At 41.8% G+C, this 144,179-nt stretch overlaps 1 protein-coding gene across 1 annotated transcript; it reads left to right on the top strand.

The window, feature by feature from the left end:
* Positions 1-59,440: 59,440 nt before the first annotated feature.
* Positions 59,441-134,092, top strand: LOC141465375 (receptor-type tyrosine-protein phosphatase eta-like). The gene is given in 26 exon segments (XM_074148744.1): positions 59,441-59,446; positions 60,486-60,661; positions 60,663-60,726; positions 110,871-110,889; positions 111,725-111,889; positions 112,658-112,933; positions 113,478-113,744; positions 116,546-116,812; positions 117,454-117,720; positions 118,922-119,188; positions 120,086-120,352; positions 122,110-122,397; positions 122,640-122,774; positions 125,329-125,539; positions 125,682-125,800; positions 126,372-126,459; positions 127,464-127,505; positions 128,354-128,362; positions 128,453-128,540; positions 129,643-129,733; positions 130,548-130,621; positions 130,783-130,917; positions 131,328-131,447; positions 132,224-132,384; positions 132,888-133,023; positions 133,751-134,092. Coding segments are annotated over 26 exon segments (3,897 nt in total). The 3' UTR covers positions 133,910-134,092.
* Positions 134,093-144,179: the final 10,087 nt, after the last annotated feature.

Raw genomic sequence — 144,179 nt, 5'->3', positions numbered from 1 at the left:
CCTGTAATAAACTTGAGATCAAGGATGCTGGATGTCATAAAAGCAGAGTTAACCACAAACACTCCTCAGAAAGCTTTTTGTCTGAATCTAAGTAAGATCTACAAGTTACCACTGCTGCTACTGGTATTTAGGGGTCTAGAAGACCCTTCACATGTTGTATTTTTCACCATGTGAAAAATTGTCATTAACTCTCAAAACTGACCCGAAATCCTTAACACTTCCAAATGCACTGTACACCTTGCTAAAGGACAAACACACAACAGATTGTAACAAAAGGACTAAAGAAATCAGGCAACTGCAGTAGCATATCCTAGCCTACCTCACAGTATTTCCCCAATTCAAAATCATAAAAATATAATAATTTTTCCCCCAAAATTCATGTTAGATGAATTAGATCAGCTACTGTATTCAAGCAACACTAGTAAATATTAGGGAAAAAAAAAGTACAAAATATTCGAAGCCGTTTCATGAAGTAATTTCTATATAATCTCCATAGTTCTAGCTACTTATACTTCATCTATAGTTCTCTGGGGTGTTCATCTACATATAGTGTTCATCTAGATGTCATCACACATTGAACCCCTTTGATTTACTTTAGCTGACACAGGTAATTAGCTCTCCAGAGATTTGGAACTTCCTTCTCATCATTGCTCATATTTTTTTGCCTTGGCTGCTTGTTTCTGCTAAAGCACTCAGTTGCCACTAATTTTATACTAAACAGAGACTTTTCCCAGCTAAGCTGTTCACTGGATTTACGGGCAACCTGCTGCATGCTGTGTCTTCGGACATTATCAATGTAGGCTTCCAGGGAAAAGCTGCTTCTTTCATACCTGGACTACATCAAACAGAAGCTGCTAATCTGAGAGGATGTAGTGGACAAAGAGGACAGTTTGCACTTCCTAGGTTTGAAGCCTTTGTGGCAGGTTACTCAGATCTTTGTGAGAGAAGAGAGCAAAATACATGGCTAGAGGAGATGACACTGGGGTTGGAGAAGCGACAGACACAGATGGAAAGGATGAGAGCCATACACAGAGCAGCAGATTGATATCAGCTGAAAAAATGAAGGAAGAAAAAGCTTGTAGATGCAGCTAGGAAACTATATTCCAAACCAGAATAAACAACAGGTTTCAAGGACAGTAAATCAGCTTAGAGATCAGCTCTCAATTTCTACTTCTGTTCAGTATCAACAACGAAGGGAGTAAGTGGGATGCCTTAATAAAGCAAATTCCCAAATGACAGCAAACACTATTCCAGCTAGCTTTGGACTGCCTTCTCTTTCCAGTGTAATCAGCAATCTCACAGGCACAGTTTTACAAATCCCAGGCCACCAGATAAATGCCAGTAGGCTGTGACAGAACATAGTAAAGCCAGAGACAGTGTTAGCAGGACCTGACTTTTAAGCAAGCTTGCCAACCAGAAGAGAATCTTTTTCAAAATCTGAGGTACCAAGCTAATGGTCTCCTCTGTCCAAACACAGGAAACAGTACCATGCCTGAATCAGTATCTTACCACTGGCACAATTTTTTGTGTTAAAAAACCTTTATGTAGCATTAAAGTCATGCCCAGGACCAACACAAAGCAACAGTTCTCAATTTAATGCAAGCTAATATAATGTAATCTAATCCACTCAAGGATAACAGATTGAAAACTGATGTTCTGAGCTGTACAGAATACACCGCAGATAAAACATATTGTTGCTTAATTGCTGGTTCTCTCATTATCTAGTATCACTACAAAACTTTAGAGCACCAAGTCTCCATTTGTGATTTCCTGCCCACTGGCAACACATAAACTGTAGCAAATGGCCAAAACTATATTCAGGAGCAAGATCTACAGTGTTTCCAATCAGGAGTTTGAAGGGATAGGGTGCCAGAGACTGCATATGAAATTCGAAGGGACAAAGACAATGTTTTTTCCTAAAAAATTCAGGATGTACACTGTTGTACATGATGCTGAAAGCTCAAAAGAGATACAAGTTAAGAAGAAATGGCAGTGCTTACTTCAGGGAAAAAATACATAATTTAGAAACTAGAGATGTTATAAAATGTACATAGCATGGAGAACATTACACAGCCTTGCAGTAATTTACCACAAAGAGCAGAGTACTTAAGGGTCTGAAAACACAGTTTAAGACACTAAGTAATGGGCTAAAACACACAGCATTTGGGCACTCAACTCCTTATGTATTTCAGTGCAAGCTAGGCATCATGTAAGCATGTGAGAAGTCCCCCTCTAATTTAAAAGAAAATGTTAACTATTTTAATTATGTGGCCATTCTAAACGGGCTCTGAAGTGCAGAAGCAATCACCAGCAGAATAAAATAGCCATAACACGCCTTTTAGTCATAGGATTTGTTACAATAATTCAACAAAGCTCCCAGCAGTTTCATAACAAAGTAGTCACATCTGCAGTTTCACAGAAATGATCATGTCTGTGCCAACGTTTCATCTTATGAATGTTTGCAGGCTCTGATTTCCATGTTTAGAAGAGGACTGAAACCAGCCAATTAGTTAAATTATTCCACCTCTCTGGCTTGCTATTCTCAAATTTAAGGAGCAAGTGCTTCAGTCAGTGTAATGGAATGGTGGCAGTGATCTGTACTGGCAAGGGAGGCTCTGCTCCTAAAGGAAACAGCTACAGACAAGCCCCGGGCTGGTAATATGCACTGTTACTGAGACTGAAAATGAGGGAACAGATGCTGTTGGAGTACCAAAAGGAAGATGTTCTGGAAAAGAAAATAAACAAATCTAGCCATACTCAACAAGTCAAGGTAAAGGAAGGAAGCAGCAAGTCTCTGTTGCTAAAAGTAAAACAGGCTCTGCAGAACCATAAGAAAAACATGTACTGCCCGATGAATAAGATGGATCCCCTTTCCCAGAATCTCTGGATTATGCTAGGAAAAATATTAAGCATATTTACCTGTATTAAAAAAAAACCAACCAAACAGGCAAGTTTGTTCAGTGAACTGACAGTAAATTCAGAAGTGGTATCATATACCCAAGGGAATGCTTCAAACGATATCTCTGGCAAAATAAGTACTTTCATAGAGAGGCTGAATCAAGATGCCTTGCTTGCTTTTAAGTGTCCTGACCTAAACAGTATGACCTAAATCTTGCAAGAGTGGAGAAAAATGAAACCTCAAGCCTCTAAGGACTCTCACTGCCATTAGCAGTCTTGCAATATTCTGCCTTCCTTATTATTTTATGCTAGTATATGCTTGTATTTTAAATAGCTCAAATTTTGGTCAAGTCCAAGACACCAGTATGAGATGCAAAATTCCATTACTGGTTGAGAAACACAGGGAACGCACCCAGGGAGATACAGCTGCCTGCCTTCTGAGTAGGTAGCAATGCAACAGCAGAATTGCAAGAATAGGTCTCCAAAGTGGCTGTGTGGAAAAGCTTCTGGTGCTTTTGTGTGTTGCCACCACAGCTGCACATGAGAATTGTCAACCTACAACCCATGGACTGCTTCTGACAACCCAATTTTCAAAGACCAGCTGGGATCATTGAGCAGGTTCAATGGACTGTTATGCTCTCCCACACTTTCCTCAAACTAAGAAGAACTTCTCATTTCCTCCTCTCCCCATCCCCTTACCATTCACTTACAATCTCATTCTACACATGAAGTAAATGTGTGTGTGAAGTAAAGCTGTGGTCCTGGCAAGCTGGTGGGAAGCAGGAATGGGGCGACAAAAAACAACCCTTCTTTAAGACTGAAATTAGATTAGTATCTGTCTGCACCCCCCCCATCTCCTCCCCCCCCGGCCAAAAAAAGGCTAGTTACTGTGGGTTTATCCCACCTCAGCTTTTTGAATACTGCCTTCCAAAAGGATCCAAAGCTTATTATACTCCAATGGAGCCCTCCCTTTATCTCACATCCATAAAGTATTCACCTCCCCTAAAAAAGTCTGCAATGCCTTTGGCTGCTAAAAATCTCCTGCCATTGAAGCAGTGGGAAGAGAAGGATGTTAGTAATTGGAATGACCTGTTTTTACAGACTGCAAGTCATCTATTATGAAAATAGTTATTACTTATAGCACCTGAGAGATACAGTTCAGAACAAATACCCTCACCATGCAAAATTCTGAGCATTTTTCAGTAGTTTTGGTTGTTCAATGATATCTGAAAAAGCTCTCTGCGTCTTTACAAAATGCCAGCACTTTTATTTCCTAATAAACTCTAAGATACCATTAGAGGCTCATGATACTGCTGGTGTTAAAAACAGAGCATCTTCTCCCACTGAAGGGGAGTAGCAACTATCCACAGGGAAAAAGGAAATATTTGTCTCTCAGGGTAAAAACCACTAGGATTGCTATTTTCTGGGGTGCGGAATTAGGGAAAAATGAGACACAACCTCATTTTGAAAGTGAGGTATACATTCATCCAAATTAATTAATCATCTAAATTCACCTAAGCCACCCCTGCTAATCAGCAGAGAATTAAACTATATAGCAAACTACTTACGTTATTGTTTAATGTGATTTCAATAATGGAACAAGGTATGCACAAACTTAATATTAAATTCAAATGGTCCTGTAAGCTTTGACTGAATCTTTAAGGATGTGAAATTCCAAGTATCTGCGTCTAAAAGTCAGAAACAATATAGGTAGGTTATGAAAAAAAAAATTAGCTGAAAGGAAGTATAGATGAAATAAAGATTCCAAATTTTATGTCCTCAGTAAAAACATTCTTCTCTAAAAGATTTTAAATTTAAGTTCAATCACAATTTCAGAATATGTTTTAACTCGCAGGCCAACACTGAATTTGATGTAATACTTCTTTTGATTCTCATTTGCAATGATTTCATAGGCTGATATGATCCCAAGATGCAAATACTCCACTGACAAATACTTAGGAGCTTGACATGAAAAACATAACTTACAACTCACATATTACAAGGAAAACGTGAAATACTTACTGTTTTTTACCAAAATTTCTACAAATAATTTACTTTTTTTTTAAAGGACAATTTCCTTCAAGCACCTTGTTTGTTGCTTTACATGGATCAACAGCCCCCACCATCCTATGTCTGCTACTTTGACATTTATTTCAAACAATTTTATACTTTACTGACTTATGTTTAGAGATTAGTGCTACTCTCACACCAATTTTCAACATTTAATTCATAATGACACATAACGCAAGTTACCTTTACCTGTACCCCTTGCATCTGAGCATAGGGTATGTATCTCCAGACACACAGAGAACTCACAGGATCTAGGGAGATTGCACTTTCTAGGTATAATTCTGATTTCAGTAAATATGCATTTCAAGAAGTAATAAACGTCAGAGTCACTTCTCTGCTGCACTAGTAATACAAGATGCATCATTACCTGAATAAACAGCTACAACTGTAAATAGAAAGTATTCTAAATAGAAGGTATTCTGTTTACTATACAGATACAGAACAAACATGAGAGTTGCTATCTAGGAGAATTTTCAACCTTAACTTCTCATATTGGGTTTACAGATGAAAATATATATCTTTACCAAAGCACATGTACTTTGAAGATCTTTGTGCTTTTGTTACACTTCAATTTGCATTGTTACTGGGCTCCTTTTGTTGTTTTATTCTCCTTTAGGTTTAGATGTGATTTCACCAGCTTCTGCAATAGTAAGTTCTGTCTAAGAGTCTGTCTACGCAGGGGTACCTACCAAAATAGCCATTTTGAATACTTAGGCATATACATTTCCATGTTCATAGTCTGCTTCTGTAAGAGGTGTGCATGTGTGGAAAATAAACTTGGTACACTAATGTTATCAAATTTCCATATGTAAATTAGCCTTCCATTTCCCAATGAAATACATCCATCTCCTGCATCTCTCAGGGTCACATAGAAATAAATGACAGGATTTGATCACTGCTTACTTATAAATAGAAACATACTGTGCAAGATTGCTTTCTGCGTTACTGTTCCTTACAAGAGCTGTGTAATGAAGGTGAAAGGAAATGGAAGGCAGAGATAAGATTCTTTCACTTTTTGAAATGGAAAAATCTAAGTCCACTGGACTTGCCCACTAAAATATCCACTAATTTTATTTTTTTTTTCCCCCAGGAATCATAGAATGGTTCAGGTTGGAAGGGACCTTAAAGATCACCTAGTTCCAACCCCCCTGCCATGAGCAGGGACACCTCCCATTAGACCAGGTTGCTCAAAGCCACATTGAGCCTGGTCTTGAACACTTCCAGTTATCAATCTTGTATCTGCCGAGTGTAGTGCTATTTTTGTATTTAATATTGGAGTTACAACTGTGTAACATATTTCAGGCACAATACGCAGTGTTGTGTCCTAACCTCCTGACCTATAACCTGTTCCCTACTGACAGGACTCTATACTCCAAAAAGCCTCAGTGATAAAAAAGATTTTGCAAGGGTATGGACATCACTAATAAAAAATATTTTGCATATTTAATGACATTAATGACCTTTGTCAACTGCAAGTTTCAACCAACCTCTGCACATGAACCAATATCTTTGGAACACACAGCTTTCAAAATGGAGACTCTTTGGAACCAGTAGTTTTAGTCATGCTGTAAAGCTTACACAATCCATTTCCTAGATTTCCTAGCAGTGACAGTGCTAGAAACAGAGTAGTTCAGAAATGATGGGTGCCAATCTCAGGTTCACCAGGGTAAATAAAATGACCCTCTAATGTAGAGGGAGTCAATTCACACTCACTTAGAGAAAACCTAGTTGCTCCATAGTTATAGTAGTGTAACTGAACAGAAACAAACGCATCTACGCAGGTCTGAAAGCAGACTTTAGCCCACTATTGTGTTTCTTCAGTGCAATAACTTCTTCTAAAGTCAAGGACATCTAGTTCTCCTTAAGACTTACAATTTCAGACTAGATTACGGTGCCATCCTATACTGTCAGCGTCTGCCAAGAACTCTGGAGTTCTATCCGCCATCAGCTTCTTTAAGGAACATTCTTATCTTGCACAAAACTGCTGTCTTCAGAGTCCTGGGTACTCATCAGCACTTTTAATGAAATGTGATCTGTGGACAAATGAGTGGTAGAACAATTCTAGTGATATATGAATTATAACATTTGAATGATTTAAAAAAGCAGTGTAATTAAGACTAGCAGTATCATAGCTTATGCAGTTTGATGAAGTGGTGTAGGCATACAGACATCAGTTTGGATACTGACATGCTAGGTCTGTGCATAACAGTGGGCAAAACTAGCGAGCAGGCTCTGCACAATGCAGCTGTTAGTAACTTTTCACTGAAACATTCAAAATCCATCTGAACCTCTGGCACATCCAGAAGTACGAAATTTACACACACAGGATCATAAAGTTCAGTATCATCCTAAACAAATTATGCATATAAAAGCTACTACATACAGTCGTCACTCTTTCTACACTCACTGCTATTTGGACCCACCATCGCTTATTCAATTCTTTTTAAAAAGATGGTCTAAATGGCTTTATTGTACTGCAGTGATTGACAAGGCTAGTCTGAAGGTGTTCATCTGATGACATATAAGGGAGATCACAATCTCCCTGTACCTTAAGCAAGTTGCTTATACCCGAAAGGTGAGTTTGTGGCAAAAACAAGAGTTCCCTTTAACACGTGCAGTTGTGTCCACAAGTCAGCATTGCTATAAAAATGCAGAAAGTTGCACTATCTAGCCAAATGAAGTAGAATGAAACTAGTTATGATACAGAATCACAAAGAAATCATGAAACAATTTTATTTAATGCTAGAGGTCCACCTCTTAAAAATACTAAATATTTTGGGCAGCTACCCTTGACCTTAAACTAGGGTCAAACTGTAGCCTTCTACTACACCAGCCTCTTAGAGCTGCAAAAAGGGGTTAGAGTCCCACTGAAACAAGATATGAAAGGCTGCTCCTGCCTCAAACAGGTTAGGAGGCAGGTTACACGCAGTGGATCACAAGGTAAGGAAGGGCTAAGAGGAAAAAAGGCACAAACCAAGAACATACAGAACCACTTACTGTAATTCTAGCTGGTCACAAATCAGGAGTCTTACAACGCAGAAGGTCAAATCTGATTTCTAACATACAAATTATAACCATACTAGCTCTTTAAAACGTTGCTCAAAATCACAGGTCAAGTTGGTTCTGCACCATTAAGGGAAGAGTCTGAAAAAAGCCAAAAAAGAATTACTATGCCTGAGCTCCACAGTGAGAGAAAAAAAATGCTGTCACCTTCCAGAGCCATTAAAGACCCTTGCCTTTCCTGAATATCACGGCTCACTCACCATGCAGTAGCACACATACATACGGCATACACATACTCTGCACCTCTTCTGGCCTTATTCTGCTAAAGATGCTTTAGTACAAATCACCTCTTCAGTTATTAACTTTCACTTGCATGCTTTATTTCCTGGGAGTCTCAAATACCCTCTAAAGTAGAAACACTTTATATCTGAAAAGTAAAGTCTTTAAAGCTTCATCTTAAACCAAGAACCCATGCCCTATCACAGGTTGAATCTTGGGTCACATCAGTCAGACTTTGCTGTGGTTTACACAGGATAAGAAGCAAACCAAAAGAGAACTGCGACAGCAAAATTCTCAGTGATTTTAGTGAAGATGGAATTCTGTCATGCATCTTGTAAAAAGCTACAATTCAGAAAGCCTCTTCTACAAAGCCTACAGTGCTCTAGTCTCCACTGTCTCTTCTGCCTTTTGACTCAACATCTCACAGGAGAGAGTGATCTGGTTAAGCAACTAACAACCAACAAAACATAGGAAAACTCCCTGTGTTTGTGGAGATAGACCAAGCACTGGAATTCTTTTATGTATTCTGTTAGGCAAATTTATTGATTTTATTCTGGAAACAGAAATTTCCTAATTTGTACATTACCTTCACTCCCTTTGTTGAACAAACTTGACTTCCCTATCTCATCTCTTCCATCAACAAGCCCAAACCAGAGCTAAATGGCTGATCCTTTTTAGGCAGAGGCAGAAAGTCAGAACATAATTTTGTGATTTTTTTTTTCCTCCCGTGCTGCAAATCAGTGTAATTGCACCTGCTGCAGCAGCATCTGCCTTTCCAGATACCGAGAAAGCAAATACTGGAAAGCATCTTGCTACATAAAGGAATTTTGAGATCCAGAAAAGAATATAAATGCTCATAAATAACTTTTCTTCCCTCCTCCCACCTTTTTTTTTTAAAGCATAAACTGCATAACAGAAAACAGCTCTTCCATTTCAAACCAGCTTAGGTATTTAAAAGCTGAATGCATTCATTTGCTTTTCTGCGTTACCTTATCAATATTAATATCACAAGATGCATGCTATAATAATTCAGATTTGCATTACTGTCGTGTATTCTACCATTTATCACACTAAATTGTTACTAAATTGATGGTCTTGCTATTTAAAGGCTCTTGTTCTCGTTTTACATGCATGACATTCAGTTGGCAATTCTCTCTGCTGTGGAGCAACAAACATTTTAATGCTTACTCCTTAAACCACAATGATAATGTTAATACTATAAATAATGCCTATTCAATTATAATAAAATGAATTATACAAGCAAACACAATGTGCTTACCTCCCTGAGCATACCTACTGAAAACTTTGGGACTTACTATATGCAAATGTAAAATAAGAGTTCTGGTGTCCATTTTATTCACATTCAAGTCCACAAGCTAAGTTTTCTCTCAATGGGTACATACTGAGCCCCTGAACAATCCTTGGCTTCAGATATACAACCCTAATTCAAATATATGAATGAAAACATTGGCTAAAGCACTACATTCTGTTACTGCAGAGGAACAAATTGGAAAACGAGTGTAGGGCAAGCAGGGAGAAAAGTTTTTACTTCAGATATTCCACACAGTAAAATTCAGCGCTGTCATGTACCACACAACTTCTATCGAAATCAGCGTGAGCTCGAACTCACATTTAAACTGGATCCCTTAACTGTATAATTTATACAACAAAAAAATTATCTCAAACTGCCAAACAAAACACTGTGATCAAAACAAAAATTGCTTCCTCAAGTATATACAGCACTCAAAATAAAAAGCGGGCAACGCAGCCACATTTCTTTTCAATTAGTTGCTCCAACGCAAGCACAGAATCTGATCCTCCTCTGTAAATCTTTGGCAATCAGGTGGCAGCCAGCAGAGGTGGATCCCAACTTCATCAACTTTGCAAATAACGCTGTAACACAAAGGCTTAGCCAAATAAAATTTTTTTCCCTTTCCAGACATAATGTAAGAATCACAGTCTCGCTAAAATGTAATTGAATAACAAGATAACCGTATGTAAAGTTTGAAAAATCCTCGTAATTGCAAATAAGCTCACAGGGCACACGTGAAGCCTCTCTTCCACACATAACTCCACCAAAATCCAGCTGCACCCAAGTCTCCAGCTTCCAAACACTTTATTACCTACAACGCCAGCCATCCTGCTCTCAGCACTGCCATCTAGTAGAGAGCGGCGGTGTACCACGGGCTGCCTGTCACATCAGCTCAAAAGCAGCAATATTCCCGGAAAGCATCGCAAAGCTGTTGCTGCTAAAATTTTAACTGCAGTCGGTAGTTAACTATTGACCATGCCGGTTCGAAAGCGGCCTCCCCCAAATGCCCCAGTCCTTCCCAACCGAGGTCCGCTAAGCGAATGCATCAGCGTCTGCTTCGCGTGTTCTTCGATGGGGGAAAACCAGGGAAAACTCGTATTTGCGAGCACCCAACCTTGTGCACACCACCACCCCGCCCCGGGCCCTGCGAGCGGCCGGCGGAGGGCAGAGAGGGGAGCGGGCGCCCCGGGGCTGTAAGCGGCGCTGGCAGAGCCGGGCTGCCGGCCGCCCCCGGTACTCTTCGCAGGTCACGGGCGGCTGTGGGGAGACCGCGGGAGCGGGCACGCACCGCCGGCCGCTCCCTCTCCCCAGCCCCTCGCCCGGCAGCCCCTCCGCGCATTGGCCGGGCCGATGCGGCTTGCCCACCTCCGAGTCCCGTCCTTCCCCGGGGTGTCCGGGCTGCTGCTGTTGCATCTCTCCTCTGTGCAGTAGGACGAGATGGGAAGCAGCTGCTGGAAAAGCCAAGCAAGGGACCTGCCCTGCCCGCCGCCCCCGCCACCGGCCGAAGGCGCAGTCCCTAGCGCGAAGCCGCCCCCCGCAGCCCCGGGAGCGGCCGCCGCAGCGCGGCACAGCCTTACCTCCCCTTCCCTGGCTCCGGGGATCTGCCGCCGCTGCCTACCGCGCCCGCCCCCACCTGCGCCCTCCCTCCCAGCCCCGCACTCAGGTGCGGGGGGTGCACAAAGGCAGAGCCGCCCGCTGCGGCGGGGGGCAGCGGGCCCTCACACGCCGCGCCTTTCCCCCGCCGAGCCCCCTAGCCCTGCTGCGCGGTGCACCGGCCCCCCCCGGCGGCAGCCCTCCCCTCCCCGCTACCGAGCGCCCTGCCCGCCTCAGCCCGCTGCGGGGCGCGCGCGCCAGCCGGCCCGCCCCCCCTGCCCGAAAACCGTTACGACCGTTAAAACCGTTACAACTCGACCCGCGCCTCTCCTCAACCCCCTCACCTCCACACACACGCCCCCTTTCCTCCTGCAGTGGCGCGGTTAGTGCCAGGACTACGAGGCGACCCCCAGCCTCAGGACGTTCCCCAGCCCCAGAGAGAGCTGAGGGGGACCCCCCCACCCCAACTACCCTCCCCCCGTCCCCGCCGCCACCATTGACACAGACCGGGCTCGCTCCCCGGCGAGCGGCGGGGGCTGGCGGCCCCCCTCCGCCGGCTCGCCACCCCCGCAGCCCCCGGCAGACACGTACACGCAGACGACCACAGCGCCGGAGGTACAGCCCCCTCCGCTCGGCGCTCTCGCCAGACAGAGTGGCCGCCGCTGAGTGGGTGTGGGCGGCGGAGGGGGGGGGACGGACACAGGTGACGAGCGGGAAGGAGAGGAGCCGCCCCCCAGCGCTTCCTCCCGAGGCAGGAAAGGTCTGTGGTGCAAAACCGCTCCCTCCTTTCCCCCTCTACCCCGTCTCTACAAGATGCCCCCGGGGAGGGCTGTAAGGCTGGCAGCGACAACAGCCGCCTCCTCCCGCGGGAAAGCTGCTCTCTCTCCCTCCTTCTCCCTCGCTCGCCTGCTTTCGAGCGCGGCCGCTTGACTGACAGGGAGCCTTCCAGTGGCCGCCCACGCGCGCTCCCGTTTCCCCTCAGTCGGAGAGGGAGATGGCGATGGAGAAAGCATGAATGAAACAGCCAGGCAGCGAGCGGAGCGCCCGGTGAGAAGCCGGCCCCAGCCCCCGGGAGGGCCGGGTGCCGCTGCTACTGCAGTGAGGCCCCGGGGGGCTGCGGAGCTCCGCCGGTAGGCCCAGGTGGGTAGGACGGCGTACTGTGGGGCAGCTCTGCGGCGGGGCGGCCGTGCCCACAGCTTCTTTGGGGGGCTACTGCTTCCTGAGTCGGGCGGACTCACACTGCCATCGGCACCCCCTCAGCCTCTCTTCTCAAAGGGGGCCGAGAGGCAGTTTCAAGACGCAGCTAACCCTCCTTAGGGGTTTGTTTCTACCGTTCACGCCCAAAATTCCTGGGGCCTCATATGAACTGTGGCTAGAGCACGTGTGTCCCTGTGGCTTAGTGCAAATGCTTTAGCTAGTGTGATTGACTTTATGCTGAAGTGGATGAAGAGCGTGCTTCTTGTCAGCTCAAGAAGAAGTTTTTCTCTATGAGGCACTGGAACAGGTTGCTCATAGAAGCTGTGGGTGCCCCATCCCTGGAGGTGTTCAGGAACAGGCTGGATGGGGCTTTGAGCAGCCTGGTCTAGTAGGAGGTGTCCCTGCCCATGGCAGGGGGGTTGGAACTCAATGATCTTTAAGGTCCCTTCCAACTCTAACCATTCTATGAGTCTATGATAAATTTGGGTGAAAAAACTCAGGGTAGAAGGAGGAAGGTTGATGCCTTCTAAACCAGAGTCATGACCATGGCCCTTGATGTAGGCAATGTGGCTGATTATTCATCTCCTGTGAACCCACTTTGCTCCACCAAATGCAACCCATTTTATACGGACAAAAACCCAGGACCTAATAACCTGAACTAGGACGCTTGTCCAAAAGTAATAGGAAGGAGGAAAGGCTCTCAAAAATTACTTCAAGCCCAGTTGGTTTTTCCAGCCATTACTTGGTACTGTGAGGTAGCCTTGTAATCCTTTTGTTCCTCAGATCAGTTGTCCCTAAAAAGGTTGCAACTTGTTAAACACATACTTCACAAGCTCTGGCTGGAGACCAGAGGTCTTCCAGTGCTTTGGCATGAATATATTGGGTTTGATTTGTGGTGTTGGTTTTATTAGCCTAACTTACTGGAGAGTCAAAGGATTCAATGTTCAGGTAATGCGGGCCTACTAAGTCAGCGAAATTACCACAATATCCATTCACTGAAGGTTAGTAGTTCCTCCAAGTTACTTCATATTTTATATATCTTCTTGATTTTATTTATTGGAATCCTTGTTTGGAAAACCCAATAGTATTTGTCTATCTAAATATCTCCTGCAATCTAAATTGAAAGGGGTGTTTTCCCATTCTGAATATGCGTGGCATATTTTGTTATACCCTATTAGAAGCGTTGCATGCTGCACTTGAGACATGTCTGCATTTGCAGTTACATAATCAATAAACATGGGGTTTTTTCCCATGAATCTAGAATCTGATTCTGAGCTGATTTAAATCAGTATGCCTCCACAAATTTAATGCCTGCCAGAAAATTTATATCAGCTAAAATTTTAGCCTCTGATTTTAAAAAGCTGCTTGGGATTCATATGATGAGAAGTGTCTCACTAACTTTATTTTTTTATATGTTTCATTGCTGAAAATTGAGTGCACAATAAAACATCGCCAAGTCCTTTGCTATAGAATAACAAATGAACAATTATAATTTAGGTGGGTCAGTGCAATGTATTTCTGTTATAAGGTTCTTATGTTTGCACTAATAGTCCAACATGACTCACCGACAGTACATATCACTGCCACAGCTGTTGTAAACCTTCTTCTGAGTCAGAGAATGACTTTATGACCCAGAATTCTGGCAGTGAGTACTATCCTAGTGATTTTCCCAATTAAGAGAGAATTGTGAGTTGGTGTCAGTGCAGGGTGAGTCAGAGTTTGATGTAAGAAGCAAAACTGGACTCATCAGTTACTACTGGACTAGCTCAGTATCCTCTTCCCTTCCAAAACTCAGTGGCATGAAAACCTGGAATGAGCCTGTGATGGGAACTCCTCTTAAAGGTCAGAAAGACTGCACTGGACCAGGGAATTAGCTGTCCTCGGTCCCAAATGCTCCTAGCTACTGTACCAGCCATCTGCTGCTCGTTGCTGTGGGGTGCACAGTAGCTTTGCAAGGGGATGGGGCCAGCAGCAAGAAATAGTTGAGAGGCAGCAGGGCTTCTCTGCTTTACTCTGAGAAGCCATTTTACTTTTTGGGCTTACCAAAGTGCAGGAGGTATGACATGAAAACCACGGGTGCTGCTGCGTGTGGTTCTCTGCATTTTTTTTTGCTGAAAAACAACTCAAATCTGTTCTGATTTTGAATAGCAAAATTTGGGTACCCCGTACTCTGCCAACTGCTCACTGAAGAGAACATGTTGGAATCAGTCAACCAGCTACTCCCTGTTAAAATTACGTCAGAAGGAAAGGAGCCAAAATTTAGGGTTGGGTATATGGCTGAGCCATGAGGGCATGATAAGCTTGAGTTTTGGCTGGTTGCAATCTGGCATTAGGGTTTGTTCTGGTGCTTGTCATCCTGCCAGTCAGGGTTGGGGCCTGGCTTGAGTCTGTGTATGGCAGTGAGAGGGAATCATTGCTGGGGAAGGCAGAAATCACTAGCCTGCCACAATTAAGAAGGGTTCAAGTGTGAGACTGGGGTGAGGTTAACATCATACATGAGGCTGAAGGCGAAGGTTAAAGATTCAGTGACCAGTCAGTTGGATTTATTGGCAGCTATGCCAGGGACTTCAGTGTTGACTCTGGCAGCTGCTTTCTGCTAGGCAGGCAGGGGTTGCTGACATAGGGTTACAGCTGGGATCGGGGGTGAAGTTTGGATGAAGCACAGCTGATGAGCCAGGTTTGAAGTAGTGTTAAAAAAGTACTACCTAAATAATTTTGGAGGATCCACTGATATGGTTGTGGAGCAGAGGCTCTAACTGAAATTTGGGTTAAAGTTCAATCTTGCTGAGAGTGAAGCACTTATACTAAGCTGGGTCTGAGACAGCTGTTGGAGCGGGTAAAGGATCCTGGGTAAGGTTAAGGTGGCAATAGCTGAGATTTCGTAGCATTTGAAGTTGGTACACTGCTGTATTTGTGTCCTTGTTAATGCTATATGTTCATTTGATTTTGTGTCTCAGGAAGTCATTAAAAAAATCTAGTCCAGCTGGTTTCTAAATGACTTTGTTTTTTATTTCCCTTTTGACCTTCCAGCTGCTTGCAGAGAGCACTCAAGCCCTTGCAATATGCTTCTCAGTGAAATTCCTGTTAGTGGACGAGGGATGTGGGTTGAAACTGCCCTCTGGTACTGTCTTTGGTATATATATCTAAGCCTCAGGTTCATAAATGCAAATCCGTCTTCTGGAGGTAAAAAGTCAGTGAAGGTTTTAGTTTTATGACACGATAGACACACTGGGGCCAAAATGTTACCTGGGGTACACTGGTGTGAAGTTGCCTCCTTTCCCTGTGTTTCATCTCCAGAAAAACAGCTGACCTGCACTAGCAACCATGACTTAATACCAGCCCATTTCTCCTTAGACGTAAGAGCAAGCCTTGTGGAATCAAGACACCATTGTGAGTAATCTTTGTGTGTTTTTTGAGGCTGTTCATCATTATCAATGACCTGCATGACGAGACAGACTATACCCTCGTTTCACAGATGAAACCAAATTGGGGCTGCAATTCAGAGGGATATCAAGCAGCTGAGGAATGGGCTGACAGAAACTTCATGATGCTCTGAGGCAAATGTAAAGTTTTGTGCTTTTGTGAAAAGTCTTGTATTTTTGTACTGTAGTTTTTGTATTGATGCAGTGTGACAGTACAAGCTGAGGACCATCTGGCCAGAGAGCAGCTTTGCAGGAAGGGATGTGGGAGTCCCAGAGTATGACAAGTTGAACCTGAATCAGCAGTGCACCCTTGCAGCAATGAAGGCCAACTGCATACCAGGTTATATTAGCAAAAGCATAGGCAGCAGTTGAGGGAAGTGATTTCTCTCCTCTGTGAGGTACTTGTGAGGCTGCATCTGAAGTTCTGAGTGAGAGACTAACAAACTGGAGAGAGTCTAGAGTGGAGGGATTCTTAAGATGGTTAGGAGCTGGAGTGTGCTGCTGCAAAGAGGGGTTGAGAGTGCCGAGTTGTTTGTGTTTTTTTTTTAACCTGGATAACAGAAGGTAAAGGGAAGATCATAGTTCTGTCTTTGCTTTACCTAGCAGTGAGTAACAAAGACAGAATCATACTCTGCATAGCAAAAGAACAGGAGGCAAGTGCTCTTAAATTGTAGCAAGACCTATATTCTGACCAGATACAAGGAAATTGTGACTACTTTCACAGTGAGCATCGTTAAAAACTGGCACAGGCTGCCCAGAGATTGTGGTATCTCCATACTTGGCAGTACTCAGAACTGAGCTAGACAACGCCCTGAGTAACCTCATTTAACTGCCAAGTTGGTCCTGCTTTTGGTAGGAATTGGACCAGATGACCTCCAGAGGGAATTTAGAGGGAATCTTTGCAGTTAGCCTTTGACAAAGACTCTGTATCCTGATTTTCCAAGAAGGGAGTGTAAGGTTAAGGCAAGGAAACAAGAAGAACTGTGTGAAACAGTGGGGTAAAAAGTCAGGTAGTAGGTACTAAAAGGGGGCTACAATAGAAACTTTATGGCCAGAAGTTTTAGACAGAGCCTATGCAGTGGATTCTGGTTAGAGGAGGAAGGAAATGTATGGGAACCATCTGCAGGAACTGACTTGGGTTAGTGTGGAAACACTTTGTTAAACAGAGAGAATGCAGGGAGCTTCATATGAAATGCTGCCTGCTTAGCTGGTCCCTTTGTTTTGTAGTACAGAATCACAGAATGATATTCCCCTCCATGTCTTCCTCTCTCACCACTTTTCTTATATCTGTATGCATGATGTAAATCAAGATAGCTTTATTGAAGTGAACAGAGCCATGCCACATTTGTTTTGGTTAAATATGAAATTAAAATTAGGGGGTTGTTTTCATGCAGTAAACTTGGTAGCATAAGGGAGAAACACAACTTAAAATAGCATTTGGGAAATATATATAGCAAATGAACAAACAATATGCAGTGAGTCATGTCCAGTGGTTCTTGCAATAAAAGAAAGAGGAACTTCTCTGAGGAAACTAACTGGGAATAGCTTTTGCTTATCTGAAGCTGGAGCTACCCTCTGGGTACAGTGTTTCGGCAGTGCCTGTTTGCCGTATAGCAATGGGATGTGCTGGCCCTAGGGAAGGGTAGCACGTGGTGTTCACAGCAGTCAGATGATAATGGAGAATGTGAAATAATTTCTGAATTGCCAGCACTCAGGAGCACTCATAAAGACGAATCCTGTGCAACCTGAGTCACAGTATTGTCTTGAGTCTTGGTGCCTGCTTCAGCACTCTTGTCCTAGAACAGGCTGGGTGTGAAGCGTCTCTGCACTTAGCTAGTGACCCCTGCAGCCGGTGGATCCCTTTGTGGGCACAAAGCACTCTCTGGGCAGAGGTTACTGCAGGACTGGACCACAGATAATCATGCACTGAGAGACACTGCATAGATTAGCAAAGAAATCTAACACAGTTAAGTAAACATGATTTAAAATCTGGTTTGTCTGGCAAGCAAAGACAGAGAATAGCCATTTTACGCATGGCCAAAGGCTATACTGGAGTATGTCCTAGGGACATGACAAATGCCACTGTCTTAGTGGAATCTGCTACAATACAGTTTTCCCCTTACCTGCCTGCTATGCAGACTTGTTTTATAAGCTGGTGGCACTGCTGCCCTGAAGCAAAACTCACTGGGCTAAGGTGGAAGGCAGTAGCACAGGGCAGCTTTGCTTTTCCGTCTTTGAAACCCAAGTGAAGCAGGATAGAATTGGCCATGCTGGATGGCAGCAGTTCGACCATCTCTTTTAAATATGAAACTCAACACGCAGCAGAGAGAAGGGGCTCTGATGACACTATTTCAGCTTTGTTCTCATGGTAACCATTATGTCATCAGGATACCATGGTTACTATAATATTCCTTATATTTCAAATGTTAAAAAAGGCAGAAGGAGGAAAAAAAAACTTTTCCCAAAGTTGAGAAAGGGATGTGTTTATTCATAATTAAGTAGTCATAAGGAAGGATTAACCAGAAGTTGTTAAATCTTCATGGAAAAGCCATTTTGAAACCATGAAGAACTGTTTTAATTAGTAATTGCTGTTTCTGCTGCTGTCCCTGTCACCATATGGTGCATGTCCTGGGGTTTCCCCTCTCTCAGCTTCTGTTACCAGCAGCTATTTTGATAAATGCAGACTACAGAAGTTCAAGACAGAATCCACAAACGCAGTGCATTTAAAATTTCAAATTCACTTTTGGAACCCTTGTGAGTTTAGGATTGCTCAGTTGGTGAAGGGCTGATTTTGCAATGGTAGAAAAAAAGATTAACGAAATATTAGGTGTTAAAATTTGATGGGGAAAATCTAAAATCAAAGTAATTTTGTTAGCTTCTGTAATTGCTTGATCTTACCACCTGTATTGTTCTTCCTCCATTTCCCCCTGATATTTGTTATCACTGATTGAAGTATCTTTTTCTAAATTGGATAGCAAATTCCTGAGGCTAGGATTGTAGTTTTCTACACGAACTCAACAGGGCTTAATCATAACAAAGCAGATGAGACTCTTACAAAGAATAAAAATGGACAGGCTGGATTTTAGGTGCTAAAAGACATCTTTTTTTGCAAACAGAAATGCAATCCATTGAGAAGTACAGTATGTCACATATACATGTACTCACAGCCATGAAAATTTGGTGTAGTAGCCAACAAGAAAAAGGACTAATGGCTGCTGTGGAAAGCTGGCATAAAGAGATCAATGAGATGTATATAGTTGATTCTAAGATATTGCCCTTTAACACGTCAAGCTTCTGAAAGCATTAAAGGAGCCCAGTTACCCCTCGATTCATTTGACCTCTGCAGGATCCCTTCTGTCCACCTCTAGCATTTAAAACATTAGCTCTGCGTGCTTTTTGCATTCTTGCTATTGCATATTTTACGTACAAATAGTCAAATCACAAAAGTTTTGACAAAAACAGCAGCAATCACCAGCCAGATCTCCCTATACAGAAAAATCCATAGTCTAGCTTCAGCTGCTATGATTTCAGGGGGAATGAACGGGGGCAAAAGCACAAATCTGAAAGGAAAGACTGTCACTGTAGAGAATCCTGCCTCTTGACTATAAAATTTTCCATGCCAGCAAACAGCTAGAGGTGTTTCTAACAAATTCTCTCTCTCTAGATTAAGCAATCAGCTGCCCTTTCTTAATGTTCACTGTAGCCTAGCTGATTTTGTACATCTGTTGTAGTCTTGCAAATATTAGTAAACAAGCGTTTCACAGCAAGCATTGCTGCTAAGCAGAATTGATCGACACTTGAGATAGCTGAAGTCTATATAGCTGGGTATGGCTAAAGATTTTTGCCTGTTTATCACTCCAATTTAGTACTCCTCTTGCTCCAGATTGAAGAAAATTCAATCAAAGTCAAAAGTCATCCTTGGGAACAGAAATACAAGCTCCAGTAGCAAGAGACCACATGTATATTTGGTCCAAGAGTCCCATAGAAAAATGTTTCATAGAAAGTCTCTTCTGACTTTTAATAGTCCTACCAAGGTCAGACATATTTGAAAACATGGGATTTCAGATAACGCATTCAGAAAAGAACCACTTCAGTGATACTTCTTAAGCTTTCCATGAGTCTAGGTTAAATAAATATCCTTTGCTACTGAAGTTCATTCATTGCCGGTACATTGCTGTACAGAGACACGTATATGAACGTGTAGATGATGTATATGAATAATGGTGTCCCCAAGGGGTCACCATATGGCAAGCCAAAATACTAAAGCAGAGTCAAACTGATTAGGGCCTTTGATCAGTACCTTGAGCACAGTTAAGTTGTATATCATATTTCCAAGAGATCGCCACCACAGAAAATAACTTTTTTGGTTTTAATAGTATCTTGATGTCATCAAAAATGCCTTGAGTATATTGGAAAAAGATGAGATTTGTCTCTGGTTTAATTAGGTTTCAGGGCATATAATCAGCTAAGAATTTTAACTTATATGTTACGGCAGGTAACATAAAGACAAGATCTATATCCCCTTGCTGAAAATAACTTGATTAAGAAACCAAGGACCTGCATATTGTATGTACTCATCAGAAGTTGGCATATGCTCTGCAAGACTGCTTTGTCTGGCACCTGAAGCTGTTTTCAAGCTTTTTCTTTGAATTCTTCTAGTTGGTATTCATTCTCAGTCTCGTTGTCACTTAGCATTACTGAACTGCCAGCAGCAGCAGCGCCCTTTCTTTCCGCCTGTTGTGACAAAGCCTGGTTCATCAGGCAGTACTCAAAAGTTACTCCAAATTCTGATGTATGGGAGCTTATGAATGAAGTTTTCCCCATTTGAAAAATATTAATAGTGAAGAATAACAGTAAAAAAAAAATACCTTAATAGCAACAGCCTACGTCAGTTTTCTAGTGCAGCTTTGGCATTTTTTTTGGTGAAGATACTCCTTTGGCAGTAGATGTTTTTCTAGACTGCTATTTACAGAATGTGTGCAGGAACCCATTGTTAATGTCATCAGTCTTTTTTATGCATATATGTATCTTTAATTCTTAGCCTGTTTTTGCCGTTAAACAAACTGTTTCTACACAGATAACGATGATATAGTCTGGTTGGAAAAACATACGGAGAGTATACGTATACAATTTCAAGAATACTTGAGTTCAGCCTCCTTTACTAAAACTTACCAGTTGGGAGTTACTGTCTTTGAAAAGCCTTATTGCTATTGCTTAACAGTACTGTCTGCCATGTTATTTAGTACCTCTCTACATGCAAGATATGAACACTGTTAAAGTTTATTTACTGCAAGAAACATAGAATTTTAATTTTCTGTAATAACTGTTTGAGAAAGTAATAAGCAATTTCTGTTATTTAGTGCTTGGGTAATGCACGCCAGTTGATATGTGTAATACTCACAGTAGGAGTAACTGACATAGGTTCCATATGGCACTTGAGCATAGAATTCAGCAAGAGAAACTGAAAGGTCATCCAGACTTAAACTGGAGGGTGAGCTTCATCTTAAGAAAAAAAATTACTTGCCTATGGCCAACTGTTATATCACTATATATAGTGAAATAACATCTATATCCCTGCCCTGTTGCTGTATCTTCTCAAAATTTAGCAGGGGGTGGACTGTCACAGACCTTCAGAGGAGGAGGTAAGAAGTAAACGGGTATTATTAAAGAAGGCAAGTGCACTTACTCCAAGCTATACAACTCTGACAGTTACTGGTCTTCATGTTTCATGATACCAGCTCATGACAGGGTGGGATCAGGTAAAGAGTTTCCTAAGAAAAGTGGCTAAAACCATGTCATTGAAGAGGGCAAGAAGGTGGATTTTTTCCCCTCTCCTTTCTTTCATGTCCTCTTTTAACACATTCAGTATAAGCCAGATACAGAGGCAGTGGACTATTGTGCTGGTCCTGAATGGCAATAGGCACATTTCATTTTTCCATCTATTTCTTATATAAAATAATGTCATCAGAACAAAGCAATAAACAAGCTTCAGAACTGTGAGTAGTGGTCATTAGGGCCTATTGCAAAGTGCTACTTTGTCAGGGAGATGGAGCCTGGTTAATTGAAAGTGGGCTGTTAAAAAATGTTTTGGTTTTACCTGGCTTGTTAATGCCCACCTGGTAGGTTGGTACTGCAGGAGAAAAGGGAGAGATTAATTTCAGCACTGTACCTCTTAACTATTACTTGTTGAGAAAAAATCTCCCTTGGACTGGAGTTGTCAAAGTGACAAGCTGCAGATCTAGTAGACTCTGTCTCTGGAGACACATAGCTTGACTTCCCCATAGTGCCACCAAATCCCTATGAGGATTTAGACAAATAGCAACGGGTGCTTAATGACTCAGTGTGCTCTCAGGCTTTACCAGAGAGGGCCCCAGATAGGGGACCTGACTGGAAATCCCTCTGTCATTCTTCAAGCTTGACTACCTACTTTTTCCCACCACATAAATCAGGTTGTCAGGTAAAGAAGATAGGAGGAAAATAGCACCTGCCCAGATAACTCAGCCTGAAGCTGGGAGATTGCTGAAGTTTGCATCTGGAGCACGAAGAGGAGGAATGACCTTGATTCTTAATCTCTTATCATATCATTTCTTTTATCTGTGGAATAGTGATGAAGCTTTGCCTCAGAAAAGTGTGGCATTGATTAGATGTTGATGTGAGAGGAATCCAGAGGTTGGTGGCCTACAGGAACTGACCAGGAGAGAGGCATTTCCCTGAGTCAATTCTTGTGATATGACAGAGTTCAAAGGCAATGTCAAGAAACTGCAACATTTTACTGCAGGTCTGGTAGCATTTGATGCTGTTATGGCTAAACCATAGCTACATTATAAGAATCTTAACTTTCAAAGTAAAAATAATTTTTTCTCCTGGTCTGAGCCTTCAGGGACCAAAATCCAGAAGGAGAACAAAAAACCCCACAGTTCATGATTTTAAATGTTTAGTGGGTTTTTTCCTGCCATTATCTTGGTTGCAGTGAAATATGAGACCAAAACTGAAGTAGAACGGAAAAATATAATATCAGATGCAATTGTCATTGTATTAGCATAAGTTGGGCTAACTCTTCTTTTAATTGAGTGCTTTCAGTCCTTCTGGCTTCAGTAGAGTTCCACAGCTTGAACAAATAGCGACATTTACTCACGGATCCTCTAGTCCAGGTAAGGTGTAATAGCAGAAGCCATAGAAGGTATGTAAGGTAGTCAACGGTAAATGATGGGAATTTGATATACTGAATCTAAATGTATGTAATTTAAAACAGTACCAAAAGGACAAGGTGACAGCACTTCTTAGGTATTGCAGTATGCTTGCATGAGTTCTGCATGACCCAAATTGGTCCTACTCTGAACCTTTACAGAATCTCTTGCTTTTATGTCCCCACAGTTCCTTCTCTCCAGAGCTTAGGTCATGCTCTGGACTATCCAAGAGAGCCATTTGGCCTCTCAGCTCTAGCAACAAGGTGGTGAAGGGACCAGAGATCTTTTCAATGAAGTTCCAGAGCTTCTATATCTGTTCGGGCAGTGACTACCTGTGGATGCCGCAATGTCAGAAATTAAAGAAGGGTGAAGCACAACATCTAAAGAAGCAGGAACTCCACTGTGGGCATTGTGCTGAAGTCCTGGATGAGAATATTTCAGCTTCCAGATCAGTTCTCTGTGGAGTGGATGGTATATGAGGGAAGAGAAAGTCCTCACACCCTGGATACTTTGTCTCATTCCTAGTCTGGAGGGTCAAGATAGGATGTTGTGTACTGAGACTGCAGTACTATTTCGTGCATTAGTGTCATTGAAGACTCAAGTATTTCTGCAATCCTAGCTGAAACACTAGGAAAATCCCTTCTAAAACTAAACGATGGGTCAAAACTATTAAGTAGTGGAGTTTCTTTCTTGATTCTTCAGAGCTTACTTTACTTTGAACTTTTTTAATTTATTGAGATGGTATGGCTGTGGACAAAGCCTGTCTTACAGCCTCCTTAGCCTCTTACCCCCAGGCCCTAAATTCAAAGGTGCTATTCTGAGCTTGTACCTGCATATATTTGACTTAGTATATGAAACAAATATGCTCTAAGGTCACACTTGTCCATAGCATAAGCCAGGGCAATTCTTTTTGAAGCTGATGCAAGTTCTGTCTGCTTATATCCAGATCTTAAAAGACCTAAAGCTTGATTTTTATCTTTACATGTTCTTCATGCGACTGGCTAGAGCTGTTTATATTCAAGTAGCTATTGGAACAGCTCAACAATTGGGAAACAAAAAAGTTAGAGTAAGTTTTTGTTTATTTGCTAAGGTATCAACTGGAAGCTCCCTTCCCAGTTTTCATTGCAATGTGATGGTGGGAGACTTGCCTAAAGCAGTACTGAGGCACAAAGAGATCCATATTTCAAAGTAATTTCTATCTAAGAACCACTTTGCTTGTTAAATTTAAAACATTTTAATCCATTCATTTACATGTCAATTATCTGGACATTAACTTTTACAACATGGAATTCCTGTTTATATTTATTGATGCAATGCCCCTGAGAGCAGGACAGCAACAAAAGGGTGACTTTCAGTTTCAATTTAATGCAACCCAGGAATCAAATCTGGTATCTCTCTTGTTGATTCGGAGCAGTGACACATAATGCTAGTATACTGCATGCACACACAAAAGTAACACAAGAGATGCTCTTGCTTGCGTTATTACTCACTTCCTATTTCTAACTTAAGAAGGTGTTAGTAAGAGTGTTACACAAACTGTTGATACAGTTTTAACAAGAAGAAATGTAGTACAATGCATCGTAGGAGTATGGAGTGATAGAGTTTTCCTGTGTGGGTTGGAGAAAGTATTTTTTTAAGTATTCAGATTACACAGACTATATATGATTAGCCTAGTTGTTGCCAATTACAGGTGTTCTAACACCCACCTTCTCTTGTTATATGTGTTTTATCATGACCGGCATCATCATTTAATCATTACAGCAGTGGACAAAGAGTCAGAATTCCTGGCTCCTAAGAGTAATTTGGGTGGTTTACTGGTTTTTTTTGGTCCTTGGATCAGTCAGAGTTCATTCTCTTAATGCCTCTGTCTTTCCATCTGAAAACAGAAATAATCTGGAGGTTGATATATTTGTGCTTAGGATTCTTTCCTACTCTGCAGTAAAAGAGCAAATAAATGTAAGCATTTTGTCCCACGTGAAATTCTGGTATTTGACAATTTGTGTTTATGAGGAATTGGGCCAAACATGATCATATTGATATGTTTTCCTTTCTGTGGGTTGCAAAGTTGCAATGAATGCTGGTTAGGAAATAGAGGCCTCAGATATTTTTGTAGTCCCAAAGTGAATTGGTTGTATTATGTTTCCTGAACAGAAAAGGAACATTTTGATTTTAATTCAGTTTGACTTGTCTCTGTGTCACCTAAATCATTTGGGATTGTCATGCCAACCCACTGGCTTTCTCTAAATTGCCTAGAGTCAGGTGAGTCCCAGGGCATACTGTGTTGGTTGCCTTACCTGTGTCCTCTCAATATCAACTGGAGATCTCAGCTGGGAGCGAGGAGAAAAGAAGCACAAGGCAGCTGTACTGCAGTTCACATGAGGCACCACAGCAGCGGATGAACATGCAAATTAACATTGATATGACTTGGAAACATTCCAGTTAGGCTCAAAAATCTGAAGTTTATTGGTGAGAAGGAGCAAAAGCCAGGGCTCATGGCATGAGAAGACTGAAGCAATCCCTTCGTCCACCATCTTCATGTAAATGTTAGTGATGTCAGGGTGGAATCCGACAGAACACGTGGCAGCACAAATGTAAGAACACAAAATATGAAAAAACAGTGCTAATATGTGTTTGGAAGCCTGGATGGTATGAAATGGTTGTGCCTTGTGAGGGAAAGAATGGTTAACATAAAACTCTAGAAGCCTATAATTCTGCCACAGGCTCTGGAACACACCCATGGCCTAAGTGTTTCATGATGCCTGAAGCTAGTCTATATTCTTACCAGGAGAATGCCTTTCAAAACCTAAATCAGTGACTTTAGCAAACTGTCCCCATTCTCCTAAGGGGGAGTTGGTCATCAGTTGAGAGATGTTTTTATAGGTCTAATAAGAGTAAATGCAGTGAACGTTTATGCTGTCCCAACATTTTCCAACACGTCCAATGCAGAGATATTTCAAAAAGCTTGCTTAGAATACACAGAACCTACAGAAACCAATCTGGACCTCCTAGAAAATGAACATCTAAGGAGAATATGGATTAGGGCATGATTCTTGAAGAAAATAAAAGCATATTTTCTTGCAGTACAAGTTTAGTCTTTGGCTGCCAACTTAGCTGCAGAAAGGAAAAGAATTGCAACTGTAGAGACTGGGATTTCTCTGGGATGTATTTAAAAATGGGTTCTCAATTCCTGCATCCTATCTGAGAAGGGCTGTAATTCTGTGTCCTGAGGCACTCTGAGTGTGCCCAGCTCTCAGCTACCCCCTCAGTGGGGTGTTCCAGACCTCCTGGTTTATTCTGCCTGCACCTAAATGTCACAGCTTCCTCTGAAAGCCACTTAAGGTACTTCAGTAATACTCTCTCAAGACAGCTGTAACCTCCAGGGAGAAAACAACAACCTCCAGTGAATCGGTGAATGGCACTGAATGATTAGAAAAGCCTCAGAAGGAAAGCTGGGGGGCAGGAGGGAGGAAGACATTTGTCAATGGTTTTGTGGTTTTTTTGTATTTTTTTTTCCAGAGCGACATTATAGTCAATGGTTGCATTCTGTTTGAATGCTGTCATACTGGAATAGAACAGAGGCTATGAAGTTGCTCTATTGAATCCCAGGTATCTTTAGAAGTATGAGCAAGAGCAAGGAGCCAGGGAGGGATTTTTATATGGAGTTGTCAATAATCGTGACCAATCATGCAAATTGCTTGAGCTTTCCATGACAAAATTTCTGAGAAGCTGTTCAGTGGTCAAGAAAAATTATTGCTAATTTTTTTTATTTGCATAGAAAAAACACATTCTGGATGTTCCAGAGACCTGCTCTGTGATGGTCGTACTGCTTAACTTGAGTACTTTTACCTCATCTCTGTGCAGAATTCCCCAATCTGTTAAGATTCAGTCCCAAATTAGGGGTTGGCAAATTCTAGGGCTTTTGGAAACATGGCTGTTTCTTAGTGTGTGGGGTGGTTTGGTTTTTCTTTCACCCTGGAGGTCTGCATATTCTTATTTCATATTACTCCCTCACTTTTGATGTAGGCGCTAAGCAAAGGATGCTGCTGTGTGTGTCTACTGGTTTTGTCTTTCTGTTATGCTCTGCTTTTAAATAATCATCAAGAGCGCCTAGAGCACAGGATGGGCATCTTTCCCATCTGGCTTTATAAGCATAAATAAATACTTATAGAAAAGACAGCTGTGGCAGCTCCCCCTCTTCGCTGACAGATCTCTTTTCAAAGCTGTGGATCAAAAGAGCATTGCAAATATTCAGCGGCAAGGACCATGACTCTGAGGACTGGCATAGAAGAGTCACACGTGAACTTCTAAGCCTGCATAAGTAACCTTCCAAAATGCAGGTTGAGAAAATAATAAACACACTTATCTTGCCAGCAGGGAAAGAAAGTGCCTCCTGTCACTCAGAGCAACTCTGACGCATTGCAGTCACGTGTGGAAGCTGAAGGAGGCCTGTCTGAGGCCCACTGCCTTCAAAAATGTGACAGAAATTCAAGTCTGCTTTCACTGAGACATCAGAAATGGCACTGCAGAGACTCAAGAGATCTAAATTAAAATTCCATCTCTGACACAGACTTTTGGAGTGTATGAGCAAATTACCATGTGCCTCTGTTCCTACTCAAAAAAAAAAAAAAAGATGGTAATATTTCTTCTCTCTGACTATGTCTTGTATCAGAGCATCAGACTGAGGCCATTTCTCACTGAATAGATGTATTTGAATCACAGCCCTCCAAGGGCAGCTAAGCAATAAAAAGAAGTAGTAAAAATAATAATAAGTAAGTAAGTAAGTGATTGGAATTAATCAATGCCTTGGAATTAATGTGGGATGTCCTGGTATTGATTTTGTATACTAAATAAGTAAGATATATCTATTTATGAAGACAGGTGAGTTTTTATTGAAAGGTATAGAACTTACCCAAGTGACAAGCAAGTAAATAGATTTGACTGTAGACAACTGTTTTCTTTGTATGAAACCAATGAGGGAAAAGAGCATTTTTTAACTGCATGTGCTCTCCAAACAGTTCATCCGCTATTCTGTCTTTAAGCCTAGTGGAAGGTCAGTAAGGGGAATGATCATAAACTCCCAGATATTACTGTTGTGCTTCAAATTTTGTTCTTTTTCTTTCCATAGCTCATTACAGCGTGACTTTGGATGTCAAAGGTTGATGGCAGCAAAATGGCTGCTGTCCTGAAACTGTATCTCTGGTTGGTAAAGACAGTGCTTAATATTAAGTTTGTTTCCTTAAACTTTTTTACTAAAGCTGGTATTTTTTGATAGAGAGTATGTCTCCTTCCCAACAAATACTCGTCACTGATTTGGACTAAACAAGCCTGATTTTTCACTGTCTGGCTGTCCACCTGCAAAGAGGTGGTTAGGCAAGATTTTGCAGTGACATAAGTAAATGTGTGAGGCAGTACAGGACAACAAATAGCCAGACTGGTGTTTTAAGTGTGGAATCCCACTCTGAGAAAAGGGTTGTCTTTTCTTATTGTGAATGACTGAGGAAAGTGAAGGGCAAAGGAAACTGCAGTAACTCTGCAGCTCTATAGATGTCACCAGCCTTTCACTCCAGCCTTCCCCAGCCGTTTTCTGGTTGGTACCTATCTTCCCCCCCAGCCATTTCTTTTGTAGCCCCAGAGGGACTGTTATGTGGATGACGAAATACTGCATAGTACAAATTAAGAGCTGCCAGCAGTGAGCTATGCCTGGACAGGAGATACAAGATGGAAAATGTAAATGATAACACAGTACTTTCTCAATTACATCTTAAGCAAACATACTTACTTACCAGGAGTCAGAGAACAGCGTGAATTTCTGTTTAGATATTGCCAGCTAAATCGTTATGGCATTTCCTGAGCTTTGTTTAAAATGATTTATGGAGGTTGTTTGCAACATTTCACCTTCTCTTGGAATTCTCACGTAAAAACCCAAACTGCATAATTTCCGTTCACATAACACCCACAGCAGGCCTGCACTGTTCTCTTGGGGCTGGGAACTTGTCTGCAAAATGGGAAGGGCAGTTCCAAAAAGGAAAAAAAACCCAGACCATTACAAAGGGAAATGACCCCCTTACGTCCTCCCAGAGGATGACTTAGATTCTAACTTCACTTAAGAAGCCAAAGGTGTGAAGACAGAGCAAAGTGGGATGGAAATGGAAAATAAGGAGATGGATTTGCTTGTAGAGGAGAGGTTTTTGGAGCATAGTGCATCCTCTTTAATTCCCAACTCAATTTGGATGTTCTACAGCAACACCCCAGAGATTTCAGGTGTGAGCAAGTGCAGCAGCTGCAGCTGTACTGGAGAGGGTGGCTGTGCATTGGCTGTACCACCACACATACCTCTGTTCAGTGGTACTGGAGGTCTATTGCCTCCTGTAATCAGACCTCTGCTTAGCACTTGGAGCACAACTGATTTCTGTTACATCAAAGCTGTATCTGATTGCTGTTGTGTTCAGAGGAAGAGGCAGATAGATTGAGGTCAGGTTTGTACTACAGTATTTGGCTAAAGTAGTTGCTTGCTGGAGGCATGGGGAGGAGGGGAGGAAGGCACCCTGATGTAGCAATGCTTTCAGAGAAACTCCTTTAGTCATTGAATGACAAGTATCTGCAAGGGGCTTTGCCAACATAGCTAGAGCTTGGCCGTAACTCCTGAAGGCAAGCCCTGGCCAAACAGACTGTGGTCAGAAAACGTACACTCATCAGTCCCAGGAAAGTGTTTCAACACTGCCTTCGTTCGATCCCTACTTGAGACTTATTTTTGAAACTGCCCCAAACAATGGTACTTTCCCAGCTTGAAGTTTAAGTAAGGTACAGGGAGCAGGATGGAGAGATCAGAGACTGAGGTTAGGAGAGGGGCAGGTAGGTGATGGCAGGGGAGCCAGTAGGGTCTGGCTGCTGGGATCCTCAGGCCAGTGGTTTGTCCATGAGATCACACAGTTGGCTAGCCCACAGTAGTGCATCTGGGGGGATACGGAGCAGTGCAGTGCTTTTCTCTTGGATTTTGATCAAATTTCTCAGAGTAGTGAGGAGAAATACTTAAAAACATGTACATGTAAAAACTACAATGCATGCTTTCTTCAGGATTTCCATTTTTTTAAACTCGCAGCCTAAAATATATTTAAAAACTTTGTTAGTGAATGATCCTCAAAAATTTGAAAATACATATTAGCTCAGCTGTTAATGACACTGCAGGTACTCGACTGTTAATAAGTGGCCTTTTTCATACCATGCCTTTCACCTTTGGATGGAGAGCCATACCATAATTTGATATACCGCAGTATATTTCAACGCAAGCCCACCAATGTCAGTGCTATTGCTATGGATTTACATTGGTGTAATAGGACATTGAATTTGTCCATAAAAGAGAGGCAGTGAAAAATGAACATACACTATACTTCCTCGAGTGGTAGATTTTCATATTATCTATGCTCGTTTAGGATTTGAATCTTGGAGATTGAATTAATTTCAGATCTCCTACCACCTGACCCAAAACAAAAACCAGACAGCTGTGTTTGTTACTGCTTGGTAATATACTTTTCCAGGAAAACACAGCTTAAGCTCAGTTCTACTGAAGAAGCTGGCTGGTTTTTGTGCTTTACAAAGTGAACCACTAGCTAAACGGAGAACAAGTATCTGTCTACCCCAGGGAATTTCCAGTTTAACTTTGGTTCAGTGCAAGAGTGTGTCAAAAATGGGCTTGAAACAATGTTTTAAAATCCTGTTTAATGAAAAGGAGCCGAAAAACTTAGAAGAGTACTGTGAGGAAGTGCTTAGTTTACTAAGGTTCGACACAAAACAAAACACACTGTTCAAGAAAAGGGCAACCACCCAAGAGACTGCAAATGTGCGAGCAGGATTAGAAATTATGAGAACAGAAGAAGAGTCCGTTTGCTGCAGCAGTATGTAAAATTGGGACCCCCAAAATAGGCTTATTCACCATAATGACTGTGATACATTACTTAATCCCTGAAAGACATCTATTATGTAGATTTATGTCTGATCTCAAAATGTGAAAAAGCACTAATACCTTGGGACCCAAAGCTGAGGTTTGGGAAGGAGTCAGGTTTACCTGTCCTCCAGGACTGACAGGCTGGGCCCCGGTGGTGACAGTGAGGAAATTTTTGGTCTGCTTCACTGCAGTCAGTCCTTTTGAGATTCAGGCTTTTCTGCCTGGGAGCAGCAAAGAAGTTGTCTTTTATGCTGAACTCTGAAGGTGAAAGGCACCAGAGATACCAAATAGTTTCATTGGTTTTACACAGAGTAGAATGGCACAGTGACCGAGAATGGAGCTTGTTGATGGACAGCCACAAAGAGGTAGTTTGCTGTGTTCTCTTGCATACAGTCCAGTGAAGTGTCTCGGGACTGTTCTGGACCACTGCTTTCTGAACAGGACAGTTCCTTTTTTATTTGCAGTGATGCTTGGAGATGGAGATGGGCACATACATGTGCAGGAAATTCAGAAATTATTCATAGCCATCTACGTATTTAAATAGCAGAAGAAAATAAGTTTTTCATCTTTATCTCAAGAAACAGAGTTCTGGTCTATTCCTTTTATGCAACTTACTAATGAGCAGACAAAAAGACTGTTATATACTTCTGTAATGTGAAGAGTATGTGATTGAAAAAAGGAAGCATTGTTTCAATTAGTTATGCCAATCTTGAATTATAACACAGTTTTAATTGAAGTAAAGGGAGATCCACATGAATATCCACTGTGTTAATCAAGATGAGATGCACTGCAATGAACACTGAATGAATAATAATGAAACACCAAGAACGAAATATCACCATTTAGAGATACTGTATCTTAGCTCTTCCACGTACTAGACTATCAGAATTAATTGAACTTTATGGCTGGTGGCATGTTCATTGTTGCTTAAAGGGAATGAAAGCTTAGGCACAATCTAGCCTGTTTATCAAAAGCTGCTTCATCTAGAACTTGTTACAAAACTCAGCTGATGAAGTTTTCTGAATCAGTTTTGCCAGTTGCCAGTTATAGTAGCATAGATCCATCTTTATTGGATGATCTTGTACCACAGTTCATTAGAAGTATATATATGTGCCTGAGGACACATAGACAAACATTTACAAACTATATTAGTTGTTTGGAGACAAATTTATGCCTTTTTGATGAGAATTCATTTTAAACTAGCTCACAGGCTTTGCCATCTGAAAGAGATTATGTGCAAATATATCTTTGATGTGACTATTATTTATTTTGAACTTCCAAGGTCATACTTTATTGCAGAGGGAGGCAGATTCTACCTGAATGATTTGTGTCCTTATCTTGCAAGTTGGCTGGACTCTTAAGTGGGATTAACTAGCAGAAATGCAATAGTAACGCCAAAGTGTTGGGGTCACAGATTTTGCTTGTGAATTAGGCTTGATCTTGGTTATCCAAAATCACAATGCAGAGCAAAGGTACTCATTCCAAAAAGGAATTATAACCAGTCTAAATGAGCTAATGTGAATTTCAAATGGTGTGATTATACCAGCAGATGAGTTAAGAAAAAAATGAACTTTGAATCCTGCATTGCAAGTATTTACACCAGAAGCTTGCTTCATGCACTCACTTGAGACACAATAACGCAGGGCCCAATTCTGCCTTCATTTGCTCTGACTGTTACAGATTAATAAATTAAGGGCCAGATTGAATAGTATATTCTCTAATCACAGACCAGAGACTGCTGTCCTTGCAGCGATCTTAGTGTGTCTCAGTAAAACACAGCCTTCACAAAGCAGGCATCCAGTCTGGGCTCAGAAGATGGAGAATCTGCTGCTTCCCCTGCTAGTCTGTTCCAATGGTTAGTCACTCTCACTATTAAAAATGTGTTACTTATTTCCCATCTGGCATCCAGATATGGGAATGTATGTCAGAATAGGTCTGCTGACTTGAATGTGCTACTCCTGATGAGAGGAGAAACAGGCCTGAGGTCTGTTTGCTCCTGATCCTGAATTGAAGAGCCTGTTAGTGCTACAGGTCTGAGCACTCGGGGCCAGCTATTCTGGTCAGCAAGCTGGGTTTTTGTTACTGTCTTATTACTCTCTTCTGTGTGTTCCACTGAGTGAACATTTGTTCACTGAGTCAGCCCTTACATGCCTGTTCTACCCACTCCTTTTTTCCCCTTCTCCCCCGGTGGAGAATCTTGCAAAGTACAGTGATGTACAGTGTCTGCCATTTCCATGAGCAGGGCAGGAGTTCATTCTGCCCGTTCACAAGTTATTCCTAGTCCGAAACACACATGCAAGCGCACACACAAAAACATGAGCAAACCCACCCAGAATCTGTCTCAAAAACTGCTGAAAGCTGTCAGTTATCCCACACTGAGGTAACCTTCCTTTTAGTCTTTTAAAGGTCAAATCTATCCTGTTATAGAGGATCAGAACGTCAGTGCATGTCAGGTCAGGCAATTGCTAGAGGGCAGTAAAATTTTCATTTTGGATCAATAATGATACATGGAAGTGTCTAGATAATAATTTTAACACTTGCTACAACATGATTTTGTGATATCGCTGCTAATCTTGTAATTACATCGCCACCTGGTGCCTGCCAGCATCATATACCAAGCTGCAGAAAATTCAGTGTTTCTATGGTGATTTCTGTAGCAAATGCTGTGGGTTTGATATAAAATATTGGGCTTGAAAGGGTTCTTGTGAGAGGGGCAAGATGGCACAGTTGATATCAAAATGCTGGAGCCCCAGTATCTGATGATTTTGGAATGTGCTGGTTGCCACAGTCCTCACTGCCATTTGTAACCCCATAGTTTCCGGCAGTGGTGGGTCTCCTGGGGGACACTGAGGAGATGGCTGCATCCCCTTTTAGCACTGTGCAGTAGTACAATGTGCTGCAGATTAGTGCATTGGCAGTACCTCTTCACCCTTTTCATCCCAGTGTCCGAGAAAATTCCTGATTTTTCAATACTCTTCAAATTCAGAAGAGTTCCTTTTTGTTTATTTTTCTTGGTGTTGGAGGGAAATTGAATCACTAATGAAGAGCCAGATTCTGTTTCCCATAGAGTGAATTTGTTCTTGATCATGAGAGAAGTCAAGGACTCCAAGGTCTTGAAGTGAGAGAACTTGAAGTGAGAGAACCACAAGGTTCCAGGGCTAGGATTTACCCTTTGCTATACTGCACATGCAATGAAGACAGCAGGTAGTAGAGTATTGTCACTCTCTCTCAATAATGGACAGATCACACCTACAGATCTGATTTTATTCTATAATTTGATTTCAAGGTTTAGGATCACCTCCCTGTAGGCTCAATACAGAAAAGACTCCATTTCCATGCCCTAATATGCTGTAAAACCTGCATCCATACCTACTTGGCTGAAGGGGTCTGTGCTGCTGTGACAAGCAGCTCGATTCCCTCTGAGTCACAAGAGTCCTGGAACGGCCTCTTCCTCACATCCTCTCTGCACATTGTCTTGAAGGGAATACTTTTGGACAACACCTGGACACCATCCCATGCTGTGCTTTGCTACAGACAGTTTCACAACTGCCTTACTGTACAGAAGGGAACCGGGAACTTGGCCACAACTGTTTCCTAAGCTCCCTACACTGTACTGTGGTTTTCAAGAGCTTTTGTGTCCTGGGCCAAGCGGAGGTGCCATCTTACCCTTCAACCCTAAAATGCGTGCTTCAGGCAAGAGAAGCGTTCCCCTGTGTCTTGCTTCCTGCTGCCAGCACCAGAAGTATGGCTGGCATGAAGCCATATGATGTCACAAGAGGGATGAGCAGGGCAATGGCGTGGGTTGGTTGCTAGCAGCAGGGAAATGTGGGGCAGCTAGGAAGCCTGGAAGAGCAAGAAGTACTAGAGCCCTTTAACTTTTTCCAGTGGGCTTTCTTCTGCCAGAGAAGAATGAGTCAATTTGAAATGTAGAAGGAAGAAGGCTTGTCAGATTAGTGGGGGCTGGAATGGAGGGATTAAGTTGGGGCAGATGACAAGTTCAGTGCTCAGGGGTCACCTCAGGGAGGATCTGCTCCTGAAAACAGCGCTTGCATCTTTACATCTTACATTCCCCTTTCCCTCCCAGAGTATGCCTTGGGGAAGGGGAGTAGCACCATCTACCCCAACGAAGACCTTTTCAGTATCTCTGTTGCCTGACTGTCATACCAGCCATGGTCTGCCATGGATGCAGGCAGGCCTTACTTCCAGGTGCTGATTGACATGTTCACGGTGATTTCTCGTCTCTTCCCATTCCCCAACATACTCCATGTGGAGGATCTGCAGTCCTGGGTCTTCCTATGCTGGGTCCTGCAGGTGCACTCTTACTTGCGTAGGTGGCCCTCTCCAAATAATAAGCTGAGAAGGGGAGTCACCCTTGGACTCACCTTTGGTCATTTCTTTATGCTTTATCCTGGGTGCAGAGGTCAGTGCTCAGCATTTCCTCGTTCTCTGCAGCCTGCGTTCCCCAGCACTCTGCAAGCAACTCTGTCCCGCCTCATAGGGGCTGTGTTTAACCTGGAGTATATCTCTAGCCAGTTAGGGCACCAAGTAAGAATCACTGGCACTATCTGGTCCCCCAGCCTGAATTTCACAAGTACTAAGTACTTGCAGACTTGATTGACTTTTGTTTGGAGCTGCTATGGTTCAGGAGTTTGGCCACCAGTCTTCCAATGAATAAACCAACACATCCAGCCAAACCTGAGCTTGCATTCATCAGCCAAGTGAAGGGAATTAGGCCTATTGACACCAGATGAAAATCTGGCCCTGAAATATCGGTAAGGCAAAGAATGGAATACACGGAAGGCTTTCATAGATACTCCATTTAATGTTTTGTAAACTTTCCTGCTACGTTGCTAGGGGGATTTTAATACATCAACGCATTTAAAATAGATCTCAGTGAGATGTTTGAAATTGGAGCCAATTCTCCTCCTGCCCTGAACTTCCTTGTTGTTCCTGTCACCATTTCAGCTCTCTCCCATCTGGAAAAGACGCTCTTGCTGACCCACTTCCTGCCCCTGTAGCAGTACTAGGAACTGCACAAGGAATCCTTCTGTAACTAGACTTCAGACGCTGACATTGCATTTTGCAGCCAGCCAAGCTTCATCTGGAGAGTATAGTTCTTGCGTTTCCTGATGTGAGTCAGTTGTGAGGAAAGTGTTTAACCTTTTTGTCAAAGGTTAAACATATAAAAGGGGAATGTGAAGCCTTGTATTCCTGTTGTTGCCACATTAAAGAGAGCAGTTTTCACGGCTGAGCTAAATCTAACTTTTCTGGGGGAATATTTCTTTCCATATCCAATTCAAAGCTGTAGTTTACTGCACTTTTAAGGAAAGCGTATGTTTGAAGAGGGCTGCATGACAAGGGTCATTCATTGACTGTTTCCATGCTTTTTTTCTTCTTAATAGTACTCCCTGCCTCTTGTCAATGGCTTTGAAGAGACTTGGACAGGCATTTGTATTAAGTGAGCCAATTAGAATTTTTCAAAATGGTTCATTTCTATAAAATATAAAGAACTTCAGAGGAAAGTAAATAGCAAGATTCTTTTGCTTGAAAGCAAAAGAATTTGTCCCTACCTGTTCTTACTGACACCATATTATTTTAATACATCTTCCTCCACTGCTTGGCTGAGTATACTGTTTTCTTATCTGTAATTACCAAGATTGATGACTTAGCTATGTTACCAACAATCACATGCCTCTTCACACTGACTGAATACTTAATGGCATACTCTTGTCATGATCCAGATGACTCTGCCAAAGAGCTCATTCCAGTTTTACTGTGTGTGTTGGCTGCTTCTGTCCTTTGTGAAGCATAGGAACACACCTATTTTTGTTTAGAGACAATTCCACAGGTGACCTGCTGGTTGTTCTGCACCAATTACACCACAGATAATTTGTTGATGTTTATCTTTATGGCTGGGTCTGAAATATCCGATTGTAATCAATCAGCAATGGTTATCCAATGAGTCTGTGGGAGAGCTAGGAACAGAGTCTACAGTAACCGCTAACCGCAGGTTTGCTCTTGAATCTCTGTTGCTTAAGGCCTTCATTCTAGTAGACAATTAAATTGTTCTTGCCTGGTCTGGGCTCTTCTGCAGCTCTCTAGGATTGTGTCATAAGCAGACAGCTCCACACAGAAGTTTTGCCAGGCTGGAAAGATATAGTCTTGAAAGGGAAAAGAGGATAAACAAAAGATATGGAATAAAGAAAAATTAGAAACATCATTCCCAAGGGAGTGTTCTTGACAATCCGTTAACTTTTCATTGGCGTGTTCATAACCACTTCCAAAAAAATGTCACAAACTCTTAGCAGAGCAGCTTGAACCTCTGCTTATGAATTGAAGGAAATTTGTTCTAAAGAAAATACATCACATGAAGTTAGCCCACAATACTGGATCAGCCAAAAACAACACCATGGAACAGGAATTCCTTCAATTTAACAATGCCATAATCTCATTGCAGGCTGAGCAGTAACATTGGAAATTTCACATATAACACCTTCCCTTACAGTTGAAATTTGTCAGTGGTGACTTTAAAAAAAGATAACCTAAAACCAACCTTAATCTCAGCCTGGATGCATTTATTTGGTTAAGAAGATTTATGAGTTAACTACTTACAAAGTCAAATCAATGTAGTGTTAATATTCCTATGTTTTATTCCAGGCATATAAGTAATGTGTTATTCAAAATACACTGCAGAATAGTTCAAAGCTGACACTGTGAGTGCCTCATTGCATGAACTGTGGAGGAGTGCTGATTTTCCATCGCTCCTGTTACATGCTTCAGTCACTGTAGCTCTGTCTCCTTCTGCAAGGCAAACTCGATCTGACTGTGCTTTCCTTAATTACATCACTTTCATTGAAAGGACAAAAGTAACCACTGTGACTCATACTGTCAAAAAACTAGGCATCACTTCCCATAGTTCTTCATTTACATGATAATTAAGTGCCTTTGGTGCAAAACCTAATTTCTTTCAGAGCTAGGATAAAAGAGCTCTGTGTGAATACCTCCTGGACTCAGGAGGTGGTGGTGATACAGTGTTATTGCTGACATAGTGTAGAGCAGCTGCACGGTCATCACCACAGCTCCTGGCCTGCAGTAGTAGCTTTGACCTTCTCTATGTTCCTGTATAGAGGGAATTTGAGAAACAGACCTGTGTGCAGATCAGTAGGACAAACACAGACCTGTCTCCTTGGATACACAACAGCTCTTGTTGTTTGCCCGCTACAGAAGGAATCGCTGCACCAATATGTGCAATTCCTGCACATTGCTTCTCTGGGCCTTCTGCATCTCCCTGGCTCTGAGCCTCCAATATACCAGTAATTCAGGCATATACTTGGACTGGGATTTGTTCCATCTAACTGAATGCCTGAGTTAGGAGTGCAGTAACACCAGGGTCTGTAGGTTAATGGTTCAAGATGTCATGAAAATCATCTACAACATAGATTTTGTGATATTAGCAGGTTTTTGGGCAAGGGATCAGTGTGGAACAGGAACAGGCTGTTTATTTGAGCAGGCATCTTTTTTTCCCTTTCTCCCTCCCTGCTCAGATTTCCCTGCTGCCCAGCCAGGTCCTGAGATATTGGACAAAAAAAAAAGACAAACGACAACTTTAAAGGGTTCCAAAGGTATTTTTCTTTTGTAAATCTCAGATTTGTAGAAACCTGGCTCAGGCATTTTGAAGGTAGAAGGTTGCTAGAATGACAATTAGTTGGGGTTTATATTTGGGAAGGGAGAAAAAGGATGGCAAAACCCAAACCATTATTTCCTCTAGGACAGGAGACTTCACAGAGAGAGAAGACTGTGTGAAACAAAGGGATTACTTTCGCTGCTGTCACTCTGAACAGTGCAGGTTGTAGCAAAGCTTCCACCTTCATTCAGTTTAAATAATAATTCAGTCTTTCCATTCTGTACATTCCATCTGTACATCCTCCTGTGCTTAGCCACAGACTGCTAAAACCCTGTGTATATTAGTCAGTGATATGGACCTCTTTTCCCTACAGACATAGGATGGTTTCCAATCCATTTCAGAAAGAAAGACGAATTGGAATTGGATGTGAAATGAGAGGACTTGGGCTCATTTCCCAGCTCTGCCATGTACATCTTGCAGTCTTGGGCAAATCTTAGCTGTTCTGAGCTATTTGGGGCAGGCACTTTCTCATTTGCTATGCATACATGCAGTGCTTAGCACAAAGGGGACTCCAACCACTCATGAGAAACCAGTGAACAGATGGTAGTAAGTTGTCAGTGTGACTAGGTATTCCCACTCTGATAGTTTTTGTAGCAAATTTCGTCTTTTAAAAAACTCTGCCAACAGGCCTAAACTGGAGGCATGTAAAAGAAAAATTAAATTAAGGAGTCCATTTTCAAAATATCTCTTTCGCAGCTCTAAAATACGGGATGGACTTTCCACTGTAGGAACTGAGACACATGGTACGTACTGGCAAAGTCCTGCTAAAGCCAAATGTCAGTGCTGTGTTTAGTTAAATCCATAGTAAGCTTGTCTTTTTGGCTTCCAGAAATGGAGTAAAGAGCTCTTTTGGGCCAGATATTTCCTTAATCTCTCACTTGCATTCACTCAGATGAGCTTTTTACAATTAGGAGTTTCCCTCTTTGGCAATGCTTCTGCATTGTCACAGGCAGAGATGACATAATGAACTACTCTTACGCATATTCTTGAGCTCCTCTGGGTAAAAATAGTGACCCTCAGCTTTAATCTTCAGAACTTCACATCTCAGTGCAGCTATTCTGATGACAAGGGTGAGCAGATCTGGCTAAAGCAGGAAACAGATGTATCCTCTTATTCTTAACATAAATTGTTGGGGTTTATTTTTTGGTTAGCTGCAGTCCTAATCTCACTTTTGATCGAGTGCAGAGGAAAAGAGTAATTAGTGAAGTATTAGTGTTATTATTATTTCCTGACATTAACTCCCCTGCTACTTGTCCGTCCTTTTCTCAGGCCCAGCAAAATTGTGTGTGGGTTTAACAGCCAAAGAGCATTTTTATTGCTGGTCCCTCTCTGCACTCTGAAGTTATACTGCGTTCACTCTACTGAGCTAGTAAAAAAAGAAACAAATCCTACTGAATGTGGCCACAGTTACGTGGGTGGTAAGTGCCTTATAATAATATAGCTTATGCAGGAAAGGGAATACATTTTATTAGTGTAGTCTTCGTAGTTGAAGAACTGCTTTCCAAATGCACTATCTGCAAAGCAGATACAAATAATAACTACTATTTTATAACAATTGTATTATTGTATAGCAGCATATAATAACTAATATCTATTAGTATGACTATTTGATTTTAAAATTAATTTAAACATGGGTCATGGATTTTTTTAACATGGCTCTGAATGATAACAAAATTGCTATTTGGCTTAAGCCATCATATGGGTGGCCGAGGCACGGAAAGAGATGAGTTAATTTACCAAACATCACAGCCAGGAGCTGGCCCCCCATCTTCTGAGGTGAGATGTACAACTAAGCACAGGAGTTTCTTCCTCCCCGTTGCCTTCCATGGGCATGAGTTCCTTAGCATTTCTGACACCTCTTTACTCGCCCTATTGCAAGAAGCATAGTCCTTCTGTCATTCGTTGTGCAGCAGGCTGTACAAGCACATCCTTCCCTTCTAACATCTGGTCTGGATAGATACCCCAGGGACCATAAAGAGATGCAGAGTGGGTTTTTTTTCCCTTTCCCTCTTCCCCCCTTTTTTTTTTAGTTATTACATAATAGCTGATTTTTGGCTGCTGTAGTTATCCCTGGTGAAATGTTTTTGCTCCCTAAGCAAAATTACTCCCTAAGCAGTAATGATAATATTTCGGAGCATATTGCAAACATCTATGCAATATTTTTTTAAAATAAACCTGCTGTATATGTACCTTTTTAGTTACTGTGGTCATTGTTCTCAGTATACCATAACTCTACAGAATAAGGTAGTTATGAAAAGATATCCCTCCTGTATATTTCATTCTCTTGAGAAACAGAAATCCCAGGACATATTTTGAAGGCAAGATTTTCTAAGAAAGATAGGTTTTTATTTAAAGTGTCTGTCTATTCAAGCAAAGATAATAATTCAAGAGGCAATATAGTCCATTTCCACAAAACTCGTCTGATCTTTCTTATCATATTTAAATTTGTTTTCATTGTGATCAGCTGATTTTAATATATTTTGACACTTAATTTAAAACCTACAATTACAGGTTAGAATCATTACGGCCACTGAGGCAAATCCAGTTCTGAGGCAAGCCAGTGGAAATCAATGTAACAGTGATCATATATGTCTGCAACATTTCTGAATTTTTTCCTCCCAGCATCAGGGCCAAACACGAGAAACTGCTCTACTAACAGGCTGAGGGCTCTAGCCTGTGTGTGGCAAAGTGGGAAGTGCGCAGCTGTACAGCTCTCTGTGTACAGTGCAGCAACAGCCTCCCCTGGGAAGCACTGTGACTACCAGGGTATTTCTTTCATAGGATAAGTGGGTATTCCTCTCTCTCAGGCATCTGGATGAGCAGTGGTGAAAATGGAAGCTGAGGAGTAGCTGAAAAATAGCTACACGCTAACAGATCACTACCATTTCTTAGGCTATTGAACAGGAAGGGAAACCTCTTCTACACTTGCACACATTTTGTTATGTTCATTGCTCAGAGATGTATTGCAACTCACAGTTACTCTTTTCAATCTCTTCTGTCCCCATGGAAGCTTTGGATAGCAGAAAATAATGGCACAATATGATACAAGTTGCTGTATTTGCTAGTGCTGGCCAGCAGGTTAGTTCTATACAGCCTCCCCATTTCTCTTCCTCTTCTCCCTCCTTTTCATCAGGAATATTGTATATGACAAAGAATGCTGAGTTCAAAACAAAACTTTTAAAGGACGCTTCTATACAAATTGGTGTGTTTAAAAGCAAATCTAAAATAGTTCTCAACAGAAACTGTTCAACTAATCCAAGTATTTTAGTTTAGATTACTAAACCAAATCCATCTAAACTGATTCAGGGGACCCCTCCAGAGGACCCGCCCATTGCTACAGCCATAGTTTTGTAGAGGAACTCTGATCTTTCAGATGAGACACCTCTAAGACAGGCAGAACTTTTGGGATCAGAATGTGCTGTTATGTTTTTTATAAGCTTGTAACATTCACAGCATGCACAGTATTTTGGAGATGTGATAACAGGATGATGCAGATTGGAAAGGCCTCATGTTACATCATCTTTGGTGATTGAAAGTAAAAATTCTTGAAATGGGTGGAGAAAGAATTGTTACAGTTCCCTGCCACCCTGAAATGATAAATGCTTGAAAAACTCCCAGAATGTTGTTGAGGGACCTAAGAAGTAAAATATTTATTCTGCACACAAATCTTTTAGATCTGTCAGTAGCTGAATTTGATTTTTCTTGTGTTGGTTTCTATTATTTGACTGGGTATTTGTAGACAGATGGCCTCTTGTAGTGTTAATAAAAACAACTTATGTAGAATGATTGGGCTGTGTAGTAATTGGGGAAATACTGAGGGATTAGGAAAGAGGATAGCCTGCCAAAACCTAGGTTCTGTTTATACACATTTAATTCCTTCTTACAGCAAATTAAGCTTTTCTTCCTTGGGCATGTTCAGTTACTCTGATGAAGTATGGCTAGAATTTGGGATACTGAGAAATTGAGGTTTGTAGGTCAAACTCGTCTTCCTGTGACATTTCAATGGTATGAGAAAGAAAAGTAATTTTGAGTTGACTTTATTACTAAACCCCCTATACTTCTGAACATGTACCAGCAAATCTTGAAAATGCTGTGAACTCCAGATGATGCAAGAAAAGATGGGGAGTGAGCTGTGAATAGTGCTGACCAAAAGACAACTGAATTTCTTACCCCTGACAATTTTTTTTTGCTGTGTATTGCTACCCCAGTCTACCTTTTGCTTTGTACTGTAGCATCCATAGAACTTTCATTTCTTTAAAATCTTCTTAATCACAACTGTCACTCACTCTTATTTAGTAAAAATTCTTCTCTTCCCTTGAAAGAAAAATATGACCAACTTTCTCTGCTTTAAGTTTTTAGGTGACTCTTCATTGAAGATGCAAAATTTAGCCTATAAGTATGACATATTTTGAAACACACTCATAGGTGAGTGAGTTGCAGCAGGGGGAATAGAGAAGCCTCCCCAAACCTACTGTGACAAAGACTTTTATTAGCCTAGAACTGGGAGGGAACTGAAAGTCAGATTCTTCCTTCCTGACCACAGAGAATGTGGCTGTCTACATCTGAGCTCATTCTCTGCACAGCCTTAAAAATCAGCACAGAGAAAGAGGCACTTTCAGGATGCTGTTTGCCCAGCTGCTTGCATCAGATGAGCTGTACTGTGCCCACCAAGTAGCCTTTTATCTCCATGGACAGTTAAAGGAGTCTTCAGTTACTAGTTCAGACGTAGTTGCCCCCAATGCAGGTACCTCTGCCTTGTCACCTGAATCCCACCCCAGCTGGGACTCGGCTGCCTGCTGTTTGATTGCAGACTCCTTTGACTGCAGTATATTGATACTTGTGCTGAAGCAGATGTAGGTCCCTGGCCTAAGTGGTGTTTCTCCTCTTGGCTGTTGACGCCGAAACAGAATGCATCCTGTGATGAAAGGAAAACATGTACAATGCAGTTCAAAGTATCAAAACTGTTTGCTGAGCTGGCAGGAAATTTAATTTAGCACGTGGGACATAGCTGCAAAGATTCAATGTTCTTATTCAGATGAGAATGAAAGCCTTGTGATTGCCTTATCAACTGAAACATGTGTAGGGCTTCCAGTCACCAGGCCATAAAAGCACTGATTTACTTGTGCATATTACAAAGGTCTTCCTAGTCCTTCCTCTTGCTCCTCTGAAAGTGGTTTAGCTAAGCCAGGATGACTGACTGTACCACTGGCATAACCTCACCTAGTTTGCAGTTTACCGTGTCGCTGATACCAATTTAGCTCAACAGGGTCAAATGGGTGGGGTGCAGACAAGGGAATGTGAGACTGAGGCAGGCTGGGAAGTTCCCTCTTGCTTGCTTTTTAATTTCTTTTTCCATAAAATTCTCCAGGCTTTCATCAAATGATTTTGGTGTTTATAATTAACTTTTGAAGAAAGAAACATCTGTATTTTGATTCTTGATGAATTGTGTTCTTTCCCACAAAAAACATCAATGCCAGGGTCTAACCTTATAGATGTGCTACAAATTCTTGTGTCTTTGCATCCCGGATCCCTGAGCTGCAAATTGTTGGATGCTGGAGAAAACCTGCCGGGGAGACCCTGGCGTTAGTACATGTTTAGCATGCTGTTATTCTCTTCTCCTTTTATTCCATAGGCTTCTGCTATCAGCCACTGTCATTTAAAGGATAGTAAGATAATGGGAGATTTGACATCATCTGTCAGGTCTCATTTCCTGCATAACACAAGCACCTGCCATGGTAGCAGAGTGGTCACTATTCACCTGGTTGAGCTCCAGTGTGGCCAGTCCTACCAAACTTCTCAAATCCCAAGCAACACAACACTGAGGTGGCACAATGCTTGGGCTAGCAGGGCTAGCTGGCTTGATGCTTAAATGCAGGGAGTCAACTGGTGGACAGTTTACTCAAGCAAGGTCAATGCTAGCAACGCTCAAGAGACTGAAGAGCAGAAGAGTTGTCCCTTGGGCAGAAACACTGAGGTCCTCTCGGAGTCCTGTGACAAGTGCTGTGAGTGTCTGTGCTCAGGTGCTCCAAATTCTCTACCTGCCACTACCAAAGTGTGTTTATGTGGTAAGGCTCTATATAATGCTACTCCAGTAAAAATTCACAGAGGAAGATAATACAGAACATTAACAGATTATTAATGAGAGAATATTAATAATATTTATAAGAGTATTAAGAATAGCCATGGAATTTCCAGTTTTCATAAGAGCTCTAACCTTTTTCAGAGTGCTTTATAAAGTCAACCTGGCATAATTTTCCTGGTGGGAAGTTAGAACAGCTTTTGTAGGCAAAATATAGAAAGCTGAGTGCTCTGCATTATAGTTTAGAAGATCAATAAATCCCTTTGTTTAAGGATCCTGATGTTAAAAGAAGAAACCTCTTGTTTATGTGCTGCCTTGGCCTATTAGCCTTGGTTGTTACTAATAAAAGTTCTTTCAGAGCGCTCTGAGTGATCAGAGTCTTGAACAACTTTCCATAACCAGGAAAAGCATTAGATGATAGGGAAAAATAGACAAGAAACAAAGTCTGCTTTTCTGCAGGCAGTTTGTCTTTGGATATGAATTTCAGAGTGGGTAGAGAACACACTTCTGCTTGGCATGGAAATACATACTAAGTGGAAATTAAGAAAAAAAAAGATTCAGGAAATATTCTTAGCTTATCAGTTCTATGGGTGTATTAGCAACTTAGATGAGAATAGTTTTCTTGATGAAAAGTTAACTGTGCATGCTTCTGAACTGTTATTGCAAAATAAGAGGAAGGGGGAAGTTTAATAACTAATGTGTTGGGTTGGGCTTTTTTCTGTGCTTTTACATATCTTTTAACAGCTGTGGGCAGGGGAGCATGGAGCGGACATGGTTCTGTTCTCAAATGGAAAAAAAATCATGTTCAAAAATTTTCATTGGACAATATTCAAAAACTAAGAGCATTTAAATTTTTTTCACAGGCAAAAGAGGCCATTTTATGAAAAGACAAATTGCAGAAACACCCCAGACAAACCCAAATTTTCAAGAATTTTTTGTCTAGGTTTCTCTTAACATAGTCTTCATTTTCATACTCAACCTATTGGTATAGTTAGAAAGCACTACATATAAAACTTTAAGATAATGAGAAATATCGGTTGGTAAACCAATATTTTAAAGGAAGGTCAACATTTTACAAATGTGAATGTCTAAAGTTATGTTAATAAATGTTTAGGTTTAATGTCCTACAGAGGAATATATTGCTTTTTTGTAAGTTCTGGACATGTGCAAATCCCATTGGAGATGGAGAACAGGTGCTAATCTGAAAGTAAAATTATTTTTCTAGAAATATATATGGATTCTGAGGTACAGATATTCTTCCTAGAATGTGCAAAACCAATGCTATCTGAGCTTCTAATGCATTTAAGCCTTCTAAAAATTGTTCCTCATGGACTAAGACCTTTGATATTCAAGTTCAAAGTTTGTTTTTCTCAAGAGTCCACATTGCTGCTATCTCCCCATCAGAGCTGAGGTGGACTGGTGGGAAATTTTTAGCAAAAAATCTAGTCTAGGCAATGCCAGAGAGGCTCATTCTTGCATTTTTGGGGAAGTACTTCAAGACAGCACTGTAGTAGAGCATTTAATTTGTGTGTTACGCTCCAAGCCAAGACGCAGTCACATTGCCTTCAACAAACTGCTTAAATGCTGCAAGCTAAACGGCTGTGAGTGCTCTGCAAGATCTGAGGTGGACAGTCAGGGCAAACAGTCAAACACCCGCCAACTGGAGGCTTTTTCCTACACAGTGGGACCCTCCACCCCAGCTTGGTTTCTTTCTTTACCACCATGTGTCATACCACGTCTCCAATTCCCAGAGCCCCTATGGAAAGCATCAAATCTCTTCAGTGACTGAATTAGCTATTTGTTTGCCTTGTAGGCAGACATGAAGGACTGTGTAATGGGACAGTGCTGATGTTTCCACAGTCCTCGTGGGAAGCTCTCCTTTGCATTAGTTTGGTGGCATTACAAGTGTCTTAAATTTTATAAAGGTTACTTTTGGGCACTGAGTTTCTTGCTAATTCTTGCTAATTTTGGCTGGCTGGGGCTGATGCCAGCTCTCTGCCTTGCCTGACCTCCTGTGAAGAGAAAACAAGATGATCCTTTATTTTTTCACAGCCGGTCTCCAGAGGAGAAATTCGTGATTCCATCTGTAGTGCCCTGCAATGCATTCCCTCCTGACACCCTCTTCCCTCCTCTCCCTGCTGTAAATTGCAAGGACTTCACCATTTAGCTGCAAGCCTCCCTTGGCATCTGCCTGTACCTGTAGCGGATAAGCAGTATTTTCACATAGCTCCCTCCAGACCTATGAGTTTGGCTATGGAAACTCTGAATGAGCTGAAGAACTGTGGAGGATGGGTACAGTTGTAAAAATTGCCCAAAGCAAGGAAGTCAGATGTGCAGGAGAGACCAACAGCAGCACCACAATGTCAACACTAGTGAGTCATCTCCCTGTTGGAACTAAGCACAATGGTGACACTGCCCAGCACTGACCCAGAAGACTATGCCACTGCCTTTCTTGCAAATAAGTAATTTATTTTCCACCCTCTGTAAGATAAAGTTCTTCTTTTCTTTAAGTTAATGAAACTACTCTCTGTTTACTGCGTTCAGTTACATTTAAGCAGTATTATATCACAGCCGAGCTCCTTGGCATTTAAGAATTGGGAAAAAATTCAGATCAGTAAACTCATGTTTTATCACTCAGCAGACAGTCTCAGTTTCTGGCTCTCACACAATTTTCTTCTGCAACCTTGGGCAAGCTACTTAATCATTTATTGTGCCATCTGTAAAAACTTCCCTTTGTTGTGTCTCCTATTTTATCCATCACCTCTTTATTGCAAATGTTATCCTACAGATTTGTATAGCGCTTACCAAGTAAGGAACTTCGTTCCTGGTAATCTTTAGGCATCACAGGAATTAAGAGTAAAGTAATAATACCTGAACAATCAAACCATGCCATTTCCTGATTTCAAGCTACAGTCTTTTAACATGTCCTCTGGATGTCTTCCAAAAATTGCCAAACTGGAAACTGAAGTACTAATAAGAATGTATCTCCTGTCATGTAGTTTGGCTACAGGTTCCAGAAACTGGGAACTTTGAATGCTGAAAGACTGAGCACAGATGCTGTGCCAGTGGGAAACACGGCTGCAAAAGGAGAATTGGAGCCATGAGCTGCCTGGCAGTTACTGCAGAGAGTGACTATTTATTCACTGTTATATTGTGTGTCTCATTTTCTTCCTGCCAGTGTGTTGTTCATAGGTGGCAGAACCCAGAAAACATATTTCCTTGCCTCCCCATGTGTGTCATTCGAGTTATTAGGGGACACTAGTTTCCTATTGGATTTGCACCTGATGTTCTGCCTCCTCTAATACATCTGCAGGTACAGGTCAAGGAAGAAGGTGAAATACTCCCTAAAGACTTGTCTGTGGAGCCTGGGAGAGGTTACAACACATGAGATACCTCTATACCTGTGTCATCAATAAGCACACTGCCATATAACTGAAAAGTAGTCCTCTAAAGTTCAGGCAAAACTGACAGTAGTCATGTTAGTAGGTTTTGAGAAGAGATAAATGCTGAAGAGGAAAATAAAAGAGAGCAGACATATATATATATATCTCCACCAACCTTCCTTCTGAATCAGTTTCAGGTGGGCCCAATTTTGCTATTCTTAGGCAGCTGGGTGGAACCAGTCTCTTTTGGCAGTACCCAGGGCCATTATAAGTGTTTGCATGGCAGCAACTCCTTGTTTGCTCTGCTCTTACAAACCCACAAGGAACATTTCTGTGTCAAGAGAGGAGACTCAGGAGATTCTTCAGCACTGCAATGTCTCCTGCAGTGTGAAACAGCTCTCAGAATCTTCCTGTAGCAATCTGTTAAGGTATGTGGAATAATTCTGTTTATGAGCTAGGCCAGGGTTTTGTAAAAGAGATGAGAGGAGACCACAGCATTCAGAATCCTGCTCCAGCTGGGGGGAGATTTCTGTGGTCTGTTATGAAGTGCTGGATGTTTACATTTAGCTTTTCCTGTTGGAAGAAATAGATCTGGCAAACAGCCAGCAAGCTATTTCTGGAAAACTACTTTCCTAATAATTAAAAGCACCTGAGCAGACTTTCCTTGTCCAAACAGCATTGTCTAGCCAAGCTAGACCTTGAGGGTCAGAGATTCAGATGCTGAATGGCATTAGCAGCGGCAGGAACGTAGGAATTCAGGGTGTTCCTTCTTTACCTTATGCATCTTGAATGTCCCATTTACAATCCAAGGTAAAGATGACAAAAGACTGAATGAGGTCTATGACCTCTAAAGTGTCAGAAGCTTCTCAGAAGTCAGACTTTCATTCTTGCTCTGCCACATGTTCAGAGATCATGAGATGAACTTAAAAATTGTATGTTCTTGCCACCCCCTACCCCTTCCCCCAATACTGCCTTCTGGGTTAGGGTCCTTTAGGGTCCTCTTGGATCATGTTTCCAGGCCTACTCCTGCAATCAGGAGGGATCGAGTCATATTCCATTTTAAAGAAAGCTGGGAGTCTTCCCTGCTTGTGATGCAAAGGCAGGCCTTTCTGCAGGGAAAAAAACCCACTGTCACAAGGTTGGCAGCCAAACTGTTAAAGGTGCTGGTGCTGTAGTTACAGTGAAATGAAATCAGAGAAATTGAGATGACTGCAATTATTTATAGCTGCATGGAAGAAAGATCAAACTTTGCGTTGCATTTAGGCTGCTTCTCTTTCCTTATTAGCTTTACTGGTCAATAGGTATCTTTTAGGAAATACACTGTGTCTACCTGAGATTGTCTGGGGACAGAACGGGGACTGGCAGGGCATCGTGAGAGAAAGGTTCTCTACTGGCTAACTGCTGTCTTCCAGTTTATTCTGCCAGAGTCTAGATAAGGCAGTAAATCTCGCATTCCTAAAGCATGTTCTGTAGCTAGTGAGATACCAGGAAGGAATATGGCCCACATTTGTGGATAAATGAGTTATAGAAGTAATAGGCCATGTACAGCAGTCTTCTGTTCTCAGAAAAGGAGGGCTGAGGAACAAGGGGAGAGAAATTAGGGAATCTGCATGGCAGCTACACTCTAGAAAGGAATAGCACCACCACTGACTGCTAAATAGATTTACTACCTCTTGTTTTTCTCCTGTAGCTATTGCTTTTCTTTTGCCTACCATAGAACGGTTTGGGTTGGAAGGGACCTTAAAGATCATCTAGATCCAACCCTTCTGCCATGGGCAGGGACACCTCCCACTAGACCAGGTTACTTAAAGGCCCATCCAGTCTGGCCTTGAACATCTCCAGAGGTGGGGCATCCACAACCTCTCTGGGGCAACCTGTTCCAGAGTCTCACCACTGTCACAGTAAAGAATTTCTTCCTAATATCTAATCTAAATCTACCTTCTTTCAGTTTAAAACCATTACCCCTTGTCCTATCGCTACACTCCCTGATAAAGGGTCTGTCCCCATCTTTTCTGTAGCCCTTCTTTTAAGTACTGGAAGGCTGCTATAAGATAAGGTCTCCCCAGTGACTTCTCCAGACTGAACAATCCCAACTCTCTCAGCCTGTCTTCAGAGGAGAGGTGCTCCAGCCCTCTGATCATCTTCATAGCCCTCCTCTGGACTTGTTCCAACAGGTCCATGTCCTTATGTTGAGGGTTCCAGAGCTGGACACAGTACTCCAGCTCAGGAGCCTAGTACTTACGGGGTCTCACAACAGTGGAGCAGAGAAGGAGAATCCCCCTCCCTGTCCCTGCTGGCCAAGCTTCTTTTGATGCAGCCCAGGATGCAGTTGGCTTTCTGGGCTGTGAGCACACATTGCTGGGTTGCATTGAGCTTCTCATCAACCAACACCCCCAAGTCCTTCTCCTCAGGGCTGCGCTCAATCCATTCTCCACCCAGCCTGTATTTGTGCTTGGGATTGTTCTGACCCAGGTGCAGGACCTTGCACTTGGCCTTGTTGAACTTCACAAGGTTCGCGTGGGCCCACCTCTCAAACCTGTCCAAGTCCCTCCTCCAGCGTGTTTACTGCTCCGCACAGCTTGGTGTTGTTGGCAAACCTTAACCTCTACCTCAGCCCTGCTTGTATACAGTGTTCCAAAATGCAGTAAGGCACACCAGAAAGGTCAGTTCCTACAAGAAAGGAAGGAATTATTGCATCAAACTAAGTACATTATTTAGCTTTCTGTCTTAAATCCTGTAAAGAAAAATCTAAATGATGTCTCTTAACTATAAGGCTTGTTTAGGAAATTAAAACTTTTAAGGAGCATGTAGACAGCAATCAACATTAATGCTCGTGTCTCTCACAAGACCTGGACAAGCTAAAGCCTGAGTACCTCTTCAAAAGGAGAGCAGCAAATAGAAGTTTTGATAGTTAATCAGAATCTCTTGGTTACTGAGATCAACATATTTATGGTTTTAACTTTAATTTTGAGTCTTTTACCTTTAGACAAGGAATTGCTGCATCCTGGAAATACATACTTCCTGTAGAATCAGAACTGGCTAATAGACTAAGATTGATGCTGGGACAAAAAAGTGAATAAAATTGGATTATATTTATCTCACCAAAAATTAATAGTAAAGGCAAGATCAAGTTCTGGTGCAGAAAGAATATGCTTTCTAGGAGAGAAATAGAATCAGTTTTATTCCCTAGATTAATTAAGTATTCTAGATATAGGAAATGAATTAATTGTGCAAATGCTCCATTATGATTCCCTCTGATAATTACTAAGAAGCATGAGCACATCCTCCATTATCTCCTGCTTGCCTGAGCTGCAGGCATTGGAAATGTCTCAAAAGGACATACCACCTTGAAACTACAAGACACCCTCTTGCCTGGGACCCAGGCAAAGCTGGTCAAATTGTTGTTGTAGGTAGGCATGGCAAGTATTCTCACGACAATGATTTTTCCCTTGTATCAGTTGTTAAGTGTCCCTATTAGAGTGCATTAGAGCAAAGAAGCCAGCAACTGAGAATCAAGAGCTTAGTCCTAGCAGAAAGCCTCGGTACGGTCTAGTTTGTTGAAGATGACAGCATAGTCTGACAGAAAAGCCATGTGTTTATGGCCACTTCTGCAGTGCTTGCAGCCACAGATAGAGTCCTACCTCTACTTAAGCTGATTGTGCAGCAGCAGCAGTGCTTCCTCAACAAGAGAAAAAAATAGTTTAGTGTTTCCCTGCTTTTGACTTGCTGCTTTCATGTTGAGATTCTGGACAGTTTGATTTGTTCCTGATCAGCTGCTTCAAATCTTTCTTTATTTCCTTGCTTGGGTATCACTGGAGGTATGAGTTTTGTGGAGAAGTAAGGCAGTAATTTTCTGCCATGCTCTTGATCTGTTTCCCACTCACCCTGTTCTTGCCCTGTTTCCTCTCTCCCTGGCCACTGTTAGGTTATTTCTTGCTGAAAAGGAGCGTTTTTACAGTGACACAGTTTGAGTAACTATACTGCTGTAGAGCCGTGTATAGTATATACTTGACAGGAGTTATGTGTTTAATCTCTCAACTAGCCACAGAGGTGACAGGTACAGCTCCTTAACCGGTCAGTCATGGGGGCTAAAAGAGAGAACAAACCCACATCATCTCTGCCAGACAACACAGTCTGCAGGAACATTGCCCTTCTGTACTAGCTTGCTTTGGAGTTACCCTACTCTGCAGCAATTAGCAAACAGGACAAATGAAATAACAAATGATTGGTTGCTTTCATACCTTGCAAAGCTGCTGCAAGAGCATATATCTGTGTAGATGCACTTTGGGAAGTTCAGGATCTTTAGGAAAATTGAAGTTTTCTATTTCAAGAAAACTGATTTTTCACCCAACCTTTTTAAGCTGTCAGCTGTAAAATTAACTTGGACTATTGCTGGTGAGTACCTATTGAAGCAGGGTGAATATAATCCATCAGTTTTTAAAAGGATCTATACCTACTACAGGGTTTATTGTTAGTTTTTGATGACGCTTCTTTGCCTTCTGGACCCTTGTTTTCTTGGGGAGTAGAAGTACTGTTCAGAACAGCCTGTTGCTCAACTGAGGAATTGCAGGTGCAAGCATTGCACACAAACTATTAATCCAAAGAGCAATCTACTGCTTTATCATTTCTGTTCTTATGCAAGTGCATAGTATTAGAACATGGGGGAACAGCAGTAGCAATACTTCTTTATTTGGTTTATAGCTTATTATTATTTCATTTACTAGAGTTTACTGAGTGTAAGAGCTTTTCCCAGTAGTATCATGAATCTGTACAGCACTGCCTGTTCAAGTGGTAGATAGCAGGGAGTTTTTTAAAAATAGATATTGAAAAAAATGTTATTGAAAAACAGAACCTGGGTTTTTTGAAAAGGATGTAAACAAGCTAGGTACTCAGCTCTCATTGAGAGTAGAAGGGCCAGCATAAGAATTTGGCCAGCTAAGCCTCAGCATGTCTTAAAGGATGTTTAGGGCTGTGGTGCCACAGTAAATAGCAGGTTGTTGCCAAAACATAATTTCCAGTCAGGCAGGACAAGTAAATGAACAAAGATCAGAGTGCATCACCAGGCATTAGAATACCAAGTGCAGAGATGCAAATTCAGAGCCAGGGAGTTCAGTCATGCTAGCTGGGATGGGAACTGGTAATTTTTTGATGTCAGCTTTTGTTTTCTTCCCAGGCAGATGTCTTCCTAGCCTTCTTGCCATCTTGCTTTTCAAGCTCAATTGATAGGTGTTACTGCCAAGATGCTTGATTCAGCCACAGTGAACACAGTAAATTGGACCTGATATCCACCAAGAGGAGTCTTAGGCTAACTTGCTCATCTTGGTTTCTCAGTGCTGGATACCAACACTCCAGGGATTCAGTCTCACCTCTTCCTCTCTTTTTTGCCATTTTGCTTCCTGACATTTTTTGTCTACCTTTGTAAAAGCAGGAGATGTTTAGCTTAAAGCAGGTGTTAGTGCAGGTGAATACTGGTTATATGTAAAACAGGCCAGTTGTGCTGCACAAGTAATGGCTTCTCCCACTTTGTGACAGTATTGCCAAATGTAGATTGCTATGAAAATCATCCACGCTTCAGTACCGTGTGTGAAGTGGGTACATGAAGATATGTCTACATCACTTTTAGGGCCCATCTCTGCAATAGAGCAAGAGTTAAATGACCCTGAAGACTAATTACTCTCCTAGAATGTCTATAAATGGTCCTTCCCTGATACAGTTGATATGCATCACACTTGGAAGACACATGCAATTTTGCACCATTTCTCTACTTTATTATTTATACTGGGGGGGTGCATAGGCAAAAGACGTTATAAGAGCCCAGCATTCAAACTGTGCCCACCCCCTAATTTGTGACGTCAGAAGAAAGGGAAAAGGAGGCACAGTCATTTGTCAAAGATTTCAACACATTTAATTTTTAACTTTTTAATTTGTTCCTTCTTTAATGAATATCTGTCACTTCAGGATTTAAGTGGTCATCCTTGGACTCTAGAGATGTCACTCCTCTGATGTGGAAATCTTGGTGCTGTTAAAGTATCAGTGGTTTTGTAAGTGGTGTCACAGAACCATGGTTTTGCTGACAAGTTTCTGAAAGTTTCAGTTCTTAGAGGTGGCAGGATGTGTTGTAGGAGATCGTGGCAGATGGGACTTCTGGACAGCATAAACTGTCCAGCCACTCCCTTTTCTACTGCCCTTCCCAGTCATATACACACCTGCTAGTTTACACTATACAGGTGATTTTACTCATTCACTAGAGCAGCTTCGACTACTACAATGTTTTGTGGTACAAGTTTAGAAATTAGCTTGGTGCTATCCCATCTGGGTTATATGGTGTCATTTTGGGGATTTAAATAGTAATTGAAGGTGATTCCACTGAAGCTTTATATGCTGAAAAAGATCTATGCATTTCTTTAGTGAGCAGGGAGACAAGAACAAAAAAATTGGCAGGTGAAGAAGTGGAAATCTTTCTGCCAGCTACAGAGGCAGCCAGATGCTTCTGGTATTTCCCATAATCCTGCCAGTCACTGCTTCCTCTTGCTCTTAATGCCACCTCGGACCTCTCTCTCCTGTGTGGGGCAGCTGAGCTATGGCTGTGCCCTATGGTAATCCCTAAGGGACTGTCTGTCATGAGCATCGCTTTCCTCCTGCCCTTTCTACAGGTCTGAGTAAAACTCTGATGTATATTTATTGTGCTAGAGCTGTTTGCAACCCATGACATTACTCCTAGTGATTACATGGGACCTTGCATTTGTGAGACAAGCTATAGGACCATGACCTCTTTCCTACTCCCACTGAAACAGAGTCCATTTGTTGCTCTGTAGAAAATGACCTGTTTAAAAGGGTGGTGTCTGCTTGAACTTGAATCACTAACAAAAATCGTCTGTTGTGTTGGAAATAGCTCAGGTGCTGCAGATGCTTTAGACCGTGCTAGTCTGTGGGGTTTTAATGCATATTTTCCCTTCAATTATTATGTAAAAGACATCCTCCTGCCCACTTGCCTTCACACACAGAGGAAACTGGCCACTAAATGAGCATAATAGTTTGACTGAAAGTGCTACCCACCTCCAAAAGTTGTTTTCAGTTATTGTGCTTTGAAGTCTTGTTGAAAGTTAAGTAAAAGGCCCACAAAAGCCTGTTTTCTGTTTGTTCTCTTTGCTAGACCCCACCACGACAACAAAAACTGCCTTTCTCCTCCCCTTCAGTCAAAATAAAACCATCTCAAACCTGGCCTAAACAGAAGTCAAGTTAACTTTGCTCTTGTAAAAAGTGACATGTTGTCTTAGAATATCCTGTCTGCTCATGTTTTACTCTTCATCTGAAAGATGACTCTGCCAGTAGCTCAATACACCTTTAATTCCTTGTGAGGAGCATGAGAGAAATTAAAAAAAAAAAAAAAATGCTGTTTAGGAGTTAAAATACTACACAGCTGGTTGGACTAGATAATCTGAAAGGTCCCTTCCAACCTAGGCTGTTCTATGATTTTACCAACAGAAACCACATTAGAGCCACATGCAACATCTGAGACCTTTCTGCATCACTTCTAATGGTAGGACTATCCCCAGATGCAGTATTTAGCCACTTCCTGTTTTTTCACCAAAGCTGCTGCTGAGGCTAGTGTAGTGTTTGCTGTAAATTCCTCAGTTTCTGCTTGCAGATTGACACCCCAGGAAGGTCCTCAACACTCATGAAGACATTCATCTCAACAGCCTTTCTATGAGTGTAACATCTTTTCCATGGACTGCTCTGCTTTCAAGGAGGATTTCTAATTTAATGTCCAGTATTATCATGTCCCTGATGAGCTCAGGCAAAGAGACTGAATTATGTGTGGTAGGCTTCCATTTGAACTAAGAACATATGAACCAAAATACATTTGTACTAATTTATATTCTATTTTGTTACTACTTTTGTGTATATGTGTAAAAAAAAAAAAAAAAAATCCCTTCTACTATCAAGACCTTAAGTCAATCTTTTTAATTTCAAGGTTATTTTCAAAGTAGTAGAATGGCATTTGTTCCTGAGATAACACTGTACATTGTGCTCATGTACAATTTATTCTCCCCTTATTTCTCTGTTGCAATGTAAAAGGGACTATAGTCCTGCTTTGTGAGTTGTTCCCATCTGAGTTCAGTGGTACATGGAAGCCTGAAGGACCCTTTTTGGGGTCAGAAGTAGTAGTGTAAATAAGAGCCAGAGCAATGTCAACCAGAAAGAGCACTTTGGGCTTACGTAGCTTCAGGGCACTGAGCAATGATGGACAGGACAGAAGTTCATTTGTCATTCTGTGTGAGTCACATAGGCCCCATCTAGTCTGAATCTGAGGACTTGCAATGGTAAGCAAAACCATGAAGCACTTCTTAGACCTCAGTCTGAAATCATAACACAGAGTGCTTCCTCTCTTATGAATGACAATAGAAACATATACTTTCCTTGCCATTTTACCTGTTTTGCTTACCAAAATAGCAAGCTGATGCTAGCAGAACTGTTTCTTGCTATGTGCTTATACAGTACTTTGTACAGGGAGGCTCTGTTTTGGACATTGCTACTGGAAGCAGCTAAGAAATGCCCTACTTGGTCAGACCAGTGATGAATCCATCCAGCCCAGTATCCTAGCTCCAGCAGTGGCATTAGGAGATTCTGTTTAGAAAGAGCAAACAAACTTGACTGCAATCTGAGGTCCATTCCCAGCATCCACAGTAATCGATTAGGGATGTTATAGACTCATCTTTGCCTTTTCTCTGTTTAAGAATATGTTGTCCATGAATTTGTCTATCCTCTTTTTGGAACTGCTCATATTGTTTGCCTTTAAAACCTGCTGTGGCTACATATTCCACAAGTTCATTGCCTGCTATGTAAGAAAGCACTTTATTGTAGCTGTTAAACCAATCCCTTACTAGTGTTTAGTGATCCCGAGTTCTAGATGGGACTTAGGGAACAAGTTTTTCATTCAGCTTATTTCCAGGTAGCCTTCTCCTCTCTGAATTGAAAAGTCTCAACTTTTTAAGCCTTCCCTGGTAAGACAGCTCCACCATCATCCACATCATTTTAGCTACCCTTCTTGGTACCTTCCCTCAGTCCATTACGTCCTTCTTGCAATGCTGAGCGCAGTGGCACGCATTAGTCAGGATGCAGGTGCACCTGGGTTTTACACATTGGCAAAATGATGCTCTCTGCATTGTTCTCAACATCCTTTCCAATGATGCTCAACAATTTGATGCCTCTTTTGGCTGACGCTGCATGTTGAGCTGATGAATGAAACTGTGAATAACTAATGAGAATGCACTATTGTGATCAAGGCTGGCTGTGGTATGCAACTAAATATAGCCACACTGACTTTATTGGGTTTTTTTGAAACCTTATTTAATTGCCAGTCACAGTGAAAGGCAAATATTATCAACCAGGGCAACTGGTCCAAATTGGACAGCTTTGGGTCACTCTGCTTTTGCAGTCTGCCCTTTCTCTCTGCCCAGAGCGTTAGTAGTATACCTTACTGTATAAACTAGAGCACCCATAAGTAATATGCCTGCACATTCTTCTTCGATTTGTGTGCAAGTGCCCAAGGCAACTTTCAAACTTAGGTCTCCTGTTCAAAAACTTGATTATAAGGATGAGGAAACACTTCTCTCTGGTGCTTCCTTTTGAAGAGGTTTTATGACTCAGATGCGCAAATTAACTTCCAGATGAAAGTATAGTAGAAGCTTTAGCCCAGCAGCAACACCTACCCAGTTTTATAATCCTGTCACACATACAGCTTTAATAGAAGCCTGTAGAATAAACAAAACTTACCTATAGAAACAATTAGGTGACACCAGTTGTAATTCAGAGAATTTCCAGCAGATTAGTAACAAGCTGTGAAGTGCCTGTGGCCTGAAAGGCAACCTTGAGCCTCTAATTCTTAGGAAATTATTTGTGTTGTGATGGTTATTGCTGCTGAACAATTAACACCTGGAAAACTTTAAAAAATTTGGCTTTTAATTTCCCTTTTCCATTTTCAGCATATGAAGTCTCTGATTCTGGCATGAATCACAGCTCTTTGCCATCCAGCTCTTCCCCAAGGTCTGCATGGCTAGTAATCAACCAGAGCATGCTATAAAGAGCAGAGGCATTGATTCAAGGAAGCAATCAGGTACATGTGTGATTCTTTCTCCACAGAGGTCTCAAAATCTAATCAGGAAAGCTATTTTGGAACATTCCTTCCAGATTTTTAAACAATCTGGAGGAGACAAACTTTTAATCAGAATCTATATGTACAAAAAAAAATGTTTTATTGCTAACAGTTTTATTTTTTCAGTGAATCAAATGGAAATCACACTTCTGTTACATTACAAAATAATTACACATTTAGTGCCCTCTGCTTTTTGGCACTTTCTTTTTCTTTTGGTGGCCATCTTCAGCGTATCTGAGCCTATTCAAATGTCTATGAATGTTGGTAGCTCACTCCTTCAGTACAGAGCTATGTCACTGATCGTGTACTTCCCGCATCCCAGAAATGTCTCTGGAAGGGAGTTAATCCTTTCCCTGAGGTCTGGTAACAATCAGTCAGAGATGTACCCTGAAACAGTAACAAACTTCCTATGCTCTCTTTGTGCCAGTTTAACCTACTATGTCAGAAATCCTACTGATGACTGGCACTAGTTATGGTTAAAATTAAAGATATGCATTAAGGTAATTTTATACTATAGTCCTAGAAACACTCTGCTTAGATATCGCTACTAGCAAATCTAGTACAGTCCTCCACTATATCAGATGCTCCAGAAATGAAACTGTCTCCCAGAACTTCATAGGCCTCCTGGTTCAGGTACTTGACGTACAAGTAGTTGTGAGGATTCAGCCACAAATATTACATGACAAAGTAATTAATCACAGATTCCATGTAGATTGTATGTGAAAAGCCCCACCAGCTATTGGCTTCCCCACCAGTTTAGCTTCCTGTCATAGTGGTGTAGCTGCCCGGCTGCTCTCTGGAGCAAGGAATTAACATAGCTTAAGAAACACAATGCCCCTTTGCTTCTAAGTTGGGTTATGTGCCCTATGAAGGGAAGAAGAATGAATGAACTTGAGAGTTCTGGGACACGTAGAGTCTCAGGATGGCAACATCAGCTTGAAGATACTTAAAAATTTGAATAGGTCAGAATCCCATGAATCCCACTTCTTGCTGTCTCAGTGCTGTGTTCTGTTTTGTTTTGTTTAATTTACTCCCTCAGGGCTGGCTGTCATTATTGCTTAAATCGGAGGAGAGATTCCCACTGAATTTCAGGGGTAACTGGATTAGTTACTAGGTTGTCATACTGGAAAGGCATGCAATTAAAATAGCCATGTTGTTCTCACTGAGCTGGAGCTAAGGATGGCCAAGTATGATTGCTCAAGTGCAGCTGTGCAGTGTAGCCCTGATCTGCCATGATGAAGGTGGTTGATTGCATTTTAGATGCTAGCGAAACCCGGCCTGGCCAGAAGCTGTAGTTTGGCAACTTATACCCAGCGGGGCTCTGTCCATGCATGGGGAGCTGCAACAAGGAATTTTTTTTTTTAAGTCAGATCTGTAATTTCCAAATGGTAGGGTTTGATCTGCAAAAGTTATCTCAGTAGAACAACTTCACGGCAGCCAGTGAAAATTCTGGCAGGTGTGTGGTTTACCAGGAGGAGTCTTCAGCTGGAAAGCAATTCTTATGTGCTTTGCACTGAATGTAGAAAAGGTAGTTTTATTAATGGTTTTTGCATTGTGTTTATTTTCTTATTTGGATGCACCGTAACAATTTTAAAGTACTTTTCTGAACTAAGTACCTATTTCCTACAAATTTTATTGATACAAAGGGATGCCTCCACGCTGTTTATCTAGCTCCAACTCTAAGTCTCAGCCTCCCAAACAGTAAGGTGTGCACATGCCCTTACTCTTGTGAGTCTTCCCAAGAACTCCTGAGGAATTACTTGCTTCCGTAATGCTATGCATATGTTTTGAAGGCTCAGGAAAGACAGGGAAATTACAAACATGTGAGCTCAAAACTTTTAAGAAAATGAAGACTGCCAGTTTTTCCGTAATTAAAGATGTGCTATGTAAACTGACCCCGTCTCTCCTTTTCCCTTACCCAAGATGAATGACATGTGAAACAGTGCATTAAGCCTGGGAAATAAGTGAAGGTTATAAAAGTGATTGCGTTTGATGATGTCATGTCTTTTTTGATGACATGGATAAAGCATGCCCAAACCAGAGCCTGGAGATAGACAAGATTTTTGGGGGGCACTGTCTAGGGGTGATGAAGGGCGCAATAAGCGGAGCCACTCACTGCGGCAAGACCACGATCCCCTCCTCCGGCCTTCGCAGCCCCTTCCACCCGCCGGGGCCCCCAGGGGACATGTGGGGCCGCGGCGGGGAGGGCGGTAGAGCCCCCCGAGGCCGGGGTTATCTTCGCTTTACCACCGACCGTTCTGCGTGTCACCCGCCCCCGAGCACCGTCCCCGGGGCGGGCGGCGGGGCGCATCCCGCGGCGCCGCTTCCTGCGGGGATGCACAGGGCGGCCGGGAAACTTTCGGAGGGAGCCACTTCCTCGCCCGGCCCGGCGGGGGGAGATGTCAGATGGCGGGAGGGAGGGGTGAAGGCGGGGAAGCGCCAACCGCAGCTTCCCCCGCTGCAAGACGGCCATTTACGCCGTGGGCGAGGGGCCGGCGGGAGCGGCGGCCGGGAGGAGGAGGCGATGAGCCGCGGCGGAGAGAGGTGACCGGGCCGGCTGTCCCGCTCGCCCCCGCACTCCGCCCCGCTCAGGGCTTCCCCACGGCGGCGGCTCCAGCCACCCGCCTTTCCAGTCAGGGAGCGCTAGAGGGAGCGGCGGGAGGGTGAGGCGCCGCCGCCTGTGAGGGCGGCGAAGGGGTGGGACGCCGGGCGGTGCGGGGCGCGCAGCCCGGCCATGTCTCCGGGGGAGGCGGCGTCGGGCTGAGCGGCCGTGCGCGCAGCGGGGAGCGCTCTCCGCCACCATGAGGCGGCTGCTGCTGCCGCCCCTGCCCCTGCCCTGCCTGCTGCTGCCGCCGCTGTTGCTGCTGCTGCCGGCCGAGGTGAGACCGCGGCGCGGGGGACGGAGCCGGGCGCGGGAGGTGGGGGGTCCGCCGCGGCCGCCGCACCTGCCCCCGCCGAGAGCTGCCCGGGCGGCGGCGGCCCCCTCCGCTCCGCAGGGAGGCGGTGCGGCCGGCGGGGCAGGTGTGCGGCCGGCGCTCGGGCTTTGTCCCGCGGCGGTGCCGCCGGTGCCGCCCGCCGAGGGAAGGGGAGGCTGAGGGGGCCCGCGGTGTGGCCCGGCGGAGGCTGTGCTCAGCCGGGGCGGGATCCCCGGGGCCTCGGCCTCCACGGGCGCTCTCCGCCTGCCCTTCGGGGGTCTGAGCTCCGCCTGGCCGCCGCGTGGGGGGCCGTCGCTGGCCGGCACCGGCGGGGATGTGGTGGGGGTACGACCCTGTGCTACAGCCGCGTGGCTCCTTTCGGGGCATGAGGCTGTCCCGGTTGTTTACCTCCCTAAAAGCTGCCTTAGGTAGAGCAGAGACGGCTCCTGTCTCCCCACTGAGTATTGTAGCCTGCCCTCGTCGTGTCGCTGCTGGTTAATTAGTAATATGTTATTTGCACATCGCCCGTGCTGGTAGTGTACATCACCCACTGGGTTACAGCCTTCAGGAGCGGTGTGGAGTTTTCTTGGGAAAATCCTGCAGTGGTGCGGGGGGAGCAGACCTGGCGGTGTAGGGCTGCAGGTCAACAGGAGGCCTCTGCCAGCACACTTGTGTTTTAAGCCTTCCTCTGCGCCCCAGGTGCGTTGCAGGATGTTCTTCCAAGAACGCCTTTCAGTGATGTAACTCAAAATTGTTTGCCAGACAACATACCCATCAGATGCTGGCATAGACTTTCACCCCATCCTTCTCTCAGCTGATAGCTTCCTAGCGTTCTGGTAGGAGAGCTTCATGATTGCTGTGAACTCTAATGTTATGGGGCTTGCTGAACTTTTGTTTCCAGGTGTACCTCCTTGGCCTCTCTGCCTCAATGGTTTCTGCTACAGAAGAATGAATGTGTGTTGGTATGGACCAAGGTGTAATCTGTGATGACAGTTCTGCCTCGTCTATGTTTCAGTCCCACCCTGAGGGCTGCTGAGCAGAACTGTACCATTGCTTTAGATTTTTAACTGTTGTTTCCTTATCTTATATTGGCACCAGCTTGTGATTACAGCTAATGGCTATTCGAAACCTTTGCTTCCTCCTCGTTTTGTGTCTCATTCAGTTTGGAGTACACCTTGCAGTGTTTTGTCATTCCATCTCTGCTCTTGTACCAAGCCTGAGTTTAAAAGCCTAGGTTTAAAAATCTCTTCTGAATAAGAGCTAAGACTGACTTGGGAATCAAAGTACTCTAGCATTTTGGAAAAGCTCAAGGCAGACCTGGATTGTCCCTGGGTATAGCCTTGCAGGCTCACCCAGGCAACAGGACTCTTGTGTGGGCATGTGACTTGCATTGACTTCTCTTCCTTGAAGCAGAGGAGCCTTTGTGTGACGATCTGCCACCCATTACCTCTATTGTTTGTAGTTGTTCTTCTCAAGCAGGGTATGAACTCTTGTGATGTAATGATCTCCTTGTCCTCTAAATCTGACTCTTGTCAGATTTAGATTGGTGTTTAGTATGATAAATAATAAAAAAAAAGTTGGACCCTCTCCTCCTTACATGTATTTATATTTAGGCATTCATCATCTTAGGGCCCAGCTTCACACCCCACTGACTCCCTGTGGAACCCTTGCGTAGGTTCTGTAATCCTCTGATAATGTCAGAGCTCCCATCAACATGCTACAGGACACAGGTCAGATCTGCAGATTTTGGTGTGGCTCATAATTTTAGGTGGGAGCTCCCCAGCTCATGGTGTCATGGTCTGAAAATTCAGAAGACTACAGGTTTTGACAGTGTCATTTGTGACTTTAGGTGTACCTGTGAATGTGAAAACCAGTGCAAGGAAGTCTCCATTCACCAGATCTCTTAAGTGGTGCTGATCAGCAGCTTGTGGAGTTTTGAACATTAGGAGCACTTGTTTGATCTATAGAGAGAGGTGGAGGGAAAGGCCTCATAGGAGCTTTTTCCTTAGAGAAATAGGACATAAACCAAGTTCCCACTGATGGCATGATTCTGCAAATCGTCCACTCATTTGAAATCACTAAGTTTCAGTGTGGCCACTTACGGCAGGCATAATAGTCTTGTTGCTTGTTCCAAGTAGTGTTCACATGGTCTTGCCCTCTAAAAATCTGATAGGGAACAGTTTTGCTCTTTGTGGTGGGTTCTTTGCACAGGTTAAGGCAGATGTTTGAGTTGGCCAGTGTTGTTCGTAGTGTGGCATGTGTGCAGGTATGGGGATGTGGCCTAGGACTTTCTTGTAAGGTATTTAGCTGGTATAAGAAGATGACAGTAGCTGGCAAGACTGTCAGGCACGTGGCATGAGCTGGACTTTGTGCATTGCCAGTAACAGGTATTGCCCCTTGTCTGTAGTCTCCCTGCCAACCCATGAGAGGAAAGGTGGTGAGTTGGGTGGCAGTGGCCCTCGGCTGGATCTAGTCTCTGTGTTGCCTTTCAGATGGCTTTGGGGTCGGTAAGGGGACAGCGCTCCTAACACAGACAGCATTGTTGGCCCAAACACACGCAAGGACTGGGAAGCGTCCCAAGCTGTGGAATGGCTGTGTCATGGCAGCTCCTGGGTGGTGTGACCGGCATATGATCTTTCCGTGGCATCTTTTACTCAAGGATAAGCATCTTCCTTATTTTTAACGAATTGCAACATAGCAGGCAAGGTTGGAGTTGTTAAGAAACAAACCTTCCTCTGTGTTTTTTATGAGAGCTAGTGACTTGAAAATGATCATGTCAGTGATATGACAGCATAACATCTACTACTCAAGAGTGATGGACTTTTAAGCTCCAGTGTTTGTGTGCTCGTTTTGGTGCTTAGAGTTATGAATGCCTTTTATGTGGACGTAGTAGCTTGTTCTTACAGCTTATTCCATGTACAGAATTCCTACTGATACTGCGTAAGTCAATTGTATAGGATTATGACTTAATTACTGATGTGAATTTCTAACTGAGGATTTAAATGAAGCACCATCATATCTAAAATGTGGGCTTGCCATGTGTGTATGTTGCATGTCAATTACTTTCAGCTATGTATTGGTCATTGTTAATCATCCTTGTTGATTCTTCTCTTGTATGGTACCCTAAATTTTAGTTTGCAAAATTATTCTGGATAATCTTTAGCACATGAAAGAAAAAAAAAGTTAAAAGTAAGTACCATTTAACAAAAATACTGTGCAAATACTTTGTGACATAGATCTACATATAGTTCATTTAGCACTTTTAAAAAGAGTAAAGCTTGAGAAATGTGAGGCTCCCTTGCTGCTTCTGTAAATATGCTTCTGGGGTAAAACCTTTAATAACCACTATTAGAAGCACAGCTATGGGCATCACTGATGTGGAGACCTGAGCAGGCCTGAATTTATGCAGCGTAGACCAGAAAGGGAAGCTATGGCTGTGGTTTGCTAGTGTCGGAGGAGCTTAGAAATAGAGTTCTCATCTGTCAGGACAAGTTATTTTTCTGTAGTGACTGACGGTTGATGCTGAAATGCAAAGGCTTTAATTTTTGGTTAAAACTGCAACACCGGTTAACTTCACGTGCTTCTTTATTTTCGTTACAAGAACACACAACACGAACACCTTCTGCAGTACTCAATAGATGCTTTGTTTTCGATGTGGCGTGGATGTGCGTGGCGCTTCCTTAGCTGCATAGGCTGACTGCACATTGCAGCATACTCAGATGTTTTCCAGTACTTTGATTTTAGTCTCCAGCCAGCAACACACAACAAAATATCTTCTGCACGTTCAAGATCAGAATTCAGGCCCACAGTGGAAATGTTGTCTGTGCAAACAGCCACGCTATTATTAGTACTTCCTCAATTATGTGAGCTACATGCAAGTCTTTGTTGAGGATTTTCATGGCATGTAAATTTTTTTGGTTGGAGTTTCTAAATATGAGAGAGAGAAATTGCTACTGTTAAAAAATTTTTGGTTGCTTATTGTGTAGGGCATAATCCATATAACTTTAATTTATGCATTTCCTTCGTCTTACTAGAATTACAATGTATCATAGAGTGAGCATTTCAACAATTTTAGAGAGTGGTTGGGAACTGGGAATTTGATGTTGGTAGGTATGAAGCCTGTCTCATGTCATTTATTTGGGTTTTTCTGCTTGCTTGAAAGAAGTTGCCCAATATGAGAAAAGCTATTTAAATAGTCAGTGGCTGCACATCTGGTTGTTAGCCTGATGTGAATGCTTTTAGTTAGACTCCAAAATTTAAATGTAAATAGTACCTTGAACATCATAAAAGGTTGCTGGAATTGTAGGAGGAGCTAGCAGAATTTTCTCTAGCAGAGAGGGCCTGCTGCTATGTAGGAAGGGGAGAGTGAAAGAGAACCTTGCCTTAAATGGAGCCATCAGTAGGAAACTAATTTTCAGCAGGAGATGACTGTGCAGGGGAGGACTTTAATTGTGGGGGAAAAAGACAACTAAGTGTAGGTGAGCATGTGCTAATATGAAACGTTAGAAAGCAATGTGGGAGGGGGAAAGAGTGATCAGGCATGTGCAAGAAGAGAAGAACAAAACAGATGCACTGCTCTGGAAGTCTGCACCAAAGCTTTTCTCTAAGTGATTTCCAGCTGTTCCCAAATGTATCTGCACGTAAACAGGCCTCCTGGGGCTATTAATCCAAAATTCCAGGAGAAAATCCAAGATTAAGTGGGAAAGGTATTTCTGTAATCCAGAAAAGAATGGACACATACATGTGGTCCGACCAGAGCTGGATTGATAAACTTGTGGCCTTGTTTAGTTACCTTCTATGCCATTCATGGGCTTTCTGTGGAAAAGGCAGGGGAACACAGAGTAATGTCCTTATCTTGCTGTAGATGTTGTTGGTATTTGGCACATTGCTGAATGTAGTTAAGGTTGTTTTCCTACCATCATTAGGAAATTGGAAGAATCCCTTGATATTAGAAACCACGCAGTCCAACTGTCACACTTTCTCCTCTGTGATTTATCTGAGACACCTAGGGCCACGTATGAAAGCCTTTTTCTCCACCTGTAGAAGTGTGATGGGAGAAAAGGAAACTATGCTTTTAACTGCACAGTTTTTTTTTTTAACAGAACAGAGGAAATGGCACCTACAGCTATAAACAGAGGAAGGAGTCTGTTGGAGTCTGCTGTGGTACCAGACCTGTGGGGTCTGTAGCTAATCTTGGCTCTACATGGTGCTCCAAACCCAGTTGGTATGAGTGGGGAAGAGGGCTAAGGCCTTTGTTTGACTCAAGTCCTACTTCGGGGAGGGAGAAGGGACCACCAGAAGGATTACCTTTAAGCTATCCTGGCCAATGCCTAGAAATTCCTTTCTCTCCAGTGCTGTACATCTACTTGTTCTTGGTTTCCTTTTCCTGTTCTTGTACCTCACGCTTGTTTGGTATGCTGCTGATTTTTCTCATTGTTTTGTACAGTTTTAGCCAAACTAAACAAGTAAAAGAAATATCTAGTATGTCATTGTTAAGTTCCTAATGCATGCAAAGTTTTTGTTGTGTACTGCATCTGGGGTTCTACTTCAGGCTTTAGAATGTGGGTTTTTTTTAAATGTTGGGTTGAGTGTTTTGTTTATTGGAAAGACTTGATGACTTAATGGTTTTTTGGTTGATTGGTTTGGTTTTGTGGTGTGCAGGAGAATGGCATCTATATACTGTAGTACTGTTTTCTTGTTTACTGTGCAGCATATGGGCCAGGGAATGAGTATAAGAAGTAATTTGTGTGAACTTCACCCATATTTCCCACATTGAAGGTAAGAAATTTCTGCTTCTGAGACTGCAAAATCATCAAATAAAGACTTGAACATTGGGCCTGGAACTTTATTGTAATCGCAGTCTCTTTGTTGCAGCCCGATAAGCAGATGCAGTCTCTTAGCATATCTGTGTTGGAGGCTATAGGTGTTTAAGAAAGGGTGAGGGTGACATCTGGTCCTGGCTCTGTGAATGGGTCTTGTCTGAGCCTGAAGGTGCTGGAGCCCTCTCTGCTGTCACAGCCCAGGTGAAAAGAGGGACTTGCATGCCTGGGAGCTTTTCCTTGTTAGGATTTTATAGTTTGTATCTAAAACACAGCTGGCTCAGTGATTAAGTGCATTCTCAGATTAATTCCTTACTTCCTTTTGGCAATATTTTGATAGGGTTTTTCGACTGCCAGCTTGGAAGGGTTTGGGTTGAACCTAGCCTGAATGGGAGTGCTCCCAAAAGAGAGGTTATTTGTGCAAACAAGCCCAACCTGTCCCTGATCATTGGGGGATCATAACTTCACATGTTTTGATGGGTTTAAACACCTGTTTAAAAGCCTCTGCTTTTACTAGTTCAGTGGGTTATTTAAAAAAATTTTTTATCAGGTGTATTGAGATGAATCATTCATGATTTTAGGACATCTTGGTGGATGGGTGGTAAGGTAGGGGACTCTGCATACCTCTGTGAAGGCTCCTAGCCAAGGTTATGATGTTACGCATCTTGCTCTGTTCGCTGATGGTTTCTCTCTGCAGTGGGAGAGGCCTCTGGAGGCTGTTTTCTCACAGGAATGCTGGTGACTTTGGTTGTTGCATTACCCATTGTGGTGGAGCTTAGACTGAACTTTCTTTCACTATTTCCACTTGTGCACTTGGTTTCTGTTAAGTGAGAGCATTTTTAATAAGCTTCCTTGTTTATTTTCATATACACACATGAACAGGTCACCGCTGGCAAGTCTGTTTCTCCATATCTGCTTTTGAGTCATCATTTGCAAATTACAATTTCTACCAACTCTGTCCCTGGAAATAAGGAGAGTGCCACGCAAAGGGCAGGTGGGTGCCCAGCCAGGGGGTTGGCTTGGGAGCACTATGTTGCCTCACGAGACAGGAGGATGCTGTAAAGGATGGGGCGGCAGGCCCCAGTGGCCAGAGAAAGGTGCAGCTTTGTATTGGGGCAGGCCAGCCTACATAAGCAGCAAAGCATGGGACCATCTGTGATGTTACAGACTGAAAGCTTCCTGCTGCCTCCCCCTAGTGCTTGCTGTTCTTGCAACGTCAATAGTCCTGCAGATAAATGGAGGTTGGTTCTTCTTGCTGCCTGACCTCCCCAGGGTATCCTCATGCTCAAAGCATCTCAATCAACTGATTCCCAGGGCATTCCCTTGAAACTTTGAACTTAATTTTGTCAAAGATGTCATGATACAGAGGGGCAAAGGAGAAAATTGTGAGAGTTCATTTAGTTAGCTTCATCTGGCTGCAGCCTGTATTAGCTCAAGGACAGATGACTGGTTAGTTACTGTCTGAATTTGTAGTAAGAGGGATCACATCTTTGTCTTTATTTCTCTAAGCTTGCTCTGCTACTTGTCTTAGTGCAAGGTGGCCGATGCGTTTGAAGTGGAAAGGGCAGAGAGGATGCTAGACTGGTAAATAGCGTCCAGCTGAAAATAGAAGATGCCTCCACCACTAGCAACATCTGAAACAGTAAGAGTAGCCCTGATTGGAAAAGGGAGCATTTTTCTGTGCTGGCAGGGATTTGGGGCAAATGACCTCTCTCTGAGACCAAGATGTAGCTTTGGTTGAGAAAGAGAAGGGCTTCCACCATTACTCCCTGGGATGCAGGTGAAAGAAATGCATGTTAGGAGTTTCAGTATGGCAGAAAGTAGCATTGTGGAACCATCGAAAGAGATTGACTCAGCCTTGCCAGTGGTTTTATTACAATATTAGGCATGCCGTGGTTTCAGTGTACTTTTTAAACATGAAAATGTGACGTTATGAAAACCAGCGTGACGGGAAAAAATGGGTGCCTCTGGCTGGCATCAAATTTACATATGCAAAATTGTATTGTGTTAATAAGAGTGTTTAGGGTTTTCCTCCTTTTGTGATCATGCTCAGTTGTTTTCTCTGATTCTGCAGGAGCTTTATATACTTAGAAATGTCTCAAACTGAGGGTGAAATAAAATGAATGATGGTAAATTGGTAGGGTCCTTTTAAGTAATTAAATTTTGTTTCCTCTAATTATTTTTCTCCAATGAAAGCAGATATGGGAATTCTGATGTCTTCTTGAGGCTGCACATACTATAATCACCCATTTAGAACCAAATTTGGATTTAGAGACTTGACAGCTCATGGCTTTCCTGCTACATGAATTGTGCTTTCTAAATTCTAGTGTTCTTTCAGTCTCCTTTCAGGATCAACCTCTTCTAATAATAGGCTTGGAGTTCAATACCAATAAAAATGTAAAAATGTACTTATTTTGGTGTAATTCCAATGCATTTTTTTTGCAAAGTAGGCTGTGCCTGGTTAACTGAGGTCTTTGATGGTTTCACCTTCTATGGATTTATACTTTTTTTTTATATAAAGGAGAAATACAAGAAGTGTAGCCACAGTTTCCTTCCCATAGTCTTTGTAAATGCGTATCTTCAACAAAACTCCAAAAAAAAAAAAAAGCTCACTCTTTGGGGAAGTTCATTGTCTTTGGTTCAGTTTGCATAATTCTTTGAGGGGAATTCACCTCTAGGGTCTAGTTTCATGCAGCTGGGCACCAGGGAGAAATAAGAAGCCCAGGTTTGAGGTCAGGATCTAGCCTTTTTAGCTGGCATACTGTGGACGCCACAGACAGAGGCATGGTGCTTTAAACTTAGAGTTTCCAATAGATGTTGTATCTGACAGCTGAAGAAAGGAGACTGAGATACTCTCATATGAGCTAGAGAGGCATCATGAACATCTGCAGAATGAAAATACTTTTGTTTTCTTTATTCAGTATCTCTCTGCAATTCAAAATCCTATTTCTGGAAACATTCCTGAGATGGAACTAAAAAGAGGGGAACATTTCTGTGAAAGTTTGGTTTGCTTTTTTTAAAGTGACTAATAGACTAGCTAGTTATTTTTCCTAATGAATGTTGTACTAGTTTTTAAGATTCTTCTTAGAACCAAATGAAGAAACACACTGTATTGGTACTATTGAGTTGAACGTGTTCACCTGAATGATCAATGATAAATTAAATATATTGCTGCATCCACGTTAAAATAATTGAAACTATCTCTTAATTATGCAAAGCATTGGTAGATATTGGTATTGTGAATGTGTTAACTGAAATCCCATTTTAAGACATAATTATGGGAAAGAACAAGGCTGTAAGATCTGGAATTAGATCTGTTGGCCCTTTGTCCTTTAATCTCCATAACAATGCAAGTAATTGTATGTATATAATAAATCTCAACAATACTCTCCTTTGTTCCTGTTAAAGGAAAGAAAACTTTCCTTTGTAACTTAGAAGGACTTGCATTTGGAATGTTAAAATTTCTAGGGGACACTTAGAAATAAAAAAGCTAACCAGCTAACCAAAGCAACTAAAAAAATAAATTTTTTTATATGTTTGGAAATGGAGATCTTTTCCATCTTAACAGTTACAGATGAAACATTGTTATAAAGTTTTTATCTTTTTCTTCATAAGGTAAGACTTTAATGGCCCATGTCCTCCAGCACCATGTCAGTGCATTTTTATCTTCTTGTCTTCTCTTTTTCCAGCTGTAGTGATTTTTCATTATTGCTGAAAGGTAGTTGATCTAAAATATAAATGTCTTAGCTCAAGGTATTTTTTTAATGTGGATTTGAGATTATGTAATGAAAGTGTAATTACTTCTGTGCTTTTATTGTGTGTGCCCGATTCCTCTGTGACATTGTAATTTCTGATCTCTGCTATATGCTCATAGTAAAAGATCCACATTAAAGAAGCTAATAATTCATATTCATGAAATTGAAAGCTTAAAATGCTTGAAAAAAAGCAGCTATATTCTTAACTAACTTTATAATCATATAATCTGCTTTTTTTTAAAAAAAAACAAACTAAAAATGCCCCCAACCAGGCATTATATGCTTTTGATGATTAAAGCGTATAATTAGTTTATTGTACTCTGTATTAAGCCGACTTTCTTTTTCTTTCTTGTCTGCAATATTTTGCAAAGTACTGATACTGCTAGTGAAAGTATATGTGCTGAGCTCTAGCCAGCAGCAAATATTTGCAGGTGGATGCAGTATCTGGAACAGCCTTAAGCAGTACTCATTTCCCACTACTACAAGACAGACCTACGGTATGTGGTTTAACTGGTATTTAACTATTGTGTTCTGCCTTGGTCTTCATACTTTTAAATGCGTCTGTTCAACTATTTCCTGGTTCAGTGTGAGAAGCGTAACGCTGCATAAGGAGTGAGCAGAAGGCCAGAGCTGCTAATTATTTACTGCAGAGCATACTTTTCCTTCTTTTCCACCCCAGCCATCTCCTAGCAATGGAGCCTAGTTCTCTTTATGGTGCAGCTAGTTGGGACTTCATTTAAGAGGTGCAAATAAAATTCTGCAAGTTTGAGCAACCTACTGAAGAAAAAAAAATTAAAAAAAAAAATATTCTCCTTTTCATTCGTTTGCAATGCTTTGTTTTTTGACTTGCGGGAAGGGACTGCTGTTTCTCCAGCAGGAGTTCTGGGTGACTCACAGAGCAGCCCCTGCTCTATCCTAGCAAACCCATGGCCTGCTACCAGACTGAAGGTCATTTCTGATAACCTTCACTGTGCCCCATAGGTTATGCTTACCTGCAAAATTCTGTGCAGTGGATATATAGTTCAACTAGCTAGCAGGGTGTGCAGTGATTCTTCCTATGCCTAAGTTTAAGGCTATTCACGACAACCTACACAGTTGCTACTTTTTATTTATTTTCTGGCTCCTCTTCAAAGTAAGAAGAATAATAAGTTGCAATGCCCAACTCTGCCAAAGACGAGTTGCTGCAGATGATGTGAGTCCCCTGCCGTCCTGTTCCTGCAAATTGGCTACTCTAGTTGCTTCTGCTCTCTTCAGAATGAATTTTTTTTGAAAAAAATAGGAGATGAAAAAGAAAACAGATGCCTCATGTGCAGACCTTAATTCAGAGTCATTGCTACGTGCCGTATTTGTCACAGCTGTCTTCAGATTGCATCAAAGTTCATTCCAACTATGTTAGTCTGAGACTTGCAGTGAAAACTGGTCAGCTAAACGTTTTATCTCCTCCTATAGAAATGTGTGGAAAAGATAGGAGATAAGATACTGCCAAACTTCAGTTTCCCTTTTGAGCAAAGGCTTCTTACTTTTTGTGGTCCTGAAGTCTGATGTTTGCTGCTCCACTGTCCAGGGAGTCTGTAGGACTTCTGAAATCCTGCTAGAGTTATGAAGATTAAGTTAATGACTGAGAAGTTTTAGGACTTGCAGTAGGTTGTGCTGTCAAGATTTGTCTAAGAACACAGGAGCTGCTCACCTACCACCCCTCCTATCTTCTCTTCACATTCTCCTCCCCCTTGTTGCACCGGTTGTGTTTTGTGACCTGGAGGTTGTAAACGTCATGGGATGTTGTGCATTTGTATATAAGTATTACTAAGGAGTCTTGATGGCGTTAGGACCTCTGGCAATGACTTCATAAACGAAATCTTTCTCAGTCGCCAGGTGCATGTAAGAAGTCAACATAGTGCCCCACCACATCTGTCTCCACCAGGATTCGCTTCTACTCACAAACTGTGTCAAAAATGAGAGCTGGAGGGAAAAAAGCTTCACTTGCACAACTTCCTGTATTTTGTGAATAAAGTATTCCTTTTTGGTCATGAATGGGTTACAAATCAGACAAAAGCTGGGCTGTGGGGTCTTGTCTCTTTCTTCTCTAAGTGAATTGGTTAATTCTTGGCGGGTTTGTAGATAGGAAAGGCATTCCTTACATCAGGCACAGATGGGGAAGGGTTTCTTGTGCTGCAAGATAGGCATTCACCTCTAGACAGAGGGCAGCCTGTGGTAAACCACTTGAGTGCTCGGGAAAAGGGGGTAGGAGTGTGATTGAGGCAGTACAAAACCTTGGCAGGCATTTAACGGGACAGCGAATTTCACCCTGGATGCTCAGCCTGTCATGGAATGAGTCCGAGTTGTGAAATAGCTACTCTGAGCAAGTGGGGGCAGTGCGAAGGATTGGGATACTAGGGAGCAAACTACCTCTGACCCTGTGAAGGGATGGTACATGGTGGGCAGATCCTGTTGAGAAATTAGGGCTAAAGAGAACAGCCATTATACTGAAATGGTGCAAAAATCAATATGCTAGTAAAATGTCTGCTTTGTAAATGGCTACCATCAGGCTGTTTGAGCTCCAAACTGTGTGTATTGTACATAACTGAAACAAACCTGGTTTTTGCCTTTGATTGCACAGCAAATGCTTGTTTTTGCTGAGGAAGAAAACCCACAGTTTGTTTCTGGATGTCCCATAGTACAGTGACTGATCTTGTGGGCAGTCTGTGGTTTGTATGTACTGGGTGGTGTTTGGAGGACTCTAATTTGAGATGTTCCTATCCCTGCTTTAATACAATGAAGGAAGCTAAACGAGAACCGTGTGTGAGTACAGCTGAGGAAGATATGGAAAAGCAAGCGTACGAGAGGCTAATTGAGTTTGGAGCGCAAGCGCTCTTTCCTCATGTCCATCTTTATGGCACCAGAAGCAAAGACAAGTTTCTGAAGAAAAGGAAGAAGGTTGTTGGGGGAGGATGATGAGTAAACACAGAGTGTACATGAGGAGCAAGACTGCTGCAGCCTACGTAAGTTAACAGCGCATATCAACTGTTGAAGCAGTGCCCAAGTATGTGCTGTTTCATTGCATAGAGCTGAACCATATTCATCTCTGAAATAAAATTGACCACTCTGCCTCCGCCTTTTTAATTAGATCCTGTTGGGATGAGACATCCCTTCCTGAAATGAGAGAAAGGTAACATTCTCCCCCTCAACCACAGACCTTTGCACACTTGACAGCTGTGATAATATGACACTATCCCCTGTAATTTGGATACTGCTTAAAAGTGATAGAAGGCGTTTCTAGACAGTTAGTGTTGGACTTGCAGGCTCTTGCTACACGAGGTTACCAGCTGTATGCTGCTTACAATGAGGTGATGATAATCGGTGTCTGCTGATGGTCAAAACCACGATCATCTGAGAGCTTAAGGAGGAGTGAGTCTGTCTGATTCATCTCCTGCACTACACAGTAGCAAAGTCTCCAGTCTCTACAGTTACTGCTCCTGAGGGGAGGATGGGATAGGTATTACTGTTTGCTTATATATATACTTCAGGGTATCTAGGCTCCCTAGCTAAGAGTGGGGTTACCTTGCTTCTTGTAGTGAAAATGCATAGGAAGGCAGTCTCTGTTCTGAAATGCTTGAATATGTGTTATTTTAAGCATGCACATGTGCAAACACACAGTCTGTATTTAGGGAATGTTTCTACAGCTGCAAAATCCATCTCTGAAAAACTAGGAAGTGTTGGAATTAAAGCCACTCGTTTGACTTTAATCTGCCTCTTTCCAAAGGATGGAGGCAGGGCCCAGAGAATGCACCCTTTCTCCCCCTCACCATGTTTAGCTGCCTTTGCTTACTGCCAGCCCCCTTACTGGAAGGAGCTGTTGGAGAAGCTTCAACCTGGACAGCCTTGCCAAGAAGTGTGTTCCCCTACTTTGATTTTGGAGTAGTTTTCAAACGGAGGCAAGAGCCTGCCCAACTGGGTTGTGGGAGTGTTGCAGCTGAGCGGATGCCTGTGAAGGTGACGCACTGGGTGCTATGCTAACCCAGATCCTGTCCCATAGGATCGACTTCCTGGCTTGACCTTGGACTTACCTCATTACTATGGACGTGGCTGGTGGTCTTAACCCTAGGTGAGCCTGGGTACCATTCATTGCAGGGCCTGCTGTACTCGGGTACAATGCACCCTTGCCTGGTAGAGCCTCCACCTTCTGCTGTGCTATCCTGCTCAGCTCCCTGCTCCCCTTTCCCTGCCTTCCCATGTACCTTCTTTACGTGTGTTTTCCGGTTATTTCACCTAATTTTCCCCCGTCCTCCTTCTTCTCCAGTCTTCCTCTCCTTCCATGTGTAGGATGGTTAGGATTGCTTACAGAACGTCTTTCAGTGCTTGATGTAGCTTAGTAATTCTTTAAGTAGCTCTATGCTATGTTTGCTCCCCTCTGCTCCAGTTCTGCAAAGGCTCCAGTAGGCCACAAGGACTTTTAATTTTGATACCCTAAGTGTTTCTGATGCATGTAAGTTTTTACCAGTGATAACAAAGGCTACCTTAGTGAAGGGAGGACTGAAGAGGTTGGGAGAAGTCCATTTCTTGCCAGACTATAAGAAGGAAAAAATGTCACTGGGATGCTTAGTAATAGTACAGTGATGTGTTTTTCCTCATTCTCATTTTCTGAATGTTTTGAAGCATTTTGGCTGCAACATTTCACAATTTAGTAAATATATTTAGCCAGATGCTGCCACACAGTCTTAAAAATGTCCCTCCAAATTGAAGCACTTGGTTTAAGTTATGAGCAAATGAAAAGGGGTCTTCTGTTAGGAAGCCCTGGGCAATGTCACATTACACCCTGTGCTGTTACCATTCAGACTTCAGATTTAACTAGTTGGCCTTGATTTTCAGAGCATTGGTGTCTGCCTTCCTTTCATACAAAACTGCTCTTCCTACTTCTCTCTCTTGTCTTGCTGAAGACATTCATCCCCAGCCAAGCTCTGTGCTTTTGGATGCGCAGTGTGTGTGGGTGTCCTCAGTGACAGCAATCACTGTGGCGATGCTTTGGTGAAATCTCTGGGCGTACCTGAGAGGGGCTGCCCCGGCAGAGCTGTGCTGCAGCCCTGTGTCACAACATTTCCTCCCTAAATTCTCCATTCTCTGGGCCAAATAATCCTGTTATAACTTACAGTAGGTGAAAGCTCCATCCATTCTGTAAAATCTTTGCATTTTATCACTGCAAGTGTGGACAGTCTTTCTCATAGTGATCTACTAGTTTCTAAATCAAATGTATCCAGTTTTCTTAAGTCTTCTCTGTATCTTCATAATTGCAATTTGTCAGTCATTTTGATTGCAAATCCTTCCCTAATGGCCCCATCTTTTACACTGTTCCCTGTTATATATTATTTTAGAAACATGGCTATTTTCATATTTTAGCATTTTTATCAATATGAAACTTCAGAGTAGGATTTCTCTTTTAAAAAGTCTATTTCTAAGGTTCAATCCTGTTCTTTACAACTTTCTCCCCCTTTCCTTTTCTGCCCACACCTCAAGTCAAATTTTAGGTATGTGGGTGGAATGGGTTTTAGTAATGTGGGGGAAATGGTTAGTTACATGCCGTGATGATAGGGTGGAATAAATGCTTGTGTAGTGTAGCGACGAAATAGTGTTTGGTGCAGAACTTGGATTGTAAGTGCACAAAGTATATGGCGCAGCTTCCATCCAAATTTTCTGTCACGCTTGTCTTCGTTTTTGCACATGCATGTCACAAAATAGTTTGTTTTAATTTGTATTTAGTTTGCCGAGGAGGAGGAGGGTGTTTTAATTGAAAGCAAAAATTCCTGTGAACCATATGCCTCGCTTTTCAGTCAGCTCTAATTAAATTTCTTTTCCTCCCTGATTTCGAGTTCTTTCCCCTTTGTGTGCTTAAGTGAGAATTTACGTGGGAGATCCCCATCGTTGTTATCATGTCATGGTCCTATTTTATGATCTCATGGTTCCCTCTGTGTTGATCAGACATGTTACCAAAGATTGTGATTACAAACACGTTCTTTATATGGAAGGAGATTACGGTAGGTTAAATATTACTTCTGTGAGTCCCTTGGTCGGTATTTCAGAGTGATAAGGAAGATCAATGTATTGAGCCCCCTGGGAAAACTTCTGTTCATTAACGTGGAGAACAAGGCACGGGGGGTCTGAAGTAATGCAGTGAATTGATGACGCACAGCTCGGGCCTTCTGAATTTCAGTGCTGTTATCTAATTACAAGAGGATCCTACTGTTGCTTTCTCTTTCTGCCAGAGAGTCATGTTTAATACTAGTCAGCTTTTGTATAACTGTAAGGTAATAGAATACTTTTAGTAGCATTAGCCAGTATATACATGTGTGTATATATATATGACTCTGTGTGTACACACGTGTATATATTTGTGAATGCAGAGCAGGAGAGAAGAAATGAGCCTTTAGTGAGAAATAATGTATTTTGGTGTTTAGTTTTATTTGTTTAGTATCAAGTATTGTTTGAAAGAGACTAAAGGAAAAGGAACTGTGTGTTGAGATAAGCAGTAGGAGAATAAAAAAAAAAGAGAGACATGTACTTGGCTTAAATGATGTCCAGACTTACTGTGATATTTTCCAGGCACTGGTATTTTCCTTTTTTCTTAAGATTATAAACAGTTGCTTTTTGTTGAGTCTACAAAATAACAAAAAATAACCACGATATTAATGCATTTAACTGTTCCTGAAACATGCATTAGAGTGCATTGTTTTACTCATCCTTTGTGTTTTAAAGAGGAGCCTTGTTATAGCAGGTTTTAACTTCTATGACAGATTAAAGAACCATTAGCTTGATAAATAACCATGTGATTAATTGTAGGGGAAAAAATTGGTGAATTGAATAGAGAAGTACTTGAATGCTTTCACCTTAGGCATTTACAAGGAATTTTATCAATAGAACATGCCAGTGTTATTTTGGTGGCTCTTCTGTTTCTGTTAAATCAATCTGGGCCGGATGTCTTTTCACAAACATTTTGTGTACCCACATCTCTGCGACTGGTGGAAAAATCAAGGGCTTCTCCTAGCCCCAGCCTCACTAGTGTTGCTGTGGCTGCCTGGTAAACAGGGCTGGGGAACTGGTGAGGATGTTGTAGTGGTGTATATTTGCAAGTGTGGGTTAGACATGGGTGTTTATGAGCTCAGCAGTCCCTTGCTAGGCTGGTGTGTATCCGGTCCAGATCCTTCTCTAGTGTCAAGTTGACGTGTTGCAAATAAGTCCAAGTGTGGGGATGGAAAGATGGGATGAGTTACCTGGGGATCAGCACCAGCACTGAAGGTTTTCCTTGCCAAAGCAGAGCCTGGTAGCTCACTTTCCATCCAGCCCATCTGATGGGGAATTTGGATTTCTCTAGTACCTAGGCTCTGCTTGTTTGGGTCTCAGTGGCTATGCCTGGTTATATGTTGGCTCAACAAGGTGTCATACGCATTCGGGCTCCAGGAAACTGTTCCCTGAAGCTTTTGGTCACATATCACTTTGTTACCTAGATGATAGCACTGTGAACTTCCCACTGCAAGCAAATAGTTTCTGGAGAAAAGAGGGAATTAAAAAAAAACCCTTGACAGGTCTCATGCTTGCAATCAAGAATGTATTTTCCTATGAAAATACAATCTGCGGAAATTTAAGTCACAGTCTGCTATGACACGGTAGAAAATGAATTATCTTGTACTGATAGAGCTCCACGAGGTTGGTTGTAACAAGTTTGAATGTCTCCAGATATATAAATAATGTCTTATCATCTTATCATGGTCTAGGCATATGTTGCCTTCAAATATGAAAAATACATAATATTGCTTATTTTAGAATCTTTCTTTTCACAGTGCATGTGCCAAGACGCAGTGTGCTGGGGAATAAGTTCAGTTGTAACTGGAGGGTTGTTTTTTTTTTTATTAGGAGAATTGTTTGTGAATGAGCAATGGAGATAGTGACCTACAGGGTTTACAAAATGTGGGAATCTGTCTGTCTAGCCAGCACTATAAATAAATGAGAAAGTCTTTTGAAAGATTTTTGTCAGCTTGATATACATTATTTTGTTTCGGGATGTCTCCTTTGCTTCACAAACTACGTTCTGTATTTGGTGCTATTTATAAACTGGGGTGGAGAAAGAGTCTCTGGGAGTGGGTGATTCACAGACACAAAATAGGGCCATAAACAATGTTGACACTGTGGCATAATCTGATAAAATCAGAAACTTGGACAAAGAGTGCAACCCTGTTCTTCACTGGGGCTCTTGTGCGGCAACTTTGTCTTCCTTTCCGTTGACCTTCTCTGACTTGCCAAAAATGCCACTAGTTTCGTTTTCACAGGGGCCCGTCACTGAGTTGCCCAAGGTTAACCTAAGAGCAGTGCTACAGCTCAGTTCTCTGCAGGGAGGCTCTCGTGCCTCACCCGTTTGAAGACTGCGTGTCACTGCTGGTTTTGTGGGACGTGGCAGGGGAGCGTCCAAGAGCTTCCTGGTGGCTCAGCGGCTATCTCCTCTGCACCCCCGCCAGGGGTGGCCGCAGAGAGCTTTTGTTCACAGCTGCAGGTGGATTAATGTTCGTATCACAGGCTGGGAGCTGGGGTGGTGAGTTATGGATATGTGTTCCCTCCCGCCATTGCTTTTGTGGGCTCTGGCAGAGGAAATGGGATGGAGGATTTAGCAACACCTCCTGGAGCTTGCCTGTGACTATCGCTGAGGGACAGAGGGTGGAGCAGACAGGAGCTGGTTTAGTATACTGAAGAGGTATTTTGAGTGTGTGTCCTTCCTGTATAGGTAGAGGTAGTTCAGTTACCTGCAGGAATAATATATGTGCTTCCTTGTGCTAAATAAACACTGACCAAGTCCAGGATTATTTACTGAAAGAGGAGAAAGCAGAACGATTATGAAGAAGAAGGACGTAATCATTACTGTTTCTATACGGCAGCACTTGGAGATTTCTTTGAGTTGAACGAGATGTTATTTGAGCTGGACTTTGAGGCACAGTGTACACTATATGCATGTATGTTTTCTTCAAGGCCATTACAGTCTGTTGGAGAGGAAATGATTTGTCAAGTTTACCCAAGTACTACATTGCAGAGCTCATCCTAAAACTCAGGACTCGTAAGGAGGCTAGTGTATCTACGGAACCATGGTCTGTCCCAGTATGTCCAGCAAATAACAATTCAGTGAGTCACGTAGGAGAGGAGTACATGGAGAGATAAAGGAAAAGACTGCAGCACAGGAATGAAAGATAAAATTTGCCTGTGCTGGTGGGCGGGGATCCCAAAGTGCTTCCTGCTCAGAAGCCTGTTAGAACAAAATCAGAGATATACTTCTGAGCATTCAGTCCACAATGGAGATGAAAAGCACATAGAGTTTAAAGAGAAAAAAAAAAACAAAAAACAAGCCCAACCAAATAAAAATACACAGACAAAAGTGTGCACCCACCATAGGCAGGAAAATCCTATCTTTTGCTTTCTCCTATTATGGGAGGGGTCATTGTTTCTTTTTCTAGTAAAAGAATCCTTTTTTTAACATGTCTGTGGGAAAGGAGAATAGTCTGAATTGAGTCTTTGAGATGTTGTATTACAGAGAGTCACAGAAAATGTACTATGCAAATGACTATCTGCCTTATTAGATGCCTCAATAGGGTTCATTGTCTAATATTGCTATTATTGGAGATGGATGGACACTACATGATTTTACCATCAAGCTGAAAAACTTCAGTGTTACAGTCTCATTGCTAGGGTAATAACAGTGCACTGACTTAAAGGAGAGAATTGAATTAAAGAGGAGTGAAAGGTCCATTGCTCTGTCCATTTTAGTTTGTCTTTTGTAGACTGTGCATCATTTTAGGAGTCACAACAGGGGGGTTTGTGCTTCATGGTATTGGTTTTGTTCATCTCTCATTGCTAATAGAAAGAAAGCACTTTTATGGGGAGAAATCCTCTAGCACCTCCTGTGATTTTGCTTGATTGCAGTTGTAGGGATGCTGGTGGTGTTGGACAGTGGCGATGCTGACATCTTTCTCAGGTGTGTGCTGACCCGGCTTGGTGTCCTTGTGAAGGACCAACACTTACTCCTTTGCTCCCTGATGTCAGGAGCTAATCACAGTCCTGCTCTCCTCCTCCGGCTTCTTACCTATGGGACTGTTCATGGAGTCTCCCCTGAGCTGTCATTAGAGCCTCACATACAGCCCAGGGCAAAATTTAAATCCTGAGAGCTGCTGACGTCAAAATCTATCTAATGTAAAAGTCTATTCATTGACATATTCTCCCTTAAACCTACTTTTGAGGTCTTGCTTTCGATGTAGCGGGTTACATACAAACAGACAAGAATACTTTCATATGTCCGGTGCTTTAATTTACAGCTAACTGGTTTTGTGGTGTGTACTGAAATTTTATTTGGGTTGGAATTTTTTTGTAATCCAGATTCTCAAGCAGACATGGCAGGAACTTTGGCTATGAAGTTGTTAGAATGGATGGTCAGAGATATCTGATTTTTTTGAGGTTTGTTTTTTTTTTTTTTTCTGCGCATCGCTTGATATGTTGTATGTGACTACCTTACAGAATGGGAATTTTCAGATAAAACTTTGGCTCAGGGTCTGTGTATTTGCTGTCTTTGTGGCCCCATGGCGATAGTATGGATCCATCATTGAGTTTTCAGCTAGGTTTGGGCTGTACTGCTGTTGTACATGGAAAGATGCATCCCGAGCAATTTTCGTTCTTCTAAACCTACCATTTGCTTCCTTTGCTTCTTGGTGGGGAGGGGAAAATAACCCAGTTTCTGTCTCTTTTATTGTTTGGTTAATATGTGTGAAAGTTAATGAGTAACTAGAAGTAGCATAGGCAAATCGGAAACCAGTAACCTTACTCAGTGTTTGCTTTACTTTTTTGACTTTTCAGTTGTGGAGTGGATGGGGATGGACTATTACTTATTAAACAAAAGTTAACAGCCCCCACCACTTCTGCCCAAATAATCAGCTGCCCCCTCTTAATCCTTGAAAGTAGCTTCTGTCATGCAGTACTCTAATATGAATTAATAACCAGGGATTGCAATGAGCATACACTGCGTGAGCCACAGAGAAGTCTCAACATACCAAACATACAGAAATAAGATTATTCTGAACTTCGAGCTTTGTTTTGTATGCTTCATTCTTCTTTTAATTCTACAACCTTATACTTATTTCCAAGGGCAACCCAGCTCACCTCATGGCAGATGACCCTCATGTAAATGACAGTGAGAAGCCAGTTGGCTGAAATCAGAATTCTGTGATGTGAACATAGGCACTGCCCTGTCCTTTCCTGCCCCCTCACCAGTGCTAATGGTGGGGCTGGTGGCTCTTACCTCTCCTTCTCCTTTACTTCAACAGAGCTGCATGTGTGTACTGAGCTCTGCAATTGTAGAGCTGGCTAAATCTGCTCTTTAGTTTTCCTTAAACAGTAAGATATGCTTTTTCCTTACACATATTTATTAAGAAAAACCTAAACTGCATAGTAAGGCATACTCTGCTCTTACTGTGTCATTCAGCGGGGGGTATGTGCTTTAGTTTTCACTATTTTTGTGTTGCTTATGAATGCTTAGTGAACTTTCCTTCCTTTTGGACATATGAATATACACTCAGAAGTTCTTGCCCATTGCACTTTTTCACTTCAGTTTTCCACCCTGGTTAGTTTAGTACAAGTGTGTATATAGACAAAAGAAATGAAGGTGTCAGTGACTGCTGTAACTCTTGTCTTCATGTTTTCACAGAAGTTTTGAATCCATCTCTGAACAGTTACAGCTTCCGAGCGTTGAATATTGCCACTTGGTGTAGTCTGTTGGGAGTTCTTTTGGGGCAGGTTTAAGCAGTAGCTTAGACTAAATTCCTCTAGCACCTAATCCAGCAGACATGAAGTCATAAAGAAGCAGCTTCTCTGATTTATTTTGTTTTATGTTACTTTTATACTGCTGTGACCCCTAACATGATGATCACTGGAAGTTCTTTAAAAAGCAAAAACAATCCCAAAACATGTACGTCTTTCTCCTGGAGCTTTTGGCAGCACCTTGGCCAAGTCAGTGTCCCGTTTGCTCTGTGTATTCAGTCATGTTGCATGTGGCAGGTACAAAATGAGGAAGGAAAAAGTACTGTAGGAAACAGCAAGATATATCTGTAAACCCAAAAGTCTTTGTTAGATTATCAGGAATAAACACAGTACCTGAAAATACTCTTAACTGATTAAAATGAGGGAAAAAAAAATTACCTAACTAATAGTGCAACTTTTAAGCTAAAATTCTATTTATGCTGAGTTGAGTGAATGAAGAGTTAACTTGTATTTTCCCTCTATCAGTAGAGAGAACTTAAGAATATGCTGGAAAAAAGATTACAGTAGTATGATGTTTGGCATGGACAGCAACAGAAATTCTGCTTTTCTTCTACTGCTCATCAGAAAGGCTCAGTGTACAAGGTAGTATATTGTTTTGCACTAAGCTTTCTATCTAATCTTTAAATGCATATGTGGCATTTTGCATTGTTGAATAAATTCTGTGATTATACATAATAAGGTTCTATTATATGCAAGAAGCACACTTAATACTGCTTCTCCCATTGAATTTGTTTTGAACATCGTGACTTATATGCTGCTTCTCTTTTTCTTATATGACTTCTTTGTATTTTTTCATTCACTTTATTAAAACGATAGGGAAAATACTCTTAGTATCTCAGTTAAGAAAGCATGTTATGCATTTTTGTCTGGCTGTGTACGGTTCAATCACCATTTCATAAAATGGCTCACAAAGCTGTGAAGAGCACCAGGGTCATCATTTCTCCCACCCTCTTTTTCTGACTCCCTTATTTGTCTCAGAAGGGCTTTAGTCATTTACTGTGTCCTTCCTCTTAGAATTTATATTTTATTTTCAGCATCACCACCTGCCCCGGGTGAAATTTCCTCCCTTTCTAATGGAAGAATGAAGGCCTGGTTGCCTAGTGAAGTGAACCCTTATGTCTTTTGGTTGTTGATGATGGGAAGTGGAATTGCAGCCTGTGACCACTTAGCTCTTCTGACATCTCACTTGCCTGTTCCCTTTCAATGCCAAAGGAAATGAGATTTTTTTTTTTAATGCTGCTAGCTTTGTATTTCTGCTTATGACAACTCTCTTTTTGCAAAGCTGAGTTTTCTTTAAATCTTAAGCTTTGTCTGTTGCATCTTAGCAACTTTCTTGAATCCCCTTACCAAAGCAGCAGCAGTTTGGAAATGACTTCTGAAACAGGGAAGGGTAAATTATCTCACTTTGTCATTCTTATGTTTTGGACCTTACATGCGCGCCACAAAAGGTGAATTCCTTGCTGAGCATTTGCTGGACCATGAAGTATTTACGTCTGGCAAATGCTGTAGATTCATCTTTCAAAAATGTGTTGCAGGAAATAGAATTGTTTTCCTCTGGGGGAAATCCTTTCCAATGCCAACTACCTGAAAGACCCTACTGTATTACTGTAGTTAGGTTGGAAGGACAATGGGCAGGAGCGGTTTTTGCCAGCTGTGAGCACAGTTCTCAGCAGAACGGTGCCTCAGTTGCTGATTCTAAGTGTTACTGAAGTGCGGATATATGCAATTTGCATGAAGAGGCAAAATAAAGGGTGCTGAATTTCCTCCTGCTTTCTTCAAGTTCTGCTGTTTCTAGCTGCTGTATTTGTCTTCCCTGCTAATATTATTGCGCAGAGGAAGGAGAAGAGTTTATTTAAAAACAAGTATTTCATAGCAGTTAATTTGTACGGTATTTATAACAATTACTTGAAGAGCACATGGTACCTTTTCTGTTGCAAATAACCTGAACTACTCCTTAGTAGAGCTTAGTAGGGTATTTATCTAATGAAATATTTTGCATCATGTGGTTCCCAACTGGTTCATTCATTTCACTGTTGGTGCTGGCTGAAAGATGATTTGTTTCTGCTCTTTGAGAATAATCCCTCCGCAAGTGCCTTGTGCATCTCAGTAATGATAACAATAAACTAGCGTCCCTGGAATAGGGAGGGCTTTTAAAAACAGTCTTTCTAAAAGCATGTGGTCGTTTCCAGAAATGTGTGCTGTTATGGCAAAAGGACCTTGATCTGTGTGACTTTTAAAGAAGTCACTTGCACCTCTCATGTCCTTCAACTGGGTTATGTAGGCAAAAGAAAGAAAAAGCAGGTGGTCAGGGAATGAGTAGATTACAGAAGTGATGCTTTTGAGATTCCTGGTCAGTACAGAACACGCCTTCATTTTGTAGGCAACCGGTAGAGCTTTCACCAGACAGAAAGATAGGCAAATTATTCTTTTTACTTCCTTTACCTCGTTGAAACATTTGTCACCTCTGTGAAACGTCTGTTGCTTGCTGAAGGCGAACATTTTCCTGCCTCAGTTGCCATTGAGATGGATAAGCTCTAGATGTTTTCCTTTTATGTTTGCAAGAGGGTGAGGCTTTACGAAACAGCTGAGCCAATCTAATGGCCACCTACTTCCCCGCTGTCATCCAGTGACGTGAGCTGCTCCATTTCACTCTGCTGGCCCATGTCTGACCCCATGTTGGGCTGGGTGAGATAGCTAAACTGGCAGAAAGCTATTCCCATTATTCTGGCAGAGAAGTTCTCTGCCAAATTAGCTCCTTAAATAAATTCACTGCGCAGTCAGGTGAATGACCATGCCTCAGTAAGGGCAGCCTGAGGAGACGAGGCATGGCTTGTCCCTTTCTGCAACAGCCAAAGTTGGGTAGGGTCAGCTACATTCTGTAATAGCAGTAGTAGAAGTTATATTCACAATATTTTAGTTTCTAATGCAGTGTTCTATCATCCATCTCCGTAAACCTAGAATCAAATGCCAATTTCAGAGCTAAGTGCCTGAACCATTTTAATAGAGCACATCAAAGCCCAGCATGATGGTAATGATAATATGCTGATGATCAATGAGTTTGTTTCAGACTTCAAGTTTTTCTTTATAGCTGCAAAGATTAGAAGCTCTTTCAAGCATAAAAAACAGTTTTCCTTTTTAAAATCATTTCTGCATCTGGGTTTTGGAGAAAAATAGAATGGTGGCAACGTTGCACACCTCTATAGCAAGCAGAAGCAAGTATTTCCTATCAGCCAAAACAAAATGAACTCACTGGCTTTTTCTGGAGAGTAGTCAGCTACTAGCCATGTGATATCAAGAAAGCAAGTATTAGTATATGTTTGTGCCTTGTTGAACCGGAGATTAGTGGCAAAGGTTAATTTCTTAAAAAGCCGACTGTGTCCTGGGCTGCATCAAAAGAAGTGTGGCCAGCAGGTAGAGGGAGGGGATTCTCCCCATCTACTCCGCTCTGGTGAGATCCCACCTGGACTACTGCATCCAGCTGTGGAGCCCCCAACATAAGAAGGACGTGGACCTGATGGACCAAGTCCAGAGGAGGGCCATGAAGATGATCAGAGGGCTGGAGCACCTCTCCTCTGAAGACAGGCTGAGAGAGTTGGGGTGTTCAGCCTGGAGAAGGGAAGGCTCCAGAGAGACCTTATAGCAGCCTTCCAGTACCTAAACGGGGCCTCTTCTTTATCAGGGAGTAGTGATAGGACAAGGGGTAACAGTATTTTTCAACTGAAAAAGGGGAGATTTAGACTAGATCTTAGGAAGAAATTCTTTACTGTGAGGGTGGTGAGATGCTGGAACAGGTTGCCCAGAGACGTTTATGGATGCCACTTCCCTGGAAGTGTTGAAGGCCAGGCTGGATGGGGCTGTGAGCATGGGAGGGAACTAGGTGATCTTTAAGGTCCCTTCCAACCCAAACCATTCTACGATTCTTAATTGTTTAGAAATAACCTTCTTTTAATAAAAATATGTAGTGTAATCTTTACTTTTACTTTATTCCAGTATTTATGTCACTTTTAACACCAGCTTGTCCCCACTAACTTGAGTAGAACTATTTCTTGTTAAAACGATATGAGAACAAAACACCTATATTGCTAAAGGTGTCGTGTAATTTGTCCGATGCATTCAGTGGGAACAGATGAATTTTGTTATTTATTTCAGCATGAGCTGGAAAAAATCTGCACATTCAAGTACGCTAAAATAGTTTGAATGTTTGTCTCGCAACACATTCTTTTATGGGATAGGTACAGGTGATTATGCTAAAACTAAATAAGCTGTGGAATCATTAACGTGTGTTTGTGATAGATTCTCCACTACTTGACACTTTCAAATCAACATGCTTTTTCCTTGAATTTAGCTAAACCTGAAGGCATACATTTTGTGCACAAACCTTTGCAGAAGGAATCAGGCCAGGGGCTCTACGGCACGTGAAGCTCTGTGACTTGCATTGTTCCACCTACGCTCCTTTTGGTGATTTGCAGCAAAGCAATGCAGCTTTGCTTAGTGTATTTTTTCCTTCAGTTGACATGTGTCTTGACTGCTCGGCAAAGTTGGAAGGACTGGGATCCTTCAGTATCATCCTGTGCGCCTTCCATTCTTGTTGCTGTTAGAAATTACAGACTGGTTACTTAGAGTTCACACCGAGGTCAGAACATGGGAATCTACTGGCAAAATCTTTTTTCTTCCTCCTCCAGTTTACATTAGGGAATTAATTTTTGTTTCTTTGTTTATTTTACCCAAAGGCTCTTATCTGTTTCCCCAAACACATTTTGTTTCTTTTGAGGCTTAATATTCATGTTGTCTGAGACATTTCTTACACTTTTCAACAAAAAAAGTGATTTTTAGACTTTTCTTGTAGTCCTGCTGGCAAGGAATTATTTCTAGTTAGGAGACTGAGTTTAAAGCCTGTTTTCACTAGTTAGTAAAAGCTATGAAGCAGCCTGAAGTCCTCTTTCCAGCTCTGACAGTCTTAAGCTACTGTTGCCAGATGTTTTCCCTTGTAAATGTTATGTCCATATGGGTCCCCTCCACCTTTCCTTTGTGTTTATCTATACCTATGAACACAGGCTCTGGGAAAATGGTGATGTGAAAATAGATAGAAATATTGTAAACTTTGTTCAATGGGGTTTTTTTACCCTTGAATTTTTCTTTGTGGGAACAGCATCAATTTTCAACATGCGGCTAGTAACGTTTTGAACAAAAGTGGTAGGAAAAAAACATCTTGGCTTTTTGGGTCTTGGTTTGGTGGGAGATGGTTAAGGAAGGATATTAGGCAAGGTGAACCTGGGGCTCTTTTTGTGGTGTAGTTTCCCCTCCCAGGCTGTTGCTGCAGGTGGCTCCTGAGCTGGGACTGGTGGCTGGGCTGCATTGGTCAGAGGGGCCAGGTGGAAGGGATTCTCCTAAGGATTTGAAAGGTGCTTGGACAAAACTTGTCCTGGTGATTTAAGATATTTCCTGCCTTGCCTGGCAGGGGCTGGGCTGGTAGCTGGGCTCAGTAACATTTTGAACTTCCACAGTGAAACTTGCTGCTTCTCAGCTTGCCCACATCCTGCACCTGGAGCAGAGTGGCAAGGGAGCAGAGCAGAGGTTGGCAAGGGGCACCATGCAGGTAGGCAGGAAATTGGACCTGGCTGATGGGGCACCAGGCTGTCTGCGATGACAGTGGTTGTAGGAGGGTTATGTGTAATCGGGAATGGAAGGCAAGCTTGCCCCTTGCCTGTGGTCTCCTACAGAGAGAGGTGCTTGGTCCATTCACACAGACAGACCTCAAAATGCACTTTGTCCTTTAAAAAGGATCAACATAATAATCACAGGTTGGAGTGGGAAGAACAAAGCTAAACAGAAGTTCTTTTCTTCCGTTGCCACTTGCCATCTCTTCCAGCTCAAAGTGCCCGACCAGCACATTAGTACTCAGCTGATGCAGAGAAGTACTATATACAGTTGTTCATAATATAAGCAAGCCTTTCTGTCTGTAGTTAGATGTAGGTTACCTATTTTCGTTTACTTGAGGTATTGTTTGCCATGTTTTAATTGTGAGTTTCCACCTGAAAAAAAAATCAGAGAATAAAATTAATCTGTGCCCCACTTCTTTTATGCTTATGAAAGAAAATTTAAAAAAAAAAAAAGGCAGCGAAAACCTCTCTTCTAAATATATGCAGATGAAATGTTTTGGTATAGGGAAGTTTACACACAAATCTAATGATGAGGATGGGTTAGTCATACAAACGTTTGGATGTTTACCCAAAACCAGGGAAGCAAACAGCAAACACAGTTCCCAGCTCTGCTGCGGCCCTTTCCTTATCAAACTCAACTCCTCCTCTTGCTTGCTGTTGCCTTATGGCGCTTTGGGAAGAAAGAGATGGCTTGGCATTCCTCGGTGTATTTCGGGAATTCTTGTGCTAAAACTAGCGATGTTCCCCCACACAGACACACTCCCCCCGCCCCCCCCCCCGTCATTGCTCTTAAAATTATTTTGGAAGACCTAAACTAGCATCCCCACTCTGCAGCAGAAACAATGAAAAAGGGCAGGAACGTGTCTAATGAGCCATGAAAGCAATAATCCTTGTAAGCAGTTGGTTGGGAAAATAAGTCACATGTCTTTATTTTAACTGTCTGGGGTGATTTAGAAAGCATATGCAATAGGGGAAAGTCTGTCAAAATGGTTCTTGCTGACCCTCGTGTATGCAGCAGAATCTGCGCAGCTGATCCGAAAAAGTGTTTGGGAGCTGCTGTCAGATCCATGCTTTAAATATGGTGCCTGCAGGGTTGCAGGAAGTGCCCACAACATGCAGTGATTAGCCTTCAACTTTTTCATTAACATGAAGTTTTTTTCGTCAGTGTGGAAGTTTTCCCAAAGGTGATGTGTTCAGAAAAGTGCTGCAAGCTCAGTAATAATTTTACAACTGATGTTTTTCCTGTCTTTATCACTGATCTCTGAGATTGTCAGGAAAAAAATGAAAATGTAAAAGGTGCTGCTCCTGATGTCATTAATTTCCATAACTTGTCAAGGTTTAAAGGCTTATTGATTTGTGGTTGCTGATAAGAGTGAACAAAGAAGTTTTGAGTTGTTAAATTGTAAGGTCAGAGCAATTAATATACATGGATGTATTTTCAGAGGCTTTTTTTAATGTTTGCAAAGATAGCAAGATTTGCCCATTTCTGTACCAGCAGCGATAGAAATCTTGCTTAGATAAACTGAAATAAAATACAATGAAGCCTTTAAAAACAAAGCATGGAAGGAAAGGGCAGCAATTTATTGGCTCATTGTGTTGATGACATGCTAAATACACAAGCATAGAGAAAGTGACTTGAGAGGGTTTAGCTCAGGATCTAGTTCAAAGTCTTTTCATTCATAGGATACAGTGTCCTTACGGAAAATGAATGCTTATGTCTGGAGGCTGTCTTAGAGACCTTAGTGCTAAGATCCATGCTTTATCTGGTTAAACGCTCGTTGAAACTGAAATCTGTTAAAATAGTACTAGGTGGTTTTAATACGATGTTGACTGAAGTTACTTTGCATAAAGATCGCCATGGTCAGTAGGGCAGTTCAGTATATTTTTACTGAAATCGTGCTGCTGTGCTTATTTTGAATAATCTCTTCTTCGTGCGATATAGGTGCAATATTTCTTCATGTAATTTCTCACAAGTCATGCTTCTGTAGGCAGGTTGGTGGGAAGAAGGGTTCCGAAAAGCAGCTCAGTGGAACTGTTAAGTGATTTCAAATTGCAGATCTCAAGTAATGAATTAAAAATCAAAACAAAACAAAAAAACCCAGCAACACTGAATAGAGTAACACTGGCAACTTGTCTTGCAAAGTCTGCAAATTTAATGTACAAATTGCCAAGACACAGTAAGTTAGAAACCTGTTGCACTATTTGTAGCAGCCTTACAAGAACTTTACCCTCAGGGCTGTACAATAAATACACCATGGTTTTCCTTTCACAGGGAAAACACAGGGAAATGTTTTCCTTTCAGTATAAGACTTTGCTGCTTTGTTTGCTTTGATGTTGTGTTTTGGATAGTAAGTGTATGGCAGACATTAAAGGAAAAAAAAATCCAAAACTTTTTTGGACTTAAAAATTGAAAATTATTTGATTTAGACTGTTGCGGAAAGCCACAAAACTAGCAGAGCAAATAAAGAGGAAATAGTGTTGACAGGTGCCTTTTCCTTACCGTAATTATTAAAAATACTGGCTTGTAAAAAGGCCTGTGAGTAATGGTTATAAAACACAGCAAGAGAACCTTAACAGGGAAAGAAAATCTTGATCTGTCCTCTTGGTTGTTATGCGCAGCTGCTCAAGGACTGAATGGAAAACACTTCCACAATAAGCACTAAATTATGAGGGAAATGAGCTGTATTAAAGAATATACAGCTTTTGGGAAAGGAAAAACAAAAACAATACTTGAGAATGACCAAATCCCAAAATTTCAGGCACTTTGTTCACGGTGCAGTATTCTACATGCAACTGGTTTAATTTTAACTGCTTTTTAATTTTGTCATTATTTTTTTTTTTTTTTTTAAAGAGTCAAAACATGTCTTACACTTTCATAACTCTGTTGGCCAAAGCCTGGGTGCCTGCTGTGCCCGATTTCTTAACTCAGTGCAACAGAAACTTCACTAATTCCCGTCAGTTTGCAAAAAAACCTGTCTTCCTGCATGTTCAGCACTGCAGTTGCTGCTTCCGTGCCTTTGGTTCTCAGCCATCATAAGAAGGATGAAATGTTTCTAATGTGTAATACTTTCAGCTTTTTTTTAAATTTTATTATCATGTTCCTTTGCCCCTTGCTCAGAGGGATAATATATACCCTGGGCCCAGTGGGTCAGGGCTGTTTTGAGGCAGGCTGTTACTTTAAGCCAGACTTCTTGTTTCTGCTCTCCAGAGTTGTAACCCTTAAAACTAGAGGCTGTGTGATATTAGATTACACACCGAAAATGAATATCAGCGATACTCTTTGCAGACAGATTCTAGAAAAGGCCAGCGTTAAATGGCTCCCATTCTTACTTGTCTCTGAGAAAATCAAACCTGCACTAAGTGCTCCTTTTCTCCCTGTAGCAGAAATGCTGCAGGGAGTTTGGGGGGAATTTTCAGTCACTTTTACAGAAATATGCCCAGTGAATGGCTTCGGTGCCTAGTCCAGTCCTATCGTCGGTGTGTTTTTTCAATGGGTGATATTTGCAGTAGCGGGAGAGACCAAACTGTGTGTACACTGCGTATCTCGTTACCCTGTTGAAACCTGCAGTTCGGCCCACTGGTCATCTTGAGAATGGAAGTTAGGATTTAAGTCTCCTTTTACCTGAAAAAGGAATGGTGACTTTTAAAAAAGCCAAATTTATCTACTGAATCCAAGCCTGACTTGGACTTGACTGTGTGGGAATCAAAGCCCCCCAGCCAGCCCCCCCAGCCACCCTGCTCGTTGCTCTCTCCAGTTCAGAGCCACTTCTGGCCAACTTCAAAGAATTTACTTCAAAGGCTTTTGGCAGACACAGAACAGCACAGGCTGAGGTTGTAGTTTCCAGCTTCAGCAGTGCTAGTGAAGTCTTGCCTTGTTGGGGAGTCCTGTTCTATTTTCCTGTTACTCACTCGATGCGCAGCAAAATGCTAACTGCTTTTATGCGGGGAATGGAGGCTGGCATTCGCCCATCACTTGAACTGTGCAGCAAGAGGAAAGTGCTGGCGAAAGGTAGATATATCCACCTCTGGCAGAACAAAAGAACTTAAAATTCAGCTGTGGAGAGAAATTCCATATTCGTTCCTCATCTCCCCTGAACAAAGGACTTGTCTTTATAACTGAAGTGCAAGGTTTAATCCTGCCCTTACACAGAATATTTTTCATTTTCTTTTTTAGCCGTGTTATCACAACTCTTCCGATTCTTGTTAGTCCCACAAAGCTCTGGTTCCTCTTCTCAGCTTCCTGAGATCTTACTTCTCGGCAACTTCCTTGAACTATAATAACCATGAGCACCACAGAAATAGTGTGCATTGCCTGGAAATTTGCTTGCTTTTTTATTTGGAAATGTGGTACATTCTGGGTGTCAAGTGTCCACTTGCCCAAGGGGAAACTGCGGCGCCTACTGGCACAATTGCTCTGGAAGCTTTGAGCAAGCTGGAGGCTGGGGCGGCTGCATCCCTCCTGGGTTGGAGTGAACCCCTCTGCAGTGGGATGGGACCTTGGTCGTGCAAAAAGATGTGCTCTGTGTATCTTCCTCCCATAACATCCTAAAACTCTGTATGGGTTTTTCTGGAGAGAACCCTCCCTCCACCAAGCCCCAGGATGTATGTCCTGTTGGCCACTGTTCTTCGTTAAAAGCTGTCGTGGCTTTAGGGAGGAGTCAAGTAACAGTGGGGCTGGGAGAGCTGCTGAAAAGTCTGTCCGTGAAAACCAAAATGGAGGTGGGGTGAAAGCACCTGGCATTTTTGTGAAAGCTGCTTGGTGTCCTTCAAAAGTAGATACAGAAATATGTCAAGTGCAAGCCTTATTGCATTCACCACATCTCTGGGTTTTTTAAAATATTAATAGTTTCCTTTAAGACAATGGTCCTGAGATGGGGTGTGGTTTATACTACACACTTGCCAGGCTATTTATATATTTAGAATCTTGCTCTTGCTAGTGGGGGGGGGACGACCACAACTGTGGGAAAAGATGTTGAGTGTCATCTTTTATTTCTTCCCCTATTATTTTAAAGCAGCCCTTTTTTGTGTATGGAGGAATGGACATCCTAGTGCCTGTGAAAACCAGAGGTTTGCTGCTTGAGCAGAACATTAATCCAGAACAGAAAAGATATCTCAAGTACTGATTGTTAAATCATACAAACTTTTCTTACACATAAATAATATATATATGAAAAAATATATATCCACCTCCTTCTTTCTTCAGTAGCTGTTACTAGAGCGGAATTTGGGAACTAAGACTCTGATCCTGACAAGCACTGAGTGTCCTTCCAGTGAGAGCCGTGAATGTCTGCAGCTCTCCACCCCAGCCTGGCATGTGCCACTGGCTGGGAGTTGTGCCCTGGAAGACATTATCAGACAGGAACATTTGATTCATTTGCGTGCACACACACACAAAAAAAAACAGGCACTTTTGGCTCCCATCATATCACTGAGATCTTTCATTGTCTCGTTCTTGTTTTTAGAATTCTTGACGCTGACTGGTGATTGAAAAAGCTGTGCTGCAGGGTGGAGACTTTCCTCTGCTTCTGCCTGGTCTCTTGTGCAAAGCGGCTGCTGATGCACCCGCTTGGGACTGGGAAATAGGGCTGGGGGTCCTGCCAGCTTGGCCAGGTGTCAGAGCGGTGGGAGGGAAGCGCAGTTCACAGAGGACACTGTATGGGAGAAGTGCAAAACTCAGCTCCACCTTAGTGGCTGGCCCCTTTTTCATATTTATCTATTTACTTTTCATTGTCATCAGGGGGTGTAAATTTAGAGGTCAATGATAAAGATGCAAGAGATGGACAAGCTTGGGTAAATGGGGCAGTGATTTCAGCTGATTGTAAGTTTGTGTCTGAAGCCATAAAGCTGAAAACATCCAGCCTCTGGAGTAATCACTAACAGCATCCCTGCTGGTACATAATTGTGTGTAATGCCTCATGAAGACTGTGTGGCTACTGAAAGAGTCATTTTGTATATGAATGGCCACTATCTAGGTAAGAAACTACACCTGGAACACAGTATATTCTCTCCAATAAAGATAACAATAAAAGGAGCTGTTTGAGCCTAATGCTGGGGGCTGGGAATGCTGCAATTAGAGCATGTATTAAAACACAGATTCCCAAAATACCCCAGCCTGGAGAATCCTGCTTTGCTGTGCATACATTGACTCACCTATACTGGTGCTAATCAGAGCACTGCATCATGATGTAGCTGCTGTCACTTCACAGTGTTGTCCTACCCATACCTTTGATTAATTGGATGACTTTTGGGTCTGACTTCTTACCATTTTTGCCTATAAACAAAACCGGCATTAAATGGTTCAGAGCCCTCCCTCCCTAGGATATTAATTTCAGTGAAAGTATTATAGATGTGTCTATCTGATATACAGTCTTGTTAAGTAGCATTTAGTCCCACCCGAAGTAATAGGAAATAATGAATAACATTCTGACCATTGTACTCCAACTGCTTTTGAATGAGGGGAATGTACTGAGTGGCCTCTGATAGAGGAACTTAATGCTGTTCCCGAAATTACTGCTATTCAGTAGGATTATGTAGAAAGCTAAACAGAAAGGAAAAAGAACAATTTATGCCAGTCGTTTGTACTCTGCTGCCTCCCCACCCCAGCGTGCAAACAGATGCCTTTCCCCAGTGCTTCTTTTCAACATTTATTTATTGTTTTTACAGCATTTTCTGCTCCCAGGGCTGTTGGCCTCTAGGTGCTAATGAAATGTGAATGTGTCCCAGACTCGCCCCTCCTAAGTGCACGCAGTTCTGCAGTGGACAGATATTTTGTTATACAAAGAGAAAACCAGAAATCTACATCTTTATTTTTGTATTTAGTGGCATAAATATGCAAAAATAACTTCCCTTTTTTCTTTTTTTCCTTTTTTTCTTTTTTTTTTTTTTTTTGTGCTTCAGAATTTTTCAAGGGGAAAAAATTGTGGCATTTTAACCAAGTATTGTTGAGGGGAGACAGGGAAGGAAGTCCTACAGAACATCCCCTCCACCCCCCAGTTTGGTTAGTTTCGAGTTAATTTGACTGTTTTGCCTGACCTCATGTTTGAGTAGTTTAGCTTGGGCTTCATGCCGCTGCGGTTTGTGTTTTAAAACCAAGAGCACAGGGGAAGGAGACCGGGGGAACGCAGAGGGAGAGGAGGGCAGCCCATGTTTTTCCCCAGCAGTGCCATCCCTGTGTGTCTTTTGTTGAAGCCATTTTTCTTCTTTGAGGCTTGACTTTAGATCTCCCTTGCAGCAGGAATATGTTTATTGCTCAGTGGTATTTAAGGATAACTGGGCACATGGCGGAGGACAGGTCTAAGCCATGCTGATGGCTCGTGGAGAGGGAGCTGTGGCTCCACTCTGTGCTTTCCTATTGCCTCCGTGGGCCAGCAAGTGGGTGGCCCAGCGGCCAGCTCAGTGCACCCGTCCGAAACACAAACCTGCGTAAAGCAGGATTAGTCTGTTGGCCAGGCAGTGGGGAGATTTCAACCTGAATTTGCGGTGTGCCAGCTGAGTGCTGTAACCGTTTGGCTATTGGGAGCTACTTTAACCGTATTATGGCTGAATGTAGCCCTTTGTTGCCTTGGCTTTTATTCCCCGCACCCAGCATCTGAACGGTTTTGTCGTGATCGAAATAGTTCCCTTCGAACTCCTGCGTTGGTTTCAATGCAAATCGGAGGGGATTGTCCTCGAGTGAACCGTTCTGTAAGTTCAGCCCAAACTCATGAATAGTTTAGTCTTCCCTGAAACTGTGTTTTTTAATGAATAAATGATTCAGCAAGGAGAATGAAAAAGTTCCCTCCAGAAACAGCAATATTAACATCTGCTAGGCCTGTTCCTTTATTGTTACATAGTCCTTGGGCTTGTCATGAGCAGCGTGGATCCAGTTCAGCCGATAAGCAAACTTGAGTCCTTTGACAAGGGAGGACGTGTTTTGGGTATTTTTAAAGCCTATAGCTTTAAAAAGAGAGCTTTGCACCAGAAGCTGTGGAACTGCAGTAGGAAGAAGTAGCTCACATGGTAACACAAACAAGATATCTAAGAGGCAACATAAATTCTCTATAATAATAGGGGAAACGATTAGTCATTTTAAACTCATCCTTATGTAAAGGTGTTCTGGCTCTCAGGCATCTGTTCGGTGTTTGAAATAAAGGAGGAAGCTGTGCTGCTTTATTGGAAAGGTTGTTTCTGCAGAAGATCAGCTCAGTTGAAAGATGCTGTTTTGGTCTATTTTGAGTTGCGTCGCTGAGCAGGCACCGTGTTTCTGGGGTGACTGAGCCACCATTTACACCCAGCTTTTCTGATAGTCGCTATAAATACACTCTGATGTGTTCTGTTGATGGGATTGCAATAAAATTTGTACTAATGAAATGAATGAAAGAAATCTCATAGGGTGCATATTATAGGTGCTAAGACTGGATAGATAAATGAAGTGTTCATATGACATGGGAGAGGTATGTGAAAGAACAATGTAGGACCATAGAACATTATTGTCCTAATATTGTGGGGATAGGGGGGATCTTCATACAGCATACGTTGAAATGGGATAAGAGAGACATTAGGAAAACTAGCAGTATCTTTTGGGATAAAATTCTAGTTAAATCAGGATAAATAATAGAAAGAATAAAATACTGTCCCCTTCTTCAGTTGTTTCACTCTACAGTCCAAACTGTGGGTATTTTGAATGTAGGGTACAAAGGATGTTAGTCAGATGAGACAGTTTTGGTAAACCTGCAAAACTGGTAAACCAGTTTTGGTAAACCTGGTAAACATTTTGGTATGTTTTGCATGCTTTGCTAGACCTGCAGCTTTGAGTGAGAGTTAACATCACATGTGCAATTCATTTTCTTTTGTTTAGATATGAAGATGAAATTCTGATAAGTCATATAATCTAACTTCAGTTTTTGAAAAATTGGCTAGGAAATATTCACTGACAGGTGTTGGATCAAAATGGGGAAGATGTTACCAGAAACTTTCCCATTTAATTACTGCCTTTTATTGTAGTACTTGTGACTATAGTGTGGGGGTTATCCCTGGGCTTAATGACTGACCATGCCATCTACTTCTGTCAGGAAAAAGGTAATTCTTTTGTGTTTGGTTTCTTCTGTGCTTGGATTGTCTCTGCTGGTGTTGGATTCCTGTCTCCAGAGTAGTAGTGTTTGAATGAAAGTAGGTAACTTAATGTTCTTGCAGTCCATAATGAAACATGGTTGTTTGAAGTACGTGCAGTGCAAAAACTTCTTTTTTTGGCACCTACAAAACCCTACATACTTGTTTGTTATAGGATACTTTAGTCTTGAAATGTTTTCTGTAGACATATCCCTGATTTTAGAGCTATCCCCCAATAAGACATTCTAGTTGATGGTTGGGTTTTTGGGGTGTTTTTGTTTGGTTTTTTTAAGCCATGATCTTGAAGAAAGGATGATGCTATGTCTTCCTTCTTACATGCAACAATGTGGGATATGATCAGAGTTCATCTTTTTGGTAGCCTGTGTCCGAACCCACTGGGTAACGGTGCAGGGGCACATACTTGATGGTCTCTCCTCTGTTTTAAAACAAAAAGGAAACCCCTTAGTTATCCAAACACTTTTCTGTTTGTTTGGCTTACTTGTAAGGAATGTGCTTTGGTAAGTGTCTTTGAGAGACAGAGCAGGAGCTGGGCTCTAAATCTTAAAGTCTGGATTTAAAATGGGCTCTCAACACAGCCTTCACAACATGCAGTTGCTGTTGGAAGAAGCATAGACATAAAACCTTCTGTATGGTGCAGGGGAGAAAGTGTTATAAGAGTGGATTTTAAAATGTTATGACTCATGCAAACAGGTTATACAACTAGAAGAGAAAAAGAGAAAAAGTCTTTATAAAGATGTTCAGCCCTTAGGGGTTGTGTAGACTCTGCCTTCGTGCCTTTAGGCGTCTGGAGATTCATGTGTCCCGATACATGGTATTCCCTTGACACAAAAAAAGTCTGCGGGTACATTTCCATTTTCATAGCTTGAGTCAGATGATGGATCAGGCATCTTTTTAAACTAGGGCCTTGTCTACACTAGTATATTCAAGCTAATGTGTTTCTCAGTCATTTGAAAAGTCTTTTAGCTTTGGACGGGGGAGTCTGGATGTAGTGAACAGTGGTCTTTAGTTCAACTTGGCTTGGTAAGCCTTTGGTCTCATTTGTATGTGTCTTCTTAGCTGAGTCTTTCATCTTGCTAACACTCTTCCCAGTTCCACATGTCTGCAAGATGTCTCCTCTGCCATGCAAGCAGGGGATAAAACCCTGCTGGGTGTGGATCAAACCCTGCTGGCACCTCTTGCCGATAAGGCAAATTGGTCCAAAGTGCTTTTTCTTGTTAGTTTGTTTTCTGCAGTTGAGCTGTTGTAATGTAGTTGCTATAAGCAGTGATAAAGCAGTATCTCCTACAGACGATGAGACGCTGCCATAGCTTGTGAAGGATGCGCTACTTTGTTCTGGTACGTAATCATACTTACAAAAGTTTAAATTCTTTATTCAAACCTGTTTTTCAGGCAGTCACGTTTCTGTCAGCATTATGTAATTCTGTGACATTTTGACTATCTCTGTGAGAGACAGGAGAGGTGCAAAGGAATCCAGCTTGTGAATCACTTCTGGTTTAACCCTTATTGGAAGGTGGGGAAAGACGACTAAGGGAACAGTTCAGGGAAGGCAGTGGGGAAGTCTGCACAACTGCCTCAGTTAAAATGTACAAGATAACAAGGTTTTAGCAGGAATGCAATTGACTTCCTCTTCGCTCTTATCTTTCTCCCCTACCTGCACATTTCATGAAGGTGAACAGCCACATGGCAGGTAGCAAAGTTCAATTATTTCTGTCATCTGATAAAAGGCTTTGACTTCTGACTCAGCATCCTGACTTCTCACGTACTTTTTAATGTGCTGGACTTTAAAGACCTCAGAAGATCCCATCCAGCAGTGCAGTGTAGAGTGCTAAAAGCTTGTGAAACGCCTGTTTTATATTGCTGCTTTACAGGCTTTGCTGTTGGCAAGCAGCAGTTTATAGATAGTTACAAATATGTATGTTATTCCCCTAATCTGGGAGAAATCTGGCCATTACATGAGCAAATACACTAAATGACTTAGCATTCTGTGATACGCATATAAAATCTGATGCAGACATGGAGGGCTTAGTTTCATCTTTGTTTCATGCTACTTAAATACTAAAGGCACGTTAAAGTGGGAAGATGGAGCTTTGCCCCATGTGTGCATGGTGAAATGCATCACAGTGAACTGAAGGGTTTCTTCTCTACCCTTCCCCAGAGCTCCTGCTGCAAGTGTACAGACACATTTTACGTGGGTTTTCTATTCAAAGCTTTGGTACTTGTCAGCCTTAAATATGCAGATGAGAAAGTTCAGAACTATATTTTAACAGATCAACCAAAATCCCATTTGTGGCCTAGGTATGTTTTAATGCAATACATGAGCATTATTTTTCATAGCCTTAGCTGTATTTTACTTTTTAAGGAAATAAATAATAGCAGTGATTGTTCTCTGTGTATGCCCTTGTTTCCTCCCTGAAAATGATAGAGATGTTATACTTTAGCTATTGCAAAGTATAAAAAATTAAACAGTAAATGTCAGGCCAGAAAGAAATGTCTCTGATATGGAAATGTTTTACTACCGTTTGTTATTCTCCTGGTTGGAAAAGCTTTGCTGCTGTTTGTTGTAGGCATTGTTTCATCTTTCACATGTGAAATCCATATAAAACTGTATGTATATAAATCATAAATGTCTTGTCCTTCTACGCTTCCAAGGCGTGGTGCAGGGAAGCAGTTTCTACAGTTTAACTTAAGGTTAGAAAGCTTCTAGAGAAGTAGTAGTGATATTTTTTGGTTTCTATGATCGTAGTTTGTTGAGGACATAAGAGCAAAAGAGAATACATCTAATGTTTCACAGACATTGAACATATAATCTGGGTGAAATAAAATCAAATCTATTCTTGTGACTCTCAGTTTGAGTCAAAGAATAATTAATTGAAGGAACTGTTTAGGTGTTGTTGAAGATGCGACAAAAATGAAGCAGGAGGATGAGGAGTTGCAATTGATTCCAGTACCTGTTGCTCTCTCTCATCCTGCCATATTGTATATAAGTATTGAGAGCCTTGTCTAAAATACATTGAGGATGTCTGGGGGACATCTCTCAACTTGAATTTCTAACTGTCCCAAAAATGCTTTTAAAAAAAATAATTTGACTAAATGGGTTAATAACATAAATAGGAAAAAGAGAGATACTGATGAAGCCCTCCCTTACCCCCAATCTCTTCTGCAGGGTTGGTACTAGTATTAGTTCTTTTTAGTATCTCACTCTTTTCAGCCGCAGTTGTGACAATAGTTGCTACTATACACTCTGCCTAAGTGAGATCCTGCCAAAGTGCTTAGAGGCTGGTACTGCACTTGTTGCTGCCCCTTTCTGGTTTTCCCTTAGGGGTAACACTGTCAAATGCTGTGGAGGCCTGTGTGACAAAATTATTCTTAATAGCGCACCATTATTTCTAATAAATCTTAAAACTGCTTTTAAAATATTTTGCCAAGGCAATCTGTTAAACAGAAGGCTGCCTGTATAAATAATATATGTGTGTGCCTTCAGAAACGTAACTTTCATAGAAATTTTCTTTTTAAAATCTTGTGATTTTAAAATTTTCAAGAACCATCATCAAGTGAAAGGTGAATTTATGATTTAAATAATTGTGCTTCATCATTAAACTCGCTGGTAGCAGATACTCAATTAGCGGTAATACAACCAGTTTGCATGACATTGGGTAAATTTAAGGAATGTTTGTCTCTCACTTACTTGCATTTTTTTTTTAAAGGTTATTTTCAGTAATCTTTTCTGAAAACTTTGGATTTGTCTCTTAAGACCATGCAATGGAAAGAGGCACGCTTTTGCATTCTGGTGATATAGGTAGCAGAGAACTTGTAATTGTATGGAAATAGCAAAGGTTATGGGAAGCCAGTGGTGTTATTGCTCTAAGCAAACAATGACCAAAATGTAAAAATTGACTCTTAGTTTTAAAAGCTTCCTGTGTTTCTTTTTCCAAGTGACGTACATGGCTAAGGACACACTGCACAGTGATACAGTATGCAGTTTATTTGAAATGAACGTGTTTCTATACTCATAAAAATAATGTAAATGTATCTTCCTCTTAAATATGAAAGTTTGAAATGAGCTACTAGTTATTTGATCTGTATCAGAGCTAAGCCAAACACACAGAGCAGCAGGAGCTCCTTCATGTATCTTGGAAGGAGAAAGAAGCCATGGATACTATTTTTCTACAATAAAAAGTTTGCAGCTGGTCAGACTGCAGTGTCAGTTTGATCTCTGGTTCTGACCCTGTGTCACCCAGCCTTTTACCGCCATAGCTGGTCCTTCCAGATGGCCATGAAGCTGACCTTTAATAGACATGTCTATTGACTGGTAAGTGAGAGAGAGAGAGAGCCCATGTTGTTTTCAGTGAATAACTTCTCATGCAGCCTCAATGTATTCATAGAGGCGAGTCTGGGGTGATGGCAGAGCCAATTCTCATTCCTGTTTCTATTCAGCTTCTGTTCAAAGAGGAGAAAAAGAGAGTCTCTACCAGAGCCCTAGATGAACTTATTGGAGCCGTACAATGACATCTTTTGTTCCCTCCCAGGAGTACTACTACATGTTTTGAACGCTTGCAGCCCATTTGTCTTCTGCTACAGTTTAAATTCATTAAAGGATTAAATGGGCTGCCAGTTGCAGGCAAACCTCAAGAGTATCGCCCGAGCCCCGTGTTGCTGCATGTGAAAACAGCGTACGGGAAAACATTGTTTAATCAAATTGTTTGTGTTTGTGATAATCTGATGCTTGTAGATCAGCCAGATCTCTGACTTATTTTAGAGTTGGAAAAGGTTTAGCACCGTATTTTTTGCTCTGAGTCAATTTGCATTTGTTATGAAGAAGTTGATCAAATGCTACTTTGATTTTAGGGCTCATCAAAAAAACGTAGATTCAGTACAAAACAGCACAGCTGAAGATGTGGGATGTAGTAAATAAGCACTGTGATGAGATTCTAAGGTCCAGCCAGTAACTTAATGTATAAAATTGCTTCCCTCGTGACAGGTTTGTGATGCTTGAAGATGCACTGAGCCTGCCTTAGCCAGCTCGGCATGGTGTCATTAGCTCCCACAATCTGCATCTGAGCCAGTGTTTACATCTGCATCCACACTTTACGCTCTAGCGTGGTCATCGTTAGCCCTGTACTTTCCAGAATATGTCAACTTTTATGGGAATTTAGGCATATTTCACTGCTGTTAGTCACTCAGGCTGAAGTTTGGTGGTTTTATTAGGGCCTCTAGTGGTTTCAAGACTGCATTACTAAACCAGAGCTGCTATTTAGGGATGGTGAGGAAGGATTGCTTCCCTCTCTTCCTTTGGGTAGATTTACCCAGCTACGGAGCAAGGGCAGTGCCGTACAGGTAATTTATCTGGGTTCTAGTGGAACATTTTACATGTAGTTAGAACTGAACGTGCTGAAGGAGCATAAATAAATGGTAATAAACAGTAACAGAGCGTGAAGGAGGAGATGAAGGTTAGCCTGAGAGGTCTCCATGTCGAGCAGTGGTCACAGGCTGGTTTCTCCCAGCTCCACACCTCATTGCTTTTTAAATTAGAAGTTTTCAGGATCATGGTAAGGGCAAAAAGATTTCTTAAGGCAGTTTGTCCTAAGAAAAGTAGAGAAGTAAGGCAGGAAACAAGCAGCCCTTCGTGTACCAGCATCAAGATTGCCACAAAAAAAAAAGAATTTTCTCTCTAGCAAGAGAGTTTTGAGAGATCTGTCTGACCAAGCGGAAGGCTTTCACAAGCCATGGTTCTCCTGCCCCCAGATAGGGTGTCATAGATCAAAAATTTGGTCTTTATTTTCATTATAAATCATCTGTCTTGGTGTTGTATTTGAGCTTTTGTGTAAGTTTTTAAATCCCTTTACAGCTAGTTCTACTTGGAAAATCAAGCTGTAACCAAGATACAGCTTGATTACAAGCTGTAGTCCAGCTCAGTGTTCTCCTCGTAAAGTATCTTTTAACATTTTCCTGAGCAAAGACTGTAGAGTCTAAACTGTTCGGCTCAGGAACGTCAAATCTACTTGTGATGAAGGACAAAACTTGAGAGTCTCAGTTGCTCTCAGCTGAGCAGATCTCAGACAGGGCCCTGTCAGGAAATGCCCCTCATTTTCATGACTGCGCTGCAGAGGCCGGGCGGCTGCTGGCTCTGGTGTACGTTTTCCATGTTGCCTGGGTGGCCAACCCTGCTGATTTGGGGACAGTTAGCATTGTGTTATTGCCACAGCAAGTCTTTTTTTTTCTTCTTCTTCTTTTTTTCATTGTATCCTCCTTCTTCCAGGGTGTGCCTGAGTAATGACTCAGAGTGAAAAAATAGTGCTATTAAGCTACATGCAGGAATGCGCCTTGTTCACAAAAAATAAAGGTTGATGCTTTCTTAGTTTTGAAAGAAAATGACTGGCAGCGTTAACTGAATATTCTTGTTAAAAGACAAGGTTTTTCAGTTCAGGTGTTGCTCATTGCATACCCAGCTGCACTTCCACCAGTGTCACTAAGATGTGAAGCTCGGGTAGGATAACAATTTGGGCTTTAGTAAGTAGTTGTTTTAAATATTACTCATTGCCATTGTTAAACAAGCACACTGTTCTCTTTGTAAACTCCTTCAGCAGGATTGTCTGTGAAGAGACATTACATGTAGGAATCATTGGATTATATGAATAATTTAAAATCCTTGAAACTTCTCAGCCTTTCTCTCGGGTGAAGTTTTGGGTTTTTTCCTCGGTTGGAAGATTGCAGGATGCTTGAGGGATGCTACTGAGCTGTGAGATGGTTTTGCAGCACCTGCTGCCTGTAGTTCATCAGGACCTGGAGGTTTGGGGGAAACCGAGAACTACTGGCGTGCATGTAAAGGTTTTAAAGTGATGTTGGGTCTCAAAGTCCTTGGAAAGAAGTCTAATGGTGCTTCCTCGGGTCAGTGTTGACAAGAAAGCTATCAGTTGCAATGCAGTTGTGTTTGTTGTCTGGGCCTATTGTCAGCCCATTTCCTACCAAAATCTGTGCTGCTTGGTATCAGGTATTTTTGTTGCTTGTTTGTTTTGTGTGTGCACAGGTAGGTGAATCTCTTCCTTGTACCAAACCAGAAGAATACTTATCCAAGAAATCTTTTCTCAGAGGTAGGACTGAGGAAGGGGAAATGGATCTAACAGGTACAATTCAGATGAGATACGTTCTATATTTTTCTATTTATTTTGGCTATGTTGCCTGGAAACCTCCTCGCATATACAAGTAGAATGTGGAAAAAAATCAGGGGAGGAGGAAAGAACTTTCTCCAGTATGTTTCACCACAGATTTTCATTTGGTATCTCATCTTGGCTTTCCTACAAGGCTTTGTCTTCCGCAACATATTTAGTTCACTGGAGGTGCTACACAAACCAGAAACTCCTCATCTGTTTTTATAAAAGCCAGTGGAAAAAAAAATTGTATTTGGTCCCTCTTTGGAGAAAAGCTTGCTTCAGGGAAGACAGAATTTAGAAATGTCAGGGGTAAAATATAAATACATGCAAAATTGAAATAGTCTTTCCTCTTTCACATAACTGCATAATAGCTCAAAATAACTTGTACACGGTTGTGTATGGCTGTTGACTGCTTTAGGGTTTTGCATCACTTCCTAATACAACAGGCTGTCCTAAGGGGGTCCAGCCCTACCCAGTTAATAACAAACACCAGCTCATGTTTCTTTCTGCTGGGTTCTGGATCTCTGTCTGGTCCCATGCAGTCTCATTAGCAGAGCTGCTCATTTAGGGTTGAAAGAAGAGAAGACTCCAAATATGTTGCAAAAACTTAGTATACTGCTGCTAAAATTAGAGCTTTTTTTTCCCCTAGGATAAACCCACTTAAACGTTCTGTGAAGTGGTGTTTTGTGGGTGGGCCATGAGGGCCTGCCTCAGATACAAGAGGGAAAATGTGGAGCTGACACTTGCTGGAGCATATTTTCAGTTTTTCACTGGCAGTGAACGTGTCATATTATTGCAATCATCTAGAGTTAATTTGAATCGAAAAAAGTGTTGCGGATTATAGTTAAAATTAATTTAGCAGAGTAAATATACACTGGAAAAGGAAGAAAAAACCCAAAACTAAACCCTAGCACCAAATCCAGAAAGTAATCAATCTTAAATGAAGCTATATAACATAATTAAATGTTAGCTTCTGACTTAGCTTCCTGTTGACTTTTTCCTCTTCAAGTCATAAGGATCTGATACAGGAGGGCTGAGTATTCACAAATGCCACTGAAATTGATAACTGAACTGTAAGTGTAGCTTGGAGCAAATCTACAGCACACAGGCTTAACCCACATTTTCTTTTTTTCTTTTCATACAGTAACCACAGGGGAAAACACTTGCTTTTCTTGGCTTGGCATATCTTTAATTGTGTATGAATTTCTATGCATTTTACAGTAGTATAGCAGGAGAACGATTTGTGCTTAGACATTGTCTGCTTAAATGCAGAGAAATGCTTTGCAATTGAAGACTTACAATGTTTTAGGAAGAAATCAGAAAATATGGCAAAATATTACACAAGTATATTTTTGTTGATTTTCCAGTAAGATATTTTTTCACCCCAAACCCCAGAAATTGCCAAAGTAAGGCACGTTACTTGAACTAGCTTCATACAGGTTTAGGTATATAGATTTATGCCCCAGTTCAGGTGATCTCATTTTTCTTGCCCAGTGCTGTAAGCCTACTAACTTCATTAATTTGGACATAATGTGCAAATGAATGAGGTGAAACAGCCCTGGGATGGGTTGCAAGAGACAGAAACATTACATCTTGGATGGGACTTTGAGCAACCAGGTCTAGTGGGAGGCGTCCCCGCCCATGGCAGTAGGTTGGAACTGGATGATCTTTAAGGTCCCTTCCAGGCCAAACCATTCTATGATCTTTCCAAACTCCATCCTGTCTCTGAGACTGTTGTATCCTGCAGGAAGTTGTCACTCCCTGCTGATTTAGACTTTACGCTCCCAGAGAAGTGGGAAGATGTCCCCAGCTGGAGTAGCACTCAAAATTAGCAAGTATTGGAAAGCTATATGAATCTGTGGATGCAATACCTGGGCATTCTGTTGTTGTGGAGCTTCCCAGTGACATTCCAGGATTAATTTTCACTTATTTTGTGTGACCTTGAATAAAACCTTTCTGTGGGAATGCTTTCTGAATAAACCTATGCCAAGTACGAAATATCAGAAGTAGCAGAGTGGTCTGCAAGTGGCCAAGTTACTGCATCTTTGTTGGTTAATGTTTGTTGTCTGAGTGGCGATGACTGATAACATCAGCAAAGCGAAGCCTGGAGTCTTAAAGTCATCATGATGGTTGCAGTGTGGTGGCTTGCCCTAAAGCCCATAATTATGGAAGTGGGGCAACTAATGGTAGGTGGGCGCAGCAGGAAAAAAAAAAACCGTGAAGTGAGACCAGGGTTACTGGGGCAGTGATCTTAATTATGCTGTTGCTTTTGTGAAAGGGTATTGAGAAAGAATTTGGAGACCACTGTGGTAGCTTGATGGTATTTTTGTGGAGCTCCTCCAAACTTGAGAGGATGGGTGGGTAGAGAAGAGATCTGAAGGTACACATGTGAAAGATCATTAGCTTTGGGAGGGGTGTGATCAATTTCCTGGCTTTTTGCATCTGAGTCACAAGGACACGCTGGTAAGCACGCAAGAAATGGGAAGCAGCAGCCTCAAGTGGTGTTCTCAGAAAGGGTTTGTGGTGAAGGGGGTTTTTGGTTAGGATTTTTTGGTTTGATCACTTTGACTGTTTAGCCAGCTTCTTAACCTCGTATTTACATGAATCAAGCCATGTTGTTTATTTTGGAAACTGGAGCACCCCAGGCGGGTGGGCCGTTGTTGACAAGGGGTTTCCCCTGATGCAGAAGCCCTAACTTTGTTAAGAGGGTACAATCTGGCAGCAGAACCAAGCTGATCTAAAGTCTTGTGGCCAGCAGAAGGGGAGGCATTACTGTCTTCCCTGCTGCTGACCAGCTCCAGTCGCTCCCCCGATGCATGTGCACAGGAGGCACATTTTAAACCCCGCTCCTGAAAATATCTTAGTCTTAATCAGTCTTACCAAATATCATTGGGACTTGGGCTTCTCAGTCACCTAGTAATTTTGAATATGTTTTCTTGCAGTACATAGTATTTCCTCCTTGATAAGATTATCCTTAAGATAAGATTAAGAGACTAATAATTCTTCAATTAGGCAACTCAGTGTATGCCTGAGGAGGATGGACCTGAATCCTGCATCTATTACACCCACCAACTCCTGGTCAGTAATAGACTTCACATGTAAGGAGCGCAGGACAGACCTTGTGCGAGTGCAGATGAATTATTCATCTCCTCTGGAATGCAGAGCCTTTGATCAGACCGTAAGCGTGGCTCTGTGACACATGAAAAGATTAATTTGCCATGGCTGATGACAGTAATGAGTTTGTGTGTACACATTTCTCCTGTTGTTTGGTTGACATGTTTAGTGTTTAGGATTTTACTATCTTTTATTTTCTGGGGGAGGGATGTTCTGCCCCTACCCCAGGTTCCATTCTTCTGGTTAAAAAAAAACAACAAAACAACTCTATAAATGAATAATATGGATTCATGTAGTTGAAAAGAAAAGTGGAGATGGCAGGGCTCCTGATATATCAGATGCAAACACAAGGAGAATCAGGTGTTCAGCGCAAATATGGTCTGAAATAATAAACAAATGTTTTGTATAAATAGCATCTCATTAAGTAATAACATAAGACCGAAGAACAGTTCAGTTCATGGCTTATGTTGAAAAATACAGCATGGAATGACTGAGTCAGGCAAACTGACGCTTGGGAACGGGATCATTTGTTTTACGTGATTTGGGATCAGAAGGAGGCCTGCCTATGGCCGATGGGATGTGCTTTTTTTTAATTTTCGTTTGTACATCGGGTTCTGGAAAATCAGAGGAGTATGGTGAGGGGGTATTGCCAAAGTGTGTGATAAAGAAAAGCAAGTAAAAGGATGGGAAGCTGTTCATTCATCAGGTGACAGGAGTTTTAGCATAACTTTCCTTTCGTTGTTTCTGTCACTGAAAAGCCCACACGTGACAGTGCAACGAAGTTTCTAGCTGCTTGGTAATAATTTGCTGTTAGTTCAGCTGGCTGTAGCTGGGGGTAAAACAGGAATCAACATGCTTCTTGTTTAAGCTGGTGGGGAAGAACTGGGGAGGTGAGAAGCAGGGGTGCAGGAGACTTGGTAGTAACATACCTGTTTTTTACCTGTCACTCAGGAAGAATGATGAACCCTTGAACTCAAAATGTGAGGAGAAGGAGACGAGAAACTTCATACTCTTCAGGCAGTTTTACAGAAGAGAAAGTAACCGAAGGACAGGTTGTGAATGATGTCAGGCTTTTGCTGTTTTGTCTGTAGGACTGCAGAAATCACTGTGACTTACTCAGTCCTGTGGTGTTTCTTGTTGGTTTTGTTCTTCTTGTTGCAATTGCCCTTTCTTATTAAACGTAGTATCTTTTTGGCTTTGCTCTTAGATTGTCCTGCTTTTCAGGGAATCTCACCTCTTGCTCTTTCAGCAGCTGTTTCCAGATAGTGCTCAGCACTTCTACTGTGAACGCTGCTGGTAGTGTTTTCCTGATTTAAGAGTTGCTTTTTCCTTCGTCATCTCTTCTTCTTTGGTCACTTCTTTGTGAAAGAATACAGAAGGGCTCTTGACCTGAGTGCAGACGAATGTTTCCTCACTTCCTAATAGCCTTGCAGCTTGGCTGGGCTCTCGAATATTCCGAAAAGTTGAGGAAGAGCCTCATACTTGTACACAGGACACCTGCATCCCAAGTAACGTCCTTTGTGCCAAGTTGTCAGTAGGGCTGTACTAGAGAAGACCAGGCGTTAGCTCTTTGATACTTACAAGTGTTTTTTTTGTTTAGAGAGAGTGCCCAAACTCTTCTTGCTGTGGCACAGAGGCCGTCACAGGCTGGAAGGGAGTCTCTCCACTTGTTGCTTGCTTCTGCTGCATTTCTCCTTACTGTGAAGCTGGAGAGGTTGCTTCTAGGGTTGCTTCTAGTCAGCTGACCTGCCTCATCTTCGTGGAGAGTGCTTTTTATAGTCTCTCAATACGCAGAACAAGATGATTAGATGGTATCTTCTGACTACTTTTTGAGGGTCTGTCTGCTTGGGCCCATGACTGTGATGCAGGGAGCTACTGCTGCTGGAGCTACTTGTGGCATCAGAGCTGGGGAGGGGGCAAATGATTTGAGATTCAAGCTTTGCATTGGGTTTTTGCGATATAGCCACTTTTTTTTGAGATAGCTTGTGCTTTGTGTGGGTAGGGCACCAACGCGGCATAAAGCTTAGCTGGATTTTCTAGGAGCAACACAGCATAAGGTCCAACCAAACGACTAGCCCTTCTGCAGGTGGTGTTAGAGCAGCCGGGGCTGGAAACTGCCTCTGCCTGCACCCGCTGTGATGCCAAAATCAGACCCAGAGGTGCAGAGGCAGAAGCTTCCCATGCCTGCAAACGTCCCTGGCACAAGGCAGCGTGACCCATGGATCTCCAGCACCACGCTGGGGACCTGCCTGTCACTGGAACATGTATCTCTTCATACTTGCTTTTGCCTCGTCGTGTGTAGCTTTACAAGGTGAATATTTAATCCCTGATACAGTTGCTGAAGCAATCTGTTTGGTACATGGCAGAAGTGGCTGCTGCAGTCGCTTGGCGTCAGCTGGCTGTGAGAGGCTCGGGAGTCTCAGGGAATCACAGTTTCCCTCTCAAGCGCCTGCAGACCTCCTGCAGTTTTATTGCACTCCTTTAGAAGCATTTTGTACTGCCACCTGGAGGGAGAAGAAGAAAACAATTTACAGGCCAGTTTGCATGCTAACAGGAAGGGAAATGGTTTATTCGGAAGTAAAAGCATGAAGTTGAAAGACAGAAAAAAACCCAAAACATTTTCAAAGCGAAATTCTGGTGTGCTTGTCAGTATTACTAGGAGAGTACTTTCAGGTTGCAGTTAAATGGCAACTGCTGATACTTTATGGATATGTACATATATATAAACTAGAGTTCAGAATATATACTAAGCGTTTTGAACTTTTACTACATGGAGTTTGTTTCAGAAAATGCAAAATATTCTTTTGTGAGAAGTAATAATAAAATTTATACAAAAATAGAATGAAAGGAAAAACTTATAAATAAAAAAGACCTATTTTGCATCTGCTGCTTTTATGGGATCTTGTCAATGGTACTAACTAAAATGTCTTTTGACTAAGCTCTTGTACGTTTTGTTTTTAAATTTATATTTGCAAAATAATCAGCATGTGCATATGTTATGCAAGCTGTTTCTGTGACAAAATAAACTGTTTAGTTTAAAAACAAACAAACAAAAAGGTAAGTAACATTTTTACCAGCATGTTTGTTTTTTTCCTCTAATAGTTTGGTATCCTTTTGATGGTATCTTTATGTCAATAGATTTTTAGGTTTCTCTTTTGCAGGTTGAAAAGTCTGGAGCAAAACAATAGAGATATTTTTTTAAACTGATTCCTCTCCCCCCCCCTCCCCCCCATGTGTTAATTAAACCAGTCCTTATTTTGTTTGAGTTTTAATGTATTAATTTCTGTTTGTTTGTTTGTTTGTTTGTTTTCCAGGTCAGATGTACAATTGCCTGTAAGTATCATTCTGTTACTCAATTACAATTTTTTTAAGATAACTCTCATTATCTTAATTTCTTTTAAGAAAGATTGAACAGTAGCAGCTAAGTATTTAAAAATTCTTTTCAGGAAGTTTTTTTTTTTAGAGATAGCATTCAAAAATGTGAACTTGCTTATTTTAGTGACTGCAATTCCTGCAATGTGTTTAAGGATATTTAAAGATATAAATGTGCACTTTTCCTTTGCTTTTCAGTTTGTAAAGAGTTTTGGTAAAATCAACATATAATGTGCTTAGGAAGATTGGGGAGTATACTTAAAGGCAATACAAATCAAACAAACCCAAAACAAAAAAAGACATGTAAAGCGATACTTTTCTAAGTGAGCATAGTGCTGTACTTGCCAACATGACAAGTTTTCATGTGGCAAAGATTTCCAAAAGTACTTGCAGATGAGTTCTACCTTAATATCGAACATCAGACTTGCATGAGTTAGCCTTTAAATTTTAGGGCCTGAATCACCTCTCTCCACATGTTGGGCTGCAATATATCAGCCTAAAGCTGTTTTCTGTAGGTATACCATGTCTCATCCTTACTTGTGGGAACACACTCCATGAATCCGAGAACTTTTTTGCTTATACACTGAGTGGAAGAGACAAAATTGCTATGCCAGGCTAAGTAAAGCAGCTCAGCTTCTGATAATGTGGGAGAAAAATACACACTCTGTAGGAGAACAAACTGGGAAAACAGAAGTGACTGCGAGTCTGCATGATATCTATAAATGACTGTACTTTTGCAAATGGGAAACCCGGAAGTTTTGTAAAGATACTTATTGCTTTATATTCTTTCTTTCAGGCACTGAGGATTGCAGTTCAAAAAATGTAACTGCAGAAACAGGAGCCAGTAGTAATGATAATTTATCAGTAAATTCTACAAGTGAGAACAAAACTTATGGAAGTAGATTATCCGGGGTTGTGTCACTATCTGACAGTGCAAAAAGTGATCAGGACAACGTAACACGTAAGTGGTTTGGAATGTGACTGAGATGTGACTCTTCAGGGTGTTTTGTGTTTTTACACTGTGTTAGCATTTTACGCCCGAACTCTAGTCCAGAGTGCAAAGAGCATGCAGGGGCATGGATCCAACTGCTTCACCGGAGTAGAGAATGGGCCAAAGAAATATATGGACACAGCTGACTGTGAGTGCAATTTAGCACTGTGATTGTTGCGTGGCCTTGAAATAGTTTTATCACTGTTAGACTTGGGCTCTGTTCCCTGCTTATTATGGCTTTTTAGGTTACAGCTGCAAGGGCTCAAACATACTGTGACATACAGATTTGACATACATGCGTAACAGAGTACAGCTACCGAGTGTAGAGAGTATCATGTATCTAGAGGAGAGCTGTGTGAATCTTGCAGATTGAAAGGCTCTTCTCTTTGGGATAGCCAGCTGAGGCAAAAATAACAGCAGGTTGTATTTTCCAGTCGTTCTCAGCACCCTGAATGAAGCTGACAGTTGAGGCTGGACGGTAATCACTGCCAAAGCTAGATAGTTTTACTCCTTGAGATGAAGTGAAACTTGAGGATTTAGAGGAAGAGTAGATGATGGAGCTAGCAAGTGTCCCTTGCAATATATAAGGGTGACTTGATTATCTTCCCAGGCAGATTACTGTTTTTCAGAGGTCTGTTGTTTGGGTAGGGCGAGGTGAAGAGTGCTTTATGTGTTTGTCAGCAAATAATCTTGCATAGTAAAAGAATTTTTTTTTTTTTTTTTTTTTGCCTTTCACAGAGGCCAGCCCAGTCCATGATCTCAAGGCGGAATATGTTGGTGTGACTTCTGTCAAGTTAACATGGGCGGTGAACAACACAGCTTCCGACTCCTACACGTACAGGATAGACGTTACAAATGTTAGGAATGGTACCCTTGTTAGGAATGTGACGTCCAGTGTCACCAAAGTTGAAATTACTAAGTTAATTCCTGGGACATTGTATAATTTCACAGTATTTGCAGCAGTGAATGACAGTCAGCCGGAAAGAGAAGGGGCATCCGTATCCCTGTATACAAGTAAGTCACAGCCTTATTTCTGGTGGACTGAATTTTGCTGGGCAGTTTAGGGCTCTGGCTACCTATGTGAGGATTATAGTTCAATACTATTGTGTATAGACATCATATTGTAGTCCTGGAGCCTGACCTGGGCTATATGCAAAGAATGGGATGTTAGTGTGCAGCAGAAAAACAGCCCTGATGGTTTTATTTTGATTTTAATATCTTCCTTCCCCACCTTACCATCCATACTCATCTCTTTCCTGCCCACCTCTCTGTATTCCCCAGGGAAGCTCTGGGAGAGCTGGCACCATGGTGACCTGTGCTTCTGCTTTGGACTGTCAAAGGGAGATGAATCCCACTCAGAATGACTTTTCTTCTCCCTTAGCTGTCTGTTGATGCAAAAACCTCCAGGAGCACCTGGTGATGTTGTTGGGGTGCTCCTGCACTCTGAACAATGACTGATGTGAAGAGAGTGAAGTAGTGATGTGCCTCTGTTTCTTCTGTCCATGTTTGTGAGCAGATGTTCTTGCAGATTGACAGATTGTTCTCTTGCCTTTCACAGGGCCCAGCTCAGTCCATGATCTCAAGGCGGAGTACGTTGGTGTGACTTCTGTCAAGTTAAAATGGAATGTGAGTGACACTGCTTCCAGCTCCTACACGTACAGGATAGAGGTTGCAAATGCTACCTCTGTTTGGAACCTGACGTCCAATGTCACCGAATTTGAAATTACTGAGTTAATTCCTGGGACACTGTATAATTTCACAGTATTTGCAGCAGTGAATGACAGTCAGACGGAAGGAGAAGGGGCGACCATATCCCTGTATACAAGTAAGTCACAGTTTCTTGCAGCTCTGTTTCTGGTGAGCAGCTCAGGGTTCTGCCTACCTGCCTGAGGGCTGAAATATAAAACTATTGTGTCTAGATACGATGTTTTAATCCTGGGGCCTAATCTGGGCTGTTTACTAAGCATAGGGTCTTAATGTGTGGAAAAGACATATCCCTGCTTTAAAAAAAATGAAGCAAAACCAGCCAAACAAAACCCACCTTCCTCCCACTCCATTCCTCATCTCCTCATGTATCCTTATACGGGAGATAACTTCTTGTCACAAGTACTCAGTAGGCCAATTATGAAAGATGCCCTTATAGACTTACCATTTGTGAATAGAGAAGGACTCATGGGAGATGTGATCATGAAATGGTTGAGTTCAAAATTTTCAGTTTAATGAGAAAAAAAAGACAGCAGAGTTGCTACCCCAGCCTTCGAGAGAGCAAACTTCAAGCTATACAGGGAGCTACTTAACAGAGTTCCCTGAAAGTCTGTTTTTGAGGGCTTAGGAGTCCACGAGTGCTGGTCAGTTTTTAAGAACCACCTTTTAGAAGCACAGGAGCAGGCAATTCCATTGTGTTGAAAGTCAAGCAAGTGCGACAGAGGACCGATTTGGCTGAACAGGGAAAGCCTTGTGGAGCTTAAGAGGAAAAAGAAATTGTATCATCTCTGGGAGCGAGGTCAGGCTTCTCGATAAGGGTACAGAGCCATGGTTTGTATATGCAGGGAGAAGACATACAAGGCCAAAGCTGAATCGGAGTTGAAACTGGCCAGTGTTTTTTCAGATAACAAGAAAGGGTTTTTTTAAGTACATTAACAGTAAAAGGAGGTTTAAAGAAAACATTGGACAGATACTTCTTGAAGATGGTCATCTGACTAATAGTTATGAAGAAAAAGCAGAGGTGTTCAATGTGTTTTTTGACTCAGTCTTTAATAATACTTATAGATCTTGGCGTGCCCAGGCCCGTGACTCAGACAGCCACAAGTGTGGAAACAGTGAATTTCCATTTGTGGACAATGAAATTGTAAGGGACCAGCTGTATCAGGTGAACGTTCACAAGTCCATGGGGCCTGATGGGATTCATCCCAGAGTACTGAAGAAGTTAGTGGATGTTATGGTGTTACCCCTCTTGATCATCTCCTAAATGGGAGTCTGGGGAGGTCCCTGCTGCCTGGAAGCCAGCCAGTGGTACTCCAATTTACAAGGGCATGAGGGAAGACCCAAGAAAGTACAGACCTGTTAGACGAACCTCAGTTCATGGAAAAATTATGGAGACGATCATACTGGGTACTACTGAAAGGCATTTAAAGAATAATGCAATCATCAGGCACAGTCAATGTGGGTTCACAAAAGGAAAGTCCTGTTTAACTGATTTGATATCCTTCTTTGATGAGGTCACCCACCTGGTGGATAAAGGGAAGGCAGCGGATGTAGTTTTTGTGGATTTTAGTGAAACTTTTGATACTGTGGCCAGTGACCAGTCACCAGCGGTGACCGCTCACCTGAGTGGTCCTCAGGGCTCAATTCTAGGGCCAGTTCTGTTCAATATATTTATGAACAGTCTGGACGCAGGAGTGAATGCACCATTAGCAAGTTTGCTGATGATACCAAACTAGGAAGTGCTGCTGACTCTCTTGAGGGACGAGAGGCCTTGCAGAGGGATCTAGATAGATTGGAACATTGGGCAATGATTAATGGCATGAAACAAATCCAAATGCTGAATTCTAACCCTGGGATGGAGTAATGCCAGGCCCAAGTATAAGTTGGGAAAGGAGTGGCTGGAGAGCAGCCCCGCAGAGAGGGATCTCGGGGTCCTGGTCGAGACTAGGCTCAGCAGGAGTCAGCAGTGTGCTCTGGCAGCCAGGAGGGCAAGCAGCGACCTGGTGTGCATCAAACAAAGTATGACCAGCTGGACAAAAGAGGTGATTGTCCTGCGGTATTCAGTGTTGGTGTGGCCTTACCTTGAGTACTGGGAGCAGTTCTGGGCCTCATAATTTAGGAAGGATGTGAAGGTGCTGGAACGTGTTCAGAGGAGGGCAACAAAGCTGGTGTGAATGGGCTGAAAGCAGTGTCCTGTGAGGAACAGCTAAGGACTCTGGATTTGTCTAGTTTGAGAAAAGGAGTCTGAGGGGCGAACTCATTGCTCTCTCCAGGTTCCTGAGGAGGGGACATGGAGAGGGAGGTGCTGAACTCTTCTCCCTGGGATCCAGTGTCAGGACATATGGGGATGGTTCAAAGCTGTGCCAGGGGAGGTTTAGAGTGGACATGAGGAAGCATTTATTTACTGAGAAGGGTGGTCAAACACTGGAACAGGCTTCCTAGGGATGTGTTCAGTGCCCCAAGCTGTCAGTGTTTGAGGCATTTGGACAATGCCCTCAATAATTTGCTTTAATTTTTGGTCAGCCCTGAAGAGGTCGGGCAGTTGGATTACATAATCATTGTAGGTCCATTCCAACTGAAATCATGCTCTGTTCTGCTCTTCCGCCCTTCCCTGCTTTTTCCTTCTTACCTCTACAGATTCCTAAGGGAAGCCCTGGGAGAATGGCACGGTGCTGACCTGTGCTTCTCCTTTAGACTGTCAAAGGGAGATGAATCCCACTCAGAATGACTTTTCTTCTCCCTTAGCTGTCTGTTGATGCAAAAGCGTCCAGGAGCACCTGGTGATGTTGTTGGGGTGCTCCTGCACTCTGAACAATGATTGATGTGAAGAGAGTGAAGTAGTGATGTGCCTGTGTTTCTTTTGTCTGTGTTTGTGAGCAGATGTTCTTGCAGATTGACAGATTGTTCTCTTGCCTTTCACAGGGCCCAGCTCAGTCCATGATCTCAAGGCGGATTATGTTGGTGTGACTTCTGTCAAGTTAAAATGGAATGTGAGTGACGCTGCTTCCAGCTCCTACACGTACAGGATAGAGGTTGCAAATGCTACCTCTGTTTGGAACCTGACGTCCAATGTCACCGAATTTGAAATTACTGAGTTAATTCCTGGGACACTGTATAATTTCACAGTATTTGCAGCAGTGAATGACAGTCAGACGGAAGGAGAAGGGGCGACCATATCCCTGTATACAAGTAAGTCACAGTTTCTTGCAGCTCTGTTTCTGGTGGGCAGCTCAGGGTTCTGCCTACCTGCCTGAGGGCTGAAATATAATACAAGCTTTACCTTGGCTGTCTACTATGAATGGGGTGTTAATGCATAGAAGAAACAATAGTCCCGATTTTGAGTAGGGGGTGCTTTTTTAAAAAAAAAAAACACCATACCTCCTCCAACATCCCCAACTCTGAAAGAAAAAATCCCCCACAGCAACAACAAACCCAAAAACTAGCCAAGCAAACAAGCAAAAAAAAAACAAACCAAACACCAAACCCAAAACCTCTTCTTTGTTCCCCACCATACTCATCCTTTCCCTGCCTACCTCTCTAGGTTCCGCGGGGAAGCCCTGGGAGCAATGGCATGGTGGTGACCTGTGCTTCTGCTTTGGACTGTCAAAGGGAGATGAATCCCACTCAGAATGACTTTTCTTCTGTTCTCCCTTAGCTGCCCATTGATGCAAAAACCTCCAGGAGCATCTGGTGATGTTGTTGGGGTGCTCCTGCACTCTGAACAATGACTGATGTGAAGAGAGTGAAGTAGTGGTGTGCCTGTTTCTTTTGTCCGTGTATGTGAGCAGATGTTCTTGCAGATTGACAGATTGTTGTCTTGCCTTTCACAGGGCCCAGCTCAGTCCATGATCTCAAGGCGGAGTACGTTGGTGTGACTTCTGTCAAGTTAACATGGGCAGTGAGTGACTCTGCTTCCAGCTCCTACACGTACAGGATAGAGGTTGCAAATGCTACCTCTGTTTGGAACCTGACGTCCAATGTCACCGAATTTGAAATTACTGAGTTAATTCCTGGGACATTGTATAATTTCACAGTATTTGCAGCAGTGAATGACAGTCAGACGGAAGGAGAAGGGGCAACTATAGACCTATATACAAGTAGGTCACAGTTTCTTGCAGCTCCATTTCTGGTGGGGTGTATTTTTCTGTGCAGCTCAGGGCTGTGCCTACCTGTCTGAGGGTTGTAATTTAGTATTGTTGCAGACAGAGGTGATGTTTTGGTCCTGGAGCTGACCAATCTGCGAAGCATGGGTTGTTAAAGTGCTGAACCAGCATTGCCCTGGTAGAAAGCTGTTGGTGAAGTTGGTCCCCAAGGCTGACAATGCCGAGAATAGATTTTTCCGTGAGAACCTCTATCTTCTAAATTTGGTAAATTCGTTTCCTAGAGTACGGGGTTCTCAGACCTTTATTTTAAGGGGGTCTCACACAGCCTATATTGCACTAGGGGAACTTTTGTGATTTGGGGACCCATAGGTTCCGTTAGGCTGCAGCAGGAGAGAGAGATTTGGGCAACGCTAGTTCAGGAAAACTGCTTTGGCCGTGCAGCACTTTGCTGTGTTGACTATCAGAAGTCTGTACATGTGTTGTTGGAGGGACCATTTTGGAGCTGGCCTGCAAGGCTGTAGCCTAGGCTGGTCATTCTAGAGGGTATATTTGAAGGGAAACAGATGCCTGTTCTTGTCATTTGTGTTGTTGTTAAATGTAGTTGTATCTGTGCTCCTACCTTTGCAGTTGATTCCCAAAAGTATATCCTGTGCTACCTGACTGTAATGGCTAATTGCCCTGTTTTGAAGATGCACAAAGAATAGAGTGCTGCAGAGAAGGTTTTTGGAGATGGTCTTTTTACCACAGCAGAGAGCATAGGGCATGAGGGTTGGAGAAGGAGCAGGGTGCCTGGATCATCAGCCTTGTTCCTCTTCTAGGGATATTTGATGTTCCTTACCTTTTGATGTACAGAAATGCACTGCTTTCCCATTTACTCTTTTCTCCTTCCTGCCTATCTCTCTGTATTGCCAGGATAAACTGTGGGAGTGCTGGCACCATGATGACCTGTGATGGTGCTTTAGAACATGAAAGGAAGAAGAATTGCACTTTGGCTGCCTCTTTCTTATTTTTCGGTTACCCAGCCATTGATGCAAAAGTGTCCAGGAGCACCTGGTGATGTTGTTGGGGTGCTCCTGCACTCTGAACAATGATTGATGTGAAGAGAGTGAAGTAGTGATGTGCCTGTGTTTCTTTTGTCTGTGTTTGTGAGCAGATGTTCTTGCAGATTGACAGATTGTTCTCTTGCCTTTCACAGGGCCCAGCCCAGTCCATGATCTCAAGGCGGATTATGTTGGTGTGACTTCTGTCAAGTTAAAATGGAATGTGAGTGACGCTGCTTCCAGCTCCTACACGTACAGGATAGAGGTTGCAAATGCTACCTCTGTTTGGAACCTGACGTCCAATGTCACCGAATTTGAAATTACTGAGTTAATTCCTGGGACACTGTATAATTTCACAGTATTTGCAGCAGTGAATGACAGTCAGACGGAAGGAGAAGGGGCGACCATATCCCTGTATACAAGTAAGTCATAGTTTCTTGCAGCTCTGTTTCTGGTGGGCAGCTCAGGGTTCTGCCTACCTGCCTGAGGGCTGAAATATAATGCTGTTGTAATCAGAGGTGCTAGGCTTTGCTTGCCTGCAGTCATAGATATTGGTGTGGAAGAGACATAACATTCTTTTTCAAAAGAAAGTAAAACAAAAAACCCTCAAAACCAGCAGTTGTTGAAGGTGGTCACCAAGGCCTGTGATGCAATGAAGGAACTCTAGCGGAGAACTTGCCTCCCTGGCATGGGATTTGTCAGCAGTTTTTCTGCCTTTGCTTCTTGGAGGATGTGGCCTCAGACCCTTATTTTAAAGGGCTCCCATACAGAGAGTATTGTGCCCAGGGAGCTTTTCTGATCTGGGCTCTTGTGGCTGCCATTGGGCTGCCAGAGGGAGAGTGAGCTTTAGGTAGTGCTAGCTCAGGAGTGAGCTCAGAGCATGAAGGGTGGCAAAGGAGCAGGGTGCCTGCATCATCACCTCTGTTCCTCTTTAATGATATTTGATATTCCTTACCTTTTGTTGTGCACAGATACACCACCATCTTTTTGCTGCACCTTCCCCTGCAACCTTTCCACCCACCTCTCTGTATTCCCAAGCAAACCCCTGGGAGTGCTGGCACCATGGTGACCTGTGATGGTGCTTTTGAATGTGAAAGGAATTTGAATCCCACTTGAGCTGCCTCTTTCTTATTTTTCTGTTACTCAGCTATTGATGCAAAAGCGTCCAGGAGCATCTGTGATGTTGTTGGGGTGCTCCTGCACTCTGAACAATGATTGATGTGAAGAGAGTGAAGTAGTGATGTGCCTGTGTCTCTTCTGTCCGTGTTTGTGAGCAGATGTTCTTGCAGATTGACAGATTGTTCTCTTGCCTTTCACAGGGCCCAGCCCAGTCCATGATCTCAAGGCGGATTATGTTGGTGTGACTTCTGTCAAGTTAAAATGGAATGTGAGTGACGCTGCTTCCAACTCCTGCACGTACAGGATAGAGGTTGCAAATGCTACCTCTGTTTGGAACCTGACGTCCAATGTCACTGAATTTGAAATTACTGAGTTAATTCCTGGGACACTGTATAATTTCACAGTATTTGCAGCAGTGAATGACAGTCAGACGGAAGGAGAAGGGGCATCCATATCCCTGTATACAAGTAAGTCACAGTTTCTTGCAGCTCTGTTCTGGTGAGGTGTGTTTTGATGTGCAGCTCATGCCTCTGCCTACCTGCCTGAGGGTTGAAATACAATTTTGTTTCAAGGAGAAGTGCTGCACGCAGCCTCCTTGCAGTCAACGATGTTAATGTGCGGAAGAGGGTTCTGTGGGAGATTTTATTGCCTTCTCATCTTTGTGGATGAGGCTCTCAGGTCCTTATTTTGAAGGGCTTCCATACAGAGTGCATTGTGTACCCGGGGGACTTTCCCCTGTTGGAGGGGCCCATGGCTGCAGCTGGGCTGTGGGCAGCACTGTGCTGTGTGGCTCTCAGCCTCACTGCTCTACTCAGCTCATCAGCAAAGAGGAGAAGGTTGAGGTGCTCCCGTGTTCCTCATGCTAGGTGTTGTGGCTGTTTTCCCCCCCTTGTTGTGAATGTCTGCTGCTGTGTCCTTTCCTTCATTTTGTCCTGTTTTAACTGAGGTGCAGGGAATCTGTCCCGGAGCTCCTCCGTTGGGTTTCCAGAGGTGCCCCAGGATGAACCCGTTAAGAGTCTCTGGTACTGTGAAAGTGCTGCTTGCCTACTTGGCAACAAAACCTGGAAGCATGGGTGTGCTTTTTCTGTCAGTGTTTGTCAGCAAATATTTGTGAGTGTTGATGGAGTCTCATCTTGACTTTCATAGAGCCCAGCTCCATTTTCCGTATCTGGGCAGTGTATGCTGGTCTCTGATTTTTCCCATGGAGCACAGATGGTGCTTCTTACTCCACCTACAGGACAATGATCCAAAGTCATGGTTCCTCCTCTGGAAACCAGACATCCAGTGTCACCAGAGCTGTTACTACAGACAGAAATCTGGAACCTTCTATAATTTGACCATATTTGTAGGTGTAGGTGACAGTGTTACTGAAGGAAAAGAAGTATTTGTAAAATGCGGTAGAAATAAGTCCCAGTCACTCACATCTATCTTTTAACTAAATCTGTTTCTTCTGGCAACCAATTCTGCTTCTTCTTAGCTTCTTAAAATAATACCCCTTTTTAATAACAAAATAATTTAATCCATGAGTCTTTTACTTCTATATTTGGAAGTACCAAATACTTCTTTATCAAGAGAGGAAATAAATTTGCTGTGCGTCACAGTTGTATAAGAGTTTTGGTCTTGAAGGCCAAGTTTTATAAGATGTTTAGTTTAGAGGGGCTTCTCAGTATTACTGCTATTTTTTTAATATCTTTTTGTATCTGGTCATGAGGTTGCAATTTTTATATTGTGTCCTATAGGACTCTTACACAAACTGACATGCTCTAGTTGCTGGTCTTAAGGATGGCTACCTCTGCACTCCTAATGCATGGAGCTTACATTTGTTTTCTTATTTTGTTGGCCACTAAGAGTTTTACATAATTATACAGGGAGTTAGTGTCAATCTACATACTACTTCAAAAATGTTCTTAGAGCGGTATGTTCAATGGCTGAACAGTATTTTGAAAACTTTGCTGATCTTGACGATACCCAACCAAAATTTTCTCAGTAAACCTGTCTGCAGAGGAGTAAGCACAGAAAAGAGGTCTGTGTACTTAACGTGCTAAATACTTCTCTTCCTTATAGCGCAGCAAGTCCTCGGAGTCAGTAGCTTCATCTTTTTAAAAGTGGAAAGAAATACTGAAGTTTTACAAACATTTATACACAGAACTTACAAATAGATAGCTTTTTCTATTTACTACAATACTTGATTTCTTACTTCTCTCTTTTTTCTTTTTTCCCCCAGCTCCTTTGCCAGTGAATTCATTTCAGTGTGAACCAGTAGCCAACCAGTCTGTCCTAATGCTGAAGTGGGAATGTCCTTTCGGTAACAGTTCTGACTTCAAAATTACAATATGTAAAGGTGCATGTGAAGTACAACGAATTCCATCATCCTGCATGGAAGAAGGATCGGAGCAAACCATCCAAACAGTACCATTAGAATATTTCAGCACCTATAACGTTACTATTGTAACTCTTTCAAATAGTTCTCAAAGCTCTGCAGTACATCAAATGTGTCATACGAGCATTACTGGTAAGCATTAAGATTTGGGAATGAAAGATATTGATAGGAACAAAATATTAACTTCACAATTGCAGAATACCAAACTTGATATGCAGTACCTTATCAGCCTACAGATTATGAATAAAACACTGCATTCATGCGAAGTCCAATGTGACACACAATAAATACGTGCAATATGAAAAGCATTTTCTTGTTTGGAATTTTTTTTTTTAATCAGTCATTACGGTACTAAAAAATATTTCTGTTTATAGACCCACCTGGTCCAAGAGAAGCTCCTTTAGTTAAGGCCATCAGTCACAGCTCGTTGTCTGTTCAATTCTCGGATTTTGACTCAAAGCATGGACCATTAAAAGCCTATGCAGTAATGATCACAACAGAAGAACAAGGTAAGATGTTATGATATTGTCTTGTAGCTGTGTGAAACAATTTATCAGGCAGCATTATGTTTTAAACTCTAAATAGGTGTTAAATGGACAGAGAAAAAGCTGACTTGGTATATTCAATCACCTTTCAAAAATCATGAGGCAAATACCTTGCTTCCTTGAAGTCACTCCTTGTTTTCAGAAGGCCTCTGTTTTCACTCAGCCTTTTCCAGCCTGACTTATCCTTGTATATGTCTCATATGTATTGCCGCTGTGCTGTTGCCATCTTGATTTGCCAGTGATTCCTGCCACAAGATTGTATAGTATCCTTTTTTTTTTTTCTTCTCTCCCTCATCCCTCTCCCCACTCCCCCCCTCCCTGGAATAATTTCCAGAGCTGCTAATACAAGCAGCTTTGGAATGTGGGATGGTTTTCCCCCTTTTCCCCTCCCTTCTTCAGCTGGAAGATATCTGCAGTGAGATCTTTAAAAAAAAACAAATACAAACAAACAAAAAACCCAACAAAAACCACACTTGCTTCTGATTTTACTTAAAACACTATTAACTGAGAGAGAAGGGGTGCAGGTGGAAGGCTTGAATAGCATTGTCAGCGTTACATGCCATTGGAGGTTGAACGCCAGGGAAAGCCAGAGGGTAGCCTATCAAACTCCTCTCTTTAAAGCATCAAAACAGAGAGGGGTCTTTAATTGGTGAATGTCCAGTGATAAATCATAAAATTAAGGAATTTACCTTCGCAGTGTAGGTTCTAGTTGAACTTCTTTTCATTTCTGCCAGCGCACTGAAGGAGCTGATGTAGATAGTTTTCTCCAAGTGCCATTTGACATTCATGCTTATCCTTTGTCTTAACACTGGAAATTCATTTTGCAGCAGTTGGAATGTAGATCTTTCTTCTGTGTTTTCCATAGAATATATGTCCAAGAAATGTCCGTGTATATATATATAAAGAGTATATCAGTGCAGAAAATTTCTATTTTTCACATGCCGCCTCAGCTACCCCAGAGCTGCTGATTTGAATGTCAGTCTCTTGCACGCAGCAACAGCTCTGCTTGTACCTATAGCCAATCCTATTTAGTCTTGCTGAGATTCAGTGTGTTCTTCTGTGTGCTTTTGATTGCAAGGTATTCAAGAAAGAGGACTTTCAAGATGTGATTGAGAGAAATTAGGAAGGAAGATTGTCTGTATTTATAATACAGAGTCTGAGTGCTTTGATAGGAGCAGAAAATCATCCTTATGGCCAAGCATTGCTTCACCTTTATGGTGTGGAAATAGCATTAATGTGCTTGAGATGTGTTTCTGTCTTAGAACAGACATCATTAGCTTTAGGATAGACAGAGGGGATTTTATTCAATTGCATAAGCAATGGTGTCTAAGGCTGTTTGAAATGTCCTAGAGTGATATCCAAGACATCCACAGGGAGCTGCAGATATAACCTGGGATGTACATCCTTTTGGAAACTTAGGGAACAGACAGGACATATATCTCAAATAGTATTGTAGTATTTCTAGGCAACTGAGTTAATTGCAACCTCAACTGCATTCAATGTAACCAAACTAGTGCTTTAGAAGAGCTGTCTTGCACCCTGTTCCTGCACAGTTACAGATGATGAGAGCTTTGCTGCTGGTGGCAGATCAAACCTTGTCTACACAACTGTAGCAAGCTTACTAGAGCTTTTCCACTTTCCAGAGCTCCTGCAAGGCTTCTCATTTTTAAAGGTGAATTCAATACTATATCTGCTTTTAGAAGAAGCTTTTAGCTTTGTAAAGGCAGTCAGTAGAGAGCAATGCATGCAAACTTCAGTCAAATGAGCAAGATTCTTCTTCCTCCCACAACACTTTGAATATTTACATGTTTGCTTGCTCTTGAGTTGTTGGACAACTCGTAATTTGAGCTTGTTTATTACCTCTTAGGTCACATACGCCTCAACTGTATAATCCCCACCAAATTTCTAGGATTCATCTTCTAGCAACAGACAGTGTAAAGTGATGCTGTTCTGCAGATGGTGTTCTGTTGGTCACTGACTGCAGTAGCCTGTTCTTCTTTGTCTTCTGGAAGAGAAACTTCTGATCACTGTTTTGTCCAAAGCTTGTGTGTGTCACAAGAACGCAGAAATGAACTCTTTCATCTCTTAGGTTGTAGGTGTGAGACTTCTTGTAAGACACAGCAAAGAAGTAATAGGCCAGGGTGAGTTCAGTGTCACTCTGAAAGAGGTAGCACAATGTTAGCAAATACCAATTGACTTTTTCCACACTGTTTGCATTGTACTCTCTACATTTGATAGTTGATAGAGCATGTATGTACCTTTACAGAGAAGCTCCGCTATACACGGTAGAAGTAAAACCAAAGAATAATACTGGGGAGTTGGGAGGTAAATTGTATTGCAGTAGGAGAGATTTCTGAGATTGTCTGTTGTACTCAGCCTTTCATTTCAGGCAGTATTTATGGAGTAATGACAACTGTAATTGATGTTATACACTGTATTACCATCTCAGCCACTGCACCAGTTGATACAAAATCAGTGAATAATGTATACCACATATGTCCTTTTTTTTTTCCTGAAGATTGTAAGTCTTTGAAGTCTAAATTGAACAACACATACAAAGATTTCAAGAAGAAGATGGCATTCACCTATGTGACATATGTCGTAGATACAGAGCAGGCAAAATCACCTTCTTTCCATTCTCAAAATGGTACAAACATCATTAATGTAGGCAAGGGAAACACAACGTATGGCTACGAAAACGGACCATTGATTCCACTTCATTCATACAGGTATTTATCTCAAACCATTATTTCATTAATTTTGCTGCAGTTGAAATCTAAAAGATCATCTAATGAAAAGATTACAGATCTTGCTTAAGGCTGTTAAAACTATGTAACATGCCTGGGTTTTTTTCTTCTCCTTTATCAACAGGGCAAGTGTTGCAGGTTTCACTAATATTACCTTTACTGTGGCCAACGTCATTGCGGGGGAAGATAGTTATGTGTCGTTTTCACCCTGTTCTGAGGCAGTTTTGCTACCCCAGGATCCAGGTATAGTTAATGTCAGATGTAGGACTGGCAGCTTGCTACATACACAGTGTGTGGAGATTTCTTAATTATGGCAAGTTTCATAATAGCAAAACACCCATTGGTTTCTCTGTGATTGACTGTTTCTTTGTAGCTTTGCAGTGACACTGCTCTGTAAATTCATACCTTGCTAGTTTTATGGGTGACCTCTCTTCTTCATGTATGACTTCCACTGTGTAAGTACCCAAAAGCTGTGCTACTCACGCCATGCTCAGAGGGATCGGATGGTGCACTGAGACTTTGGTACAGAAACAAGTAGCAAAAAGCAGCTGATGTTCTGGTAAATTAGTAATGGTTGTATTGGAATGCAAATACTGGTTCTTTGATCCCAGTTTTTTATAAATTTATCATCCTTGGTTTATTATTCTTAATGAGCTATCAATACTGGTACTGCCAAAGGATACAGTAAAGAAAAGATGTTTAGCAGAGCAGAGCATGCTCTGTCACTTGCAAGGTTCTCTTGTTGCATGTTGATTGAGTTAGATCTCACCAGAGATAAATCAGTAATGAGTAATAGTTGTTCTCTCTCGATCAGGTGTTATCGCTGGAGCTGTTATTGGATGCCTTTTAGCTATCTTGGCTGTAGTCACTATAGGAGGTTTCATAATCTGGAGAAGGAGAAGGTAATGTGTGTTCATTATTGTATTTGTTGTGATGAGGAACACAAGTATTTCACTTCTGTATCTTTCGCCTAAAAAGGCCTCTCTGTTTTATACACTTCTGTCATGATGCTTTGGAGTACATTCTATTAAAAATCTTTTGTATGTTACATGTTAGAGTTGATGTATCCAACTAGTTAAATTACTTTGTTCAACACCGTAGTTACAAACTAATAAGATTTGTTTTGTTTAGCTTTTCTGAATTCATGCATGCTGATGAAGTAATTCAGTCAGAAGTGAGCAAAGATCACACAATTACATATGTCTTTTAGCACAATAATTTATCTTACATGGTTTTATTTTTAATTTTCCATTAATCATGCTTTTTAATTGCTTGATGGCCTGTCACGTGAAACTGTTTGAGCTGGTCTCTGTTTCCAGTATTTTCCAAATAATCTGGGACTTAAGAGTCCAGAAAGGCGCTTTTTTTTTTTTTTCTGCTTCTGATCATGTGGTACATCCTTTCTAAAGAGTTAGCTGTAGGGCCGTTAGTCCAGTTTTCTTAGTTTCTCAGATTAACTGCTGTTATTTTTACAAGCACATCCAATAGCTGTAGGCCATGATGATGAGAAGAGCTTTCTTTAAAACTTGGAACACTTATTTTCATTCAACTACTGCTTTCATTACCACTGTTGAACTCGTAGGGGTTCTGGGTTTAGGAGCAATTCTTTTGTGACATTAGCTAGCGATGCAAATCCCTCAGATGTACTTCTTCCACCAAACTATGTGCTTTGTGTTCAGGCGTTATACTCCAGTACCAATAAAAAGAAACAGCATCACAGAACTAAGGATGAAGTTCTTTCTACTGCAGTGTAAGGTTTGCCTCAGGAGGGGTTTTTGCACAGAATGAGATGCTTTAAAAGAAATCGTTCTGAACAGGCACAGGAAATAACTGTCATCAGAAATCTCATGTGCGTTCTATTAAATTCTGCTGTGAACCTATTGTGTTGTTTTCTTTTGCCTTATAGGAAAGACAAAAGAAATACTGAAGTGTCCTTTTCTCCAATTAAGTAAGTCCATATCCTTTCACACATCGTTTTCTGAGCTCAAGTGATAATTGCAAAACTTACTGTGGACCCTGACACCTATTTTCTGTGCAGTTTTCTGTAGAATTTTGAAGTATTAATTCCTCATGGAATTTAAAGTCTCCGGACCGCAGACTAAAAATAATCATATTGATTGAGACTTCTAGAGCGCCACAGGGCTTTTGAGTGCTTGCTTCATGAATTGCTATTAGACGCACAAATGCTTCATGTAATTTTAAAAACCAGGATGTTTGAATGAAACACGGGCTTCTGTGCACATTGAGGAAACAATCCGAATTGTTGATAAAGCGCACATAGGCAAAATTCTGCACTGTGGCCTGAATTTTCCTTTGCTTTATGATTACTTTGTGCTGTGCCATTAATTGGGATAACACTGAGATTGTAAAAGCTGGCCATGGAAGGGTAACCATAACATATTGGAAGTCACAGGCTATGCAACTGGATCACATTATTGGTTTTTGCATCAGTTTTTGTGCTGATGGAAAGGCATGGCCAGAGCATCCCATAAAATCCCACCTGTGTAGACTTTGATAGTTGACATAAAATACACCATGGAATGGGGCCGGTCTGATGGGAGTACACAAGTGGCTGACCAACACCTTCTGTGATATCCTTCTCCTGAAGGATGTACTATTCTCTCCTTGGTTTAACAGATCAGTTAAATGCTATGCTTGATATCCTCTCCCCTGTAAATGCACAGTTTTGTGGCTGCTACTAACAGTCATGCTTTCATTCTTAGATTCGCATAGTGAAAAATACAGCTGCATGTGTCTAATCAACCTTTTTTTTCTTCCCCCAACCCTCCCCTGAAGAATCAAGAAGTAAGTAAAGCACACTTTCTAACACATTAACAGAATTCATGGTTTATTTGCTTAATACCAGTTACCAATACATGGCTTTTCTCATTGTAGATCAAAAATGATCAAAGTGGAGAACTTTGAGTCCTATTTTAAGAAGCAGCAAGCTGACTCCAACTGTGGTTTTGCTGAAGAGTATGAGGTATGTGCCCTCAGTGGAGAGAGCTTCACAACAAACATCTTTGGAAAGGCAAATTAGCTTTCCTCTAGAGTGTATGCGAGGCTTACTGCAGGGGAAGACAAGAGACCTTTATTACAGCAATTATTTCTTTCCCTAATTCAGCTCCAAATTTAGTTGAGGCATATGATAAATACCTCACATCCTGAACCATTATCTCTATCTGTGAGCTTATAGCATGGGCTGCTGCTCAGAGCTCTCACCAGAGCTAGGAGTCATTGCCCTAGTTGCACTACAGACAGCCTAGGAAAAGCTAATTAACTTCTCTGCACTTTATTTTTTTTATATCATTTTTGGTTTTTTACACAGCAAGACAGGTCTGTTGCTTATATCGCTGACTCCTTGAATGCGTAGGTGTGATTTACAAATGACACCTGTGAAGAGCTCGAAGGAGCAGTCAGAGAAACAGCAATTATGATTTCCTTAGCGACCGTAACTGTTTCTCTATGAAATGTGCTAAAGCTTAATTGTTATAAGGTACATAAGACCAGAATCAAGTGTCAGTAAGGATTCTGTGTTGTCATGTCTGCTGGTAAAGAATCTCATTTTTTTTCAACTCCTTGAACCTATTAATTGACTTTCTTCTTCTTTCCAGATCATATTCTGTCCCTTTTGTTGTACTTTGCAGACTGGTGTTCCACCTTGCCTTCCTCTTAGGTTTTGCTTCCTTCAGTCCTTTCATGACGTACTTGCTCCCTTTCTCCCTGTAATGTCTGCAAAGCTTAGAAGAAGTAGCTCACTGTCTTTGGGTCAGAATGAGTGTGCAGTTCATGTCAGAATGTCGTGTATTTCTGTAAAACTGTTTCTGGGCTTTTAAAGCCCATCTCTGGGTTTTAAAAATGCTACAATTCCTACATTCTCTAGTAATCCCTTCTCTAGCCATTTTGCCACTGTCACTCTCCCACTCTGTAAAACACTTATTTTTATCGCCATTTATCCCAGTTTAACACGCTTACTTTTACAGCAGAAGCCAACAGTGTTTGGAGTATTTGTCTGTTTCAGTCATGTGTTTCTGTGTGACTCCTAAACCAGGACCTGGTGCTCACGAGGCCTTCTTTTACTGTAGGAACTCAAGTCTGCTGGTGTTCATCAGCCCAAATTTGCTGCTGAACTTGCTGATAACAGGGGAAAAAATAGATACAACAATGTCTTACCATGTGAGTTACTCTCTTCAGTTTTGTATCTTCTGCTGGTTGAGTTTTTAGGTCAAAAAAACTTGGGTTTGGCTAATCTGGTTTTAATAGTACCCAGAGGTTTCAAAGAGGGATTAATGTGGTCAATTTCCAAATGAATCAATTTGGGCTGCTGCTTTCCCAAAAACACTGTATAAGCAAACCTGAAGAGCTTTCCTTCAAGAATGTTCTCAAACTTTGCCTCAAGAAAGCTCCTTATAGAACTTTCCTATAATTAAATAATTTTAATTTTCCATTTGTGAGAAACTTGCAGTCCAGATTGAAAAAACAAGATGTTAACGGTTGACATACAGATGTGCAGAGCTATAAGAAATATTAAGGCCCTGCTGGCCAGCTTTGCAGACAAAGAGCCTAAGCCAGGCTGCCTGTGTGACAGCAGAGTGTAAGAAGGAATTGGAAGGCGAACAGTGAAGGGTACTTAGGGATGCTGTGGAGGCAGCAGGAGTCAAATTATCTATTTTTCTCCAGTAATTAAAACTATAGTAAATATTGTGTTGTATTAAAAATATATATTAAAAATATATTAAAAAACCCAAACCATTTTAAAAAAATAATATGTGTTGTATATTCTGAATTTTTTATCTTGGCCACTCATTTTTCTGAAGGCTTTCACTATAAACATTTTTAACAACTGCTATTTATGATTCTTAAAGTTATATTCTTATCCTTAAAATGCACATTGTTCTAAACACCTTTTTTGTAGAAACCATGCATTAGATAAGCTGAGAGGTTCTAGTTCTAAGATTCCTAATTTTCTTCTTTTTTTTTCTTTCTGCAGATGATATTTCTCGTGTTAAACTTTCAGAACAAAACTATGCAACTGATGATTATATTAATGCAAACTATATGCCTGTAAGTTGCTTCATTAGTTGAAATTAAATATAATGTGTATTTTCATGATGTAGGCTTAACAGATCATAATGTTGTTTAAAATCAGGTTTTTATATCTCATTGATGCAAGTGTGTGTGTGTATACATATATTTATATTGGTTTTTTTTATTCTTCTTCTTAGGGCTATAACTCAAAGAAGGCATTTATTGCTGCACAGGGTCCTTTACCCAGCACTATAGAAGACTTCTGGCGCATGATTTGGGAAAAGAATATCTACTCTATTGTTATGTTGACAAAATGTGTTGAACAAGCCCGGGTATGTTTTTATTAAAACTGAAGCGTCTCGAAGACCGTTGGATCTCTTCTAATTTTGTTGTTACCCTAGTGGGTTGGGGACTGACCACTTTCTTTTAACAACCATCCGCTTAATGGAAGACTGTTTTCTAAATTGAATAAACTTAATATTTTTTTTTAGCTTTTTCCCCATTTTTATATCTGCTGACTGCCAGAATAGATTGACTCTGGAGGGTTGTGGAATCACTGTCTTTAAGGGTGGGTTCTTCTTCCTAAATAATGATTTTGGTAGAGCTTCTCCTGTCTTGAGATAGGCCACTGGGAAGGGTGACATGCTTTTACCCCTTCTTCAGGTGGTGTGTTATTTAAAGTTAACAGTCAGTTGCTTTATTGTTGTGTGTAATGTGTCTAACCTTGTAACTCTCTTATTAGACAAAATGTGAGCAATACTGGCCAGACAAACAATCCAAGAGCTATGGTGACATTATTGTGACAATGGTCTCGGAGATTGCCCTTCCAGAATGGACAATAAGGGACTTTACTGTAGAAAAGGTGAGTACCCCCTCAGCTGTTAGTTGTGTACAAATATCCGTAGAAGTGGTTAATCATATTATTGTGACTTCACATGTCAAGCAGCACTGGAGTGACAGAATCTAATATTTTCACTACAGTGTAATCAAATTCAAAGTTATCTGAGGGAAAAGGATAAGAATTGTTTATTTTAATTTGAAGCTTTGAATGTATTGGTCTGCTTTCTGCCAAAAGTCTGATTTAAAATCTTTCATGCTATTTACTGCCAACAAGATTCTGGTGATATTTATATATATGCATTTGTTTATGTGCCCTGGCTTCCCACAACAGTATTTTAGTAACATATCCAGAGGTGGGAATGAGTTGTTAGTAAGACCCTCCCTGTGGCAGAAAGGGATCTGCCAGCAAAATCCAGCCTGCTAATGGGAATTACCAATTGCCCCACCAGTGATCCTGTGGCTCATGTTTCCCTAAGACTTGCACCAAAACTTGTGCATATGCAGATATTTTTTTAATGTCTGCTAGACTGCATAACTAGCCCTATCTCTGTCAGCAAATCTAATGCAGCAGAGGTTATCTTGGAGTAAAGTGAAAAGTAAAAGGATGTTATTTCAAAGTGTTCTCTACCAGAGCGGAAGGAAGAGGGAAACTGAAATATCATGGATCAAATTACTGCACAGTTTGTAACAGGCATCTTTAATGAAGCTGAGCTTTGCCTGGTACGTATGGCAGGAAGCCCTACTGTTGCTCCTCTGAAGCCTGTTTGCTTTCTTTTTTTTTAATGTGTACTCCTCTAGTCCAACACAGCAGAGAGCCACACAGTGCGCCAGTTCCATTTCACCTCTTGGCCAGATCATGGAGTACCGGAGACAACAGACCTTCTCATCAACTTTAGACACCTCGTTCATGAATACAGCAGTCAAAATCCAATCGACTCTCCTACTCTGGTGCACTGCAGGTAGGAGGAACATGTTTGTGTTAGAGGCACTTTTATCTTGTGGCTTTTTTTAAGAACAATTCTTTTTCCATGTGATTTTAAAAGCAAAAAAGAAAAAAATAAGTCTGTCTCCTTAAGGACATGGGCTGTTCACCCTTCCAAATTAAAACCTTTTCCCTGTGCTTCAGAAAGGTAGCAACGCTCTGTAGGTAGCAAAGTATGTGATACAGAATTTCATTAGAATGGACCATCTCTCCTAGCCTGGAAAACTTAGCTGAAAAAGTTGCCTTTTCAAGTGCTTTTGTATGTAATCTTGTGCAAGTGGAAGGCTGGGAGGCCCGGAACCGTGTCCTCCCTCCCTCTTGGTGATGGCAAGAACCACCACTCTGGGCTGCAGAGTCTTGCGATATCTGTGCTACTGAAACAACAGAAGGCATTTTACTAGCTTCACTGGCTTTTCATCAGGCCATTGGTGAGCAGGTGGTTGAGAGAAAGCCATGCCTAGCTTCCCCCTGTCATTGCAGTGCTGGTGTCGGGAGGACGGGGACCTTCATTGCCATTGATCGCCTGATTCAGCAGATTGAAATGGAGAACACTGTAGATGTGTATGGAGTGGTATATGATCTTCGCATGCACCGACCTCTAATGGTGCAAACTGAGGTAAGGCTGTCTTTCATCCAGCAGTGTGTTTTTCAAATGTGTGTAATAATCCAGGAGAGGTGGATTCAAGATGTAGCTCAGAATTACAGGAAAAGGAGATATTAAGGAGCAATCTGAAATTGCTCTTTATTTAACTTCCCTTCTTCCTGCCTTGTCTCTTCCCACAGCAGTAGTTGCAGCCAGGGGCTGTAGTGCGTCCAAGCAATCTCTTTACAGAGTACTTTGTAGGACTGGCATTTGCAGCTGGAAAGAATCAAATCCTGAAAAAAATTATTTTCCAGCTTGTTTTACCCATGTGAGTTTTATCTTTACAGCTGTGAGCCAGAATTTTCTTGAGTCAAGTGGTCTCGGTGTGCATCTTTTGTGTTCTGCAGGAACACACGTTTCTCCTGAAATTATCACTTTGGTCCCAAAAAGTGTGTGGATTAACTCAAGCTGATTTGGAAAAGGCTGTAAAATCACTGTCATGAAAGTCTTGTAAGAGGGTGTTAGGCGTGACAGTAAGTTTGATCTTAGTTTTTTATGAAGGATTGATGAGATGAAATCATGAGGTCCTTTCCAGCCCTATTTTCTATGAACTATATGTACAACACCTAAAAAATACTCTGTGATAAAGTTCAGTGTCATGCATCCAAAACCCAAAATCTGTATTCAGGAGCAGAATTACTTCCAAAATCAGGTATTTTCTAGAAATATTTTACCCTCCTTTTTCTTTTTCTCCCATCAGGACCAGTATGTCTTCCTAAACCAGTGTGTCATGGATATTATTAGATCCCAGAAAGAAAAGAAAACCGATCTTATTTACCAAAACACGACAGCAATGGCAATCTATGAAAATTTCACTCCTGGGCCAGGCTTTGGGAAGGCCAATGGCTACCACGCATAGTCTGGAAGGAACGCAGTGTCTCCAGGAGATGTTACCTGCACATAGGAAAGGGAGATGTTCTACTCGTGTTTTCCAGGATTGTGTGCGGTGTCTCACATCTGGTTTCTGCAGTTCTGTCCGCATTCGAAGATGTGATCTGCAGGAGGAAAAACACAATGCTGGCAGGAGCCACAGATTGATATCAAAAACAAACAAACAAAAAAACCCCAACAAACAAACAAGCAAAACTATTTAAAGTTAACAGAGGAATCTTGCTTTTTTTTTGGGAATTTAACAGTGCTGATAGGTGAAATAGCATTTACAGTATGAACAGTGAACTAGAATTTAAAAATTAAAATAATAACACAAGCTTTTTATTACAATTTTATATGATTTCATTTACAGATACCAGGCTTGTGGGCTGTTTTAATATATTTAATTATAAGTTTCAGGAACATATTTTATCTACTGTATCTGGTTACTTAGCTAATAGATATGTGCCTCTGTGATTTATTTTTTTTCTGTGTTCCTTTTTATTTAAAAAAGGAGTACAAACAGCTCCTTCAAGTGGACATTTATACTTGGAAATTGTGCCTTTTCTAGTTGCTACTCTAGAAAAAAAACAGCAGAGATTCTATTTTTGTACTGAAACTCTTAAGAGAACACAGATTTTTAAATAAGGCTTATGTCAAACTTAACTGTAGTTGCACTGTTGGCAGGACTCTCCAGAAGTTTGGAGGTGAGCTTTGTTTTTGCATTTCACCACAAATATCCCCTGCCTTAATGTTTCAGTGCCTCTGCTAGAGGAAAAGGAGTGTGGTCTGTCACTCCGAGCTTTAACTGTAGTTAAAAAAAACAAACACCTAAGCAAGTGAATATGTGAATGTGTGTGCGGGGGTGTGTGGGTGTGTATGAAGGACAGAATAGCTCCTCCCTGTTCTTGGCTGATATTCCTGTTTTTATACAATTTATAATGATTTATTTAAAGGTGCAATATATGATTTACTGAATAATGATCACTCTATTCTAATAGAGTTTTACTCAGGTTGGTGTCTTTTTATCATTGTTGTTATTTTTCTTCAAATATATAAATCTGTGAAAATGTTGAACTAAGGTTCCAAGTGTCCAAGCACTCCCAAACAGATTGACTGGCTTTACTGTTTCTACCAAAACACATTGCACAAAATTCTGCTGTAAAGACCAATTTTTCGGTTGTTTTAGCCATTCAAAACTGAGACACATCTTACCTGCATGCATCTCATTGATCTAATGTAATTGTTTTATAATTATTTGCAATATACTGCTGCTGTTGTTTTAACTGATCCTTTTAGAAACAGAACAAACAAGCAGAAAACCCCTAGTTGCTGATTTTACAAGTCAGGGATTAGATTGGATTTATTTTGCTGGTACATAACTGTTAGACTTACGAAGGCATTACCAATGAAGGACTTCCTAAGTACCTGGGGGTGGGGGGTAGGGGATGGTTTTTGGTCTTCGGATCATTGCACTGGTTGCATTGCAGAGGAATATGAAGTTTATGAATAATGCTATAGAATAGCTATAAAGTGGTGAAAATCTTATGAAGGTTTAATAACCAGAATCCCTGGAATTCTGCTGCTCTATTTTTGTTTGTTTTTTGGTTGTTTTGGTAGAGTTGTCAAAAAAAGCTACAGATACTAGGAGTATATGTGGCATTACAGTGGAATCTGGCAACCTTGCAGAATCCACTGTCAGCTGTAGGAAAATGTAGGAATTCCTGGTGCACACTGTAACTTTACAGATATCCAGAGGAATTTTTTACAACCTGGTGTGAAATTGTGGTGTGCTGTGAGCAAAACTGGAGGACAAACCACAGTGTGCTTCAGCTCTTTTCTTTTTTTTCTGTCGCAGCCACTTGTGTGTTATTGAATTTTTTTTTCTCTCTTTCTCTCAAATACTTTAAAAGAAAAATTAAAAAAAAAAAAAATACCAACCCCAAACATGTTAATGATCCTGCACAGCTCCGTCTAAACTGGCAGTCACATAGCGGATCTCTCACCCGGCATTCTTACCAAGCTGCTGACAGATGACAAATAAAGATAAACCACTTGGACCAAACAGAACCATTCCAAAGGAACTGGGAGGGAGGAAAGTCTGCCCTTACAGTCACGTTATTTTTTTCTCTCTTAGTCTTTTAATTACTGCACATCTGTGCAGAGCACAGAGCCAGTATTCATTATTCCAGGTCTCCCAAGAACTTGCTGCCTTAGGGTAGTGAATGTTCTCTTGCTTCACAAGGCCCTTATTTTGTATAGCACAGAAGAGAGGGAGATTAATGTTCTTTGCTAGATCATGTGTTTGCATTATATTGCAGCAGAACATCAGAAAACTAGCTAGAATGGTATGTGTTTCTGCCTAACCACTGCCCAGATACTCATACAGAAAACAAACATATCTGTTCCATTGCTTTCATGTTGGAAACAGGCGCCAAATTCTTGCTTGTGTCATCATCTAATGAGCATTCATTTTTAATACAACTGTATGCATGTGTTTTCCCAAAATCTACTCCTTATGAGAAGAGATTGAAGTTTGAAGTAAATGACCTGCTGATCCCAGGTATAGGTAGAAAAAGTTGGTAAGGTTTAAAATGTTGTAAACATGAAGTTGGCCGTAGTGTCAATGCGAATAAGTAGGACATGGCTCATAGGATGGCTCTGTAAGAGGAGGAGGATTACAGGTAATGCTCTACTACCTTGTGGATCCATCTTGGTCAGGATGACTTAATTCCTGCAAGTAACTCTTCCCTGCCTTCTGATGTTCTCTGTTACAATTGCCGAGATCTGTCTCTTTGGTCAGTGTTTTCTCGTGTTGTTGCTTAAATAAAGCTATCCACTTCTCAGGCTGAAAGCTCCACTGTGTGGCAATTACACCTCCTGCATTTCTGTTCTGCTCTTTTTCCCATTTGGGGCCTGCTTAAGAAGGGAAAAGTTGATGTGTTTCAAATAATTGACTGTTGAATATCTTGAAATGATGTACAAATTTTATTGTTTTCATATTTGTTGTACAGGAAATTTCAGCACATGTCTATAATGTTTTAATGGTTTGATTTGTTTTTAAAGATATAAAAATAACAATTAAAAAGCATCATCCTAGAGCACTTTCTGTCTTGTTTCTTTTCTTGGGGTTTTCTTTTCAGTTCTTTTTGAATAAAATTAATTTGCCAAAATACCCGTTTAATTTAGAAGGACTTTAGAATGGAAAGTGGGCTCCCATCCTCTAGGATGGCACTCAAGTTGGATGTGTATTACAGTCACTGGGGCTCCCTATGAGGGGGTTCATCCGTCGTTGAACCTTGCCTGGCAGGACCAGGGCCTGATGCTCATGCGTCCTGGCAATTGGTGGTTTTTCTAAATGAAGAGCTTGGTACCAGTTTAAGGAATAATACTTTCATCCAAGGTTAATCAAAAGATTTCCACTTACTGAAATAGCCTTGGAGGAGGACCAGTGTTTCTAGGACTCATTTACTTCCAGAAAAACAAGAAGGGAGGACTTTTTGATCCCTTGAAGGGGGATGTTATGTGGTCAGGGGAAGAAGATAGAAGGGGGTACAGAAATACCTTTGTAATGTTATAGCTGGCTTCTTGCTTACAGATTATGTGACTGTAGGTGCATATAAAATTACCTCTGCTAAGTCCATTTCTTTTACAATTCTTAGTTTCCGTTCCTGGATGCCATCTGAGTCGCTCCCACAGAGGATCATGTGCCTGGAGGGTGATACTGGAACTCAGCAGCTCTCCAATTCCTCACAGGGTGCTGACACTTACTGTTGAATCTTGTGATCCTCCATGGTAACTCCACTGCATTTCCTGAAATGACTGCATGGTGATATGGGAAGAGCAAAGCGTGATTGTCTCATCATCTTCCAGTGGGAGCATGTGCCAGCCACACGATGGTTGTCTGAGTGCTCTTGGTGAGACTTGTGCTGCAGAAGAAAAGCTGTGACAATGAACCTCTCAGTGCAGGACCTGCAGCAGGTGGCCACTGCGGCGAGGGGCAGTCAGCCTCAGGGAGACTTTTTGGAAACAAAATTCCTCACTTTTTTTTTTTTCCTTAAATCACATAGGTTTGTTTGAAATACTAGAACTTCAGTAAAGCCAACTATTCTGGCTGTCATTGGAGTATTAGTCTGTTCAGGTGGGTAGAGTTGAACCTGCGTATCTGGAAACTATTCTGTACCTGCTCTTCTCATTTACTGGGTTTACTGCCTCTGAGACTAAAAAGGTGGAGGTCTGAGAGGAGAGACGTAACGCTTCTATCCTGTTCTTTGCTTGATAAATAGGACGTAGTCAGAAATACTGCTGCCCTTGCATGCCCTTCCTGGCTGGGTGTTATCAGACAGTGAATGGAGTTTGGAGATGAACACATGTGTACGTTCTTGTGGAAGAGGGTCAGAAATGGGAGCTTGGAAGGGAAAAACACCTGAAAACTGCACGTTCTGCTTTTCTCAAGCAAAAAAAAAAAGCCTCTTAGTGATGGGAAAGATGCTAGGTCTTAACAGCTCTAGCTGATCTGAGTAAAAGCTTATTTAAAAGTGCAGATACATTTCCTTTTGTCCAGGGGCAGAATGAGGGGCAAGCAAAGATCAATAGCTTACTTGCTTCTGAGGTTGGTAGGTACAGTGTTCTCCCACTTCTCATTCCCACCAGAGAAGTTACTCTACTTCCTTTTTCCAGTTACTGTGACACTGCTTCAGGGGATCCCTTTCAGCTCTTCATGTAAGACCTTGTGTTGTTGAAACCTCTGGCTTTAAATGGTTTCATTTTCAGCATGTTGCAGAAGTGTTTATGGAGTTGGTACCAGACAGTGTCTCTCTCCAGTGCTGTGCTTCATTCCATTCTCCCTCCTCTCAGGTTGGACAAACTCTTTGCCTGTGCCAGCTTCCTGCCTGCGAGGAAGGAGGAGGTAAACAAAGCAGAAAACCCTACTTGGAAGCACCAGGAGGAGCTGCTTCCTGCCTGCTTGCTGGCAGAAGGGAAGAAGCTGTTCGTACATCTCACCAGGGAAAGAAGCTGGGAGCCCCTCTCAGACTATTTTTTAGACCTGAAAAAAAAGGTTCAGGATCCAAGCCTGTTCTTCTTTGTCCCTGTTACTTAGCAGAACCCCATTTATAAACCCAGGAAAAGCAACTTGAATGGATTTCATTTTAAATTACCGGACATCATCTCCTGACAGCCAGAGCAAAGCTAGCAACTTAGTTCCTCTCACTGAGGACAGATGGTCTAGTTTGATCCAAAGCGAGTTACTTTAATTCATGTTTTACCTCCAACTTTCCAAGTGACAAGGGAAAAGCCAGATTCTTAGGAACAATGTTCTGGACATAATGCTAGTGTTTCATGGACAACCCTAGTATATTAATAGTGCCTACAAGAAGATTGCTAGGGACGCAAGAGCTGTGTGCTTGGGACAGGGTGTTCTCCACGCCATGCCATGTCTCTGCCCTTGTTTCAGTGCAGGGCAGGATGGGCAAGAAGGCATGTATCCTCTTTAAGAGATTTCTGGAATCGTTTGGGTATTTTTTTTATCTGGCAGTTTTCTGATGTTCTCCCAGTGTTGAGAATGTACTAACGGAAGGAAAACAGGCTCTGTGATAAAGGCTGATCTAATGTCAGCTCTAATTAAGGTATGTAACTACCTAAAAGATGATTGCTGTCTCTCCACAAAGGAAATAGATCCTGTTCATTTCTGCTTTAAGCCTCCAGATGGCACATGATACCACTTGTTCTTTCCAGGGAAAGCTCTTCCTGCCAGGCTGCTCGCTTTTTCACTTCCTTCCCAGATTCTGATAGACTTCCTTCACCCCATGTGCTGCTTCCCCTTCCTTTTCCCCACGCTGTAGGTGCAAATCCTGTCCCACTCCACCCCTGGCCGGTGTCAGCGGTTAAGCCCAGGCCACCCTGCTTGTGTAAGGCTGTTTGCCTGCTCCACCGGGGCCAGGTACCTCATGCTCATCTGTAGAGTGTTGTACACCTGTCCTGGTCTGAGGTAAAACAGAACCTATTTTCTCTTCAGTAATTTTACTTTTCAGCTAAGCCTCTTCTAACTGACTGAACTCTCTGAAATCAACAGCATATTTTTCAGGCAGTATCCGCTTCTAGCAGAGATAAGGCCTGATGTTTGTAGTTAGTACCAAGGACTGGTATGCAGAGAGGGTCTCGCTTATTACTTATTGCTATAACAAACAAGGTCAGCTCACTTTATTTGCCCCGTTGGAGGGTGGGAAGTGGAAGAGTGTAGAGGGGTCACACCTGCAAGGAGGAGTGACAGGACAGGTGACCCTAAAATGACCAATGGGGTATTCCATCCCATCTGCCCCATGCTTGGTACAAAAGCTGAGGGATCAAAGGGTCAGCTCTCTTTCTTCAATGGCTGGTGTCAGAGGAGGACTCTATCAGTTTGTCTGCCTTTGATCCCAGTCCGTGCATTCCTGAATCCGGTTCCCGAGTTCAGCTCCCATCTGTTACTAAGTCCAGTCTGGGATTTTCCCAGTGCCTGCTGGTGATGTTATGGTCATCCTGGGAACTTGATACTGGTTTTGTATATATTGTATATATTTCATTATTTTCTAACGTTATTCTACTTTCTTTTATTATTTTATTATTAAATTTCATTAAAGTAGTTTAGCTTCTTTTAAACTCATAAGTTTCTCTCTCTCATCCTTCTCTCCCTGAAGGGAGTTACTGGGGAGAGCATCTGTCGTTCTTTTCAGTGGCCAGTCTGGTACCTGATCAGATGATTTTTTTCAGAAACTCTTCAGTTAAGCAATAGCCTGACAATGCCAAATAATCCTTTGCTTCCTTGGGAAGTGCTCTTACACTTGAGTCCTGCTGATACCTAGACATTTTCTGATGGTGTGCATAGTCCAAGGTGGAAGGGCTCTTGCACGGACCAGCCTGAAGCTGGTTATTCAGCCTTGTTGGCTGTGAGCTCATTTCCCAGCTTATCAATCTGCTCTGCAGCTGTTTCCAGCAATAATGGATTTATAGGATTGCTGAACACAGCGCAGATACATCAATAAAGACAGCAAACAACAATGTGCTTGCTCATACTGCTCAATATGAATAACAGTTAAAAGGCTATTTCAGTTAATGGATCTGTTTATGTGTGTGTGTGTAACACTAAGAGTGATTCTTCTGTGCCTTTTTTTACACAGGTCCTTTGGGAGGTTTTAAACGCACCTTTTAAAGCATCCGTCAACATCTGCTGAGTTACTTCGGCTTCTTCCATCTCCAGCCTGAAATACAGTGAGATTTCAATGCAAAGCTCTAGTGATATATATATATGTTTTTTTACAAGCACAGCTATAATGGAGATGGGTGTGTGAGGGAGCTTCAGCAAATGCTCTAAATTTACTGGAAGGTGTATCTACGACTACCCAGCTGCTTACAAACCCTTACGCCTTTGAACAAGGAGTAAATCAAAACTAGAAATAACACTTCTCATCCAAACTTCCCACGCTCGTATATCAGCACTGGTCCCATGGAAGATCTGCTGTGAGCAGGGTCTGGCCGCGCTGAGCAGCTGCTGCCAGTGCTGATGGTGACAGGCCAGGTTGGCACGTGCTGGAGGAAAGCTGAGCTCTGGAGGCCGTTTGTAGGCCACTTACCAAGACACAGAGAAAAATTTCTGAACAATAAGGATCAATCAAATCTTTAAAATCATTGTAATTTAATAATAAGCCATGTCTAAAGCTATTGAATTGGTTTTCTTTTGCATGGTGATCTCATAAAATGTGACTGAGATGCCAGCAAAATAGATTTCATAGTGTTAGCTGCAGTGAGCCCATCAATACTTTCCTTAGTCAAGCTCACTGCCAGCACATTAGTACCAGTCATGTTATTTTTGTTAATACACTTTATGTTGCTACTTGGTATTTTGAAAACAAGCTTTTTAGGGTTTTAGAAAGCATTGCCTTTAAAAAAAATGTCATCAAACAGATATGAACAGTTTCACTCTACCTGAAAAAAAATTGCTCTTGGGAATTTCTTTTTTTTTTCCCCATTTGGACATTTGTTTTAAAGCAATTTAAATTGAAGATGAACATTGACTGTTTCGATCAGGATTTAAGAGTATATTCCATTTCTGTTTCTCTAAAATGTGTTTCGTAGTCAACGGGACTGAAATACTGTGAAATCCAAAGAAAGCACCAATTTCAGTCACATGTGGAACAGGACCTTATATCTGCTCCCCGACCCTTGCAAGTCAGATGAGAGAGGGAATGAAGGCATACCCAGAGCAAACAGCTTGTGCAAGGCCTTGGCAAACTGAGCTTAATTTTTTTTTTTTTTTTTTTTTTTTTTTTTTTAAAATTAAGCACTCAGAAAATGGTGGGATGGAGAATGGGGAGTCTGAAGATATATGGATGTCAATCAGTAATATCACTTTAAACTGAAATATCTGGAACTGAAGACAAATTACCGTAACACTGATAGCTCTCCTATATGTACATTTTGGTATTCAAATAGGTCAGTAGATATGACACGTATATTTCCACTGTATTCTCTTATCTGATTTACAAATTTGAGCTAGGGCCTTATTCTAAGCAGCTGTGGAAAGTATATGCTTTTTTCTGGAGAGCGTTACACCGAGCCATCCATCGTGTGTATTTAGGTACTCAACTTTCCGTATCACAGACAGATAGCTTTTTAAAATGTTTTTTCCTCTAACCAACTTATTCCAATGTGATGTAAGTGTGTGTGGCTGGGTGGGCTGAAATTTTACAAGTCAGTCTGAAGCAGCCAAAATGTTATTAGCAAACCAGAGCTTTAAGGCGCTCTCGAAGTCACCAGCTTTAAATGATAATAGAAGTACGTGAAAGTATTATTCTATAGAATTCTATGGCCAGCTGGTTCCAGCTGAAACATGATCATCCTCGCAATTTATTACATAAACTGATCAATATGTTGTGCTTTTACTAGGTAGAGCCAGAATCTATGTGAAAACACAACAAGCAGCACCACAGTTTGCAGAGGCTGCACTCTCTGCACTCAGAGAAAACACAACACTGCAATTTTTCCTGGGATTGGTCTTTCACTCAGTGAACATTTCAACTTTCATGGACTTTGCTATTTAGATTATTATGGAAAAGTCAAGCTGGCTGCTTTCTGGGGTGGGGACGGAGCTGCTGAGGAGGGACGGACCATCTCCTGATGAGAGTTTGCAATCAATGATGAGATGAGAGGCAGGAGATAAATATAGCCAGGAGCTGAGTGAGGCACAAGACAGCAGTGTGATGACCATGGTCACCTTAATAAGCAGCATTTACAATTGTCTACCATTTTCTGACTTCTAGATAACAAAATTTTTAGAAGACATTTGAAGGCAGTTTTGCAAAATGTTCACAAGTAGTTCCTTTCAGTAAAACAGGTGGAGTGGGAATAAAATTAGAGGGCTTTGTGGGCAATTAAAAGCCTGGACAATGAATGTTGGTATCATTAACAAAGACACACAGTGACCTATGAAATACTACAAAAAGGACTGGCAAAAATGAATTGTCATCTTTGCAAGCAGCTGCATTGTGGGGCTGAATTGCTTTCCGATGAGCTGGGGGAAGCGGAACGTGTTCTTTGCTGAGGGGCTGTGGTGGGGAAAAACTACATGTTTCGCTGCAGATGCACACTGCAAATGTTTGCAGAAGTGAGGCTGTGGTGCCTCTTCTTGTTTCACGCAAAAGAGAAGAGAAAAAATAAAGCATTTCCACATAGTTAAATAATTCCATTGCAACTAATATAACATCTTAATAACCTGGGACTGTACCAGAAACCAGCAGGCAAACAGCAGGGTGAGATTAGTGTGGAGTCTCTCATCAGCCTTCACAGGGAAGGCATCATGCTCCAAGCTGACAGTGGCCTTTTAACTTTTCTGGCATGTAAGGAAAATTCTTACATGCTAATAGTCAAATTATGACTTCCCATGATTGAAAGGCAGGAGCTGCTAAGCATAACAAAGTGAGCTTCCCCTGCTCACTAGGACATCTGCCAGTGCTGTGATCAAATCATGGCTTTCCTTGGCCCACAGTCAGCAGCAAACTGCATAACCTTGATCAAAAGCACAGTCTGCTTGGGTGGAGATGGTTTAATTATTGGTGACAAATCTGACAAAAGTCCTTTGAAGTGACAGTCTCAGGATGGCTCAGTATTCACATATGGGGGAATCAATTGACTAATTACAGCAATAAATAACCTCAATGATGAAACTGAAACAGAAGGTGAGGGTTGGGGCTGCACAAAGCCACAGGCAGGAGGCATGAGGGTGG

This window comes from Numenius arquata, chromosome 6 (assembly GCF_964106895.1).
Source record: "Numenius arquata chromosome 6, bNumArq3.hap1.1, whole genome shotgun sequence".
Classification (NCBI taxonomy): domain Eukaryota; kingdom Metazoa; phylum Chordata; class Aves; order Charadriiformes; family Scolopacidae; genus Numenius; species Numenius arquata.
The sequence above is the reverse complement of the archived record's forward strand: the minus strand, read 5'-3'. Positions and strand labels throughout refer to the sequence as shown.